The sequence below is a fragment of the Gadus morhua genome, chromosome 11 (assembly GCF_902167405.1).
Source record: "Gadus morhua chromosome 11, gadMor3.0, whole genome shotgun sequence".
In the NCBI taxonomy this organism is placed as follows: Eukaryota; Metazoa; Chordata; class Actinopteri; order Gadiformes; family Gadidae; genus Gadus; species Gadus morhua.
This window is the reverse complement of record NC_044058.1, coordinates 21,532,970-21,677,148: the sequence shown is the minus strand read 5'-3', so window position 1 is coordinate 21,677,148 and position 144,179 is coordinate 21,532,970. Positions and strand designations below refer to the sequence as shown.

Sequence of the window (144,179 nt, the reverse complement as noted above, 5' to 3'; positions counted from 1 at the left end):
AACCGTTTGTAAACCGGTTGAAAATGTAGCAAGTTATGGTTATTTAAAAAGTAGATGTACCAATACCAACACAATGTTATGGGTGAGCAGCTGACTGGCAAGATGGCAGCAAGTGCGGACGTTCTAGACGCCGCCGTAAGACATCTAGTATTCTATATCTCCAGTCTACACACGTAGGTGAAGGCTTTTATTTTGAAAACGTTGCGAGATACCACCCAAAGGCTGTTTAGAGTCAAGGCGCACGAAGATTTTGTGTGACGGCTGGCTTAACCGCGGATGAACGAATAGCGGCTCACTTGACCGCAGTCGTATAGGGATCTTTATCTCTTGCTTTACTCACCGTGGGACTCCACCAGGTCCATGGCCACATATGTCAACATGTCCATATTGGTCCCGACATCCTCCTGGCATGACCTAAGCCCTGATAGAGCCGCTTGGACCGCGCTGAACGACATAAGGTTTTGAGAGACTCCAGCAGTTTGGGGGTTTTACTGACTTCGAACGACCAGGATGCGTCTTACGATGATATGATCGATATTAGCATAAGCTTTCACGTTAACTACGGAATCTGATTTGGCTGTGTGTTATTAATGTGAATATCTGTGTCATAATCAAAAAATTAAAATATATCGAGAATCGAAAGACTTGAGATGATTTGACCAACTTTTGATTGAACTCCGGAAGCAGTCGTGAATGTAGAACACCCAGGGAAATAGAACGGCATGCACTTCCGGGTTGTACGTTTCACAGTAGAGCTGTGTTCGAAATCGTTCCCTATACACTCGTTCCCTATTCCCTATATAGTGTACATGATATAGTGCACTATATAGGGAATAGGGAACGAGAATTCGGACACTACGCTGAACATTTCTAAACGTCATTTGCGTCAGTAAATCCGCCGGGTATTTGTGTGATGCAGACAGATGCGCCCACATCATGTAAACAAACCGGGCCCTCACGAGGAAAGCTGGAGGTTGTATTGATGTTGAATGTTACATTTCCTTGTTCAAGTTTTTTTTAAACTAATTTTGAATGTTAAATTTTCTATGTTAAATCCCAAATAAATTGTTGACATTTCTATACGAAAGCCGGAGACTCATTAAATGTATTCGTTTTCGCCATAGGTTTTCGCGTTTATTCAGCTTCTTCTTCTCCTCCGGAAAACCACGACCGCATTGCATTGTGGTATACGGGAGTAACGTGTAGGGTACATCGTGTGTTTTTATAAGTCCACAGTGCCCTATATAGTGGACCACTGAGAATTCGAACACCCTACAAAATGGCGTGCACCCTATTTAGTGCACTACATCCATGATAGGGAACGATTTCGAACACAGCTTAGGAGTTATTTGTTGTCCAGATGTTAAATTAGTTAGTACTGACATAACATTGGACATAACATTAACGGTACACGACTTATCATTTGTTCAATGGCGGAGGACAATATATATTTTTAATTTTTTGTAACAATATATTGGTTCTGCTAAATGAGCATGTTTAACCCAGACAATCCCATCATATAAACATGGACCTAAAGATCTAAAGACGTTTGTCAATACGTTTTTAAAATGTATAGCCTACATTAATGAATAACCAATAATCATGTAAATAATATTTTATTAAAATACAATGAATTTCATTAGGCAATGGCACAAAGTGAATTGACAAACGGTTGGCAACAAGACATGATAAGACAGGTTATTCAAAGTAGTACATCAATATACCGTATGGTATTAGTGCATTAATTGTATAAAGATGGAATAAAAAATAAATAAAACTAAATCAATAGAAAGAACATAAATCGTTTGCAATCAGATGTCGTTGAAAAGACGAATCTTGAGGACTTCACAGCACAGTCCTGAACTCATCGAAGATGAAACTGGGGACATGAGCTTCAGCCACCTTATGGGACGGAAAGGAACAAAGAAAATCACTCATTCACACCCCAATAGTCATCAATGTGGGGTTGTAGTAGTAGTAGTATTATATTGGTCCATCAAGAAGGGTGATTTGGGCAAAGCTTAGGACCGTAATCTATAAAGATACTCAACTATACTTTACTCTGCCCTTATATAGTGTCAATTAAATTGGTTGAATTAAATCAATCAACCATCACCATCATTATCATCAATTCCAACCTTTAGATTCAAACTATCTTGATTGTGCAGTGATTGCTAATGTGTGGCTGGCATGATGGCGGCCCTACGTTAGCACAAGCTAATGTGTAGCTACCATGATGGCGGCCCTACGTTAGCACAAGCTAATGTGTGGCTAGCATGATGGCGGCCCTACGTTAGCACAAGCTAATGTGTAGCTACCATGATGGCGGCCCTACGTTAGCACAAGCTAATGTGTGGCTAGCATGATGGCGGCCCTACGTTAGCACAAGCTAATGTGTGGCTAGCATGATGGCGGCCCTACCTTAGCACAAGCTAACGTGTGGCTAGCATGATGGCGGCCCTACGTTAGCACAAGCTAAAGTGTGGCTAGCATGATGGCGGCCCTACGTTAGCACAAGCTAATGTTCGGCTAGCATGATGGCGGGCCCTACGTTAGCACAAGCTAACGTGTGGCTCACATGATGGCGGCCCTACGTTAGCGCGAGCTAATGTGTGGCTAGCATGATGGCGGACCTACGTTAGCGCGAGCTAATGTGTGGCTAGCATGATGGCGGACCTACGTTAGCGCGAGCTAATGTGTGGCTAGCATGATGGCGGACCTACGTTAGCGCAAGCTAATGTGAGGCTAGCATGATGGCGCAAGATAATGTGTGGCTAGCATGATGGCAGCCCTACCTTGCGTGGCAGTTTGGTGTACTTCACGTAGTCTTCCAGGAGCATCAGGGCCCCCACCACGTCTGACGGCATGTCAGGGATCTTCTGACTGCAGGGGCAACAAGAGGTGAGACAATGTTATAGAAGTGCCTTCCAACATTATACATTTGGATTATTTGTTGACTTATAAGATCGTTAACGACCTAGTTAACTAGCGTCATCTGGAGCGCCAAAATATTAAAAATAAACAACCGATTTTGCTTTGTTACCTCGTGCATTGTTCCATGATTGACCGGATGAATTGACCAATGAGAGCCAAGAACTGTTCGGTGTATCTGGAGTGGAACTGCTTCAGCAGCGTGAGCAGGCCGAGAACCAGGGGGGGCCAGTCCACCGGGTCGGCGGGCTTCCTGCAGGTCATGCCTTGAGGGAAGGGAACCAACAACCCACAGGGTCATGCCAATGCTTACCTGACACGTGACACTAAATGCAAACAATGACTTGTTGAGCCTTTTTTATTACGAAGGAATCTGTGATTTACTTTGAATTATTTGTCTGCTGTTGGGTTATGATGGTGTGCAGACAGCATCAGCAAAATGATGTTCCCTGAAATCCTTTGCCATCTCATGTAATTTCAGCACATTGATTTCCTTCAAATTTTGTTCACGCTGACTTATCGAGTCCATTTTTCCTCCGGGGGTAAGTGGCCAACCGGGTGACTGATTAGCGCACGCACACTATTAACTATTAATGGTGTTTCAGACTTATATGAGCTACAAACTACACAAAACCACGAGCGGGGCTGGGATTCAAACCAAGACTGAGTGTATAAGCTGACTTTGAGATGTATATATTATTTCAATTTTTGACATTTTCCTCAAAAGATATACGGTAAATGTGTAGTGGAAACATCCCTCTGTTATGGGTAATGTTTTTTTTAAGTTTTGAGAACAATGTTTTCCATACTTTAAAAATGTCAAATGTGAAAAAAAACGTCTTCCATCGGAAATTTGAAGCAAGAAATTAAAAATAACGTAGAAATATGCACATAAAAAACTGATGTTGACACTTGCCAATGTTTTTGGTGTACTGTAGTTTTGGCAGCTGGGCGATGACGAACAGGAAGTTGACGATGGGGAAGTAAGGAAGGCGCTTGGTGGTGATATAGATCTGTCACACAGACAACCAGAAAACACTTGTTACACCACTTACTACTGATATACAAAAAACACAGGCCTCATTACATCATTGGCTGTAGAAAGTTGTTGGCACACACACACACACACACACACACACACACACACACACACACACACACACACACACACACACACACACACACACACACACACACACACACACACACACACACACACACACACACACACTTTGCATTGCACATGGAAATCAGCGAAATCTGCGCCTGTACAGTCGCCCTGTTGCCTGAGCAACCACTGAGACCAGGTTCTCCGTGCGGACCTTGTTGAGTGGGTTGTGAACGCCGGCCGCCTCCAGGTAGGCGGTGATCTCGTACAGCAGGGTGTCCTCCTTGGGGTAGGGCAGCGACGGGTCCTGGTAGTGGGCCTCGATGTCCGCCAGCAAGGACCTGAGAACAGCCGTCACAGCAGGTATTAAGAGAGCGGCCGTTGGTCAGGGTCGGAGAGCGACTCGCAGCGAGTCCTTCACCACCGAGTTTGAATGCCTAATTTGATGTTTTAAGATGAATGGGTCATCTCATCGCTTTCAATTGTATTATCAGCAGCTGCCCCTGGCAGGTTTTGTTCATCCTTTGTGATTAACAAATGGAAATTAATGCAATATAGGCAGTTCAGTTAGCAGCAAACAAATGACACTGTCTTTCTGGCCATCTATGTTTGTTTGGAATAGAAGAAGACAACCTGGCCGCTGGATGCATGCGTTATGTACTATGATATCTGGTGTCATGGGAATTTTTTGGGGCGGCAGTAGCTCAGGAGGTAGAGCGGGTTGGCTGGTCACCGCAAGGTTGCTAGTTCAATCCCCGGCTCCTCCTAGCCGAGCGTCGAGGTGTCCTTGAGCAAGGCGCCTAAACCTGACTGCTCCCGACGAGCTGGCTGTCGCCTTGCATGGTTGACTCCGCCATCGGTGTGTGAATATGTGCATGAATGGGTGATTGTGAGGCAATATTGTTAAAGTGCTTTGGGTGGCCACTGGTTACAGGAAAAGCACTATATAAATGCAGTCCATTTACCATTCTACCATTCTTTACAGGTCAGTCACAAAGCCAACAGTAAAAAAAACACCTGACAAACGTGGACAAATCCCAAGGCTTACTTGTTGATGTTGTCCAGGGCAGCGGCCAGGTGCTTGGAATCAAATTTGCAGGAGTAGTTGAGCTCATGGGCGATCTGTTGTCTGAGGATCTGCATCTGACCGACCTGGGAAAAACACGAACATGAACGGGACATGTTTCTCCTATATCCGATGAAGTATCTCAAGAAATCATCCAAAAACCACGGAATACTCGACATTATAGATCAGGACTATTAGTGGAATGAACTTATCAAGATCTGATTGCGTTAAAAAAAAAATGTGTTGCTTCAATAGTGATTCGATACTTTCGATGGCTCTGCTTCACTAATGAGGTTGAACCATCAAAAGTATTGAATCACCATTTTCTTGTGGCTATTAAAGGAACAGTAAATGATTGTGAATGAGCTCTAGGATGGGAACTGGTGGAGAACCTTCATGATGGCCTCCAAATACCCTCCCCAGATCTTCTGGGTCTTCGCGGTGGCGTTGGCGTACACTTTGCTGGCGTTCGCTGAAGGCGAGGAAACAAAAGGTAAAAGGGAAACATTGCATTATTCATCACGTCATCGACAAGACAACACTGGCGGGCGGTGCTTTTAAAGAGGGCCGTCACATACCCACGATGCCTTGCACCGGGTTGGCAGCTGTCATCATGCCCTTGAAGACTTCCACCACGGCCTTGTCCCGCAGAATACTCCTCTGCAACACGGTCAGGAAGTTCTGAGGGGCGGCACGGCGAGATACAGGATGACAGGGTGGATAGACACACTCACACATCTTATGGTCCGTCTGACTGCATGTTAATACATACTCGTCAAGAACAAAGACACCTGCCTGGCAACCCACCCACCCACACACACGTCATGTTAGTCTCTCCCACACAAGCGTCACCGAGCACCAGTCAAGGCCGGCGCTATCGTCACTGACACCTGATTGGTCGAGGGGAAAAGGTCCCGGTCAGCCGGCCAATCACCTGCAGCTCCTTGACAATCATGAAGCAGAGCAGGCGGTCCAGCCCGTTGAGGCCGAAGGTGCCCAGCGTGTCCTGGATCTCCGAGAACAGCCGGTTGCTGGTCACCTCCTGGTGGCTCTTCAGGTCGTACCAGGTGTTGAGCTGGTCCATGAAGCACGTCGCCCTGGCAACATGAACAGGTGATCGGTGTGCGACGCCCCACTCCGATTGACACCTGAAGCTACTATTTACTATTTATACTAGGGGGCGGCAGTAGGTGAGGAGGTAGAGCGGGATGACTTGTAACCGGAAGGTTTCTAGGTTGGTCCTGAGCAAGACACTCTACCCCTAACTGCTTCTGACGAGCTGGCTGTCGCCCTGCATGGCTGACACCGCTGTGTGAATGCTAGGCAATTATTATGAAGTGCTTTTAGGGGCCACTGGTTAGAAAATCGATAAATGCAGACCATTTATGTGTTAGGTACCTCTGTAGTGGGTAATATATTCTGACATTATATACGACTACAACCGACGAATGAATCCCAGGGGGGGCATACAACGTTGACGTTGCATTGCTAACAACAACCGCCTATCTAGCTATTCAATGACATCCCGTTTCCCCCCCGCCCCCAGTGAGGAAGGACCTACTTTGGGTCGGTGATGCGCAGGACCTCTCTGCAGAGCCGGCCGATGAAGGTGGCCGACTCGTCCACCGAGGGGAACTTGGGGATGGGGATGTGGGTGGACTGGTACACGCTCTGCCAGTCCTGGATCTGCAGGCAGAGACACGGGGGTGCGGGAGGCCTTGAGTGTACGCATCTCTCAACGTAAAGCGGGCTTATCATGTTTTAACTCATTTGTTTTGGTTAATACTTGTATCCATATAAGCACTGTATAAATCAAAAAACAAACTCGTTCAATCACTCTCTTGCTCGTTCACTCTCTCTCTCTGGTTCACTCTCACATTGTAACACACACACACACACACACACACACACACACACACACACACACCTTGGTCCTGAGGAAGCTGTTGCACTCCTGCTCCACGTTGTAGTTGATGATGCGCGACACCTCCTCCTGCCAGATCTTGAGGCCATAGATGCTGACGTAGTCCTGGATATACTCAAAGGAGCGGTAGAAGCCGTCCATGGTGGCGGCCATCTCCTTCAGCTTGGGCATCAGCTCGCTGGCCTGGGGCGGAGAGAAGGGCGTCCATGCAGTTATTTCACCTCATTAGAGACCATCTATACCGGGCCACATGCCATGATATGTTGATTGTGGGTCGGACAAAACAAAAGGCTTCGAATTTATACCTTTGAATATTCATAACTGCATGGCCGTCACCTTGACAGCTATCATTAGCCTCGTGCGGTGAAATAGTGTGACGGGGAAAACGACTACGACTAATTTCCTGACCACCACAACATTTTGTTCCAACCGTTTATAAGGATTATGTCTATTTTTGCATCAACATTTATACTCATATTTTTTGAATTTCTTTATTTTGTTTGTAAATATTCTACTACTCTCCTACTGTACGCGTGCGTGCGTGTCTGTCCCTAACCTTGGCCTTGGGGTTGAAGATGAGCCCCTTGTGGAGGGCGTACGCCACTCTCCTCACCAGCTCCTTCCTGATACCGTCCTCCAACAGCTGCTTGGGGTCCACCTGGAGAGACAACATGGCGTCACTCCGTTAATCGGCTGTTATTACCTTTGAAACGCTTCGAATATTTCATAAATCGTCAGGAGCCAGTGGTACCTTGATGATCCCCACCAGGGTGGTCTTCATCATCAGAATCCCCTCGGTGAAGATGGAGATGGCATGGGTGAGTTTGGCCACCTGTAGACAACACGAAGCACAACAACATATATTAATCTCTTACGCACTTATTGTATGTTGTACGTCCTTCCCCTTGGAAATAGTACCTAATTGTTTCTTTCCCTTTTCAGACAATTCTACTTATTGTACGTTGCTTTGGACAAAAGCGTCCCCTTAACATGAAGGGAAATCTTATAATCACTCCCAAAACACTATTTTTAAATCGATTCACTCCGTGTCGGATTTATTGATGGGAGCAACAAGTAAGTGTCACAATAAATCAACATGTTATATTCCTGAGCAGCGGACGACCCATGTCCTGCGGACCTCGTATCGCGGCACCAGCTGGGAATAGTCCTTCAGCTTGTCCTTGTCCAGGCGCGTGGGCACCTCTGTGATGTCGTGGATCTGCAGCTTGATGATCTTGGCCAGCGACGTGAACATGCTGTCTGGGATGATCTGAAGCACCTGGACGGGAAACGTTAAGAGATGTGTTGGAAAACCTGAGACAGGATGTATACATACTTCCCCACACATGGCTGGAGGAGTTTCATCCTGATGAGAAACATTTGGCAGGTTCTGTGTGAGGAATCTTTAAAAGGAGAGCACAGAGTAAACGATATTTCCCCCCCTGGGGGATATGGGGTTCACTGTTACTCAACATAATTGATATAGTGCTGGTATGAAAAACATAGCTTGCATGGTAGCTTTACAGGCTGTGGGCTTTGAAGCACCTTCACAGCCATATTGGATCTATAACATCCTAGCTATGATTTTACTAAACTTCCCAACCAAACGGTCAAACGGGGGGGGGGGGGCATTACCTAAAAATATACTCCAGGAGACGTCCCACAGTCCACAATGCTCACTTTCCAGCTGGTTTCGACCAATCACCACCAACACATTGCAATAAACCACGTCAGAGTTCACCAGAAACACAGCGTATCCGTTTTGAAGTACCTTTCTAACGTAAGCCACGAGCTCCCCGGAGTAGAACTGAGACACGCTGAGGAGGTCCGGGCTGTTGGCCTGGTTGATCCGGAGCAGCGGCAGGTCCAGGGCGGAGGCCAGCTGCACGCACAGACGTCCACAACATGTTACCGCTCGACCCCTTGGTGTAACTACGCAACGGTACCATTGACCGATCAAGACCTCGCTTTCGGTTTCTTTGTTAAACTTGTGTGTGGCTGTACCTTTAAGAAGGTGGCTCTCAGCTTGGTCACCATGGACGGGTTGACCCTGATACTCTCCTGCATGATGCTGGTGAAGCTGCAGGAGACACACGGGGTTAACAGTGCACACAACAACAACAACAGCAGCAGCATCCTGTCAACTTAGAAATAAGAGCTCCTTTCAGGGAAACACAGCAGTTTCCTCGTGTCGCCTGAGGGACATTTGAGGAGACGCCGGTTGAAGCGGATTCAAGAATGTTTGTTTATTTCTATTAAGTATAAAAACTGGCACTGGCTCATCGGAGTGCTGAAAAGGACACGCGGGCCCATTGGTATTCTTGTTTGTTAACAAGATGAATAAAGTGACAGGGCCGGCCAGGCAGACGGTCTGGCTCCTGTCGCTTGGCCGACCATGCGATTGAGCCGTCTGGCGCCATCTGCATGACAACGAGCGATCGTGCGGTCCGTGTTTAATACTAATTCCGGCCAATGGCTTGGCTTCAGAATGTAAAAACTAGAGAAAGTGATGCTGCTGAAGTTGAATTACAGAGAGTTGGATCCGAGTTGGCTGATTGGGACTTCTCAAACCTTTTGAAGTTCGTCCTCCAAATAAATATGATGTATTGACGGCGATGAGTGGATTATTTTGTTTTGTGTCCTTGGGGTAGCCTGATATGCATATGGGTTCACGGGTGATTGCTGGCTTATAAAATAAAGATATGCGATACAGTTTTGATTGAAAACAAATACGACAAATGATAAATGGACTTCATTCAAGCAGCACTTTTCTAACCAGCATCCACTCAAAGCGCTTAACAATACGGCCTCACATTCACCCATTCATGCACACATTCACACGCCGAGCGGTGGCAGGCCTGCAAGGCGACAGCCAGCTCGTCCCGGGTTAGGATTCTTGCCCTCTCCGCTAGGAGGAGCCGGGAATCGAACTAGCAACCTTCCGGTTACCAGTCCACCCGCTCTACCTCCTGAGCAATACAATTATATGGTCAAAAAGGTTGCATTAAAAGGACCCATATTATCCAGAAACAGACAGAATTGTTACACGGCTACTACTTCCTAACCACTTAGGGTTGGGCCAGTGGCTAAACAAGTCTGGGAACTACTGACTCAATGTATTTCTCGTTATCTGACTTAGCTGATGGTCTAAAAGAGAAGGCAGTCCCTTAATGAACAGAGTGATGGCTTGCTCCAGCCTTCTACCACCGGGACAGGCGGAGGACTCTGTGGTCACCTGTCGATGATCTGCCAGGCGTAGGACAGGTCTCCTACGATCTGCATGGTGATCAGCACCTCCTCCTTGATGTTGATGGTGCGGATCATCTGGTGGAGGAACTTCCTGGTGTCGGCCAGGAACTGGCACACCTGCAGGTTGGACTCCAGCTGGTGGAACTCCTGGACCTGAGACGGGTCAGGGTCAAAGCCGAGAGCGGGAGAGAGTTGTCAGACAGTGATGGATCCAGACAACGTCAGCATTCTAAGCTCCACAATGTGGACCTTTGCAAAATACTGTCTTTAGCCTTTTATCGATTTGATACTTTTATCAAGCAAAGGTCTTTGTGGAACGGGTTTCATTCCAACAGCTTTGAACTGTACAGACTTAACGCTCCTTAAAGTAATGAATTGTAAGAAATCGAATAGTATTTCCAGAGGCGTCTCCGGCAATTCTGCACAGGGTCCAGCCCCGCCTTGTAATTCAATATTCAGACCCTCTGAGACACTGTTTCATTCCAAAGATCCCATCTAAAGACATCTTAAAAGCTTTGAGTCAGCGATTAGCTATTATTTACCACTGATTAGCCTGCACTTAATTTTAATTAGCATGCAAAACGCATTAGCTTTCAGATGATTCTCTCAGGATAACCCACAGAGATTAGGCTGCTCCTAATATCATTACAGGGAAGCGCATCCCTCAGTTATCAATGCCATCCCCACTGCATAGGTGAACATCATCCCTACCTTAAACACCAACCCCTGATGGTGTCTCCACGTAAGGGGGGGACAAAATATCGACGCCCTTCGTGCAATACGAGAATCGATTCACTGGAGCCAAATATCGATATAATATTTTACTATTTAAAAAAGAAATATATATGCATATATATAATTTGTTTTAAGATTTTATGTGTCATTTTTGGGCTTTATTCCTGGATAGTTAGACAGGAAATATAGACCCAAATATCTATATAACTTAAATAATAAAATAAGGCACACTGAAACAGATTTCCCTGCTCCCCGATGTGGTGCTCAATACATGAATGAAGGAAACTTGACCAAAGACGAGTAAATGAGATCTCAGTTTGGACGATGCATAACCTTTTCACAGTCCTTTTGTATTCATCATTAGACATATATCGTGATGCATCGTTATAGGATTGTCTCTAACAATATATTGATTATTGAAGAATCTGTGTATTGCAGTGTTATCGCTTCCGCGGGCCATGCATCGCGTTTGGTATCGTATCATGAGGTACCCTGTGATTCCCACCCCTAGGGGATGAAGGCGGGGTCTCACCTCCACCAGAGCCTGGATGAGCTGGACCGTCTTCCTGCCGGCCGCGGTGGAGTCCTCGTAGTTCAGGGACTCTATCTGCTTGGAGATCTCCCTGAACCAGGCCTGGAGGTTCTCTGTGAGGGGCGAGGAAGCAGCATTAAGGCCTGGATCAAAGGGAGCGTTTCAGCACCCTGGGGCTGGCTTTCTGCAATCGTTTTCAGATCAATGACAGCAAAGCGTTTTCCCTCGCTTCTTTTTTCCCCCCCGCGTCTACCCACTCTATCCACACTGAACGCCTTGAGTTGAAAAAACATCAACTCACACATAATTTGCGTTTTTTTTCCATTATCCAATCAGAATTGAGAGGCGGGACTTCTGAGGGGGTAACGAAAACAAATGTAAACAACATTTGGGGAGAAACTAGTGCAAGTCCCCTCAGCCAATTAAAAAGGGTTTAGGATACCAATACAGGGTATCAGGTGTATACGCAATGATCGTTGTAATCAATGAATATTCTAATGATCATTATTAGGACAAATATAACATAATAATCATGCATGATCCAGACGTTAAGGCTAGCCAACGTCCATTTAGGTAACAACACATCTTTATAACGATGACTATTATCAAAACATACTATAAAAAGCCAAAAGAGAAACATGGTACTGTGTCCCACCGTTCTTCTCCACCCGCGTGAGGGGCTTGACCCCAGAGAACACCTCCGCCAGCTCCGTCATCCTCTCAGACCCCTCCTTCTTGTAGCTCTCCCATTTGATCTGCTTCTCCAGCAGCATCTGCTTGAACATCTGGAGGAGATAGGGGAAAGGGGGGGGGGGGGGTGCAGATGTTGGGCGCAGGCCCGACAAGCGACGACCATTAGTCAAATGAGAAGCGTAATCAGAATATTGAATTTGGGTTCCCTTTCGTCGCTAATCACGGCTGAGTCGGCGGCGGCGGGCGGGCATATGCTGGTCTGTCAACAGACAGCGGCTCGGGGCCCGTCTCCCAACAGATGGATCCACCGCTGTTCACTGGTTGGGACATCAATCTACCGCGCTGTTTACACACACACTCGTTACAACGTGTGGAGGGACCGGTTGGTACGGGTTGTAAAAATTGTTGTGCTTCGGTTTAACGCGCACCTTTATGCGTTGGGAGTTTTTGCTAATGGCTAATGAATGTTCAATGTGGTTTATTTTATTTGCTACTAATCAATTAAATTGATTCTAGTCGTGACATGGTATAAATAAATTCTATACTCTTTCTGTTTATAATTTTGCATTAAATCTTTTTTTATTTTTTTATTACAATAACGTTGTTGAGCTGTTCCATATAATACTTGTGAAAACTCAATAAAATCCAAGTAAAAAATAAACTAATAGTTTTACTCCTTTATACATTCTGTGTGCAGTTATCTGCTATCAAAAACAAGATGAGTAAAGATGAAGTCGAGATTTCAGTAAGAATGAATGACAACACCTGGTTATCAGAACAGCAGTGTGTGGGAAGCTCCAGGGGGGCGAACAGGACAGGGTTTTACCTCTTTGAGGGTGAACTCAAACTGGGCCGTGTCCAGCAGCAGCTGGAAGAGCATGCGGGGCTTGTACTTGGAGTCCGTCATCACCTGGTCCTTGATCTGACGCAGACGCTTGTTGTTGACGTCGTAGGCTAAGGAACAGAACATGTTACAAATAACATGTTGTGTAATTTGTGGTTTCATTTAGAAAACAAATATGACTATCAAAATGCTAGCCCGGATTTTAGATCTTGAATCATTTAACATAACATAAAATATGAAATAAACAAAAAAGATGTACATTGCAAGCTGGCTTATGTGCTAAAAATGCTAACTGAGCGAATACAAATGTACTTATGTCGAGTAATATTTTTAATACAAAATACAAATATATTTTGATGCATCTAACGTCAATATTTTTGCACAATTATTTTCCTTTTTCAATAAATCCCATTGGGAAGTGTATTTTTTTGTGTAATCTCACCAGACTCTGCAGTGTGTAGCATCAGCCAGCGGATGGCGACGTTGCAGTCCCTCAGACAGTTGAGCAGCTTGGGGATGTTATCCAGGATGATCTCCTCGCGCAGGAAGCCCTCCTTCAGCAGCTGCTGCACCTTGGGCTTCAGGATCTCCATCCCCTCGGCGTAGCGACACGCCTGAGACGGATCAGATCAGATGTTGGAGTGATTTTTAAGTTGCGTGACATATTTACAAATCACACAGATGTTGCAGTGATTATTTTTTTGGTTGCCTCGGTTACATGAAAGGTTAACAGATCAAAATGTTTATTTATTTGGAGACAAAAATTGGAGAATAATAAGATTTGATGTTTTGCATTGTCATTTGACGTTGAGGTTTTTAATACAAAAAGGACACACTAAAACTGTTTGTTATCCGTTAAAAATACTATCACTAAGAACAATGTGATTTTGTCAAAGTCAGGTGCTCAGAAAGTATTTCCTGCTTTTCAAAAAGATAACTGCTCTCTCTACAGCTAGCCATAGAAAACCTTCACAGTACCTGCTCCTTGATGTTAGCCGTGTCCAGGGTGTAGTTCAGGGCTGTTTTGGCAGCCTTGTATGGCTCCCAGGCCTCGACCAGATTCACTGTGATCCCCATGTAGATACTGATCACCTGGATATGGTGCATGACACAACACAGACACAAGTTTAAAGATCCTGTTTCCCCCCCCAAAAACAGGACAATATGGCGGAGGACCAAGATAAGCCTTTTCCAGGTTCACTCACCCAGTTGTCGGGGAAGTACTTGTCCACAATCTCCCTCATCTTGGCCTGCTGGGTTTGCAGGATGCTGGGGGTGAAGTAGAGGCACACGTACAGCATGGAGGCCTGGTTGGCCAACGCTGTGCTGCGGTGCTCTGGCAAGGGGTAGGCTGACACCTGACCACACACGTACACACACACGTTAAATGATATTGTCTTGTTTTTAATCAGTTTAAGATTATTTGGATCACAAATGTTTGAGAGACCAAATCAATTGAGTTTCAACAGATTTTGCGCTATATCATAATTTTTGTATCATGAGGTAGATTGAAGATATCTTTTTAATAAGAGATTACAATTAGGAAATTGCATGATCGGACATAAAGCACTCAAAACAAGAAAGTACTTTGACACATAAAAAGCTGTCTGGTGAGTCATCGCGGTACATTCCGGCCCCGTTCCGCCCGGTGTGTTGGCCGATTCTGACCTGGTTGTAGATGTCGTCGGAGCGCAGTCGGCCGATGACCATGCTGACGAAGGTCTGGCTGACGGGCACCCTCTGGAAGTAGCTCTCGGGGTAGCCGGGGGGCCGCTTGGCCCCCGGCTGGCTGGAGTAGCCCGTGCTCCGCAGCAGCTTGCAGATGTCGTCCAGGTTAGAGTCCGCCGACGAGCGCGCCGCACTGACGCAGGAGAGAGGAGAGAGTGAGGGAAAACGGAATATAATATAACCCGTTTACATCATTGAAAAAAAATCCCGCTTGATAAGAAATATTAAATGTAAATTTTAAGGGTTTTTTATGTATTCATTTATATATAAATACACAAAAAATTAGAGATATTCTGAATAGCAATAAGATGATTATTGACCCCTCCGATATATGTTTCCTCTTGCATACCGAAGCTGAGCTGTGACCACCTCCCTTCACACACACACACACACACACACACACACACACACACACACACACACACACACACACACACACACACACACACACACACACACACACACACACACACACACACCTGTATCTGTAGTAGGACACCAGCATCCTCTCCCTGACCTCGCCTTCGATCTTCTGATCGATTACCGTTAGCATCACTCCGTACAGGTACAAGGCCTCGCACTGAGGGAAGCGAAGGTCACGTTATGTCATGACAGTTATTGAACAATATGCATACCTCAATATTACCAATATTCATACTCACTTTAAACTAAAAGCTACAATTCTTAATTATTTAACACACAAAAAAATTACAGAATGTATGCAAGATTATTATAAAGATAGTCCACCAAACATACAGTACATTTTTAATAAGGTAACGGTATGTGGCCATGCTACTTACTAGTAATTGTTTCCCATCCTCATTGATGATGACCGTCTCCAGGGTCTGCTGAATGTAAACCCCCTCGTGCAGATCATCCAGGTATCTAGACACAAAAAACAATAACAGTTTCTTTACTCATCACAAAACTGGAGATGATTGTTTCAGTGTCGTTTGACAATAAACTGGTTGTATTCAGAACTGGTAGCACATCAATTGCTATATCCTGGTTTACCTCTTAAGGTCCATTATATATTTATGGACACTTTCAAACGCCAGATAGAAACGTGTCAGGATCTCAATGTTGTTCTCTCTGAATTCTTCATCAAGGTCTTGAAGTTCTGGTTTGGCTTCAAGTTTCCCCTCATAGTACTCCGGACCCTAGACACAAATGAAACATTATTCAAAAGTCTGAATACAGAGCAATCATCTGTCAAGTCCATGGGCTATGTTAGACGTGACATAGTCACACAGTGTGTCATGTGTTGGATGCATGGTACCTTGAAGTAGCTGAAGTCACAGATGATGTCTCCATATTTCTGCTGGTCGTTCTTGTCTCTGAGCCTGAAGACTGTGGGGATGAATTCTGAGAGGCGCAGGAGCTCTGCGATGATCGCGTTCCCCCGGGACACTATCCTCAGGACCGCCTGACCACACAGGTTGTTCTCGGCGAGGAAATCTACCATCGCGACGATGTTTGTCACACAGTCCTAAAGAAGAGGAAACACACAAACATGGTTAACACGTGAGTGTGCGCTGTCAATGTGAGCTAAACCCGATTGTCAAGTTAGCAGATTAGCTCTGATGCTACATATTCAACATGCACGACTTTGAACACCCCTGCTATACTTTAACAACTTCAACCCCTTCGAAATGCAGAACAGAAAACACGTTAAATAACCTATAAAGGTTTTACTGCATATCACCGAGTGTCTTCTTAAATTCCTGTTTACTTCCGCATGACCAATCACATGACCTCCGCGGGGGGCGGGTCATGTGGTTGGTGGGGTTTCGCTCGTTGGCTGAGGGTTGCGTTTGAAACGCCACCAGCAACATGTGACAGGTGAACACATGTAAAGCAATGCAACTCATTAGTGAACCAATTTTAATTGTTTTTTAAAGAAGCTTCTCCATAAAATGTTGCCTGGTTTTATAAGAATCATAAAAAATAATGTTTTGCACATCTGATGTCAGACTTGAGAGTCCAACGCTAGATGGCGACAGAGTACCACTGGTATAAGCATTGTGGCTCCCTGCCGGACTGCCAAGGAAGGAGCAAGTGAGTGCCAGAGTGAATTGCACATGGATTGTATGTCGTTTGCAGAGACGTAAATATTTAATAATTAATAAAACGTTTTCAGAGACATAAATAATAATATTTGTAAATATGTAAATTGCTTGATAAATGGGTATGGTTGTTCGACCTACAGTATGTATGTGTTTGGACACCAAATTGCCTGCCTTATACCTTTTTGCGAACGCTATTAAAGCAAAATTTGGTAGCATTAGTATTGGTAGTATTGGTAGAGTTGGACAAAATTATGTCCTTACATGTACGTATTCTCTGAAAGGGGAGATTGCGAAATGGCAGTTTGAAGCAATTGCGTTTCCGTCCTGTCACATCATACTGCCCCCCAGTCCCCTAAAACCAGTCCCCCAAAACAACCCAAACATCATCACATCATGGTCTCACCAACAGTTTCCTGGAGGGAATAACGGAGGGGTCTTTCCAAACATTCTTCATTCAGGTACTACTAGAATTAATAATGTCATTTTTTCCCCCTGTGTGTTTGGTGTTGCCAGTATTTTCTTTACCCTATTATTAGGTTGCTGTGTTATTGTACCATAAATTCATTTTCAGTTTATTGTCCCCATTGTAGACATCATCTCTACAGCCTGGGCACTATCAAACATCCTAGGTCCATAGGCCTTCAAACACAATGACAATGACTGAACAACACAATGACCTCCACACATTATTGACTTTATTTTCTTTGTGGTCAAACAGAGGCTTCTCTCTCTGTTTTCTACTCCAACATCTAATATTGTAATCCATACATTGGTGCCACTGTTGCCTGTGATATAAATGCTCATGGTCGGAGTCATTAGGTTCAGTTGACCCTCAAGCACTGACTAAGAGCCTGTATGGATATCACGTCCAGTTCACTGAGTACTGCAACAGTCAATCATTGGCATTCTACCTCATTATCATTTGTCAGTGGCACACATGCATTAATGATGCATGAATATCCTCCCTTTGGCCCGACGGAAAAAATGAAGCAAATAAAAGGATTTGGGTATAGTTTTCATTTGATATCCTGAGCCAAATGATTTGCTTCAGTATAGATTTCATTTGATACACTGAGCCATAAGATTAGCTTTGGGTAGTTTTCATTTTACAAAAGCTATTTTCATTATACCGGACTCTGAGCTTCTCTCACCAATGGGGCTCTTATCAGTATTTGAATGTTATAATGTAAGAGTGTGTGTGTGTGTGTGTGTGTGTGTGTGTGTGTGTGTGTGTGTGTGTGTGTGTGTGTGTGTGTGTGTGTGTGTCTGTGTCTGTGTGTGTGTGTGTGTGTGTGTGTGTGTGTGTGTGTGTGTGTGTGTGTATGTGTGAGTCTGTGCACATTGTCCCTGGGGCCCGGTGTGGCCTTTATGAGGCACCAGTTGACTCCATTCAGCTGAGCCGCTGATTAAGCCTGTCCATGGTAGCACTGGTGTGAGTTGTGTTCGGTGATTAAAAACGGTTCATTTTTAAACTGTGTCCCTGGCCCCAAAATACTCTTATTTGGCACCAATGCCTCAAATGAGCTGAGGCTTTTGATGGTGGAATAAGTGGTAACTCACTGTTTTTTTGCCTTGCAAACTTTTGTTTGCAAGGAAACAGAAAATGAATGAATTTAAATGAATTTAGTTTGGATCAAATTGCTTCGAATTTAATTTAATTGAATCGAATTAAATAACATTCAGTTTATATTGGTGTTCTAGACAGAGGTTGCATGGAGCTCTATTCGATATATCTGTCGTCTGACTCCAGATCTGGTGGTAAGAAGGTCGGGCAGAGTTCCTACAAGTTCCACACGAACATTTCCATAGCCGAAAGTGCCTCAGGGGTAACAAGTGGTGGGTTTGGGGTTCAGAAAGCAAAAGCTGATTGCAACCGTGCCCTGTGTGTCAGATATGATCAAGCAGCAGATGTCTTTTTTCCATCGCTAGTCATTATCACTGTCAGACCTATTAGCATATAAATGGTTTCTGGGCCCAAAGAGACCATGAGGTTATTGCAAGTGTAATTGAACTTGATCCCTTCACTGTGATTGAGACTTGGCCCACATGAGAAATTGGGCACATCTGCACATTGATACACACCCAAATCACGTCCAATAACACACACACGCACAGACACACACACACACACACACACACACACATACTCATTTATTATGATGACCAAAAACGAAACGATTCAAACTGATATGCATAAAAAAATTCACCTGTGATTCTGAGTAAAGCCTATTTATATGCATGTTTCAAGATTACTGGAGTGGAAGCTGATGCTGATAAGATTACATTTCTCAAGCTCATGGCACACTTATGAGGACTCACACAGGAGGGCTGCACTTTACTATCTAATTACGTCATGCATTCATTCTACATGCAAGGGGATGCATACGCTGCGCACATGTAGTATCCTTGTTCTTCTCCTTTGATAACATACACACAGAAGTCTGTGTATATGTGTGTGCATGCACATGTCAGCATTCATTTGCTTATGTGTTTGTGCGTTTGGGAGCGTGTCTGTGTGTGCGTTTGTGTGCGTGTGTGTGTGCGTGTGCGTGTGCGTGTGCGTGTGTTCCTACACAGTAAATGCACCCGGGAGTAATTTGTTTTGTTTTACGGTGAGAACTCTGCTTTTTTAAATGATAAATTAGACTTCATTACTCCTTATTATCCGCACCCGCATTAACGCCGGAAAAGCCGCTCTGAAGTCCATGATTAATCTCCATTTTGCCGTTCATTGGGCGACTAGCCGGCTGGAGAAATATGTGCCGACCTGGGCACATTGAGAGGGACGAGAGGCGGGGATGAGCTGAGGTGCACAGCAGGTAGTCTTGTTCTTCAGCCAGGCTCCTTCTCCGGATCTGGCAGGCGTTCAGTGCAACAACAACACACAGTGGAACCACAGAGAGGGCAGCGTCTCCACAACGCTCATTAGGCTAAATATAATGACCAGGCACAATCAAAGCTGCTGACATCCTATCCAGACACACCACACACATGCACACCACACACACATACACGTGGTCGCATATGCAAACACCCACTCGCACACATATGCACACGCTAACACACATTCACACACACATATGCACACGATAACACACATACATGTGCAAACACACGTAAACAGAGACAAAACCACACACACAAACAAAGACAAACATATGCAAGCATACGAACACACATATGTGCGTGCGCACACACAAACGAGAGACATTGCGTTCAAGTTTTTTTATGCGTTTTCCTTTAACCAGATACTCTCCATGCTCAACAAGACGGAGAAGCAAGGTGCCTGTTCACACACACACACACGCACGCACGCACGCACGCACGCACACACACACACACACACACACACACACACACACACACACACACACACACACACACACACACACACACACACACACACACACAGCCATCACAGAAACGTGTTTTGTACCTATTTGCATCTAGCCACCGTCTCTCAATCATTGCTCTGTGGCCATCAACAACAGCTACATGGAAGCCAGGGGCTTGTTCGAGTTAGCAGACCAAGTGTTTCACCACAAGGTCCCACTTGTCAGCGTTTGACACACAAGTAAATCAGGTGGGAGATTATACATGAAAGGATTTGTGGCACGTTTAAAACAGATGCATGGCCCTGAAACACGGGGACAAGATACACACAAAACATCCATATGTTCGCCGGTCCAATGAGGGATTATAAGGTAGCAAATCCTCTGGAGGGAGGGATGAAAGACACACAGAGAAACGAAGAAACACACACACGGACCACAATACCAAGACCAAGAGCAGGTCACGGGGTGCAATGTGGGTGTCTGTGTTCACATGTGTATGTGCCTGTGGGTGTTTATGTGCATGTATTTATGTGTGTGTTGCGTGTGTGTGTGTGTGTGTGTGTGTGTGTGTGTGTGTGTGTGTGTGTGTGTGTGTGTGTGTGTGTGTGTGTGTGTGTGTGTGTGTGTGTGTGTGTGTGTGTGTGTGTGTGGATGTGTATATAGGTGCATGCATTTGCATGCGTGTGTCTCTTTGTCTCTTTTTACTGTGTGCGGGTCTGTGTGAATCTGCGTGCGTGTTTGTGCGCAATCGCATGTGTCTGTATATGCATGTGTGTGTATCTGCAACTATGTATGTAAGTGCGCGTGTATCTTTGTGTGTGTGTGTGTGTGTGTGTGTGTGTGTGTGTGTGTGTGTGTGTGTGTGTGTGTGTGTGTGTGTGTGTGTGTGTGTGAGCCATCGTATCCCTTTTCATGTCTTTGATCAGCGGTCCGTGAGGAGACAGGGAAGCGTGGATAGATGGTCCAGGGATCCTGAGGAACGCAGCATCAAATTCCTCCCCTCTCTCCTTCCCTCTGCCCCTTCCCTCCCTCGTCCCCCCTCTCCCCCCACCTCCCCCCTTGCTTCTGCAGAATCACCTCTAGCCCTCTCCGACCACGGCAGCTGTGAAAACACTTTTTGGCCCTGCCAGCTACATGCCAGGAGGGACATAGTCAGACACTGTGGTGCCATTGTACCGGTGAGCCTTCCTTTGCCTGGTGAGGTTTATTCTGCTACTGTTCAACATGTACTCTATCCTATCCCACGGCTGCAGACTCACTGTCCTTTCAGCCTTATTTTCCCAACTGCAATAGAAACATGTTTCAATCATCTATGAAAGCAAGATATTGGATACTTTGAGCTTCACCACCAACAAATCAAAGGTCAGAATTTAGAAGTCGTGGAGCAATAGCGTGGTTGAATCACTCATGAAGTGTTTGATAGTTTAATACGGGATGGATCTTCGTCGTCGGCTAAAGAAACGGTCTTGAACGAGATTGAACGTGTGGTACTCAAATCGTCCAGGAGAGCTCTGCCGGTTTTAAATACGTGGTTGTGATTTCCTTCACCTCTCTCTGGTTGTGAATGGGTGCCGCGCGAGGCCCCGCCCACCCCAGACCCTCAACACCAATGGGAGGGCGCGGTGCGGTGGACGAGTCTGACGTCACCCCAGCAGCGGTCGTGGTGGTGGTGGGACTGCTGCCGCTGTACATGCGCACTGCAATATCTGGAGAATGCCTACCGACCAGGAGAACTACAAGTGAACTGAAAACACTCACGGATGATTGGTAGTCGTCGCCGCTTCAACGAAAAGGCGAGAAGCGTCCACGGAGTCTCGAAGGTAGCGTGATTGGCTTTTTTTAGTGTGTGAAGGAGATGCGACAAAAGGCACTTTTGACGAGAGCGCATAGCTAACAAGCTAGCGGGGAATGTGTCTCTCGGAGGAGCCTGCTAGCTTTTCTTCTTCTCTCGCTCCACCGGCGGCAGAGAACCTGAAGCCCGACTAACCCGTGGTTTACCCAACTAGTTTGTTCGAGGGTCGTCTGCAGCTTGAATGGGACATCGGTCCTGGGTGCTGTTGATGGTGTAGATGTACGTGGTGTTGTGAGGTGATGGTTCATGTCCTGCTTTTCACTGAAGCCAGCCCGGTTCTGGACCGTCCTCCACTGCTGAACTCTGCTCTGCCCGGGACCCCTCTGGACGATCCTCTCCACGGACACCGACGAGGGGTATCGGTGTAGGTGTGTTTCACGTTTTAGCACATTTCATAGCAGACAAATACCAAAAACCGCGGATAAAAACGTAGTGCATAAAAAGGTAAACAAAGAAAGTATGGTGCTTTTTTGAGACGCGAGACCCTCTCTTCACAGACCAGTATGGCGATGGTTTAATACACACTAAGGGTTGATGAGAAGATACGGTGGATGACCAATATACATCGCCCACATGCCCTGGACCGATCGCTGGATTTGTGCAAGGCATCCGAAGAAGCGGGCGGTGGGGGACGTGAATGCAACGACTGTGCAGCCTGGGGGAAGATGGCGGAGCGATCCCGTCGGAGGTGGTGAACGTGAAACTTTTGGTCTCCTTGGAATTACTGCTCGACATCTCGGCCCACACCGTTGGACACATGCAGGCCAAAAAACGGTATTTAATTCTGTTCTCTACCGGTGCGTGTGTCATTCTGCTGTTCTGCTTTGGGGGCATCCAAGTGCCTCTGCCTAGGAGGGGTCCCAGCAGGCGCGATGGCCGGAGCTTTGGCGATGATCGCGGCGTCGCTTCGCAGTGGCGTCGCTCCTCCGGGACGCTGCCGCCCCTGGATCCGTGGGATCAGGTGGAGACGGAAGATTACAACGGGCACATATCGCCGCAGCAGAAGCGGGACTCTATCTCCGGTGTGTACACGGGGAGACAGTGCAGGATGGACTCCTGCTTTGATTTCCTGAAGTGTAAGAGCAACGGGTTCAAAGTGTACGTCTACCCCCTTCAGAAGGGGGAAAAGATGTCAGAGAGTTATCAAAATATATTGTCCTCCATTGAGGGCTCCAGGTTCTACACCTCTGACCCGGCGCAGGCGTGTCTGTTTGTCCTGAGTTTGGATACTTTGGACCGGGACCAGCTATCGCCCCAGTATATACACAACCTCAAAGCAAAAGTGCAGAGCCTTCCCCTTTGGAATGGGGGCAAGAACCACATCATCTTTAACTTGTACTCTGGAACGTGGCCCGACTACACGGAAGACTTGGGCTTTGACATCGGCCACGCCATGTTGGCCAAGGCGAGCATCAGCACAGAGAACTTCCGGCCCAACTTTGACGTCTCCATCCCCCTCTTCTCCAAGGAGCATCCTCGGACCGGAGGGGAGAGGGGCTACATGAAACAAAACTCCATCCCCCCATACAGGAAGTACATGCTTGTTTTCAAGGGCAAGAGGTACCTGACCGGTATAGGGTCAGACACAAGGAACGCCTTGTATCACGTCCATAACTCTGAAGACGTAGTCCTTCTCACCACCTGTAAACACGGCAAAGACTGGCAGAAGCACAAGGACGCCCGCTGTGACCGGGACAACGCAGAGTACGACAAGTGAGTGGCAGGCCTTGGTCTTATTAACCTTTTATTCAGCACTGATGCATTTTTCTATGCAACTTGTTTTCCATTCAGGTGTGACCGGCGTGATGGATAGTATTATATCACTCTATCACATCAACATCAATACTTTCCATGATGCATTTTTTTATTTTTATTCATGGTTTGAATTGTGTTAACCTAGAAATTTGTTATGCTGCTGTTATTTTTGTTCTGATTACATTAGTTGTGATGGGTAAAGTCTGACTGTAGGCCCCATTTAATTAATTTAAAATGAGAATCAAAGGGCACGTTGTTGGCCTGATTTAATTTGCAACTAGCATGCCATTTAGTGGCGGATAGATTTGAGTTGATACCCAAATCAAAAGACCCCACCCTATCTCTTGTGCATGTACAGTTTGGCTTATGATTGAATCTGAACTTTTCAATAAATAGCAAACAAATTTCTATTGGCCACCATTCTGATAATCACGGCATATAAATGGATCCAGCCATTTTCTAGCACACACACACCAACAGTTTTCCTCTCAGTACAGTATCCATAAACGCTGAGCGAAACACTAGGTTTGTTGATGTGTTTTCAGTATCCAGGCCGCCCTCAAGGCAAATCGGCGTGATATCTCAATCGCCCTTTAAAAAAAACGCACACGGGAAAAAAACACATCATCACACAATCATACTCCTAAGAGGTAAACTGTTTTTCTGCTGCCTTATCTGTTGAGCAAATTGGCGTCTGTCTCACCCTGCTTCAGCCAGCTGGAATCACTCCCCGCTCCCCCAGACCGGGCCGTGTTGTTACTGGGTACTGGGTGAGCGACAGTGGCTCGGTGGTGCGGATTAGCCCGGGACAATGCCCTGGTGCCAGTTAGGGGAAGCGGCTCGGACCGCTGTTTGTTCAGTCGTTTCCCAGACGGGGCCCTGCTCCACCATGCAAGGAATGCCCCCCCAGCAGCAGCCTCGGTCCCTTGTACCCCCCCCCGCCCTGTCGGTGTGGAGGTGCGCTGTGCAGGGGGACCCTCGCGGGCTCTCCCCCCCCCCCCCCGCTGTGATCACGCGGCTGGAGTCAATGTCGCCACTAGTTCATCAGTTTGGGAGATTTGCTCTTCACGCTGGCTGAGCGGTTATAGGCTGATTTAATATCAGGCTGTCATGGCGCCGGTCATGGAATCTGGATGCGATTTGAATTAGTTTGGAGTGCGCCTGGGAGTTGTTAGGGTTTAGAGGCCAGAAAGAAAACGAGGGCAGAATGGTGTTTATTTTATTTTATGCTCAACTTTTAAAGGGACTATCCACTTAAGCCTGGCCTTAGTGTGCTTACGGCTTAGTAGGTTCACTCCTTGGCTTGAAAGTTTAATTCCCTCTCTCGCGTTCCGAATGTGGGCCATCTGATTTCCTTTTAAACCCTGATGGCTCTCACTCTCGCGCTGTTGCTCTGTTGCTTTCGCCAGCTCATTGCGTGCTTGCTGCCAAACATTGGCTGAGTGATTGCACACAGTAAGATGAGTGTCATCAGGACGTTTGCCCGACAGAGGGGCAAAAAAATCCCCATTCCATTAAGCAGTATGGAGAGCTTGGCTTGTCTCTGCGGCCATCTGACTAGCCCTAGCCCAAGGACCAGTTCCCGAAAGCTGAAGTTAGCCATGTATATGTGACGTCTGACTTCATGAAGGTCCAGACTTTCCGTTTCCAGAGACGAAACAGGGTTCTCCACAGCTGTCCATAAGCAAGGCGCCTCGCAATCAAGTTCACGTCTCGGGCAGCATCTGCAGTCAAGCTCACATAAACATAGCTCACTCTTAGCCATGTGTACTATTATATATGCTAAAATAATAAATCTAGGAAGGCAAACGGGGAGCCTTTCTCTGTGGAAATTTAGAGCTCCAGTGTCTCTTAGCTCACAACTGATCAGGACTAAACCCCCATCGATGGAGAGAACTTGGAACCGTTTGACTGATCTTGAAATGTTAAATTCATGAGGTAGATGCGTTTCAGTATATAGAACAAATGTGCTATTCAATAGAGCAGCAGAACAGGGAAAATGCACTAGGCGTAAATGCGGAGAGAATCCCTTTCACACGCCAGAGTCGGGGTGTGCATAATCCCTGCCTGATGTGATTTGTGTACGTTGATGTTCTTTAAGTACACAGTCCACCATAAGTGCTCCTTAACAAAGTGATCTAAAGCGGGAATCGAATGACACTCAGCGGTCCCAGACACAGCGGGTCTGGTTGTGTTAACAGCCGGATGCTGACCGGGGAGTGCCTCTTATTGTCCCTCTTTGATGCCATTATTTGGCGTTTCAGTTCTCAGCAAATTGTCCTATTCATTCTCTTTTTACTCTGTATCCCTGTCATTATAGAGCAAACATGTGCAGGTCATTTTTAGACAGTTCTTGGCTGTGCATCTTTCATTAGATCCAAGATAATACGTTTTATATCTTCTACCATTGGTGAATGGCCTATTAGAGCCCAATTCAGGAATCCTCACCCAAAGTCTATAGTCTACCTTTATGATCTAAGAGCCATCATTTTAGTAGTTCTTATTGCATATTCTTTAGTTATTAGTTATTCTAAGTAATATCTGTTCCTCGTGGACTGTGCTTATGTGGGAACATTTAACTCTCCGACGGCGCCTCCTGCCCAATATCTGACCGCTCAGGGCACCTCTTCTTTGATTGGCTTTCAGGGCCTGTCAATCACAAATAGCTCAGCCTCACCATAGCACTTGAATGAAACACTTCTCAAAGGCAAAGAAACTTGAGGAGGGAAAGGTTTTGTTTTGGGGGTGTTTATTTGCATCTGCTCTCTTTCCAACTCTTAAATCTTGCATAGTGGCCTCTTTGATTAGGTTATTATGCGATTGTTCTCCACAATCACATAATAACCACCAATAACAGCAATCCACAGGAAACTGGTGGATTGCTTACTCCGGGTAGGAAATGAGTCCTTAGCCCAAGTGAAGGAGTTCAAGTACCTCGGGGTCTTGTTCGCGAGTGAGGGTACTATGGAGCGTGAGATTGGCCGGAGAATCGGAGCAGCGGGGGCGGTATTGCGTTCGCTTTACCGCACCGTTGTAACGAAAAGAGAGCTGAGCCGCAAGGCAAAGCTCTCGATCTACCGGTCGATCTTCGTTCCTATCCTCACCTATGGTCATGAGGGCTGGGTGATGACCGAAAGGACGAGATCGCGGGTACAAGCGGCCGAGATGAGTTTTCTCAGAAGGGTGGCTGGCGTCTCCCTTAGGGATAGGGTGAGAAGCTCAGCCATCCGTGAGGAACTCGGATTAGAGCCGCTGCTCCTTTACTTAGAAAGGAGTCAGTTGAGGTGGTTCGGGCATCTGGTAAGGATGCCCACTGGGCGCCTTCCTTGGGAGGTGTTTCAGGCACCTCCAGTGGGGAGGAGACCTCGGGGAAGACCCAGGACTAGGTGGAGAGATTATATCTCAACACTGGCCTGGGAACGCCTCGGGATCCCCCCCGTCAGAGCTGGTCAATGTGGCCCGGGAAAGGGAAGTCTGGGGCCCCCTGCTTGAGCTGCTCCCCCCGCGACACGACCCCGGATAAGCGGATGAGGATGAGGATGAGGGTGATTGTTCTAATTTTTTAATCCATTTTTTTCTTCTTCTGAGAGACATTTGATTCTACTCAGAACTAGCGGTGTAACGGTACACAAAAGTCACGGGTTCGGTACGTACCTCGGTTTTTAAGTTGCGGTACAGTACGGCACGGTTAATGGTTAAGGGGAAAATTTAAAAAAACTGCTTGGTTCATAACCCGTAGATAAAGCAGCAATGAAAACACTAATAAACTTGGTTATTAAACTTAAACATGGCATTTGTATTTCTGAATTCCCAGACAGGGGTTTGTTGAAATAGTGTTGTGAGCTGGGTTTGCACAGCTCATTTATTTTTCACGGCAACGGTGATAGTTACACCTGGATGGTGCCTTTTCAAATGTGCGTGCATGTTAAAGTGCTGTTCGCAGACACGAAGAGCCCTCTCCATAGCCGGAGAGCCTGTCGGAGACCCTCTCCGTAGCTTACGTGCGCATCCAATATTTTTTAACTATCCGTCGACGCCATGGACCCATTGGTCGATGCAACGGCGATGGCAAGGGCTGTGATTGGTCCTCTAATCATTTCCTGAATCACTTCTCAGGTTTGACTTTGCACCTTTAATTAGTACATTGTTTACTTTGCACCTTTAAGGACCAATAAAGCACCAAATAAGATTTGAAAAGCTTTGGAAGTTTATTTACAACACTGCTTACATGGTTTGTAGTCAACATATAAGATAGATCGGGCGGCGAATAGCATTGCGTATCCAACATCCCGACGGAGAGCTGCTGAGCGGATTACGGAGTCGGAGTAGTTTTGCTAAACTTTGGCTAAACCGTCCGGGTGGAACTCCAACTTCAAGTTTTAAATTCTGCTTCGCAAAACAAGCCTTTACATTCGCCATATTAACGCTATGTACGCCACATTTACAGCCCTTCAGTATTCCTTCTTTCTCTGAAGTATTTACCCGTCCACTAAACTTTCTGTGGGAAACACTTTGTAAGCATTATAGGTGCCCTTCTAACTCGACTGAGCTATAAACCTGAGCTAACCCGCCATATCCTACAAGGACCTGGCCCAGCCCTTTCCAATTCCAATAATGTAAAAATGTCTTTCTGAGCATTTCATGATAATTTTTTGTGGCCAACATGTCAAAGAGGTAAAATTGTATCTCCATGTGAACGACACTGTTTTGCACTACACAATACCGTCATTATGCTTCATCGAGATTTTGCGATAACATTGATTCAGCGTCTTTTCGCATAGTAGGACTATTAATACAGTCAGAAGACAACCATATCGATAGCCTATGTTGCAAACCGTAGAATACAATACACACAATACTTTCTCAGTAGCACATTGACTCAATGCAACATGTAGGCTCCTCAACACAGCTTGATAGTCCTCCTGTGTTTTTGTTTGTCAATGGCTTAGGCCTGCATCATATTGTCTACCTACGCTACGACTTGTTGGGCACTGTTGATTTATATAAGCCACGCGATAGGTTACATGGCATGCCGCTCGGACAGGAATCCACAAGCAAGCCCAATAATTAGCCCTAATAAAAAGTACCAGATATTTGTAATTCATTCTTCACCGTGTGGAAGGATTTGCAGCCAATCTTTCCGTTCATGTCACCCAAGGCCTTCCCTTTTCGCCGTAACCTTCTCAAACAGCTGGATTTAAATCAGTATGTGTATGATTAATTTGCTTTCAGTTTCCCCTGGCCAGGCTGCCCTTGTAAAACTAAATTAATGAGCCCAACACTGTCCAATCATTTATACTGGCCTGATAGGAGTGGGAAGAGAAATGGGCTTGGCTCTCAATTTAGCGATCATCCATTGGTACACTCTTTCCATTCATTTGGAAACCCTAAACCCTGTTCTAAATTATTTTTCACCTTGAATGGGCTCGCTAACACCCTGCTTTCAATCTGCTCTCATCTCTTATGCCTCGTTCTATGAAGTTGTACTTCTGCTTTTGTGGATTCAAACGACACACATTTAGTTTGTTTTTCTGCACTGCTGCATGATGCCCCTGATAATGAATAATGAATCTTGGATCTCCCCGTCTGTTTTACATCCAATTATTTGTAGATTGTTTAAACGGATGTGCTCTGGCTGTCCTTTATGTTACTGTTGGCCGCCTAGCCAGTGAGATTCTTACTTCTCAAGTATACTATATCTGAAGTATCTCTAATCTAGTTAGACCCACATGACAAATGGCAAGATGTATCTGTCCATCATGAGGAAGCTGCACACAGACCGGTGCAGTTTATGGCCAATAGCGAGCAGTACAATTGTGTAATAAATGCCTATTCCATTGCGATTAACCGCTTTAAGTGTGTATCTGGATCTTAACAGGCCGTGCCCATCTTCCAGGCCATTCAGTTTAATTGTTCCCCAGTCCTCGATAAAGCCGCCCCTTTCGTACTTGTGTTGGCCGATCCCTCCTCCTAACAAAGGACTTGGATGCACAGATGCAATGTGTTGGACAACCCCTCAGATGATTCACCTCTCAGAATGTATTTCTGTGTAGTCAAGGACATGCGGAATGTGGTCCTTTTTTTTTTTTTAAAGATGCCTTTTCCAATCCCATATCGAGTGATGAAGAAGGCTCAGGTGCTGCTGTCTGAATTGAGGTTCATTACACAGCCTGGCACGGTGTATTCCCTGAGGGGTTAGTTCCCATCCCTGGTCGTATGGACCGCCCTCCGTCCCACTGAAGTGCCTTTTTAATTTCATAAGCATGTGTGTAGGCAGGGCTGGGCAACATGGCCGGACTATCTGAATTTATATTTTGGAAATGTTTTGCATGAAGTTTTTCCCACTTTTTCTATGGCTTGTTTTTTTTGGAATGCTGTTGAGTTATTAGGGTTGGCCTGATTTTTACATCATTTCAAGTGTTGAATATTAATAATATTCATAGGAAAGTGCTTCAGCGCAGCCAAAAAGTTTCTAAGACACACAGCTTCCATAGTATTAGAGAAGGCCTACTTCCAGTTATCACAAAGCAAATGTGTGGTTGGAACATTACACAAAGGTTTGTGGAAATTGGACCAGCGCTATAAACCAGAAGAGAAATCCGTTGCTCTGTTGTGGGTGAAGGATTGCTATAAGAGAAAGAAACACTGCTACCCTTCTATTCATGCTTTATTAAATACCAACCTGTTATTATAAGTCTGTTGGGACTCTGGTATCTTTTGGCCTCGTTCAAATATTGAAATAGCAGCTAAAATACGTTCATTATTAAAACCCTTATAAAATAGTTAAATCCCCCCGCTTGCTGAAACATCTTATTTCTACTGAGTATCCGATAGCGCCACCATGGAAAAGAATTCCTGGGGAGAAACGTGGAATGTTTAATGACTATTACTAATTATTATGATAATAAGTTGGTTCTATTCTCCATGATTGTCACACTAAGCTACAGGTGTCAAAGTGGAAATAATGTTCTAATAATAACAATAGCATTTTCTTTCATAAGAAAACAAAACCGTCCATCAGGCTCATCCCTATGCTTTATGCATTGTATTTTTTTTTTTAAAACAATGAATTAACAGTACACAATGTCTTCGTTTGTCAAAACAGATATCATGAAGACATCAATGAGGAAAAGGCATGATATTGAATACTTGGATATATATACTTTTGTAATTTCACTGAATTAGGTTGGAGGAATGAGGGAGGTCTTTCTGGGTGAACAAATATAATTAGTCTTTAGCATTGGCTTACTGGTATGCCATTCAATGCCAACTTTTCACAAGTAGCTTTTCCGTTTAGTCTACGGCCATATTGGTTCTATTTCATCTAATTGCTTCCCCCCTTTGTAGTCTCACAGCTCCCCGGTGGAGCGTGGAAATCCTTCCCTGACATTGAGCATTTTTATACGTTGCCGGTTGGGAGGGCAAGATGCAAGCATTTTTGTTTAACATTTGGGGGAAATCCTAAGGGTTTCATTATGTCTGCCAAGATCGATCAATCAAAACCACCAGCGAGATGTTGAATCCTTTTCAAATGGTAATGGCACGCAGGCTGGCTCCATGGCCAGGAACCGGTACCCAAACCTACCAGGACTTGGCAAGGGAAAGGAGTCTCACTGGGCCCAGAGGTGTGGGCGGAACAAGGAAGCACTCTTGAGAACTAGTTGCCAGGGAGATAAATATTTGTTGGTGGGTCATGATTTAACTTTTTCCAAAACGACAAAGAAACCCCCTCCAGCCACGTACTGCAAACAACCGCACGCCAGCCAGAGCAAGAGGCATGTCTGTCTCCGCAATTAGACAGACTGACTGACTACGCTGGCCTGTTTCTCACGCAGGCCGCTTGCAGTGCGGGTCTGTGACTTGGCTGCAACGCAACCCCATTGGCCAGACGGAGCGGTCGGTGGTCTAACTGGGTGGAAATAATAGTTTCTGTGGGCCATTGTACAACAAATCCCACTTATCCTCTCCCACTGACAACAGGGAAGTTGTGACAGGCTGAATGTGCGCCATAATCGGTATGTAATGGCCATGTAATTTCTGTATAATAGTTGAGATTTTATTCTCCAGATGTGTGCAGAGGACTTTACAGCAAGCTTCTAATGCATTACAGAGGGGGAGGGAAGAAATTCCTAAGTGACTATAATTTGAACCGGTTCACGCTGCCTTTTAATAAAATATCTAATCACAGCATCTTTTGAACCTTCGTAGGGATGACCTAGTTAAGATTGCGATGCTGTATTCGATCTAAAATAAACGATGTTGCGTCTGTTGCAACCACCCCTCGTTAGACACCTCTCATTAGTTTCCTCTTAGCCGTGATGGCTGTGGACACCGGCCTGCCTCTAGGCCCGGTTTACCCTGGCTCCCTGCCTTCCTCCTGGCCTGTGATGAGCGGCCCTCATCTCGATGAGATACTGTTACATTACCAGCAACGGGGTGCCGCTGGACATGTTGGGAATGAGGGGGTTGTTGGAAAAATAATAGAGTTCAGGTCAGGAGAAAGGATTGCATTCTTCTGCGCCCAACCAGGAAAGAAAAACCCTGCAATGATGAACGACGACGATGGACTCATGTGACGTGTTTCTTAAAGATTTATTTTAGGTTTTGCAGACTTTATGATTTTTGATAAATGAGATGGACGGAAAGGTATTAGAGATGGAGGGGAAAGAACATGTAGCAAAGGACCACGGGCAGGAATTGAACCAGGGTTGCGTATACCTTGTGCATACCTAAAGTCGTGTATACGTTGTGTATACCTAAAGCGCGTTCCCTCGGGACCCGTTGACTGTTCAGCGAAAATAATTACCTCATGTCGTTCGCCCTTTCATTTCCCCCCGGTAAGAAAAAACAAAACGTGTCGTCTTTGTTTCATCGACCCCTGCACGGTCGGGGCCGGACACGCGGCACCTCCGCGCCCAGCACACTGTGAATACAAGGAGCGTAGCGTGGCCGAGAGAGAGCGGAGAGAAGACCCAGCAGGGGGGCGGCCAGATGCACTTTTAAACCTCCCGACTGAAAGGCCCTTCACAGCTTGTTTCCAATTAAGAAGCCCTGCCAAGTGAGAGAGGGAGAGAAACAAGGGATGGGAGTTATGCGAGAGACGGACAGACTCCCTGCCCCCTGATGACGAATGCCGAGAGACTTGAGGAGCGTAACGAGATGGAGGAGTGGACGAGGGCTGGGAGGAACAGGGAGGATTAAGGCCCCGCTGCATCCAGCAGTGAGATGCCGGTGTACTCGCAGTCTGTCCACAAGGTGTATTTATAGAGCAACATGGTTTTAATCCTCCGTTTTGGCCCGAGCCACAAACCGTGGACAGCCCTGCCAATCCGTATCATGGTTGTTTTGTTTCCCTGAAAAGTGATTTCTGTGTCCCAGTTAGTCACACTTCTATATTCCTGTGAGGAGTGCTGCTAGCCAACCAGATCTGAGCTGCAAAGGCTGGACACGACGGGGAGGAAATGTGGTTGCCTAACCCCCTAGGGAAAGGTTGGAAGATCACTCGGTGCCCGCACTGTTTTCCCATTTCCTCCAATGTTTACTCAAATTGTTAAGGGTTCTCCTTTTTGATTCTCCACATGGCTGAGCCTCTGTTGAATACAATGTAACCCAGGTGTCGACTGTTGCCAAAATGGTATTGTCTTTGCTACTGACACATTTGTATTGAGCTAAACCTCAGCTTTTCTGGTTGGACAGAGATTTGGCAAACAAAAGGATATTAAGGGAGACCGTTGGATGTGCAATACGTGGCTTGAATGTAATGTTGTTTTAAGCCTGTGCTGTCGTTTTCATCGGACGACGGAATTGGTTGCAGCTTCTGGTTTCTCTGAGAAGTTCTTTGTTTTGCTTGTTTTGTCGAGTGCCTTGCCTTTTGAGGGTCATTTAGCGTGTCCTCATTACCAACATAGTTTCACGATTCAATATTGTGTGTGCTGAAGCGTTCTCTCAATCTCAACACATTTATGGGCCAAAAATATCATATTCCATTTAATCTAGAAGGGGATTAAGGTTTCTGTCCTGTCAGTGCAACGAATCACCACCCCCCCCCCCCATCCTCTGCCCCTTTTGGAGAGAGCTGACTAACACACAGACGACATGGGAGAAGGGAGGCTCGCAAACCGCAAAGCTGTCTTGCATTAACCACTCATACATAATTGATGCATATACCATCACGTATACCACAGTGGATTACTGTTTAAAGATGGAATATGGATAGTGTGTGTGTGTGTGTGTGTGTGTACACACGTACATTTTCTTTTTACAGATTTTTTTTTTACTGTGTTGGATGAGAGTAATTTCTATCTCCTGGCCGGGGCTAAATAAGCGCACATCCCTGTGGCGAATTCCTGAAACATAAACTACAGGAGAGGGACTTTGTGCAAACCGGTTTATTTTGACGTGCCTCGGAGACAAAGCACGCTGTCGAATGAGACGATTAGAAAAGCCCACTGAGTGCTTATAGGCTGTTTTGAGATGATATCGGCCTGCCACATTAAGGATACACTCCAATGTTGACTATGAGACGCATGATATCCAGGCAGACTCCCAGCCTGGATCAAAGTCCAGCTTGGATTGGGTGGTTTGCTTTCTTTTCTCTCAGGGCTGAGAGAATGAGAAAATAAATAAACTGAGTTCATTTCCCTGTGAGACCAAGTTGTTTTAAAATCTGAACTACAAGATTGCCATTGATGAAAAAAGTATTTATTCAAGCAAATTATTTAATTAAATGGAACTTGATCATGGTAAGCCACAGTTTAAGCATTCACCAAGCCTCTTCAATGAGACAATGAGTGTAATGATTCTTAAAGGGAAAGTTTCACATCGTGGCCAGTAACAAGGAAAAAAGGGTGAGGGGAGTGACCATCATGGAGATTTGAGAGTCTGCCAAGCCTGAAGCCAGCCATGCTTCAGTCAAGTTAACTTGCAATGCGCTATGGGGGGGAAGTGGACCCGTCTGCAAGGATGCAAGGCCAATAAAAATACTCAACCAATGATGACGTCAACAGATTGGCTTGGCCTTAATATCAGCCTCGTGGCTACAGTGGCTACAGTGGCAATGCTAATGCTAACTAGCTTTAACACCTTTTCAATTGGAGAGAGACAGAGCTTCCTCTTGGTGTAAGAAGAATTGATGCATATGCATTTTAAATTAACAATGTAAACAAGGTTATATCAATTCATATATGAAGTAGTCGTAGTCTTGGCAGTAGTAGTTAATTGAAATGTATGTAAACTTCATATTGTAGCCCGTTCTGCTACATTTCTGAACCAGGCGGAGCATGCCACTTGGGGGTTTGCCCATGGTCTTATTAATCCAGCCCAGGGAAAATGGAGGAGTGAGTTTACATTCATGTATTTTCCACTGACTCAAGCTAGCTCTCCCTGTGTGGCTGAGTGCCCTGTGACGCCACTGCTCTAATACGATCCAGGGAGTCATTCCAAACGCCGGATTTACAAGTTGGCCATATAAATAATTTGGAAATTCGCGGAGAAACACAGAATTGTTCTTGTTAGGCAGATTCGGGCGAACTTAGTTCAAATACCGTGACATTGCCGACGTCAGGCGCAACCGTACCTGCAGTGACTATCACACGTTTAAATGGTTTAATAACGCCCATAAACGTGGTTCATATTGCTGCATTCATTTAGTTTTCGTTACAAAATAAATCCTTTACCAATGATCCTTTGAACATAACCAAATTTGTAATTATATTAGAAGATAAATTAATAATTGATAAAATATTAATCACAACTAATTAAATACTAGCAAACGAATGCCTAGGGTAACAGTCATTGTCCTTATCTCTTCAATAGTTTGACACTGCAGTACAATGGCAGGCAATTGATCAGGGGTTAGTCCCTGTATTTAGTTTATATAAGCATGCACAGAATTTGACAGCTGTTTCTCAAGCTGTAAAGCACATGACTAACTTCTATTTACCCCTGTGTGTATGCACATTGGAGTAAAGCTTGCATCAGCCCCTAGAGAATGTAGTGAGGATCTGAAAAAAGTGCCATGTTATGATAATGTGCCAGGATTATGGTAAGGGCTGTGTAAACTGAAAAAAAAGCCTTATAAATGATACTAACATGAATTCCAACATAAAGGCACTGAATGTTGAAAACCTTAGTGGTTAAGAGTAACTGCTTAGTGTAATAAATAAAAGCATTTAATAAATAACATTTGTCGCAAAAAACAGCAATTAGCTAGGTTCTGGATAAAAGCAAAGCAACAAATTGTACCCAGAGCAAAATCAAGTTCTTGAAATGAAATCCTGGGCTTTAGCCAGCTAAGCTAGCATCATGACTCTTTTTAATGAAAGAAAACGACGTATGTAGGATAGTTGCTCTTAGCAAACATGCAGTATGTTGGCCTATGCCACACCCTACAAAACACACTACCAGTTGGTTGATGTGTTAAAATATTTGCAGCAGGTCGGTCAACATTTGAGATTACTTGTATTCAATGCAATTTACTTTTGTTTGGATTATTGAGGTAAGTCTAATGCATGCTTGTATTTTGATGATTTTTGAGGAAACAAGTTTCCAACTTTGGGTTTAAAAGTGAGGTCTGGTTATGCAAACATAGCCTTGCTGTTTCTCTTGGTGTTTATTGATGTCTAAGCCCACTTTGGAACTGGTGCAAAGTATTGGAATATGACAAGTGAATAGTGTTGGGCTGTCGGGGCCAGCCTAAACAGCTCTAAACACTATCGGAATCTCTGACTTATGTTTTTAATATACTTTTTCCATGAATATGTATCAAACTTATTTCCAAGGTCTATTCTCTTCATTTAATAGCTTTTCTCTGTTTGCACTGCTTTCCACTAGTGTATGTTTATGTTAGAGCTTTTATCCAGTCATATTTCAGCAATCATGTGTTGCCAGGGTCAAAGAAATCTGCCTTGACGCCTTCAGAATCGATAGTGCTGTAGCTTAAAGTAAGTGGCAATGACTCTGTTGCTTTAACCAATCAGATTTCAAGTTGGCAACACCGAGGCCATCTAGCAGGCGTCCAGTGCGTCTGCATTTTCACGTCCTTTGATTGGATGGTCAGAGAGGTACTAGTCAGAGCCAGCAAAGCATTGATAGCTACCGGCACAAAGTAAAATAAAACAAATAATAAATAAATAAAGCGATTGCCTGTAGCGAATTAAAACTTACTCCAGAAAACACGACTGGACAGACTCGACTTTCAGCATTAGCCTCCATGGCGATAGAAAGGGACTTATTGTTGGAACTGAAACGCACAGATAAACTGTACAACAGTTTAATCAAACTCTTCTTGAGGCAAGAAAGAAGGATGAACTTTGCGTACAAATAATCAGTAGTTTTGGTGAGTAATGCATTTTATTGAAAACGTTTTTAATATTTTTGTCAGTTAATTAGGTTAATATTGACGTTTTCTGCTTGAGATGATGTATGTATGGCAGCTGTGGCTATACAGCTGAAAATAGACTTGTTGGAAATTGTCCTTAATGGTTTCTTGCTTAAGTAATGGCATTCTTTCTTGCTGCATGAGATACCTGTCTGTGATGCAAGCCCTGCTGTTATACTGTATTTCTGTGTAAGATTGATATTCTATATCCGTGGCGTGGAGTCATAATGATAGGATTAGAGGTGGATTAGTTCATGTAGGACAACACTGAAGGTCTAGGTGTGAAATGCACATCCTGCCACTGCATGTGAAGGTTGTTTATAAACTTTCAAAGTAATTCTGTTTTTAAATTAGTTTTCAGTAATGCAACATTGAATATAACTGTTGCCTTGAGTGTTCCTCAATCACAAGCCTTTGTTGAAATGGGGTTGCAGGTATTTTGCTGTAATGATTTATGTGGCAAGTACTGGAAGGTTTTTTATTTAAAAAAAACATTGGATTTTGTTATGGAAATCCGAACACCTTTTGATTGCTTTCCTCATATTCTAGTTGTCAAAATATGTATCAGAAAATTCATGAACAGATTCTGACTGTAGTACCACGGTATTCCCATGAAGGGCCTAAGCGATTAAGGACCGAATGTAATGGAACCGACTGCTCGCCTCTCATGGTCTGTTTGTCATGTGTGGTCAAACACAACTGTTTGAGAAATTAAACCAATTAAAAGATTTGCCAACAGGGACAATTAGTTGTCTTGTTTGTGTACGTATTTTCAAAACTCAATAAGCACAGGTCTTCATTGCTTAGGGCCTGTCCTTGTAATAACCCGGCTATTTTAGTTAGAATTTTATGGCTTGATTTTCCCAGAGGTTAATTAACGATAAAAATAACCAGATGACTGTTTTAAAGTATATTATTCACACTTTATGAATTAAAAGGTGTTTACATTTCCATACACAAACTTCCGTGGCTTTCAAAACTCAAACCAACCATGGCACCATTTGCTTGCTCCCATAGAAATTGTCATTTTTTGGTGTGTCAATGCCCTTATCTTATCAGGGACTTTCTCCTCTTATCCCGAGTGCTGTGGGGTGGGTGACGGAGCCCCCCCCCACCCCCCCCCCCCCTCCAAATCAGAGGGAAGCTATGAGCAGTTAGAAAAGCATGGGTCCGGGCACGTCATCCCATAACCATCTGGATAGGAAAAAGCGAGCGAGTTAAGGAATGTTTGGGAAAAAGAAGAGGTTGAGAAGGATGAGTCACCCCATATAGTTGACGTGGTTATTTTTTTCTAGTTCTTCCATGAATCCTGTTTTTCATGAAACGGCGTCAATGAGTTTATTTCCTTTTCTTAAGGGAAATAAGAAGTGGAAATAAACCGGTTTCCAAAATGGCTTACTCTTCATAAAACCAGATTCCAATTTAGATGATGGCAAGTTAGGAGGCTAAACAAATACGATTTAAATACAAACTGTAAACACTGGAATCAAAGCGTAGGGGCCAGGCCAGCAGAGTGAAGAGAGCATTGGCATAAGGCGTCATCCATAGATGTTCAGCCGTACAGCTAATGGAGGAACCACCTTTGACTCAAGACCTTGGAAGGGCCCGTGTGCCTCAGCCCATGAGATTTGTCAACATCCTTTATCATTTTTCGTTGTTGTCAAAAAAAAAAGACATAACAAAGACAAAAGAAAGACATAACAAAGTCATATCGTGTTGGTGTCTCCCATTGGAGCTGCTCTTACTGTAATCTCTCAAGCAGAGTTGAGTCAACACAATTAGATTTGGCAATGCAACAACCACTATTTTCTACCTTGCACACGATGTGCATTTTAAATAATTTCGGGGTAAATTGTGTCATTATTTGTCAGTTATTTGCCTGCCAGCTGCACTGTTTAAGTGCCGTTTCTGAAACGGTTGTTAACTAAACACACAATAAGCGAAGCACAAGAATGAGTTTTAGCTTTTAGAGATGATGAGCAAGAGAATGTGTTTAACATTTCTCTGTCTCTCCCTCTGTCTCTCTCACTCCACCAATCTGTGTATTTGGCAGCGATGGCAGAACAAGTAAGATTATGATTTATTATTCGCTGGACTGCTCACCCCAATCCATGCTTCTACTCGAATCTCTCAATATGTCATCTGTCATTCTGTAAATGGCTCAATACGAGGTTCTTACGATGTTCGGTTTCCCCATTTTAATTAGCAATGGCTTGTTATTTTTTTCCCTTCTAAGCATTTCCTTTTCCCAAGGTATCTTGAGAGAAATGCAACACTACCAATGTGCTTCTGCAAATGAACATCTGGAAAACCCAATGGTCTATTGTGTTTGTCCTTTTTGCAAAAAGCTCATGAATTTGTGGGTGATTATGCTTCAACGGAAACATACAGCATCAACAGTTCTTTTAATAGGCTTAGACGAGGCATCCGAATGTGCACCAAAGGTTGTGCATTGTGTGAAGTAGCCTCTGTTGTAAAAACCTAGCGTCGGATACATCCTATTAATCCTGAATCCTTATCATTTGTCTTAAGTCTCCCCTTGCGGTATAAACAGTTTGTCCGACACAATGCTTGTTGACCGCACGGATCGAAACAAACGGTACTCGCATAAGAGGCAGTATTCAATTCCATTATTCTCTGTAGCCCTGGTCTGGTTAACAGGCCTGTTAGGCCGGCGATAATGTAAATGGATGATGTGCCAGCGAGAACTACACCCTGGGATAAACGACAGCTTGTGTGGAGGGCTGTGGATGGCCACAGAAAGTATGGGGCAGAAATTAGCACCGAGGCTATCAATCGGCTTACACGTTCATTGTAGATAAACTTCTTATTTCCACTGCCCCAAGCCCTCAGGCTCTCGCCAGCATGTGGTTTAAATTAATAAGCTAATGCTACCTGCGGGCATGTTGTTTTTCTTCAGAGAGCGACCTAGGCCTGTCAACTCACGCAGGTTGCGTTCAGGCACGTAGCACAGTCACCCCTCCCTCACCCCTTTCTCCCCTCCTGTCTCTACACTAGGGAGTTTCGTAAATGAAAGTGTGTGTGTGTGTGTGTGTGTGTGTGTGTGTGTGTGTGTGTGTGTGTGTGTGTGTGTGTGTGTGTGTGTGTGTGTGTGTGTGTGTGTGTGTGTGTGTGTGTGTGTGTGTGTGTGTGTGTGGTACAAAAGGCCTTGACCTCACCAGGATGGACCATTGTCAAATATCCCCATCATGACAAAGGCCAGGCTATTTGCTGTTGTTTAGAAATAGCTGCAACCATACCCATCTGCTGTAACAGAGATCGATCCTTGTCGTTCTCGGAATTCACAGGCTCCTCATAGAATGCACAGCAGATACCGGATAGAAGCGGTTCAGAAAGTGACCGATGGCTCCCATGTAGTCGATTTGTATCCATCTATGCTTATGGAAGCACTGCATTCTTGTCCATAGGAATGCGTTCTCAGGTCGGTACGTCTTCCACTGCGTACGCTTTAATGGTTTGTGTGCGCGTGTGTGTGTTCGTGCACGCTCCCCTCATACCGGAGGCTCCTGAAAGTGAACCATCATTTCCCAGAAGGTCTCTGGTCTCTTTCCCCCCACCTCTCAATTGATTGCCTTCTCATTTTTCACTGTCAGGGTTTATAGAGAGGGAGGGAGGCTGGGCCGGGCTGAGTTTTGGAGGGGGAGCGGTCGCGGAGAGCATCACCATCAATCCTCTAATCCCATCCCTCATCGGTTCCCAGCAGCAGCAGCAGCAGCAGTCCAGTGGCTAGCTCCATGCTAGCCTGCTTAGCGCAAGGGATTCCCCCCCCCCCCCCCCCCTCTTGTTGGACTCTGCTGGTGACCTGATGCTCTCGGGAACGAACGCTCGTAAAACTCCCGATTAGAAACGAGATGACGGCGGTCTGTTCCTCGGCTTAGTTCAAACCCTTTTTTACTTTGTTTTGTCGCCTGTTTGTGAACAGTTGAGTGACTTCCTGTTTTTGTGTGTTCTAGGTCAAATGGCTGCCCTCGAGTAACCGTTTTTTAATTTGTATGAATTTGACCATTCAATCATTTGAATAACATTCCCTCAGATGAATACAGCATTTGGTGGTTTCAGGTCGGCTGCTGGTTTTCTTTCCATTTTTATTGACACCACACAAGAATACGAAAACGCCTCACGGGAGCAGAATGAGTTGCCTGAGCAGTCCTCAGTTGTGGGTCCTATTACAGGAAAGAAATCATAATCTGTTTTTGGCACCGACATCTGCCGAGGACTGCGGCCATAGCCAGTAAAAGTGTGTGTGTTGTGTGCGCCTGTCCAATAATCTGCCAGAGCATGTAAAGGACGCAGTCCACCAATGCCGCTTGTGTTTTGCCTGACTTTCCTCTGTCGTCCTGTGATCCTGTTCTGACAGGATGATGTATGGGTAGTACCTTGGCGACCGCGCACAGGTGATGTATTCTGCTTGGAATGCTTAGAGTGCGGGACAAGAGATGGGGGGGGGGAAGCAGCACCGGCGTGCCGAGATGGTGTGTGGACCACAGGACCCATTGACTCCTGACAGATCAGAGACAGAAGACACCAAATCATGGTGCTAAATACCGAGTGAACTGTACTCGAACGAAGGACCACCACAGCGAGTTGGGTGAAAAAATGTGTCTTTTTTTTTTTCGTACATAACGATGGAACAAATGGTTTGTCCCCCTATTCCTTCACACACTGGTGGATATGCATGTTATTTCACTGCAGAGCAAATCACATCTTATGATGAAACAAATACAGACCATTTTCCCAGTACCTCAAGCATTTTTCAGTCCTAGATTTAGTGAGATGGTAATTCTCTCCTACGTTGAAGGTTAGGAACCAAATCCCTCCATTCAGACTCTGTGGGAGGTATATGGCCTGCAACCATTTTAGTGTTAAAGCTTCAGAAGGATACCCTTTTTGTTGCAATTGTGATCAAAATAAAAAGGGCATCTGCAGCCGTGGCTTTTTTACAATGCCTCATTAAAATAAAAAAAATAAACCTATTTATGTGACCAGGCAAACGAGGACCATACCCCAGCCGGTCTATTATAGCGCAGGTTAAATGGTGCCTTGACATGACTTGGGGGCGGGGAGGGGGGGGGGGGGGGGTTGCAGATGGCAGAAGTTCACGTGCAGAACTAAGCCAACTGTACACGGCCATGCTGAGCAAATCCTGTGACTTCCTAATCCCCGGGGCCTCTTCGGTTGCAAGGGGACTGGCTGGTCTCAACATTAGTCCTGTTGACGCGTAGAGCTGCAGCCAGGATATTCGGGAGCCTGGAGTTTATGTCCTAAAAACATGAGTCTGCCCCCTCCCCTCCACTTTGTGATTGTATTTTTTTTGGGAGGGGGAGGGATTTTTGAGTACGATATTAATCAGCCTTAGTACATCGGCTAATCCGTGACTTTTAGGGGGACAGAGTTTATTTGGACCCGGTCGGGACTTGGAAGGCTGATTTGTACCGTGCCACTGAATCCTTTTGCTGGACGGCTCGAGACAAAAGCGGCAGTGTAGTGCACAACCCAAGCCGGGCTGTAACATTACCTGCTGCCACAGTGTTGCTTGGCTGGGTAGTGACTTGTGATCATCTGATAACACGGCTGCACTAGCATGCACACACCTAGTGCCCTTAGCACGCACACCAGCACTTACGCACACACACACCTAGCGCACTAGCACGCACCAGCACTAGCGCGCACGCACGCGCACACACACACACACACACACACAACACACACACACACACACCACACACACACACACACACACACACACACACACACACACACACACCTGCTATCCTCTCGCTGTCCCCCATTGTGCCAGCTGATGAACAAAGCTGGGTCCCTGGCCCGCCTTCATTATCTGTCGATGAATCATGGAAAGCTGTAGACCTGGGTGTGTTCTGATGTGTGTGTGTGTGTGTGGGTGGGTTGTTTGCACCGACTTGAGTGACAGATCTGACAAAGAAAGGGGCAGTGGACTCTTTTTAAGCCGTATTCAGAGTATTTGAACGGAGGATAAACAAAGCACTTTGTTTGTATAGTAAATTCTTCGCAAGGTTAGCTTCATTTTAGTTCAATGCTTTCGGGTACCCCTGCATTATGCTGCAAAAATGAAAGTGTTCACCCCTCTGCTCTCGAACATGTGACTTCCACATGTGAGGGCACAACCAGAGGGCGAGGCAGGAAGTGTTTTTTGATAGGTCCACTGTTCAGGACTAATTACCTGCGCCTGGGTCGGCCGCGTCACGCGCTGTGAAAACATAGCAGCCCTTGGTCTTTGGGGGTTCTGTGGGGGGTCTCGTCCAATAGGCTGCACAGGCACGATGGTATCGGCGACAAATATAGTCACGGTATGCTCGAGTTTTAGATCAGGTTATGCCCCCTGTTTCTGCAGTCAAGGAGTAGTTCCAGTGAGTTAACAAGTCGTGGTGATATCACGACATGGTAAGTAGGTACCATGTAGTGCCTAGTACTACTAGTGGTTCACAACAGTCCGCCAGCTTGGGGAGAAACTGAGTAATCTGCACCATTTTCCTCTTTGTTTTTAAGTGGGTAAATCGTGTGGTACTGCGTTATTGAATGAGTGTATTTCATTCCGAGATTGTGATAGGATTATTTATCAAATGCATTGTAGACGACAATAACCAGGAGCAGACATTCTTTACACTTGCCCCTCCTATGGTGGGACTGCTGTTGAAAGCAAAGGTTTTCTTTGTGTACTAGAGCCGGTAGCAGAACAGAATGAGGTGAATCTGAAACGCTTTATAAGACGCCCTAATAAGTAACGCCTGCGGAAGTGATGCCTTTCACACCATGGAGAGGTGAGGTGCGAGGGTAGGAAACACACAGACCAACTGGAAGGTTTTTCATTGGATGAACTGGGGGGAGTTGTGGAGCTGAAGGTTTCGCTGTCTTTTGACGTATTTAAAGAGGGGAGGCAGAGGAAGGTGATGCAGACGCAACCGAATGGAAACGATGACAAACATAGCAGCCACCCCCCTTCACCCAGCGTTTTAACCATCTGTTACTTCCCCATCGACTGCCAAAGATATGCAGGACTCTCAATACAACCTATTTGCTGGTGGATTGGCATACAATTAATACGTTCGCTGCCTCTTAAATGCATTTATATTTTCCTTACTGCCTACTACTACCCGTGTTGTGTATTTGCTACCCACATGTTTGGATTTGAATAGAGGTTTCAGATGATCTGTCTTTTCTGGAAGCACATTTGGTACTGTTTTTTTAAAATACAGCGTACAATGCATTTAGAAGTCATTGATACTTGTGTGTTGCAAAGCATAGCTCCTATGTTGCTATTCTAAGGTACCCCAACCAGCACATTCTCGCCTGAGATTTGGAAGAGATGTTCTTTCATAATAGGTCACCCCCAATTCACCTCTACTTTCCTCTATCACTACCCATCACTTTAGTGATTGATCTCAGACAAGTAAATACCCAGAGTGTGGGTGAATCTTCAAACAGAACTATTAAAGACCAAACTATCGAACCTTAAGGTAACGGTAGGGGTTAAAAGATGCATATTGATGTTGTGGGGTTGGTCTGGACGGGGCAGAAGTGAGACATTTAATGAAAAGCCGGCGTGTTTGAGAGGTAGTGGATGTTGTTTTAAAAATGGTTTTATGCTGGTCATGTGTTGCGCCCTCCTGAAGCATTGTGCGTCTTAGGTTGGAAAGAATATATGTTTCTGCCATGTCTCTCCAGGGGGAAATCCAATAACGTAAGCATCATAGACTGAAAGCTCAACCCACTGCACCACACTTTGGTGCTTCTACAGTAATGGAAAGCTACTAGCCCGTGTGTTGATATCACCTACTTTGCCAATCTGTCAGACTGGCTACTTTGGCACCAGATGCAGATGCATTGAAATTTGAGGGTGTTTACTCTGTTGATGTGTTGCTGTCGCAAACCTAGCGCTACCTGCTTTCTAGTCAAGTCTGTATCAATGGGTTTTTTAGACCCACTTTACCCTTCTATTTCCTCGGCATTGTGTGTTGTCATCTTTTGTCAGTTTGTCTCTCTGCTCTCAAGTTCATTCAAGAATCTTTGCTTCCGAGGTCATCGGGTTCATCGTCTTTTGCCACTTCAAAGACTCAAAAGAAAAACAGACGTACTAGTGAAACTCAAATATAACTCTTTCCTCAATACGTCTTATTCACACTTTTTTTTAATCAAACCTTCACTTTCTCAGCTGGTGTTACGCAGCTTTTGGATGGGATACATCATTATTATTATTATTATTATTATTATTATTATATTCTCAAAATCACCTTGTTAATTAAGCTATGTTGGCAGGATTTTAAATCGACAAAAGAAACAAGTAAAAGGCATTCTTTCCCGACAAAGTATTCACACAAGGAGACCTGCTTCTCTTTGGCACATTTGGTAATGTGTTATTGCCAGACTGTCGGTAATGTCATAACCCCCCTAAATGCCACAAACAGATGCACGACCCCACCCCCCACCACTGAAATACTCATTCTGACCTCCTTGGGCTGCATTCTCCCCGAAGTCTCCTCTGTTACGACTGTCGCATGCGCACACACGCGCGCACACAGATGTACATTCATGCACACAATTAAAGTGTAATAGTTGAGCAGCCACCAAAATATGACTGTCACTCTGCTTGTAAGCCAGCTCTACCTCTTATTTCACCAATTACTTCACGCTCAGTAATGAGCCACATGCAACACATAGTATGTGTATACACATAGAGACCTTTTCTAACATATTGCCGACTTCAGTATAATTGTCCCCGCTTTTTTTCTCTAAGAGAGGTCAAATGAAGAGGGTGTATTTGTCGACGGTCAACGAGATTTAGTTAGCTGCTTCAAGGCCTGTGTTTAAAGCGTTTTGCGGTCGTTGTTGTTATTCTGTCAACAAACCTTTTGTGGCACTGTTCAAAGGAGGTATTCAGGAGCACATGCTAAAAGCTTAGAAGCGCAGTGACTCAGGCTACTTCCATTACTCATTTGTGGACTGAAGGACTGCCTAGGTCAAGGAAAGCCGACCCAGGTAATGGGACGTTCCTCCACCTGTCACAGCTTCCCCACAAAACGGGTTCCATTACCGTCATACGATCACGTTCATAAAAAGTGGCGTCTTCCCACATTGGTTCCGGATTAACCGAAGGTGTATCGTTCGTCTTTGCTGTGACTGTACTGTACATATCTATCTTCTCATGGTTGTGTTTTTACTATCCATCGCTCGCCCCTCCGACCGACCGCACACAGTCAAGCGAGCAAACTCCCAAGCTGAGCCTGCAGCCCGGTCACATCCTGTCCCCCCAGCGGCCTCCATCTAAATCCCCTCCCCTGTCAGGGGGGAGATTGGATGCGATCAGACGCAGCCTGCTTGGCCCATCTGATGTCCCTGCCGGAGCAAGCCCTGATTCTCAACAGAAAGAGAGACGTGCTCTACAGCACAGGCAGACTGTTTTTAATCGTTAGCTCCTCCTTGGAGCGTGCTGTTTGCAAAGAGCAGTCATCCTTCACCTCCCTACACACACGTACATCCGATTTACACCCTGCGTTAACAAACAACCCATTCATTTCACCTTCATGCAACTTCAGCCTTGCTGGCATTAAAGTGCTTCTTGATGGCTGGCAGACAGCGACACTACAGCTCCCATGATGCATTTAGATGTCCATTACCTCCGTTTTGCGACAGGGACACCATATGTCTGACCACATTTGCTGTGTCGATGTCCGTAATGCATTACTCGACTGATTTGTTAACCCGCAACTGATGTCATGGAAACCATAACTCGCAACTGGCCATGATTTCTTGCTCCATTTCTTCAGCACACCACACTCGTCCTGCCTTTACTACTCTCTCCTTCCCTTCTTCTGTCCCTCCTGTTGACATCCACCCTCTCACCTTGGCCCGTCAGTGTCCAGCACCTCCTTGCTACCCTCCCCTCCTACTCTCCCCTCCCTTCCTACCCTTCTGCCTTCCTACCCTCCTGCTTTCCTACTCTCCCTTCCTATTCTCTCTTCTTACCCTCTCTTCCTACTCTCCCTTCCTATTCTCCCTTCCTACCCTCCCTTCCTACCCTTCTGCCTTCCTACTCTCCTGCTTTCCTACTCTTCCTTCCGATTCTCTCTTCCTACCCTCCTTTCCTACTCTCCCTTCCTACTCTTCCTTCCTACCCTCCCTTCCTACCCTCCACTCCTACTCTCCCTTTTTCCTCTCCCTTCCTACCCTCCCTTCCCACTCTCCTTTCCTACTCTCCAGTCAAATCCCTCCTTGTTGATTTCTCTCAGCCCCTTTGTCTGGCCTGGGAACAGAGGCATTCCAGTGCCAGACTTATCTCCGGACCAGCCGCAGCATTGGCCGGGCAGCGGCTGGTCTTGAACCACTAGCAGGAAGCGATGCTACCGGTGGTTACACAACAGTCCCGTCCAGCTTTGGTACAGACTTAGATTAATCTGCACAATATTCCTTTTTTTTATATGGTACATTGTGTTGTTATGTGTTATTGACGAGAGTAATTTTATTCTGAGATTGTGATATGGTCATTTATTGAATGCAGTGTAGACGTTGATAACCAGGAGCAGACATTCATTACCTTGCACCTCCTAAGCGGGGACTATTAGCTCTTGAAAGCGATGATCACGCTTGTAAAGCACAGAATATACACAGAATACACAGAAGCTGGACTGTGCGCACCTGCCTTAGCCATTCATTATCATAAAGCCCTTTTCTGTTTTTGGCAGTGTGTACTGCTAATGAGAATCAAGCAGGACCAGGGTCCGAGGCAAAACGCGCAACCCTCCAGCCAGCCAATCGATAGCCGTTATCAGCTGCAAGGACGCGCAGAGTCCCCAGAGTCATCCAGTTGACCTGTCTCTGCGGTGATCAGACATCTTTATTGATCGGGCATCTTACAGGCCAACCCCGGCATTCCAGCGCTAATGGCTGTTCCATTAACGGCAGTCATTTCACTTATCTCCACCGCTGCCTTGTTTGTGGTTTACGGAGCATGGGGAACACTTCAAAGCATCCCGCGTGGCAACCTCACCGATTATTACTGGTGGATGATTTACTAGGAAGTAAAAGACTGTTTTGCTCGTCGATTTACGGTCCTTATTAGGCCTTTTTATGTTGACAACTTGGCAGATGTGTTTGGAATATGTTTTTAAGTGATGTTCATATATTGTTTGAGGATGGGAGTACCGGGGTTGTGTGTGTGTGTGTGTGTGTGTTCATATCCGATTTAAATCCAAGGCAGCCTTTTTAACAGAACGAGAAGGAAAAGTGATTGAGACCCGTGGAAAAGCCCTCGAAGCACTCTGTAATTACTGTAGGTGAATTAACCCGGGGTCGTGCGGTGAGGTCGACCCCCACTACTCGTGTCTGTCAATGTTTTATGAGGCCCCCCTTGTGAACTGGTTCGGCAAGATGTGCGAAGGAATGGCCGCCTCGGTCTGCGGGGAAAGGTCAGTGGAAACCGAAGGTTTCGCCACTTAGATCATCCTCGCTGAGTCCACAAAAGACTCATTGAAGTGAGATCCGCGGAAGGGGAGTTTGACTGAAAGTTTAGTTTAGTCTGACTAAATATGTCTTTTAGTCAAACTATTATTATATGATGTCTATAATGTTTGTTTGATAATAACTTGAACAACATCAAACATAATAACTTGCCTAAAAGTTTATTTTTGTCAACATTCAACGGAAACATTGAAGGGAAATTATGCAGTAGTCACGTCAGTGTTGAATACAAAGGAGAAAAGTTTGGCATGCAATTTGGAAAATGTCCATGTAAACATTAAAAAGTCCTGAAATTGTCATCGTCATGAGTCATCCTGACGCTGAATGAAGGGGAAATGTCTTGTTTTTTCCCCGGGGAACATTGACATTTGGCCCCTGTTTATCGAGATGAGCTCTGAAGTCATTCGCTGCTGATTTTTTTGTTTGACTTTTCCTCCATGGGACAACGTTTCAAGTGGGTGACCCACCCTGGGCCATTCCATTATGGAAGACTTTGGACACAGTGCTAAAGGACAAGCTGGAACAATCGCTGAAATAAGATTTCTCCCGCCCGCCGGCAATCAAATCGGCGGCCAAAACATTCTGAGCTGCTGGTTCATTCCCTGAAATGAACAGCCCCACAACCACACCCATAGTCGAGTCTGCTCTGTCTTTCTGAAACATTGGTATCTAATGAGAATCAGGCCCTCAGATGTGAAATTTCAGACCTTGCAATCAACCGGCCGCCTGAGTAAGCTTGGCCTACCATTTCTTTTCCGCACAGTGTTTTATCAAGCCACCGCCAAAACGACACAATCGAGACATGGAAAGTCGCCATCAACTGATGCATCTGTCGAGTTATTTAAGTTGGACTAGCAACCTCAAAACGGCAGAGTACTAGTTGACATGTAAAAGGGTCCCTCAAAAACAATGTTTGCTTGTATTTTCATGCCGTGTTTCAGAAACCATTTTAATGAGATTCAAAACAAAAACTCAATCAGACCCCAATGTGTCAGAGGTCTCACAGGTCCATGCGTACACTTTTGGCTAGCTCCCCCTCCTAGTGCATGTGGATTCGGGTTAGCACAGGGCTTGATTGGCCGACATGTAGCGGAGGCTAATCGTTTGTATAAAGATCTGCATTCGTATGCATGTGCCAAAAACATGGCTCGCCTATCGACGATTTTTCTTTACGCTTCAGGACTTTATTTCTCTTGAGATATCTGCGTCTTTGTGGGACATGGAGGGGTGAGAGAGATAATGGGTCAATCATGTTGTGCCTTCCCCTCCTGCAGCCTGTGTGTTTATGGTAATGCCTTGCTCCCTCGGGGTGTTGGTGAGCCCCTCTGAGGAGGGTGCATTAGGAGGGTGGGGGGTGGGCAGTTTGAAAGAGGGGGCTGGAGGTGTGGTGCACCAGAGAAAGAGAACCCCCACCCCCCCCCCCCCCCCCCCCCCCCCCCCCCCCTCCAAATCATGCTGTGCAGGGCACTTGTCTTTTAATATGTGCCTGTCAGCGAGAGGGTCTGGGGGGGGGGGGGTCCGAGACCTGTAGACATCTTGTAGAATTGCGTGTGGCCCCAGACGCATAGTGCAAAGTTTGTCAACTGCCACCACCCCCCGTGCCACCCCCATACTCCCCCATACTCCCTACCACCCCCTCCCCCCTCACCCCACATGCTCTCTCATCGGGTGTCACTCACTGTCGCCTTGGCTCCTTTGAGGTTGGAATTCCTTGGCTCAAACTGGCCGTCCTGAAAAAGAGCCGCTGCCAATCAGTGCGGCTCCGACAGAGGAAGAGAGGAAGCGGTAAATGAGATATGAAGTCGTACGGGATTAAAGGGGGGAGAGGGACGATGCCAAAGCTGCCTTGCCTTGGTATCCTTTTTTTTCTCTTTTTCTCTTTCAAACCCCCCCCCCTCCCTCTGAAGTGATGCCTATTTTTGTGGAGTCCTCTAATGTTGTTCACGACACTACCTGTGTGTGTCAGAAATATCACAGATGCATTCCTGGAATAAGTTCAAACTTTTGCTGACCTGAAAAAATTCTGCCTATTGGCAACCGCCAGAAAAAAAATGCATCTGCGTTGAGTTGTTGAGGGTTTTGTTTTTTTTGGAGTTGTTTTATATATTGTTTCATTTCTTTCTTTTTCAAGAGACAATCCCTCTTGAGTGTGTTTATGTCGTGGTATGATCTATCACCGTTGGATCCTCACTGTTGAATTGTAGATCAGGCGAGGGGAGAAGCTGTCCCAAGTCCATCTTTGATTCATAGAGGTCGCTTGGCTCAAAATAAAGTATGGCCTTTGGTTCCACATTGTTGAGGTGTGCTCCACAACGATATGATCACCTTTGTTTGCCTTCTCCCTTCTTATTTAGACTTTGGATCAAGAGCAAATCACTCGGTTTGTACTAATGAAAAAATTATGCAACTTGTGTATTATGTGTGTGGAGCTTCAAATTGCCTTATGAATTCTGCGGCTATAAAATTGGTTTCACCCTTCTGAACACTCGTCTCAATAATGCTTAGGCTACAACTATTGACACTTAGAATGCCTTCTTTACCCTGTCCCCTATGGAATGGATGTGTTTTAATGTGTCAAAGAGGCACGACACAAAATTGTGAATGAATACATCCTGACAATCCTGATAATATCTCAGACCTGACCCACCACAATAGATTTCAATTTGAGTACACTACATATCAAATTTTTCTTTCTTGCGGCAACAGTGTCAAAACATCGATCAAAATATTGTATAACTTTAGAACTGTAGATATAAAACATTTTCTTGATTATTTATTTTTCCATCGGACACAAGCCGAGTAGTCTCGTGATCGCTGGTTTCTCCTAACCCACAGTGACTGTTTGGTGGGCAAGTGTCAACACTGTGGTCCTGCTGATTGAAGCCTTGGCCCCAGTCTAAACCCCATTGAATGGGTTGTGCTTTCACCGCAGGCGTTCAGAGTAGCAGGAAGGAGCACTTGGACCTGCACTGTTTTTCACAATTTGTGTTCAGGGAAATACACTTTTTGGCTGAATTTAACAAGACTTCTCTCCTTGATCTAACTTCCTTTGAACTTGCCCCCTTGCTACCTTAGTACTAAAATACTTAACACTATATAGGCTTAAGCTATGTATACAAGCTATACCGCTTTCTATGGTTCATGCTTATTTTAAGTGCTTGTGTATTCTGAATATTACTTGACTGCCCAAAGTCCTAGTCCTGCTATTACTAAACGTCCAAGCTTGATTGTACTCTTTACCTTCTCCTTCAACCTCCTACTTCACCAGAGCACACTGCCTAGTGTTCAACACGACATAAAGCTAATCTCCTCCTAATCTTATCTAGCAGTTGACTCACTGCCCTTTCACTGTCATGTTAAAGCATTTCCTCTTCCAGGACTCGAAACACACCGTGGTTTGATTGACTCGCCGACCACTAGCTTTTTGCTCCCTCTCCCTCTCTCTCCCCGTCTCTCTTTCCCTCGCTCTGTCTCTCTCTCCCTCCCTCTCTCTTACTATCTCCTACCGTCTGTCTCTCCTCTCTCTCCGTCTCTCTCCCCCCTCCCTCAGACGGGGGTAGACTTGTATGACACATTAAACATTTAAGGTTGTCTCAGAGTATACTAAGTGCTCGTCGGCTAATGCGTCGGCACCCGATGACTCGCCCGGGCGACCTCGTGGCCGCGTGCGCCCATAAAAGTGAGCGATGGCGGCCAGACGTAGGTTTTTTTTTGCCATCGAAGCTTTCGGGAGGATTCGCCTCCTTAGCCGTGAGCTTGTGCTCCGCAGCCAACTGCCAGCCCGCAGTCTTTCCCACGGCGGCCATCTGGCCCAGCGCTGAGGTATGTGTGGAGGCGAACATCTGGTCCGCTCGGCCTCCAACTGGCAGGGCTCCGTCGTGCGATGGAGGGCCACTGTCTCCCGTACGGACCTATACTTTGAGATCGTAATGGCACCCGGGTACAACGGCCACTTTTATAATGTGCTCAGCTCACACAAACACAAAAACGAATACACAAACACGAATTCACATGAACATGAATACATACGTACACACAAACACATACACACAAACAAGCAAACACGTAAACACACGAACTAACACAAATGAACGCGCGGCACACACTGACACACACACACGCACCTATACTTTGTCATCGTAATGGCACCTGGATACAAAGGCCACTTTTATAATGTATAATGTGCTCTGCTCACACAAACACAAATACACTAAAAAATGAATACGCATGAACATAAATACACACGTACCCACAAACATGTACACACAAATACGAACACACACGAACGTACCCACACACACACACACACACACACACGACACACTGGATTATTCACCCGGTTCTGCATGACGATAGGCTGTCACGGCCACTTGAGTCAGATGGCGATGATGTAATGGACGCGCTGATGGCTGCGGAGACGGCCTTTTAGTGGGAGCGTGTGCTTAAAGCGCTGTGATAACAGCCACCTCGTCCTAAGCCCGCCCCTCTGTACAGCATTTGATGAGTGGGCCTTTTGTGTAGATGTGTGTCAGGGATTATTATAAGAGGTTGTTTAACGTTACACGACAGCTTTGAGGCCATGTGTCGCCCTGAGTCGTCTCTGACATTACCTGAGTGGTTGTGTTCCCTGAATGGGTGGGTTGTTAGTGGGGTTGTTATTTGTTTCTGGCTGTTCTTCAGGAATCACTTAAGATAAACAAAGGTTTCAAAGCTTAACATTCTAGCTTTTTATGTGCGTTCCATGCAATGTGTCAGCCATTATTTTCGTTTCAGAGAAGAGCAAATTATATCCGTCCACAGCGAAGCCTTATTTTGTGTTGTTTTTGTCTCACACTTCCTTGGTGTAAAATAATAAAGGCACCCGCCAAACGACGGGCTCGCGTTTGAACGGGTCAGACAGTGACAGCGGATTGAAGTGACAACGGTGAATCACAGCAGAGGAGGTTTTGAAATAGACGTTTTTGTCCACCCTTTCAGTATTCTAGTGATAACAAGACAATCAGAGATCTAGCCACCTAGCAAATGTCTGGGGATCTCTAAATGCAAGTTTTGTTTGTTTGAACAGTAGCTAGCAGATCTACGCCGCCTCTTACATTTTACCGAAATTGACTCCTTACTGAAAATCTCCTCCCTAGTAAAACAAACTGGAGATACGGCAAATACCTGTCACATAGATGGGGCTTTAGAAAACATCCAAAACGGCTTTCAAGAGCAACGTGAAATGATTTGATTGTTTCTCTGGAGGTATTTTCGAATTTGGGCTCAGTCGACAAGATTGGTGACATAAAGATTAACATAGACTTTTCTTTCAGTATTTTCAACAGAGGAAGAGTTGTTGGTACGACTCCTGCCTCTCACTGTCCCAGTGTGAAGGGCCGTCCTAAAGACTTGTGAGGGTGGGAGGGTTTTCTGTCCTCGAATTGTTTCCACTGAGATTAAACAAGGAGATCTTTGAGATTGTCCTCAGTCTGACTTGAGAGTGGCCCTTCAGTGTCTGCAGTCTGCTGGGCGGGTTCTTGTGGTTTTCCAATGCTGATTTGATTCGGAGGATGCAGGTCATTACATGGTGACTTGTTTAGTACAATCATGACTGACCATAAGTATAAAGTTGTATATTAGACTCATGTTGAAAATTCTTCTGCTATTAAGCCAAGGAAGGCGGTTTAAGAAAGAACCAATTAGTCTAGTTTTTCTAGAGTGTTGACCTTTCATTTGTTAAATCTCTGGTGTGCGTTACATTAACCAACATACATGTATCTCCTGATTCTCCGAAGCATACTAAACAGAAACGCAAAACAAAAATACACTAAGGATTGATCCCTAGCCTGTACAAGTCCCCTGATGCGTTTCAACCAGTCTACCCAGCCTGTTTCCTCTATACCTGTGCTTCCACTCCTCAAGAGACCACAGCAGCCTTCCTCAGTATTAACCTGACCCCCACCCCCACCACTCAATGTTACTCACAAGCGCCTCAGTTGGTAGGCTACTCTCAGCAACCAAAGTGGGCTGAGCTGGGGATACTCATGGCCACTTAGTATGGACCACATCAGGTGATTCTCGGGGCCAGAGATGAGGTTATTACCTTCAGGTCACTTAACTGCGAAGAATTATGCTATGGCATTGTGTGTGTGTGTGTGTGTGTTCATCTCAGTGTGCGCGTTTGATCATAGTGAGTGTGTATTTGTGTGTGCTCGCTCAGCATGCATTTGTAATTACATACGCTGCATTTTTGTGTATTTGAGAGGTGGAGGGCCCTTTCTCCCCGGTCGCGGTGATTGAGTTATCGTAAACTGAGGTGCGGGGAAGGGAACTGGGTTTGAGAAGCGCTGAGTTATGAATAGACTCCAGCCGGCTGTAGGTCTGCCTCACACACACAGGGTCGCTCGTAGGAATCTTGCGGTGTCGCTTCTGGTCAAAACAAGAGGCGGTGAAGCAGTGAGGTACTTATATCAGTGCATGACTCCTTTGTTTACTTTGGTTGCCTAGCAGCAGCTATATGCATATTCTGCCGATGTATTAATTGGCAGAATATGATTGAAATATGTTGAGCATGATAAAAAAGAAATGCCTATGAATATATTGGCCCTGTTCAGTCAAGTCTATATGCATGGAGGGTGATATATCCACAAGCAAATTCCTCAATGTCGGAAGGCAGCAAGCAAGATGCCTCGGGACCTTCAGATTGCTAGCACAGAACTCGCTACTCGCTCACACACACACATTTACATCAGAATTTGACTATCATCCGGACGTGCCCACAACTCCGTATCTGCATTCTTTGCACTTTGCAGCCATAAGTCAAACATTGATGCATAAAATATACACGCATGCCGCATTCCTAGCCACCAAATCTATTTTTTTGCACACACACATTCGCGTGTACACACACTCAAACACAAACGCGCACCCTCCCCCCCCCCCCCCCTCACCCACCCCCCCCCCCCCCCCCCCCCTCCCCCGGTGGTATGCCTCAGTCTGGGCTCCGTACACGGGGAGACGCATACACAGACTACTGTAGTGGTAACACGGGAGGAATTCCAAGCAGCTCCTTAATCCCGCCGAGTGCTGACTGAGGCTTAGATTGGAAGGCCGGAGAGGCGAGGAGAGATGGGGAGATGCTCAGGTTAGAGAGTGCAAGGGGTTTAAGGCTGGCCAGCTGAGGAGGAGGAGGCAGCAAATAGTGGTGAATTAAGCCTATGGAGTTTCTGTTGGTGGTAACCCCTTTTTTCAGGAGAAGCCATTTCTTCTTTCAGAGACTGTTGGTTGTGGTGGAAGAGAAACAAATCAGCGTCTTCACAATGGGTTGACTGTTTTGTTGTGTGAGCGTACGTTGCTAATGGATTGTTTGAGGGATGGATACATTTTAACGCGGTTCTGTAATGTAGGCGGTTATGTTGATGTATTTATGTGTCTGACAAAACAGACTTGAATAAATCAAAAGTCTGGGGAAGGTCACTGGTGTGTGCGTGTGTGTGTGTGTGTGTGTCCCATCCATTCAAATTAGATACGCTATTTTGCAGACATAACGTGTCGGGCCGTCTATGGACGGTGAGAACAATACTGTCTCTTAGATTGGATGCGGGTCCTTTTGGGTTTTCCTTGAAAGAAGAAAGATTTTTTGCTCTGACAAGGGTTGAAAAAAAAGAAAAACGGGTAATCGACATAAAAGCTGATGCCACAAACACTTACCGAAGCCGTTTTGCTCTGATTGTAAATTCCCTCCTCCTTTGGCTGCCAAAAGCATGGCATCTTAACCCAAAATCTGGTCTCTGCTGCACATTTGCCTCTGTCTCCCTGTACATTTGGAGATTTCAAAGCTGCCATCTATTTCACCATTCCAATAAGCATGTGCTCTATCTCTGTATATATCATGTTTTTATAACATGGCGGTGGCTTCTGTTTGGACTTCTTTATTGACCAGGGTAATGTACTTCCATGTTGCGGTCTATAGGCATATTCAACTCTTTGTTTGTCTGCGTTGTCGACGTCTTCAGCCTCTTCTTTCACCGTGAACATAACATCTGCATTTTCAATATCACAACGGCTAGGACAACACGGGCAGAGTTCATAAACAGCAATAACAACATCAAGGAAACGATGCACAGTGCACACGCCAATGACTTTCCATACTTTCAAACCATACACCACACGTCTGTGACTAGGTCAGCCTGTTTTCTCAAATGCTTATCTCTGCTTCCTCTTTCATGTTCCAGGATGCAAAAGCCCCCATCGGCTTTATTGAAAACTATATTTCAATTTATTGTACAGCGCTTTGAGTAGCCACTAATTAGAAAAGCGCCATATAAATGCAGTCCATTTACTATTTACCATTTACTGTGCATGTTAATTCGTGCCATGGATGAACTCATGTGGTTGGCTCCTAACCAGCGCTTGTCTCCTCCTCCCCCCTGTAGATATGACTACCGAGAGATGCTGTACAACTCGACCTTCTGCCTGGTGCCACGGGGGCGACGGCTGGGCTCCTTCCGCTTCCTGGAGGCACTGCAGGTGGGAATTGTAGTTTTTTGGGGGGACTTTGTAGTTCTTTCGTATGTCTTGCCCTAGCCCTGGAACGAGGCTTCCCTGCCCTGTCATCTGAGCCCCTGCTCAGGTGTCACTTCATGTCTCTGAAGAGCCCCTTTTACCAGTGGTAGACTTTAACTTCAAAATTGAACTGTCGTTTTTGGTTTGCAAGACTCAATGGTTTGACTCTGTCTTCTATTGATAATGCTAATGTTATGCATAAATCTATTTTCACTTTTTGGTAATAAATCATTTCGGTTGGTACAGTACATTGATGTTCCAAAACAAACAAGGCTTGTTAAGTATATGCTCCAAGAGACGAAGGACCTCCTAGCTGGACATCCATCTCTAACCGTGTTACTAAAGGCCCAAAGCTTTCAAACATGCTTCCCAGATCTTCTTCTCCCTCCATGTTAACGACTTAATAGGGTTTTGGCTGACACAGGGTTCTCCTATAGCTCAGAGCGGAGAAGGAGTTCAATAAAGAATGTATACATGGGAAAATCCATTGACAGTGGGCTGCGATGACCGGACAATAAGAACATTAATCTGTTTTGTATGATGGAAGAAGTGATTCCGTAATATCACTTCTTCCATCGTAATACAGCTGCTGCTGACTCAGGGTCTTACCCCAGCTGGCTTCTTCTGACTCACACATACACGCACACACAGACAGTCACACGCATAAAGACAGACAGTCACATACACACACATGCACACACACAGTCACATACACACCCAGTCAGACACGCGCAAACACACACACACACACACACACATTCAGGCATGCACAGACAGGCAGACAGACAGATAGACAGACAGACAGACAGACAGACACCTCCTCATCCCTCGGTTTGCTCATGGCTCCGTTTTCTCCCAGTCTCATCTTCGTCCTTTCGTCCCTGCTCCTCATCTCTCTCCTTCCCTCCCTCCCTTCCCCCCTCCCTCCCTCAAATGAGTACAAATCCCGACTCCTGCTCTGTATCTGCCGTCCTGATTTTCCCCCCTGTCCATCAGCTGTTGGCCCCTCCACACCCCCGCTTTCATTCTCTGCTCCACTCTGCGTCTCCCAGTTTTTCCCCACACTTCAACGGAGAAGAATAGGAATCGCTCAGACAGCCTCAGATCCAACAATGTCCCGTTTTAGAGGGAATAGTTTCACAGCGTTTGGAAGTTGGGCTGCAGGTGTGTGTGTGTGTGTGTGTGTGTGTGTGTGTGTGTGTGTGTGTGTGTGTGTGTGTGTGTGTGTGTGTGTGTGTGTGTGTGTGTGTGTGTGTGTGTGTGTGTGTGTGTGTGGCGCGTATTGTAGTTGTTCTACCTGATTCACCAATATATGTTTGGTCGATGGATGATAGAGGGTTCATGACCAGGGCAACTTGTTTGCCATTTAGGAAGTCTGAAAACAGTAAATGTAGATGGTGTTTCCCTTTTTGAGGTCATCAGCAAACTGCTACTCAACAGCCGTGCATGCTTGTTTTCACTTTCACCCAGCAGATTGTGTCACCTTTTTAAAGAGCAATTAACATTTAGTAGCACCCATTGCCACAGGGTGCACGTTTGCAAAGTGACATGGTGCAAAATCACTCACGTACACTTACACTTACACTTACACACACACACACACACATACAATGCGTGGGCTGTAAGTATTTTGTTCACTGGAAACTGGAAACGGCGTCTTTAAATACTTGTTTGAATTCCTGCCCCCGGCCTGAGTAGGTGACAGGTGACTGCAGCGTACAACAGGGCTCTGTGCTGTTGTGCAAGCCACTTGTATCGCTTTCAGTTCACATTTACTGTATCCTTTCAATGGGTTGGGGTTCTGTTAAAGTGCCAGTGGACCAAAACGTTGATTTTTGGTTTCTTTAATATAATATAATAATTGTGTATGCATATTTTTTGAATAACCCTGAACATGGTAATCTATGCCATTATGTCACTGTCCCTGAAATAAGACCATGTTTTAAATAAAACTGCATTAAACTCCTTTGTTTTTGTGTTTTCAAACCACTATGCTAATTTTCCTCTTAAAATCAACTGTAGGTAACAGTCTTTTTGTGATGCTGTGGTCATCGGCGTCATGATGAAGGGACGAGGGTGTTTGTAGTTGTAGTTTGTACTTGTTTAACGCACAGGTGTGGGTGAATGCGGATGTGAGCTCCTTCTGCCGTTGATTTTTATGAACACATCCGAGATAGGATTTGGCTTACCGGACAAATATCGTAAAACGCTTGTCACGACGGTGTGCGTGGATGCGTGGCGCTCCGTCTGAGCACCAGCTTAGTTTGATCGGCTGAGTGAGGGTTGGCTTCGCAGTACAACGCCATGGTCTGTGGGGCATTTCATATACGACATGTCGCTCATTCACAACGACGGTACCAAAGAAAAAATCACAAAGTCGCCGTAGGCTCGTAACGTGACCCCCCTCCTTCCTAGAACTATCCGACCCAAACACGGCATTTCTTTTCATCTCAGTGTTCAAATTCCAGCGGAAACCGTTGGGGTTCACCGGCATGCTATGTGTGTCAAGTACCGCATGGTTAACGTATTAGGTAGCCTTTATCAAGCCAATATCTTAAGCCCATATTGGTGTTATTTCCATTCCATTACTGTTGGCCATTAACAGGCCTATAAAACTCGGAATTGCACCTACTGAGTAACGGGTGCAATTCGTTTTTCCCGAAAGCTCCATAAAAACGATTGGAATCTCTGGCTGGGTGATGGGATAAGGTCGCACTACCTGCGTGGATCAGTGTGATAAGGCCTGGAGCTTATTAGCGTTTTGCATTCGTGCCAAATTTGGTTATTGTGTTGTGTTGCAATTTGTGTGCTGCACTGCATTAATCCAGAGCGCGTGACTCAATCTAACTGCAGCGACGTGCGTCAGCTAAACTCCGATCCAGAAAAGGGAAAAACTGGGAAAGTTGAGTTTACCAGTGCTGGACGAGTTTGCTTTCGCCGTTGGGCAGAGAGGGTGAGCGAAAGTGGGAAGTTGACGTCGTTATTTCAGTTTATCGTCTTCTTCTGAATCCGAGTCGAACAGTCAGCAGTACGTTTGCTGGTTTCTGCTGGTCAAGTTGTTTCCAGACGCATGAAGATGCTTCATCAATTTGAAGCAAAATAAAACGAGGCCTCGTTCATCCTGATTTAAGCTCGTCTGCCGTCGGCCTGACTTGGGAGACTACATACCGGCTGGTACCCTGACATACACAGTCTCCTGCTCAACAATAAGGACATTTCGTGTCTCCTCTCCTTTGTGTGCGTTTGAGAACACGCGCCGGGTATAGAAATGATGGCTGTCTGGGAGCCGGCGTCCACGGCACGAGGGATCAGGCTATGAGCAGAATGTGCCTTAGCTAGCGATACGGAGTGGATTAGACCATGACAGAACCACCATGGGGACTGTGTTTGGGTGGGCGGGCCCAGGCCAATCAGTTAATGGTACCCGGCTTAACAGATTACACTGGACTTGCTGAATGGGGGGAAACTGCGACATGGGAACTGAATACTTGCATGCATGCAGCCACCACATTGTTACACACGCTCGTGCACACGCACAACCGCGCCTAAACACCTGACGTGTTTTCGCCGGAGGAGGGATCACGCTCTGGTTCGGTTTACTATGGCCTAATGAGTTCCGAAACTCATTTCGCCTGGCTGTTACTCAGACTTTTATGAATCCTTGTTGACCGGGCAGAGTCATTGTGACGGCTGATCAACCCAACATGGTGCTTTGGAGGCGGCTGTGGCAGTGGATGGAAACGCATTAAAAAGATCTGAACCTGTTGTTGGGGTCTTCCGATGGGAAATGGCCTTTCATACCTTCCGGCAATGCTGCTTGTATTTACTGCATTATTGAGGGCGACAGAGAGGGATAGAGAGGGAGAGAGGAGAGAGTTTGGGGGTGGGGGAGGGAAGAGAGATAAAAATCACCTCCAGGAAGTGTGACGGTCACTCCTTCACAATAAAATGCAGGAGTTGGTGTTTACAATGGGAACAGATGGCGTCCTCATTAAACGGCGGCACGCCTCCGTGGTCGTATCACCGGCTGCAGGTGTCCTGGAACGGCACATTATGGGATGTTATTGATGATTTCGCACTTTATTGCTTGATAACCCCCGCTGTTGGGCCGGGCGCGCACAAACTTGTCGGCGGATTTGCGTCGAGCCGTAAGGATACGCTCCCATTCTGGTCAATGAGCGCTGCTACACTGCAAATAGACCCGTGCACTCCAAAAAGTACATTAGTTTGTGAGGCAATAAATTGAATCAAGTGTAGATGAGTAGTTGTAGTCGGTAAACACTATGTTTATACAAGGACAATTAAAAAGACAACATTTGGAGGATGATTGGTTCTGTCATCGAAGCTTCAGGGGAGTTCTCTTGGAAGTGGGCCAAAGGAAACACTGGCGGCTAAATGACTAAACATGTACTGTATCCACACTCCACTTGTGATTGTTTCAACACTGCGATGCACTCAAAAGTTCTCTATTCATCATCTCCCATGTGCTCCACCAGAAAACGTGAGGCAGGGCGACGCAACGCCTTCTCGCTCAGCGCGGCTCCCAGCTAATGTGTGTGTGTGTGTGTGTGTGTGTGTGTGTGTGTGTGTGTGCGCGCTCTCCCTCTCCCCGTGCAGGCGGCGTGCGTCCCTGTGATGCTGAGTAACGGCTGGGAGCTGCCTTTCTCAGAGATCATCGACTGGAATACGGCGGCCGTGATCGGAGACGAGAGGCTGCTGCTTCAGGTACACGGAGGAAGACGCCTGATGACGCCCCATTGCCTGTGTTATTGGAATGATGTCATTATTATATGAAATTGTATTTCATACTATAGATACAGTTTTAGTATTTTTGAAAAAGTGAATTGTGCTAGTTTCCCAGCATGTTATCTCACTCTCTCACATATTTATAGATGGCTAGATAGTGAGATGTATCTCTCGATGGTTTGGGCAAAGAGAGTCATGAAAGCAGCACAATCACAATCCACACATGACAGACAAATAAACATTGGTCGACTATATTCATAAACCTTTTTTTCATACACAAGAAAACTCGTAACTCCCAAGTCTGACCTCCTTAAGTATTCTCCATATCACACGTTAATCCTGAAGGATTAAATACACACTGCTCTCTGTTCCCACCCCCGTTTGTCTGCCAAGTTTACCATGACATTGATATATCGGAGAAAGCCTTCAACGTAAACGCATCCTATGGCGAGTGCGTGAGCGCACCAGGTCTGAACACACACGGCCCTGCTGGAATGTTGGAAAGGGTCCAGGCAGACTGCCATGGGTCATGTCTCGTCGCGTGCTCTTCCCAATGTGTTTTTCTCCCTTCTATTCCTCCTGGGTCCTACTAACCGATGATCCCCCCCCCCCCCCACCAGATCCCGTCCACGGTGCGCTCCATCCACCAGGATAAGATCCTCTCGCTCAGGCAGCAGACACAGCTCTTCTGGGATGCCTACTTCAACTCTGTTGAGAGGATAGTGCTCACCACGCTGGAGGTATGCACACGCAGGCACGCTCGCACACACACACACACACACACACACACACAGACAGGTGCACGCATGCTCACGCACACGCAGACACACACACGCGCGTGCAGGACACATACGCACACACTCGTGCAGACACGCCCACACGAACGCACACAACGTGTGCAGACACGCACAAACACACACACACACAGTGTGCAGACACACACGCACAAACACGCATGCGCAGACACATACACACACATGGGCAGGCGCGCACACACGCAAGTAAGCACGCACGCACGCACGCACCAACCTCGTACAAAGGTCTCGGATGCATGAAGCGAAGACGAGGACGGTATGATGTGCGCACACGTATAGAATCCATCCTGGCTTTAGTACCAAAGCCCCTTTATGTGTCTTGGATCACCATTATTAGCTGCTTGTCAATGGACGTGCGCTACAAGGGCGGCTCGTGTACGTGGCGCTGTTCCTCTAACCGCCAAGAGGCCGCCACCGCGCCAGGTGAAAGCTGAGAAGGAGGGTGTTAAGTGGTGTACTCTACTGTAATAGCTTCCAGCCTGTCATATTTGTATTCTTCTTTCTCCGACTGTGGTTAGGCTATCAATCCCGCCGGCGGTTTGTTGCTGTCACACACAGTTCCACAGGAAGGGGAGTGGAGGGAGGCGACTGGGTTTGGAAGATGGGAACGGTTGACGTTTCTGACCATGAATTTCCACTTTATATAGGTTCATAAAATGTTCAATGTTGCATCGGAGAATGGGAAGACTTCATTTTTAGGGGGCGCGCTTTACTATGGGCTGCTTCAGTGCCTGGTGAAGTTCTTTTTTTAAGTGTGTTGACATTACGAAACAGAAAGCAGCACTTTACTGGTGACTGCGTGTATACATCCACGTGGCAATGTTTGGACGTCAATTAAGTTCCACTTGCACACAGCAGGGTCACCAAAGAGCTGTTGATACCAAAGAAAGGTGGATTGATACTGGATTCGCAGTGATGGCAGAGTATCTTACTTAACAGCCGCAACCGAATTCACACCCTGGTTTTTCATACCTTTCTTTCTTGACACATTTATCACGGGCGAGCAGAGGTTTACTCAGAGGTCACTATTCCTGGAGAGCTTTCCGGAGCGTATTCTCCCTGCAGAGAAGTCAGGGCAGCAGGATGCCATAGAGGCTGTCTGAGCATGAGGGGAGGAGGTGAGAACGTTTTACCCGAGGAGCTGCTCTTCGATCTGTTTACTCTATCAGTATTTGTGACCTTGTACCATGAGATAGGAGAGGGAGCCAGAGTAGCGATGGCAGTGTTATCCCTGTTCAAACTTTTGCCCCATTTAGCAGGGCTCTCTCTCTCTCTGTCTCTCTGTCTCTGTCTCTGTCTCTGTCTCTGTCTCTCTCTCTCTCTCGTCTCTTGTCTCTCTCTTGTCTCTTGTCTCTCTCTTGTCTCTGTCTCTCTCTCTCTGTCTCTTGTCTCTGTCTCTCTCTCTCTCTCTCTCTGTCTCTTGTCTCTGTCTGTCTCTGTCTGTCTCTGTCCCTGTCTCTCTCTCTGTCTCTCTCTGTCTCTTGTCTCTGTCTCTCTCTGTCTCTTGTCTCTGTCTCTCTCTCTGTTTCTGTCTGTCTCTCTCTCTCTCTCTCTCTCTCTCTCTCTCTCTCTCTCTCTCTCTCTCTCTCTCTCTCTCTCTCTCTCTCTCTCTCTCTCTCTCTCTCTCTCTCTCTCTCTCTCTCTCTCTCTCTCTCTCTCTCTCTCTCTCTCTCTCTCTCTCTCTCTCTCTCTCTCTCTCTCTCTCTCTCTCTCTCTCTCTCTCTCTCTCTCTCTCTCTCTCTCTCTCTCTCTCTCTCTCTCTCTCTCTCTGTGTGTGTGTGTGTGTGTGTGTGTGTGTGTGTGTGTGTGTGTGTGTGTGTGTGTGTGTGCAATTTTTCAGTCTTCCAAGTAAAGCAACACCTCAAGGCTCGCGGGATCGGATTACGTCCCCTCATTATCCCCGGAATCAGTGCTCAGGGCTTGCATTACAATGGAAGCTTATCCCCTCCTCATAACTAGTTGGCCCCTGTGAGCATGCTCCATATTTTAGATTTCCTTTTATGACGTCCAGAGGAATAGAGGTGTTATATACAGTGTCCCCCTCCCTCTATGTATGCTATTGATTGTTGAGCAGGTCTGGGACTATGCTGGCTAGTGGCTAGCCCAGTGGGCTAGTGGCTGTGGCGGTTGTAAACCTTCAATCTCATCAGGATTAGTTTCAACATATGCTTCATCAAGGCTTTCATTGTCCGTTACACTAATGCAGAAATGTGTGTTGGTCATTTTGTTGAGGAGCAATCTCTCTGTTTTCAAGGGATCGTTTTTGTGCTTTATTTTTAGTCCCAGTTTGTATGGGCTGCAATTTTGTACCGTGTTTTTCTTACCCTACATTATACATAAATACAGCCGACAAACGTGGCGATACAGGTTCCTTGAAAATTAATGAATGGTGCATAGTGTCAGAGCTCGTTACCATGGTGTCGTTACCTGTATACGGCCAGTGTGCCTCTGGTCTGAGAAAAGTGCACGGATAAACTACTTTGGAGGGAGGGGTTAGTGCAATAGGGTGTGTGTGTTATTCTAGTTTTATGTACTTCTTGACCTGGATGACGTAGAAATAGGCCTGACAGGGGTCTTTTGCAGTAGCAGGAAACAACGTCTTTATTGTATTTGTGTGCCAGTGATTGGAACAAAAATTTGCCATACATCAGACATGCATTTTGTCGCTTTGATTTGGTGCCAGATCTACTGGTGCATACAAAAACTCCCTTATGCATATTAATATTTTTAGCTTTTCAATTGGTGCTGTACATTTGGAGTATGAGAACAGGCACAAATCGACTCGTTTGTCATTGTCGACATCCCAAAGGAAACCTTCAAATTAATTCTTTGTCCTCACAAAATAGTTGTCCGCCGTATCATCGTCAAATGGGGTCTTTACCTTCTTCAGTTGCTTCCATTGTCGTCCAGTAGCACATATGAAGAAGTCGCGGATCATGTCCCGTTGCCTCGGTCAGCAGAAATGCTGTGTTCCCTTAGTTTGTACATCCGCGTTAAACTGCAGCTAGAAAATGCTGGAGGCGCTGTATGTACTATCAGGGGTGTTCTGGGTGTTCGTTTTCTCTCTGTGGCTTCTTAACAATGAAGCTTTAGCAAAAAGTGCAACGGCATGCTCACCGCTTGTGCCTCATTCCCAACGCCCCTATTTGCAAAAGTTAAAGACGAATACAGATCCAACCACCATAATTGTCTATCCTCGCTTCACTGCAACAACCATTACCGATACGATGTGTCCAAATGGAGATTCTGCCGCCGTAGTGTATTTAGCGTGAATTGCGCCTGCCACAAATTGTAATCAAGGGACTGATTTCCAGAACACAAAAAAGTTTGTTGCATTGTTTCCGATCGTGACAGGCGGGTTAATGAAAAATCTCTTTGGCAGAAAGGATTTGGACTAAATCATATGCATGATTTAGTGCAGACAGGAGAGACGGTTATTATGTTGTCCTTCAACATTGGAACCGGAGGTATTGGGACCAACCGAGCCATACCAAACGTTCTTCTGTTATTCGGATGACTCTGAGGTCCTCTGAGGAGCGCCTGAATGCCTCTCTCCTCCTCCTGCCCTTCTCCCAGATCATCCAGGACCGGGTGATGCGGCAGAGCTCCAGGAGTAACCTCATGTGGAACAGCCTTCCCGGGGGTCTCTTCGCCCTGCCTCAGTACTCCACCTACCTGGGGGACTTCCCTTTCTACTACGCCAAGCTCGGTCAGTGCTCTACAGACACAGACACACACACGCACATGTAAACACACAGACAGTGACACACACAGACACACAGCTAAACATGATTAGAAGGGATATGTATTCCAATCTTTTTCTGAAACCAGTGATGGCGGCAAATTCCCTGACTTGTGAAGGAGATCATTTAAGTGTGTGTATCTTGTAACATTTGCATAAAGTCTTCAATAACTAGGAATATCTTGTCACAGAGAGCCGCACAGAAAATCTGAGCGTGTTTTTGCACAAATTAGTGCGCTCGGGTTAATTGGGATACCTTGCATGTTGTTGACATCAGGGCTGTTGACAAACACCGTTGTAGCCTCATTAATACGCCAACAGATGTACTCGATGCACGCAAGCCGCTTGTGTCAACAACCAGACAGGTTGCTAGGGTTAAGGTATGATGTGTTTGAACCGATCCTCCGCATCGCTTAATGGCTTGAACTGAATCACCAAATAAACTGACACGCCTTGTGTGTTCATCACGGGGTCTTACAAAAAGATAATCGACGTTTGTAGATAAAACTGCGGTGATGTAACCTCACAAACATGGGACGATAACAGTCCCATCTATTTAGTCTTGTTGCTGGCTTGCTGAAAAATTGGTTATTTGCCTATTACTTTTTCCCTTCAATAATTTATTAGTAGAAGCAATCAACAAAGTGAAATGGATTCAATCCTCATTATTATAAATGTTTTTTACCGAGGCAATTCCTTTCCTGTGTGTGTGTTTGTAGGTATCAAACCGTACCCCAAGTTCACAGCCATTATCCACGCCGTGACGCCACTCGTCTCCCAGTCCCAGCCAATCATCAAGCTCCTTGTGGCGGTGGCCAAATCCCAGTACTGTGCACAGGTAATCCCATAGCGCTCCGGTAGAAGGAGGGTGTGTGTGTCTTTTTTAATATCCAAGGGGAAGTGATACGTGCTGGTTGAAGGCTTATTTTCTGACTGTGATCTCTCTGTTGTCGAGTTTCTTTTTGTGCCAAGACGCTTTCGCACACAGCCGTTTGAGAAGTTTGGGGAAACTGCATGAGGAATCTAAATTGAGATCTCCTCGATTCAGGACTTTCATGATACATTGTCGCTGTCAGACACACATACGCACACACACACACACACACACACACACATACATACTCACAGTTACACACCCATCCCACAGCCCTGCCTATTGCTGTCCCCGCTGCGTCTAGCTGTCGTTTATCTCTGGATTGTGAGTCAGGTTTGAAAATAGACCTGCTGCTGTCACAGGAGCATGCTGTTTGCATCCTCTTCACAGGAGAGGGAGGTTTGGATCGTTTTATCATCGATTTTAGATCTCCCAACTCTCGGCAACGTGCGCTATACTTGGAACCATTTAACCAGTCAAAAGTTTGGCTTCTTATCAGGGGAAACGTGTATATGGAGGGAGGGCATCAAGCCTAATACATCTGCTTTTCTATTTAGCTTTGGATGAAATGTGTTTCACCTTCGTAGGGTTCCTTAGTCATTGCCCGCTCTGTTCCGCAGGTGATAGTTCTTTGGAACTGCGACAAGCCGCTTCCTGCAAAGCACTGCTGGCCTACCACTGCTGTCCCTCTCCTCGTGATAGAGGGGGAAAACAAGGTGAAAGAAGTCAACAATATAGATACCATGTCGCTCCTCTCAAGTGTTGGCATGTGCCAGTGGCCCACTAGGCCAGTGTTTTGTTCCTCATTGGGGGGGGGGGTGATGATATTCGGATGGATGGCGTGTTGAGCACCTGTGTCTGTGCGCGGTCTTGACGTTACAGGTGATGAGCAGCAGGTTCCTTCCCTATGACACCATACCCACCGACGCAGTCCTCAGTTTGGACGAAGACACGGTGCTCTCCACCACAGAGGTGAGGCTAGTTGAGACGACTCGTCACCCCACACACCCCCACTGCCGCCAGATCCCCATTGTAAATCACGGGGTACGCCTCTGATAAATGGCACTCAAGAGAGGGTATTCATTCATAGTCACATTTTATATTGGATTGGAGGAAAACGCTGGTGCTCCGTTCCACCGCCCCCACCCCGCCCCCCATTCATCTCAATTATCCTAAAAGTTTTTCTTTAAAAGTTTTCTGCTCGGTTCCCTTGGTCTGACATCATTACCAGCTTTTCTGTTTTAGTTACACTTTTTGCCGTTTGCCATGGTGATTCCTTTTCTAATCGCTATTCATTCAGAATCCGATTATTGCCTCATTATTATATTCTCAATGCGCCTGTCCTTTCGGTCTGTCCAGGTGGATTTTGCGTTCACCGTGTGGCAAAGCTTTCCCGACCGACTCGTGGGCTACCCGGCCCGCAGCCACTTCTGGGACGGCAACAAAGAGCGCTGGGGCTACACGTCCAAGTGGACCAACGACTACTCCATGGTGCTCACTGGGGCCGCCATTTACCACAGGTACCGCCCCAATCCTTGCACACAAGCCAATCAATTCGTTTTTATTGTGAAATGTGGTGCCTTTCTGCCCTGGGGTGTTTTGCTTTCAATTTTAATGTGTTCATTTCTTTGGCACATTTTTCCTACTTTTCTTAATTATTTTTTTCCATCCCATTGGATTCTGCCCAATTGTATTCCTCCAAACAACAAGTGTCTTCTGCGCTTGTTGCCATGTTTTGTACAGTGGATCTCTTAACACATTCTTGACGTTCTCCACTCTCTCCCTATCCCCGATCCGGCGCTCCAGATACTACCACTACTTGTACACGACGTACCTTCCCGACAGCCTCAAGAGCATGGTGGATCAGATGTCCAACTGTGAGGACATCCTGATGAACTTCCTGGTGTCGGCCGTCACCAAGCTGCCTCCCATCAAGGTCACCCAGAAGAAACAGTACAAGGAGACCATGATGGGACAGGTGAGGCAGAAGTGCTAAACACCCTTGACGGGAAACCGTCACGTTCTGCTGCAACAACCAAATTTGCGGCCTGCAACATCAACTGTTTCAGCAGAAACGTTAATAGACGTAATTCTTCCGAATCAGTACAATAGCGATAATCCTCAACTAGGGATGAATCGGTGTCGACCGATTTGTTCACAACGAACGAATCCCGAAAGTGAACGACAAGAACTGGTTCCCCAAAACAAGAAGAACTGGTTCTTTGTTTCTTTTTTTTTAACATAAAACAAAAATATGGTCACGTAAATAAAATATACAAACGAACAGAGCTTAGTCTCCCTGCGACTTATATTGATTGAGTCTACAACGTTCTCAAAGATTCAGCCAATGAGAGGTAGCAATGGTGTTGCCATGGCACCTGGGTAAAAAATGACAAGGCGGTACCGTCGAATTTGCGCGCTTTCTCTGTCTGAAGTATCTTGGGTCATACCTTTCGACGTGGGGCCACTCATATATCCCCCTACATTTCCGAAAATAGACTTGACCTCCATCTGTTTATTGGATAAACGCATTTCCCAATCCCAGGAGTCTTTGCTCCATTCTACTTCAATTCAAGAACAAACAAAGAAATTAAACTGCAATTCGTATTTTTTATTTATGACCATGAAAGTTCTGATGCCTGAATAATGAAGAATTAAATATAAAAACTATAATTATAAATATAAAACCATGAATGACATATAGAGAGTAAGCAAGTGGTATAAATATTGGTGGGACGTTTGGTTATACTGTCTAGTATATCTTGTCGATTTTCACGGGGGGTAGAGCCTAGAAATCGCTTAAATTATGCTTGGGGGGGGCCGTCTCGCAGGGGGGGGGGGGGGGGGGCAGACACCAGTGAGATTCCCTGTCAAATGACGTAATCTGACGTAACGAACGAATCAATCAAATGAATCGTTATAGTGAACTGAACTGAAATAACTAGTTCCCGGGAAATAATCATTTTGCCCATCCCTATCCTCAACCAATTCGACAATGGTCCAAAATCTGTGAGACGAAGTTGATGTTGCAGGCCGCAATTTGTTTTTCATTCTTGTGAAACGTTACTCCCCAGTTGAAAAATACTACAGCCTATCAGACTTCCCTTTGCACTCTTTTAATTATAGCGTCTGCTAAATGACTTGACCGTTATAGTAATTACTGACTTCAGCCGTATTCGTAGAGAGTATCTGCATGACTACTGATGCCTTCTCCTGACGTCTTTCAGACAAATTATGCACCCACCAAAGCATTTGGTAGCGGAAAAGTATAGAAAACACCAGTTTTGTTAGACAAAATGGAAATGTCTTCCTTGCTGCTTGGGCCTTAATAAATAACTCATGAATAATCACAATGGACTCTAAAAGGTCAGAATAACCACCGATGCGTTATTCATTTCCTTTGTCCCATTCTTCTTCACACGTCCTTTCTACTTCCCTCTCCCATACTCCATCCAATCTCTCTCTCTGACTTCAACACCAATTTCCTTCCCGACTCCTGTGGTCACCCCTCCACACCTCCATTTGCCAACTCTCTTCTCTTCTCCTCTCCCATCTGTCTCCCTCATCTCCTCTGTATGCATTTTTTCTCCCCTTCCCTTTTGCTTTATCGTTCTTCAATTCTCTCACTGTTCCTCTTTCTGTTCTCTCTCTATGTCCCTCCCGCCAACTCAGACGTCGCGGGCCTCTCGCTGGGCCGACCCGGACCACTTCGCCCAGCGTCAGACCTGCATGAACAAGTTTGCCAGCTGGTTTGGCAGCATGCCCCTGGTGCACTCTCAGATGCGGCTGGACCCAGTCCTCTTCAAGGACCAGGTGTCCATACTGCGCAAGAAGTACAAGGACATCGAGCGACTATAACCCTACCCAAGCCCACTCCACCCCTGGGTAGAGGCGTGGGGGAAAACGCATGGAGATCCAGTGTTTTGGAGGAAATGAGTGCGGAGGACGGTTGGATGGAATCTGTCGAGGCCCCCCATCTGGTTAATGCTACCCGCCTGCTCTCTCTCCTGTCGTGTCCTGCAGGGGCGTAAGTTGGCATTGTGAACACTTTGAGGTCAGGGATGATGCTGGTTCAGACCAAAATGTGGTCCAGAAGGAGCATCTGAGCTAACCCTGCACGCCACTCCAGGCTCACATGTTGATAGTCACAGACTACGAGACGATGGGCAGTTGGTCGTTTTACAGATGGTCCAGGTCACAAGGTCTTCAAGGAAAGGTTGAGTGGTTGGATTTTATGGATCTTCAAGAACAAGTTCTCAACACCTGCTAAGTAAATGCACAGACTCAAAGCAAAGACTTTTGGAGGCAGGATATCATTCATAGTAACGACCACAACGAAGAGGATAGGCTTATTTTGGAAGAGTGTAGTTATTTTTTTAATATGGTGAAAGAACGGCCGGTGTTATTCATTCTCTCTCTTGATCTTTCTCACTTTCTCTCAAACCCAATCCAGCATGGCGGGTGAAGGACAGACCCCTTCCCTGACTCCCTTAGCAACAGAAATTAATCATGATTAACAAAGAATTTTCACAGTGCCTCAATATAAATCGAATTTCATTGGGATTTGGGAGTCCTGAATAGTGGACTTGTGTAAATTAGCACCTTGATCTTGCTGCTTTTCAATGCTTTTTTTGTTCTTGTTTTTTGCTTTTGTCCCCATTGTTGTTTTTTGCCCACTTTTCTTTCCCTAAGAGCAAATTGTTCAAACTCTATATAGGTATTCAAAATAACACTAACTTTTCCGCTTTCTAATCAAAATGTCATTCATTCTCAACAGAATTCTCTTTTTAAACAAACACTAAATTAGTACATAATAAGCAGCAATCATATTCATCTCTTTGATTAGCTCAAAGTAAGTACTTGATTATGTGAAGACGTTTGAGAGTTTCCACAGAAACATGCTATGAATTTGGTGGAAAATCTGTGAACAATGCCAGTTATTGCCCTACTTCTCACACAGACCCATGTTTAATAATTTAACCAAACTGCATCATGTCTTTCATCGTTTTAGTTCTTCATTATTTTTTAAAGAAATGGCAGTTTTGAGGTTTAATGTTATACGGCTTCATGAACAGCCTGAAGTGTTACTTGAATGTGTTTTTAACCTGAAGATAAACGGAGGATTGCTTAAAATGCCTTGTTGAGTGAACGTGAGTTGTTGAGGAGCAAACCAGTAATCGGTTTTCTAAACTCTCCTACTCTCAGACAGTGGTAAGACTCACACCGGCTTTATGGATGTTAGTCAAGCGGTGACACCTTCTCAACTAACTGATTGAACAAGCAGAAATGTTAATATGCAATGCTAAAAGTTTTCCTAATTATGCAAAAAGGCCTAGTCTGATCATAAATTATCTTTCAAATTACAATTTTATTTGATTTTAATGTTTTGTTAATTTACTCACTATTGATTTTTTTTAACATACTAAACTGTTGCTCTCAGAAAGAGTTTGGTTCAAACTATTTCACCAAAGTAACATATATCCTGCAAATTCAATAAATTATTTGGGTACAATAATGTCCGGTACTGTTAATATGACACAAAGAATGTCAAATGGCTTGATAACATCTGAATATCATCATGGACTGCATCGCATCATTAATGTATGCCTGGTAATTTATTTTACGCAGAATCTTAGATTGAGCTCAGAGTAAAGGATTTTTCGTTTGTTTGTGTAGTCAACGTAGCTCAAATCTATTCCTCCTGTGGTCTTGACATGTCATATCAAGTTGTTTATTTTTGTATTTTATTTTGACTTAACTGGAATGTGCTTCTATTTCTTTCCAACTTTTATTCTTTATCGAAGGGGTTGTTGTTCAATGAACTGCCAATGGATATTTTCGTAGGAAGCCTCCAATGAATTTGTGGCCAAACATCATCACAGTTCGTCTAATTTGTCTTTTACTTTATTCTTCTGGCCACATAACCTACCATCCACCCCTTAACTTGTGCCAATTGATCATTTCTAGGGAGTTATTTATGAAATCGAAAAATATTGTGTGAGTGAACAGGAAATTATTAATTGAAAGAAAGTGTGTAGAGTGTATTGAGAGTTTGTATGGATGTGTGTGAAATTCCAGAAAACTTCATGGTCACGTGAAACCAAATTGTTCTGTAGAAGTTATCCTGGTGCAATATGAGAAGGATACAAATTTAATTTGATCTCCACCCTATCTATAATTTCTATCTCATTTAGGATAGTGGTTGGTATTATCAATGTGCCTTTAAAGGAAAGACACTTTTGAGTTCTCGGCTTTGTGTAAGAACAAGTCTGTTCTTTATTTTCTTCATTTTATTTTTTCTTTCGTATCACTTTGAGTTGATGTCCAGTTACACATAACTGCACCCCTAGAAGTCATGTAACACTGGAATGCTATTAAGCTTTATCATTTACCACACATAAATGGGACTGACATTCCTGCATTCTCTGTTGTAGGAAACTTTTATAGGCATTGTAAGGCTCAAAAGCCCCCTCTGGTCTCCACAAGTATAGTAATATGAACGGTACCATTACACCCTTGTACGCTGTATCAGACATCATTTTATGGGGATTTTAACTTTGCCTGCTTCCTTCACTCTAACTACAGACCTAATTTTATAGATGGAAAGATAGAGGAAAAATCACTTTTTTAAACGGTTTTGATAAATAAAAACCAGATGAAATAAAACATTTGAAATAATCCACCTGTCTTTGTTTTTTCTGTTTTTACCGTATAGTCAGCCAACAACATTTTTAACATGTTCAATGATATTCATTTATAAGCAACTAATCACTGTTTTCATAAATCTGTTGGAGTCGTTATTAGATAAACTAAGACCAACAAAGTGACTGCAGTCGTAATATCCATCCTTGGTTAGGATGGCCAACATGACAATGCCAAGAGGGGAACATTTTAATTCAGTCAAATTAGTCTTGTTTGATAGTCCTGTTCACACTATATCTCTTCGGTGTTGTATGCCTTTCTCAGGAAGCCTTTGCTTCTAAACTGCTTGCCATTTTTAGACTGACATATTCAACCACCTTCTTATTATGGAAATTAATTCAGCAATCGTCTCTATTATGCACGTGTTTCCACCCACCTCCCAAACGCAAGGCTTGTTATTGACCCTTAAATTATCAACCACTGTGAACTTGAAGGAATGAGTCGGTTATCTGGCGATGGCATCTCTAGACGTCTCTCTGTCTACGCGCCTACAGCAGCTACACTGATGTCCAAACCCCTGACCCTGACTAGGAAACGCTGGTAAGAAGATCAAGAATCAATCACTGAATAGATGTAGTCCTAAAGGCATCAGGCGTACTTGGTGTCTATAAATAAATCATATTTTTAAGACAAAGTATCACAAGTTGGCTGAATATGTAAATTCACATGATTGTAATCGCTTACAGCAGCGCGAGGTTGGTCTGGGTTTTTCCCAAACCTCATTTAGTTCCCTGACTCATTGCACTTTTAACCAAAAACATGTTTGTAGCATGAGAAGAATCCAATTAATCGGACACTACAAACCTTTATTGTCATTCTGTAGGCCTGGATGTGCCTACAGCTGCTGCATGGTGCAGCAATTACATTTTCCACATCTGTTTGTAAATATGGATATAATGTTGCTCTTGGATAGCGTATGACCAGATGGTTATTATTTGTAACTTATGATACTGGGCAAAGGCAAGATATCCAATCCCATGCGAAACCATGGCAGGCGCTCTTAGCACTCAGTTATGAATTAGTTTGGGAGGATTCTCTGCGGCTGTCTATATCTACCCATGATGGCATCATGCGGCGATCTGCAATCTGGATCATCACATATAACAGACATTAATTCTTAACATTAATTATTTATCCTAGGCTATTTCATAGGCTACACTACTCTGAAATCAAGACCCCTGTCTGTGTAGTGAACTTTGATAGAGGCATGCATTGAGATGTTCAGTGTCTTTTTGGGATGGTTATTAGTAGCGTCACTACTTTTACTTTTATACGTCTACTTGTCTTGTACATATATACATGCGAGGCAAATTCAGTCAAAATTAGTTTCGAGACCATTCAATCAGCATGCTTTCTCCATTTCCGTTTTAAAACAACTGCTGCACGATGGTTTACATGCAGGAAGCCTTTTAATTAAGGAGCCCATATTTCCATTGGTAAGTTTTATGATAAAAACTCGCATATACTATATTTCTATTTTTCTTACTCTTCATATCGGTGTTGGCCACGCGTCTGCAAACACCGTAACGTCAATCATAAAAGCAACGAGTGTGTAATCGTTTATTCTTCATCAAATCAAAACACATGTACATAATGTTCCCCAAAATCCCCCCCCCCGAATTGGTGCTTCCTATTAACCATCCAAAGTGTGCTCTATCGCCCCCTATGCAGACTACACAGCGTTGTAGAGCTTATGTGGGACTCCTCCTCCGCCATGTTTGAGTGTAAACATCCTGCTGATTTAAAAGGACGCCACTGAGCGGGAGGAAGGCAACTGGCGCCATCTTGGCTCTTTTAATGAGTACAACAGGGGAGAATTCGCTGGGAGAAATTACATAATATATTTTTTATTTCGCCGTCAAGGGGGTAGCACAGGTAAGAATTTTCACCGTGGAAACACGTACTTATTAGAAGCGATGTAGCAAAACAAGCGAACGAGCATGCACACTGTCGGTTTGTCCATCGCGGCCTTTCAGCTACTTGAAGCCGTTAGCCAACAGCTAACGCAGCTAGAGGAAAAAGTAGTCAGAAGCGCGCCTTGTTCCCCGCTCATGTGGGCTCGTTTTGCGTTATACTAACCGTGGTCGTCCTTTCTAGCATTTCAGAAACTACCCCCGCTCAGGTAAACCTCGGGGATGTTAATAACTAGCTAAACTCTTCAGTTTTTTGCGACGCAATGAATCACTTGTGGCCATCGTTTCGGTCGTACATGGCGCCGACTATTTTCTGGGTCGGGATTCAGTCAATGGCGCGTTTTTTTGTATCTCTTAAATATAAGCACGCGCGTCCGAGGCGGTGTGGATCTCGCAAACAACCGAAACTACCAACGTATAATAATGTAATAATGTGTGCGGCGGGTCGGAGACTTTTGTTATTGATCTATTATTGTTCGTGGCGTAGAAAAGGCGGAACTCTTGTGTTGCAGTTGTGTTTTCTTTAGCATCGGGGTGTCCCTGATGTTACTTGTTACCTTGTAGATTCACTACTTATTGGAACGTGCTGGGAAACTATATTAATGGCCGGTTTGAATCCCAGCGACCGCGTTTGCAGACCATCTGAGTGTAGTCTCTGTGTTGCTCGTATCAACTCATCAAGGCTTCCAATGAAAACTACTGTAACGTTATACAGACTTTGTACAATCTCATCCCCTTCCGTGTTTTAGATGATCTTTTGGAGAGCACTTTTTGTTTTCCTGCATGTGTTTTTCAAGTTGTACACTAGTTTGTTGACTATTATCTGTAGCCGGCTGATGTGGTATCAAATTGAATGACGTGCATGGGGCCCTGACCAGTCGATCAGTTATTATGATCAAAACCATCACCCTCCAACTTGTTGACTAGTCTTCATCGCTCTTTGAATCTACTTTCATCTTTAATCATCATATCATCGGATTTGAATCATTTTCCTATAAACATGTATTTGTTTGTCTGTACAAAGTGCTTTGAGTTTGAAAAACTACTCCCACACATGGTCATTACAACTACCACATCAGTAGTACAGTACTTACAGTTCAATAATGTATCATCACATTAAATGCTATGATGATCATTCACCAAACCAAACGAAATGGAAAGCCTCTGCAAAATTGTAGCTCAAAGTAATTTGGAGGAAGACATCATGGAACTTGCTCAGGATTGATTTGGTGTATTGTGTTGTTGATGTTATGATTGCCAGTTCCACAACCATAGACTGATTTCCACATTGTTGCGACTGTTCCACCCCTTACAGACCTCCCCCAGTGCGAGTGAGCGTGTGAGACGTGAACCGGGGCAATGTTCTACGCCCACTTTGTCCTGAGTAAACGTGGGCCGCTAGCCAAGATCTGGCTGGCGGCCCACTGGGACAAGAAGCTGACCAAGGCCCACGTGTTTGAATGCAACCTGGAGAGTAGCGTGGAGAGCATCATCTGTCCCAAGGTAAACACTCGCCTGCCGGTGCTGCACGACTCACAAACATAATGGTAATAGCTCTTAATCATTCCAACTCATCAACTCATAGGGTTGTTGAATAGACTCATCATGGTTTGGAAAGAAAAACAAGTGGTTTGTGATGCTACTGTTATTATGTTTATATTGCCTTATTCAATTCAATTTTGCTTCTTTATGAACTATTTATGCTTATTTTCCTTGCCATTTTCTTTTCTTGATGCTATTGCTTGTCCTACCAAATATAAATCTGTGCCTCCAAGTGCTATCAACGAAGGCGTTCATTTTTGGTTGCGGTTAGTGCTGCTCATTGTTGGTTGTTTTGCTGGAAGTTAGTTTATTCTGTGCTGACGAGTGGTTGAGGCAGTTGGAGTTAAAACTCGGTTGAAAGTGGACCTCTATTGTGAAGGAACCATCGAACTAAAGAAATCCCCCCCCCTATTTGCAGGTGAAGATGGCTCTGCGGACATCGGGTCACCTTCTTCTGGGCGTGGTGAGGATCTACCACAGGAAGGCCAAGTACCTGCTGGCTGACTGTAACGAGGCTTTCATCAAGATCAAAATGGCTTTCAGACCAGGTGAGGCATGGGCTGAAGTCGATATCCGAAGTCGGTATATTGTCTAGACGTGCAAAAAAGCAAAGAGGATTGGATTATTTCCAACTTTGACTTCAGGTCAAAAACATGATGACAACAACAACAAGCCACAATGATACTTTTACTGAACAATATTTACGATATAGTTTATATTATAAGAAGCTTTTCTATTGTAAATTGGTCTAACAAGAATAAAATCCATCATGTCACCTGCAGTAAAATCCTTGCCTAGCCCACCCAGTATGCTGACGGGTTCTTCTTGTTCTTGTGTTCTTTCAGGTGTGGTGGATCTGCCCGAGGAGAACAGAGAGGCTGCCTACAACGCCATCACCCTCCCCGAGGAGTTCCATGACTTCGACCAACCCCTGCCTGACCTAGAGTGAGTCTGCTTATCATCGTGTGTGTGTGTCCAATTTCAGCACCAAGTGTGGTCATTCCTGTCAGAAGTGTACATATGCTATATGAACAAGTCTATGCTCTTGTGTTCCAGTGACATCGACGTGGCCCAGCAGTTTACCCTGAACCAGAGCAGAGTTGAGGAGATTACAATGAGGGAAGATGTAGGCAACCTCAGCCTAATGCAGGACAATGACTTTGGTAAGACCAGGACAGCACTGCAAACACCCATATGTGTTCCCCACCTACATGAGACCTGAATAGGACCTAAAATGCCCAGCCAGAGAATATATATGTATAGATGGTTGCATGGGATGTGTTATTACACTGCTCAGACTTTCCATTTTCTTTAGGCAATCTGATGTTTTGAGTTTGCTGCTGCATCACTTGTCTCTCCGCACACCTTCTTATCTTAACCCATTTCCAGCGGACTTTGGTATGGACGACCGCGAGATGATGCGCGACGCCAGTGCGTTCGAGGAGGACATCATGCACGGCCCCACAGAGTCCAACCTGCTCCTGGAGTCGGAGCCCGGTCCCGCCGTCCTCCCCGAGAAGTCGAACCCTATGGAGTACGACGACTTTGGCGACAACCCGATGGGCAACAGTGACGGCGGCATGTTGGGTGAGGGTACTGGTGTTGTCGTGCCAAGTCGAACATTGTGTTGAGTATGCAGAGATTATTACATTTTTATACCACATCATAAATAGAAAGTAAGTAACCACTTAATTCTCTGAAAACGTATCTGTTTCCCCACAAAGAATGTAATGGTGGAGCTGTCCCCACATAAATTGAAAAAACACAAATGCAACCTTTCAAAAAAATAAAATAAAAAAGGATGGGGCTTTGGGTTTTCACGGGTACTGAATTAAAGAGGGAAAATGTCCAATACTTCCACATCGAGATCTTCTAGTATTTAAAAGGCATCTTTACGAAATCAGCTCTGACAAGCTTTTTAATTTTATTTATTTTTTTACTACCCCAGTGGACAAACTGCTGAGTAACGAGGATGGTGGCGGTATCTTCGACGACCCTCCGGCCATCACTGAGAGCGTCCTGATGCCCCCGGACCACGGAGACGACGAGGACGACTTTGACAACCTCCAGTCACGTCAGTAGAGCTCCCTCACGTCATTGTTGTGGGACACGTTTTGTCCTTTATATTTGAATGGGAAGTGACAGTTTGGTGCATTGGTATTCAATTACTTTTAAATCTAATGAACCACAGTTTGAATTGAAATGGTTTTGAGAATGATAACAAAGTGTGTTCCGCATGTCTAATCAAATGTTTTTTGTTCTTTGAATTTGATTGTGTGTGTAGCGGGGCCAGACAGCCCTGACTCAGGACCCGTAGAGCCCCTGCCAGCCATGGCCGATCAGACAGAGCAGACCACCCTGGTACCCAACGAGGAGGAGGCCTTCGCTCTGGAGCCCATCGACATTACTGGTGAGAACCTCTCGCGACCTGACTGCACACAGAAGGGGTCTCCAAGTTATCACCTGGTACCCAGCTGAAGCGGGGAAAAACAAAAAACATGTGTTCGTGCAACACTGCAAATGTCTTTCACTGTGTGTGTCATATAAGTACGTTTTGAATTATTTCATTTTTTTCTCAACCCATAGTGAAAGAGACCAAGGCGAAGCGCAAGAGGAAGCTGATTGTGGACAGCGTCAAGGAGCTGGACAGCAAGACCATCCGCGCCCAGCTGTCTGACTACTCTGACATCGTCACCACCCTGGACCTGGCCCCGCCCACCAAGAAGCTGATGATGTGGAAGGAGACCGGTGGTGTGGAGAAGCTCTTCTCCCTCCCGGCACAGCCCCTCTGGAACCCAAGGCTGCTTAAGGTGAGAGCCGGGTGATCTGCCGCTCGGGTCAAGATAAGAAGAGGATTGTTATAAATAAACCTCTGTATTGCTGGAGAGGTTGTGGGTGGGAGAAGCCATCCCTGGAAGAAAGAGCATCCTAGTCTTGTCTAGATTAAGGTTCTGGTGGTGTGTGTGAATGAGAGCTATGTCGCCCCGACACACAAAGATTCGGGCACTGCCTGGGTTTCAGACTTTAGTTTTGTTGTCTTCATAACTATGGGAGGTAAAGCCATTTAGGTAAATGCAGAACCAGGTGACTTGGTGTAGCGAGGGAAGAGGCTGGGACCAAGAACAGAACCCAGAGGGACCCCAGCAGTGAGACCACCAGACTTTTTCCAGGTCGCCCTTCAAGAGCGATCTGGGAGGTAGGGTTGAGCAAGGCGAGTGCAGAGCCTGAGATTCCAAGTTCTTGGAGGATCTGATAGTTCTGTGTCTAACGCTACTGAAAGGTCCTTCGAAGAGAGTGGGGGGAGGGACGCTGTTCGGAAGCTGTGTGAAGTTGATCTTCAATGGCAAGGAGGGCCTTCTCAGTGGAGTGGCCCTCCTTGAATTCAGATTGGTGAGGGGCCATAAGGTTATTCTGGTGGCCATATGCATGTGTTGGGGAAAAGACTGTTCTGAAGTGTTGTGGATATAACATTGATATGCTACTGATGTAAATGTTACAGAGGCTAGTAGGACATTCTTTACATGAAACGGGTGCAGTGTTGTTGTTTTTTAAGTTATCATATTTGCACATGCACAACTCTTGAGGACTGCAGGAGGCACAGTCTTCACGGATGATTAATTCAGCACAGCACGTTTCCCTCAGCGTATGGTAGGGCACGTGTGCCCTTGAAACGTTTCCTTTAGTACCGCGCACACTCTGCATTCAGACCAACGTCGTAGTGGCACTTAAACAATTGAATCCCTTCTGTCTGCCTCTCCTCCCAGATGTTCACGCGCTGCTTGACACCCCTGGTGCCAGACGAGCTGAGGAAGAGGAGGAAGGGCGGCGAGGCCGACAGTCTCGATGAGTTCCTTAAGGAGCTGGAGAACCCTGAGGTGCCACGTGAGGACATCATGAGTCAGCACAGAGATGTCATCGGTAAGCCCTCTCGCTAAACTTGACGTGTTTGTGTGATCATGTCCCTAACGAGGCATCTGTCCTGAAATGTGTTTGATTTCCGACATGGGCGCTGTGGGAACGGATGGGTACTCTGCGATGATTATCTGATCTGTGCAGAGCTGCTCGTTCCCATTCTAGACTTGAAACCATGGTTTCCAAATGACATTCACAGTAGATCCTTGTATGTAATTTAACTGTCCTTGTCGGAGTGTGTTGCTCAGTGATCTTGCATTAACATGCTGCTGGCCTTCAAGTGATTTTTTTACGCAAGTTCACACTCGGCCTTAAACAGATACTCAAACAAGTGGATAACATGAACGCCCTTGCATGTTTGCAACCAATGAAGTAATCAATCAAGGATTGGTTGTAATATGGAAACAAGGAAAGAGTGGGCATCGTCCCAGTTGGCTCCTGCTGTGATTCATCACCACGTCTACTTGGAAGGCGTTAGGTCTGTGTTGTACTAGTTAGAGGTCTGCCTCTCCTGGAAGAAGGATGGAAGGCAAAGCTCAGAAGAAAACGTAATCCTTTCAATGACTGTCTTGGCTCCGTTCAGACCAGACTATCACGGAGGAGCCCAGTATTCTCGGAGCCTCGGCGATCGAGGGCAGCCGGACCACCCTGGACGAGACCGTCATGCCCCCTCCCGCCACCCCCCGGGGGGTCAAGCGCAAGGCAGCCGACAAGGAGGCCGCCCTCCCTGTGAGTACCGATTACCGAGGCCACTACCTGTTTACTCCGGTTTAAAAAATAATAACAAAGTGTAGATTTTGGGTAAATGCTGAAATCATCAATTTTCAAAAAATTGATTGGAGGGAGCGCTCTTGCGGATTCCTCCATCTTTCTACTTCGGATACAATGGCTCGATGTCGACGGACTCGTTGCTAACGATTGTACGGGTCCTCCACCAGATCGCTCCCTTGGAGCCCGTTGCAGTAGCAGCAGCAGCAGCCGACCGCCTGGCACTGACCCAGAGGTTGGACATGTCCGTGGTGGACCTTCCCCCTGAGGAGCCCAGCCTCAACCTCACCCAGCTGGTCCCAGAGCTGGACCTGATCAGCGAGAAGGACAAGGACAAGAAGGACAGTGACGAGGAGGAGGAGGTCAGGAAGAACAACTAGCCAGCTCCAGTATCCAACCAACCTAAGGCTGCTTGGTTAGGTCATGGGTCTCGGCATTGTGTGCGCTAACTTTGAGTTTGTATTGTCCGTTTGTAGGATGAGGAAGGCCAGGGTACAGATCAGGATCAGGAGGAGAAGAGATGGAACAAGAGGACCCAACAGATGCTCCATGGTATTCAGGTAGGCGGCACAACTTTTTGCAGATGCAAAGACTTTCACTGGTTTATAAAACGGCAGACTTTAATGCTGAAAATGTTGTTTGAGGACCACTATTTTTATTAGGGGTGTAACGATCCATCAATGTAGATCGACACATCGATTGATGGGCGAACGATCCACTGCATCGATTTATCACCCAAACATCAATGCATATCGCTGTATAATGCGCTCTTATTTTGACAATCTCCTTGGGCGGATGTTTGAAACTATTTCTGTCAAGTGTGCATGATGCTCGTATCCGTTCACCAGTTAAACAAGGCAAGCAGCATGTGTGAGAGCGAGGATGTCTAGTTTTGTGTTGCCAGATTGTGCAGATTTCCCGTTTTACCAGCCTAACGTGACTAAAAAGAGTCAAATTGGGCAGGAAAATGTGTCTGATCTGGCAACACGCACGGTTTATCTTAACAGCCAAAATGATTCCGAGGGATGTTTCGGTTTAGAAGAACTATCAACACCAGTGTTCACGTTAGCCGGCTATAGCCGGACATTGGCCGATTGCACGCACGCATGGCCGGTATAATAAAATGTAAATGGCCCACATGTCTGAGAAAAAAAAGAAAGAAGTTTGCATTTATGTATGGATTAATCAGTAGCATATGAAAACCAGTAGCGGTTCCTGGCCGAGCTCAGCAGGGAGGCAAACACGAACATGCATTCATGAACGCGTGCAGTGCACCCGCACATGCATACATATGTCACTCAGTGGCCATGCTATTGATCGCTGATTGGCTGTCATCACGTGAAATTCTCGTCAAAGTTCAAATATTTCAACTCGAGCGAATTTGTCACGGCACAATTCCTCGTGAACGCGCTCGCCTGTGCACGGCGAAAGTGTGGCGCGACAAATCAAAACTTGTCGCCGGTTTTCTCTCGTGGAAAATTCACCCTATACGCGTCTATACGTTCACTTTGTATGGGATCCTGTCGCGTTTGGTGTGAACGCACAGTCGCACAAATCTTTCCCGACTGGGCAAAGCTGGCCAAAATTGCCAGTACAATCCCAGTGTTCCTGCGGAACGAGGCTTTTCTCTCCAAAACAGGATTAAAACATCTATCAGAAACCGCCTAGCTGAGGAAAAGGTGACGAGGCTGATGCGCATATCGAGCCTTGGGCCGGGGTTGAAAGACTTCAACTTTTTTTCAATAACGTCCGGAAGATATTCCAAATGTCCGATATTCTGGAATAGTGTCGGACATTTGTCCGCCCAAGAAAAAGTCTAGCGTGAACCCTGATCCACACAGGTTGGGAATGGCCTTTGTTCAAAATGAAAGATCATAACAGGCTCTTTAATATAAGCCATAAAAATCCTTTTGCGCTTAAATGCAATGTAGCACTTCATAGTTTGTATTAAAAATGTATTGTTTTTGTTTAAATATCCGGAAGAGCAAAGAAATAAAATGATGAAATTATAATTAAGTTGATGTGAATGTAAGAGGCTGTGGTAAATGGACATATGATATCGTCTCATGCCCCTGAATCTAATCTAAATTGTATCTCGGCAGACTTTTGACATCGGCAAATATAGTATCGTTGACCAATGAATCGATTTAATATCTTATCGTGATGAAGCCAGAGATTTACACCCCTAATTATTGTGTCCCTTCTTGGGAATAAGACATGGTTTCATTTATTCTTTATTTAAATGTTAAATCTGTTTTGCTACATAACGTGGATAACCTATTCATGCCATGTATATCAACCTTTTCCTAAAGTTTAAATTGAAGGTGTTTGAGCTGCCTGTATGCAACGGCGCTTGTTCTTTGCCGCCATCAATAAAAAGGGAGGAGACGGTTTCGAGTTGAGTGATCTATCGAGGCGCTCTATTGACACTGATCGGTCTCTCCGTCCTCGTTCTTTCAGCGCGTCATGGCAAAGACCGGCGCCGACTCGGTCAGCCTGCTGGAGCTGTGCCGGAGCAACAACAGGAAGCAGGCCGCAGCCAAGTTCTACAGCTTCCTGGTGCTGAAGAAGCAGCAGGCCATCGAGATCACCCAGACGGAGCCCTACAGCGACATCGTCGCCTGCGCCGGAGCAAGATTCCACCTCATTTAAACATTGAAAGAACCGAATGGACGTTTTGCCTGCAACATTACATTTTGTTTTGATATTTTTAAATCACTGAACTGTTGTCTTATATTTTTTATTTTGTTCTTTTTTTTTTTGAAAGGGAGGGGTTAGGGTCAGGGACAGTTTTAAAAAGGATTAAACAGTACTACTACAAAATGAATCATGCAGTATTCGTTTGGTTTCTTAAACGGGAGTGTAAGAGAGTAAGTGTCTATCACTATATTTATGACATGCCCCTTTTCATTCAGTCGACCCCTGTGTACTTTTCGCATCGAAACATAGTTCCCACATAATCTGTTTCCACAAATTTGTCCCACTTGTGCATAAACATGAAGCCTTCCTGAAATGTGTCAGATCCTAGAGGCTGTGCCCCTTGTTTGAAAGGAATTTAAATGAACACTGTAAATGTGGTGGAAAGGTACTGTCGTTTTCTCTTTTTTCATAAAATCGACTATCACTCTAAACTCCCTCATTGCACTTGTCCTCAAAACTTCATTATAATCATAAGCTTGAAATATGGGTAGGCGAATTATAATGGGCATCGAAATTCAGTTGTATAATTCTGGCAGGATTTTTGTTTTTCATGTTTCTTTTTGTACTTCTGCATTTATGCTTATTCAACTTTTGCATTATGTTACTAGCTATGTACTTGTTAAGTTCAGTATCCCACATTTTTAGTCTCTGGGTAACTTCTAGTTGTGATACATCTGTAAAGATTTAAAATAAACGTGTTTTAAATAATTTGTTTTTAATGCCTTGTACTTAAGTATGAACCTGGTTTTCAGGGGTGAAAAAGATGTGTGAAAAGATTTGTTTAGGCTGTAAGTCCACAGAGGACTGGTTTAAAGTCTCCCAGATTTGATTAATAAAGAGGGCCAGGATGTATCTGAATAGACCAGAGTGTTTAAACTCATTGCTGGCAGTTTGTACGTTTGAAACCCTAGTGTCTTCCATGGAGATACTATTTCTGAGTTTTGATGAAGGTATCACGCTGTCATTGAAACCTTGTAACCTTGCCAAAATGAATAGGGGTGATCTAGCCAACAGCAAGCTTCTCATTCAAAATTTTAAAGGGAGTAATATACACATTAATAACATGAATGCAGCACCATTTCAAATACGTCAGTATTACCGTGTGAAGGGACATGAGGGCCCACCCGATCCAGTTATAAGGATCACATCCTTTTGGAATAAGGAATCTGAGAAGTGGGAACTATAACGGCGAATCCTGTAAATAATTTGAGTTATCTTATTGAACCAACTATTCAGGTTTATCTTTTATTTTTACTTTTTTATAAAAAATATCCATCTCCCAACATTCACTAAATGTATAATCTGGAACGAATAAATTAAAACAAATATCCCTACACGGACGACCAAGCTAACGGACTGATAGCGGAAGTTTCCGTCCTTCACACAGCTCCGCCTTTTCTCGTGGTTCAGCTCCCCGATCATGGCTTCACGTAAAGACTCCACCTCGGCGGCGACCGCCGTTGTGTCTTCTACCGGCACCCTGGATTCGCCCGTCAAGCAAATCCAGATCGAAGGACTTGTAAGTATACATAATATGAGGTTTTGATGTATTTGTGTATGTTGTGGTGTGTGTAGGTGAGGATGGAAGCTACCAGATGCTATCGGGTTAGCCTCATCATGGCGGATACTAAACAACGGAGCGACACTGTGGGTCCATAAGCTTTTTAAATGTGTGTGGGACAGGACTATCATTATGGCAGAGGCTATAAGTTAACGTCACCACTTTCACCATTAAAACCCGTCAATTATGTAGACGTCGACCAAGCCAATTAGATACACATAGCCACAATTTCTAGTTCTAGTTGGTGTTAATCTGCCGGTGTTAGGGCGAATTTGGAATTTCAAATCTGGGTGTACAAATAAAATGAAACCAAATGGATATTTTCCCTAGATCCTTAATGATAATATACTTTCGGTTGAATATCTAATGACTCACTGTTTTCAGTGGGATGACTTCAGTAACTTATGATATTCACCGTTGGGTAATTTTTATACTGTCTGTTGTTTGGTCACAAAAGGGGGCGATCTAGAAGTGCAACAGTGAATTATTTTAGTGCTCACTAAATTCATCAATATAATTAAAACTCACTACCATTATTATTTGTTCATTGCTGTGTAGTGGCCTGGTCAAAATGATCTGGTAAAACTTTTCGCTTAAAGTGATGCTATTATATATATATATATATATATATATATATATATATATATATATATATATATATATATATATATATATATATATCTATCATCAGTTGAAACCATTGAACGGCCACACTCGCTGAAACCGTTTCCTGTGGTTCACGGAGATTTTCTTGTGACTTTAATAGGGTCCGTTGTGTATGAAAAACATCTGCATTGACAGATGATTTCCGACCGTTGTTTGTGAAGTATCAGCAGTCCCATTTTAAGGTTACAAATAAGTATGCTGTCTTGTCTGTTTCAATAGGTTTAAAGAGTTTTTTTTAGAAAAATTGGAAACATACAATTCGAAAGGATAGAGGGTTTAACCCTGACTTTACCCGATGTCAAAAGTTTAGCTAGTGGCCACTTTCTTTAATCCTGGCATTGCAAATTAACGTGAACAAATAGGCCCATGCCTCTTGTATTAAATTTCAGATGACTCAAGGCCAATGTCCACCAGATGCAGTACGACTCCAGTATGGAGTTGTACTGTGACGAAGCTCTTCGGAACCTGAACGGCAATTGCTGACGTTGCATTATTTTCCGCAACTGGGTTATTTCTGCTGGATCCACCTGCGTCTGACAAGCATGGGAATGCACTTTGTTTACTTGTGATTCATAACTCAACTGGGTTATATCAAACGATGGATAACTATCCTAAGTTAATGTCCATCAGGCCAAATGTATATAATTTTGCTAGACCAATGCTGAAAGATGACAACCAGCCTATTTGAATTGAATTTGACTAAAGCCAACAGAAGTTTAAAAGTCCGGTTTATTCAGCCAAGGAGGATATAGAACAGAACATAAAGACGAGGACCTGTGTGAATTCAGTTAAGCTAATTTACATAAACGGTAAATATAATAACATTTACCCTGAGGGATTAAAATGTAAACCCCCTTGGCGGAACAGAAGGGCCCCAGGGCACACGGGGTACATTGAATCCGGTTCCGAAGCCGCGCTGATCGCTTGCCCAGCCGTACCGCCTCCGTGTCTGCCGCCTGGCCTTGGATGACACTTTGCCTTTTAAACCTGATGCGTAGCACTGCAGCAATGCTGTGGCACACGTGCCCCATTAATCGATGTCTCCATTACTGTTGTATCCAGCGGTGGGTTTCCATGACACTGGATACCTGCGAGCGAGCATGTGTGTAATGAATTGATCAGCGGAGACGGACGCCACAGGAGCATGTGGCCCTCCTGGGGTGTAAACGATGATGAACCTGTCATGTGTAACCCCCCCCTGCACCTCTGAAGGTGTTATCTGTGATTAGATTAAAGCTTGAACCCTTGTGCTTTCAGCTTTTCTTTTGATTTTATACGCAAGAGCTTCTATTGCTTAGTCACTCCACATGTTTCTGCTTCGTGATAAATTGTCATATAACGTCTAACATTAAAATGCAAGTTATTTCCGAGTACATTTTACGATAATTGTACTAATAAGGACTTTGTCACGCGCCCTTGGGATGGAAAATAATATAAATGAATAGAATAAAAAGATGGCCTCTATTAAGTATGTTGTTACCCTTGATTGATCGAATTCTGTAAGTGATTACTTTTCCCAGTTATTTTTTAACATATGCATAACTAAGTAAAAAAAAAAAAGGTAATTTCATAAGTGCGAATAGATTTAGTCAGATCTAACTGTAGTGTTGACCAAATCAAAGGTGTCTCATGTTGATAGTTGATGGACACAAAGTTCTTTATCGTTCATTTGGTAATCTGATTGACCCAACGCAGTAGTTCTCTATATGGCCACCAGAGGGCAACATTGCTTCACTGTTGGATAAGTAACGCACTCCCCACCCTCCTCCACCCAGACTCCATAGGACACACCGAATAATTCTCTGTATTAGCTCGAACAGACTGGCAAGGCTACTGCTCTAGAAATTCGGCTACCTTTTTATTTTATAATTTCATCATTGGGCTTTAAAAGCCGGTCCACGGTCGTCTGCCCCTCTCATTCCCAATCAAGGCCAGCTATTGCAACTGATGATGTTAACAAAACGGAACCCTCAGCCCGCTCCAAAACAAACATTTAGTCCCCGGTGAAATGTTCCGCTGATTTTAGAGGCAGGCCGGGGCAGTTCCAGGTTGACTTAATGAGTCGCGGCTCCGCGTGAATGGCCTGTAGTTGCTGGCCGTTGCATCATGACCCTGTCTAAATCGTGGCTCACGACCTGCCAATAAGCCCCACAAACCGCCCTGCCACCTCGACTCTCTAATGGCAATAATGGGCGTTCTCAAGCAGGGCAGGTTCCCTATTTTGGCCCAGGATTGAAACTACCTCAATAAGAGGTTGTTTCAATAGCGTAGCTCTGACGTATACAAACAGAGCGCTACAGCTAGAGACCTGGGTTTTGGTTGTTCGCTCCGCTGGGCTGCTACTGTGGTCGATCACGTCGATGGACCTCCGAAGCCTTGATCTGGCCGGTGATTGGAGGAGCCGGAGCCGCATGGGTGACCAATGGCACAATTAAACAGTGTACATCGTCAACCCGGTACCTTGACCGGGTATTGATTTTCAGAATGGTTATATAACCTAAAAACAAATGGAGAAATGGTGATTAGTGACATTAATATGATCCAGCAGGTAATCCTGCTCAGGAGCGTACCAACAAATAATCTTTTCTGCTTTTGATTATATATATATATATATATAAATTAATTAGGCAATTCCTTGCCACAGCCTGGCACATATTCAGTCCTCCTCTCCCTGGTGGAGGGGGGGGGGTGCTTTCCAGTTCATCCGGCTGTCTCCTAGTGAGACCGACCCTATCCACCCAGACTCCCTCAGTGGTGGTGATGAAGTGCTTTAAAGCAGAGGCCCCCAGTGGGCTTTTGAGACCAGAAATGTCCAAGAACATTCTTTGAGAAATAAGAGGAAGACTTCCAGATTTTATTTTTCAACCTTGACCCTAGTGTCGGATGACTTGGGATCTAAGGGTCTTGCATAAATACAATAAATGTTTAAATTGTCGCCGTTTCGAGGGAGAAAGCTGCAGCTTTAATCCGTGAAAGCAGGCTGCAATGTAATCCTCCGGGGAGGGGGGGGGGGAAGTACCTTCTCTAAAGCACTTGTTTTTGCCACAGACACTAACCCTTTTGCTTGATCCCGGTCTGTTTGTGATTGTTCAACCAAGTCTCGCTCCGAAATGTTGTGGTTGCATGGAATTTCCCTATTGTCGTTACAATCTCGACTCTCCTTCACCCAAATCTTTTGGATAGCAAAGCAACACCTTCTGTACAAACTAACTCTCCCCCTGCGGCTCCTACTCTCGTTTCCACTGTTCTCTTCCTGCAACAAATCAACTCTCATTATCCTTCTCCTTGGGTGAGCCTTGGTTGGACACGGTAACAAACAACCAAGTGAAGAGAAAAGTTTGGTCATATTGTTGACAAAATACACTTTCAAGGAAAAACATTTAAAGCTAATGTCAGACCCTGGTCGATTCTCAACACCTGACATTTAGAGTCAACAAAAATTCTTCCTACAAAGTCGCGTCCCATTCCACATAGTTCCCTAGCTAAATACTGGGTTCACCTTTCAGCCACCATTAGTGTTGTTCACCATTCACACGTACAGCAATGTTGTGGAAGATTTCCGTCGTGCACCCTTTCATACATGGCACAGAAGCGCCACAATAGATGGGTCAAGGGACAGTCCTGCAACACTTGTGGATTTTTATTTATATTTAAAATAAATTGGCTGTAGTGAAAAAAAAAAAGCTCTTGTGTGTTTAAAATAGTCGGTTTCAACTATGTCCTCCACAGAGTCTGCACACTCAATGTGAAAGTGTCCTACGTCAGACGGACCCTGTACGTGCCCCTCCTGGCGATGTGACTGCTGCTCACATTCACAACACAGCCATACAAGCTTTGATCCAGAAATGTGACTAGGTACTGGACTGGCAAATTGCCTTTACAGATTTCCCGGAATATTGATTCGTGTTCCCATTACACATCACCACATACAGGAAATCTTCCGGAAAGGATAATATAAAAAAAATGTGGTCCACATTAGTCCTGTAGACCCAACAGAATTGGAAAACGGGTTTGAGCAAACCCAACGTTTTCCTTTAAGTCACTTGCTCCCACTGATCGTTTATCACTCTCCCTCTGTCCTCAAATTATTCGTCGGTCATGTTAATCTCGGGTTGCCATTCGCTCCGTCTTTTGCGCAGGCCTGTGTCGGAGAGAGATAGATTTACGACTTGGAAATTAAAAAATGACCAGCAGGGGATTTGGCTGGCAATTGATTTTGCACACTTCAATTTTGAGCCTGTTGATTTACAATTTTCTGTCCACCTATCAATCTCAGGGGCTCTCCACGCGAAGCGAGCTTACTGGGCCAACTGCTGTTGAGTGGGATCGATAATGTGCGAGTGTAGGAGAAAATTTCAGTATAAGTGTGTGTGTGTGCTTTTGCTCCTCATAACAGGTGCTTTGTAGCCACTATAGGGGTCCTGGTTGAGTATAGTTAACTAACCTTGTCACACCAGATCAGCTATTATTTTCCAACACCAAGCCATAAAAATTACATTTCGAAACGATGGCTACCCAGACTCGGCAGTTGACAATAGAGAAAATAACGTAAATCCTGAACGTTATTGTCGACAGCACGCACTTTTAAGGAAAGACATTTAAAGCTAATGTCAGACCCTGGTTGATTCTGAACACCTGGCATTTAGAGTAAATTAAAAATATGTAGTGGGTTGACATTTATAATGGGGGGATGCAGATAAGGCAAACATGGAACATCACCACGTTCTGTAGTGTACCGAATGATTTGTATTGCAGCTACTCGTAACTGCAATTTAATCAAAAGAGTAAACAAATGTATAAGGGACACGCGTGTCTGCTCGTACCGCACCGCTTTACTGTAAAGGCGGTGTGCTCGTCTGTATATATCATCCATCTACAGTAATCTCTAAATCGGACTCGCGCGTCTCCAGAAGCCAATGGGCTCCACTCCCGATGGGAATTACTAAAGTGTTTGTGTGCCCCCTCGCCGGTTGTTTAAGGCCAGATGGCTGGCAGGGCTCCCTCCTCCAGCCCCTCTTGGTCCCGCTCCTCTGCTATGGCTGGTTCGGTATTTAAGTGTGTGATGAACAGATTGCCAGCACCTAGATTGCTCGGGGCATCATGCCTGAGTTTCCTGACCCTTGCTGATTGAGGGAGAATGGAGTGGTCGGCGATGGAAGGCAGGTGTGTGTGTCTTGACTGACTGTCTGTCTCTGCGTCTGTGTGTGTGTGCGCTATGCTCGAGTGCCTACAGACAGTCTAACCCTCCGGTACATCAACCTTTCTCCCCTCTCTCCAATCGCTTTTCATTGTGTTCAACCCCCCCCCTCCCCTCCCCTACTGCCCTTCTATGCTCACCCCGTCCCCACATGTTGGAAATTATTACTCCCACTTCTCCCTCTCTCATCTCCCAACCCGTTCCCATATTATTCTGCATTCCCTGAGAATGCAGAGTTATCTATCTGTCGGCCCCGGCATGGCGCTGGGGGTAGAGGGCAGCACACCTACAATTCCGAAATAAATAAATTCAATGGGCTCAAAAATATCGAACACATTGTATCAAAGTTAGTTTATAATATTTGAGTTTAATTCATTGCAATGGCCTACATATAAAGAAAATGCTGCCTAAATTAGTTATTTGTGTAAAATTTGTTTAGATGATTCAGCCATAAGGTTTATAAGCCTCGCTCTTGCTCTCTCTTGTAATTTTGAAGATTGTTTTTGCAGTTTGTGCTTTGTTTGAATTGAGTCTTATTTCCACTCAATTGTGATTAATCACTAACATGAAAATATAAAATGTTTTGATGGAAACCACCTGGGAAGTTAACCAAGAATGGTATATAGTCTGCAGGGATTGTAGTGAAAACAAAGGGTAAAAGTGCGATTTCACAGGGTCCTTTAAAGGAGATTTCAAAATATCGAGATATATATCGTGAAATGGAGAAAATTTATCGGGATATTCATTTTTTCCCATCTCGCACAGCCCTCGCATTCCCCCCCCTCTCCTCGACTCTGAACATGTTCCGCCCCCACGCCGCGGCCCTCTCTCCGTCGCACCTGGGCGACCCCCCCCCCCCCCCTTCCGACCCAGACTCGCCATCCATCTGCACCCCTCTGACGCACTCAGACGGGGCGCGAGCCTCTGGGTCAGGGCGAGGACAGCGCCCGTATGCCATTCATTTATTTTATTTTCATTTTTCTGACTTCCCACAACACCCGGTTCCCCCACGGCTCCCTCCAGTTGCGTGACGGGATTCGCCCGCCGCTGTTATAAATCATTGTGTGTGTGTGTGCGTGTTTGTTTGTGTGTGTTTTTTGTTAGTGTGTGTTAGTTTGTTCTTGTTTTGCGTGTATGTGTTCAGTCAGGCTTGTGTGTGTGTGTGTGTGCATGGTACATGTTGTTTCGTGGTTCCATGGTCTGTGTGATGAAGGGTGAGATGTTTGACAGCGCTCAGTTGGCCGCAGGTACGGCAGGGTGCTGTGTTTTTGTAGGACGCTGCCGCTGTATGTGTGTGGGTGCGTGTGTCTGTGCTCTATGTGTGTGTGTTATTAATGCCCATGGCAGTGACCTGCCGACACCCAAATCAGTTTGATTTATGCTCTCTATGCCTTCCCCTCCACTCCCTTCCGTTTCCCTCTTCCTGTTCATTCAGACTGCAGCCTTGTCTCCTTCAGGGGTTCTATTCAACAGCGTGTTTTATATATTCATACATATAGTCTATAAGATGTGCTGATCTTCGCTCATGTATTTCAATGCGTCCGTCCATTTTTTGCAGACTCTTGATAACGTTTAGAAGTGTGTGTGAATATCATGCATTTATACCTATTGTATCGCGTGTGTGCGTGCCTCTGTCTGCACGGGCACACGCACTGTGTTCGGTGCCGTCGCGGACAGTGTTGTCAGGCAGGCCTGGTGCTGGGATGAGCCAGAGCACACCCTCTGTGCTCATTGATTTCTGCGAGCACAATCTCATTGGGCTGTGTTCTAGTGGTGCTCGGCAGTAAAGACGATCCTAATGGGTCTCTGAATGCTCTACCTCGTTAAATAACGAGGTCCTCGTCCTCGATCCCCCCCCACCACCACCTCAACGAACGCTTGGTTCTTAACCACCTCCCTGGTTGTATTGGGTCCGAGTGGTCTATAGATATACCGTACCAGCAACTTTTGTCTGGAAAACCAATTTTGACCACAACCTTAAATATAGCTAGCAATCATTCAAAAGCCGTGTGTGTGTGTGTGTGTGTGTGTGTGTGTGGACATTCAGTAAGTCTATAAAATCTCAATAAATCTGCAGTAATATAAACCGTAGCAAGGGTAATAATAAGTAGTGTCTCTGGCTGGTTTAGTGCTGCTTTTGCTTCAATATAACAGTCAAAGGTCTATCCTTTAACTCACGTGCCGGCGAAAGGAACATATTTATCATGAGGGATCTACAAATTATAATAAGTGCATTCTACATCCATCCATTTTTGTGTATGGTCAATTCTTCTTAAAAAACGTAAACGTTGTTGCTTTTCATGAGTGATAGTATTTTCTTCATTTCACTGTCCATTGATTTATCTGTGCTCTTAAATCACGGTCCTTCAGCGATTGGACCCTCACGCTTTATGAGGTCTAAAGGTCTGGCGGGTCAGGGTCCGCCCATCATGTATTTAATCCCCATAACATTCGTTCATTTAATGTTGCGGATGGGGTGCTTTATCGGATGCATAACCAGTCGATCGATTCCATTGATGTAGTATGTCCAGGATGCACTTAAGATAATCGGCAGATGACCGAAGTGCGTTCTTGTTTTTCAGCCAAGTACCATCAATGTTTTGTTTTGTACTGGACTTTGACTTGCACAAGACAAAATGTAATCGTTGTTGTGAGAGTACAATTCTTTAGATGGGTTAGCACATTGTGTTCATGAGAATGGATAGGTCATTGATTGTTCCCCCATTGTGTAGCGGTTAGTTCATTTGCTTTTACTTGGGTTCAATTCAATGGGGAAAATTGTCTTAACAAGGATACAAAAACGAATTTGCAAGATGGACTAAAGGTTCCTGAGAAACGGCTAATAAGTACAGGGCAAAGTGAGCAGCTAATGCGCCGGCCTTTCAGAGAGCGGGGAGAAAGGGCGAAAATGTATCACAGAAACTAAGTTGGCAGCCAATAACCTGAAAAGGAAGTTATTGATGGTGATGAGAATCTACCACATGTCACCGCAACCTCTTTTCTCCTCCGCACCTCATTACTGTCTGGGTCCAACATCCAAACCACCGGATGCAGCTCTTAAATAAAGAATGGGTTTCGCTCAAACCTATTAAACCCCAGAGTCCAACCGTAATAAGCCCGCTCCTCGGTTACCGACTGACGGTGCTCCTGCCTCTGCCCCCCCCCCCCCAGGTGGTCCTGAAGATCATCAAGCACTACCAGGAGGAGGGCCAGGGCAGCGAGGTGGTCCAGGGGGTCCTACTGGGCCTGGTGGTGGAGGACCGCCTGGAGATCACCAACTGCTTCCCCTTCCCCCAGCACACCGAGGACGACGCAGACTTTGACGAAGGTACTTTCCCTCGCACTTGAATATAGTACTAAGGCCCAATCCCATTGCTACCCCTTACCCCTTTAAAACAAGGGGGAGGGGGTAGAAATGGGATTGGGCCTAAGCACCGTGTAGCATTTAATCCTAGCTGCTCTTGTTGTAGAGGGGGAATGGGGTTGACCTGACGATTGTCAGTGCTTGGAACCTGGTTCTATTAACGTCCTTGCTGTACCGACAGCGATATATTCTTTCTCTTCTCACTTATGTCCTCATTGTAAGTGTCGCTTTGGATAAAAGCTTCTGCTCAATGTGAATGTGCTTTTGCAAGGTTTTTATTGTTTTATGTGGCTACCAGAGAGTGCAACAGCACCTGGCAACCTAGCAACTAGCAACAGGGTGACCTCCGTTGTCAGTGGGGGGTTGTAACTGCCATCACTCCTCAAACTTGCCGGGGGTTAAGGTGTGACTCTTGCTACCGTGGACGGATATACATCACGCCGTGTATTTATAAACCTTGACGGCAGATCTTCAAAGACTCACTCTGAGCCCTTGGACCGCCTCACCCACCCACCACCACTGGACCAACCTGGTCCGCCCACCTCATTCAACGTACACCATAGTATTTTCTCTTTTTTCCTCTTCTTTTACACTACACCTTGTTATTGCAGCTGCAGCGACTCAGTACAGGGCCAGTGAGGCGAGAACAATGGTATGGTGGGGGAGGTGAGAAGAGGCGAATCCGGCTCTAACAGGCATCGCGCTAACAAGCCTTGCTGTCTGAAAATATCCCCGACACACAGGCTCCAGCGGTGGATAAATGTTTGTTTTGTCAGTGTAAAGAAATAAATAAATTGGAGCCACCACCGTGTCTTCACACCTTTGTCCGTTAATTAGGGCTTTAGAGCGGGTAAACTCCTCTAATGCCTTGGCCCCCTTGAAACCTTTAAATCATTTTTACTTTGAACCAACTAACAACCGTGACGGGTGTTTGTGTGAAGGAGCCTTCTGATGGCCTCAAGGTGGTTGGCGATAGTTGGATGTGACTCGCTGCCGGTCTGAGTCAACAGGGAGAAATGTGATTTGAAAAACCAACTCCCTTTTCTTTGTTTGGTTAGGGTCTTAGTGGCTTGTTTAACTTCAACTGCTTGCAAAAGGTAATATTAATAACTTGAGTTTATATAGCGGCTTTCCTAGTACCCAAGGACGCGTAAGCCCCTTTTCCTCCGACAGTAACGGCTCACTCACCTTTACTCGGCCCTCCTTTTTTTTTGTGTTTCTATCGCCAAAATGAGGCACCTGGTACTTTTTCAGTCTGGCCTCCGTCGTTGTTCCGTCTGATACTTTTGTGTGACCTAAACACACTGCTGGCCACTGATTGGCCACGGTGAATAATGATGAGCGCGACTTCCGAGCCTGAAACCCGACGCCCGGCATCCGACACCCGGTATCTTTAGATACTAGCATCAGCGTTCAGTCAACAATAGTGAGTGATTATTGAACATGGCAGGATCAACTCAGCGACATGAAGCCAGATGTGGATTCTGCAGCGGTAGAGACTGGGTTCTTACGCTTTAGTTATTCCAGGAGTGGAATGCTGGCTCATCCAAAAACAAGACCCAAACTCTGGGACTTTACTTCGACCGGAGAGGGACAAAATAAAAGATCATGCTTTACTTTTGGCAACTGGTGAGGAACAAAATATCAATTTTGGGAGGTTTCCACCTGTTACATTGGTAATGAGTCCCCCTTTCCAAATAAGTTACTGTAAGGTCAACACAAGGTTTCAGATTTTAAGCAGTAGTGTCAGGGTCTGATGTTACGTTTTTTTACCTGCTTATACGCCTGAACATTGACGGAAGCTTGCAATGCATTTACCTGTTCCCCTATCTGACTCTGTTGGACACGTAACTGGAGGGCATTTCACAGTGGTTTAAGCGACACCTTGGAAAGGGTTTGTCCTCAACATTACAATACCGTAGCAAATCTTTGGCTTTCATTCCAAAAGAAGTTTGTGCACAGAATCGCAATAAGAATTCAAGCCCAGTAAGAAAATTGGGGTCCAGTTGGGATTTCCGGCTGGTAAAAAATGTGCGCGATAATGATGATGGGCACTGGTACAGAGAGTTGTGCTTTATTTTGGTTCATTTTGGCAGCGGCCAAATAACTTTATTTTTTTTACTGCTTTTTTATTTTTATAGTCAAATAAACAATTATTTATCGCTCCATTTTGACCCTGCGACTATTATAATTGGTTGTTCCAATATGTTTGTGCAGACGTTATTAGTGTTTTGAGTATAAATTAGTCTGCGTACTACAATGCACTTACTAAATGGTCTTCGGCAGATTCGGTTGAAGGAAGTCCTTTTGACAAATCATATTGGTATCGGATGCTATAGTAAATGAAGAGGAGAAAATGGCTTGACCGCCCTTTTTAGCAAGACCAACTGTCCTCAATGAGCTGGTTCTCATCGGACACGGTCGACCGGTCAGTGTGTGAGCAAAAGTGAGGCAAAAAATACAAATGCACTTTGACTAGTGGCTAGATAAACGCTTTTTAAACGCAGTCAATGTACTGTATACCAACTGCTTGGCCACGGTTTCAAACGACACTGTGTCCATCTATGGAGTCCTCTATGGCACTAGAGTGGAAGGTTTCTGATTGGATGACGGAAATGGAAAGGGCAATGGCTATGTGTAATCACCTCAACGCAGTAAGTTGCAGATGGCGCAATTCTGTTCCCTGTGTACCCTTTAGCCCGCCAAAATAACACCACACATTTTAAAGATGAACTGAACTGAAATTTGAAGTTTAGTTTATATAACATGTATTGTCTGCCTTCTCATTGGTACAAAAACTAAAATTGTCTGAACTTGCTAAAAGGGATAAAATTGTACGGTGATATTGTTGTTTATGTTACGGGTGCCGCCATGTTGGTGTTCAACAATCAGCTACGCAACTGGCATGGTAACCTACTTCTACTCTGTGGCTCTAGCAGCCATAGCAGGGAATGAGTCGGACTCTGAGGCTTGCTGAAATGGCTGAGGTTCGCCAACTAGCTGATTGCTGATGTAGAGGGAGTTACACTCGAAGAAATAGTTTCATAGTAAGATGTATCTATGCAATATCCATCTGTGTAATATCCATCAACATCCACCAGAAAGTAAACCTCCAACATCCACCTAAAGTAAACGTGACACTCGTGAATCCGCCTTGCATCTATGCACATCCGCAGGTGTATCTCCCAGCGTTTTTTGTAATTGGGAAAAGTTGAGCTGACCGTTTATTCAACCCAAAAAAAAGCTGGCAGCATTTTTTGTCCTAAAAGCACCGAAAGCTGGCAGCGTTTTTTTGTCTGCCATTGTTTCTTGTTTTGACAGTTGAGTTTCCTTCGTGACGAAGTGTCAATGTTCCGCTTGAGATTGGTCAGTTGCCAAAAAGACGCCTGACGTCGACCGCTTTCTTCCTGAAAGTTGAACTTTTTTCAACGCTCCGTATGGCAGAAAAAAACGCTGGGAGAGGCGTTTAAAAAAAAACTGCCCCGACTTTTTCCAGAAACAGTCTGCTCCATAGGAATATAATGTAAAACCAGCGCTGGCAGATTTAAAAAAACACTAGATGTGAACACGGCCCAACATGTCTTTCAGGCCCCGTCCACACAGAGCACATTTCTTTTGGTGAAACTGTCTTTAATAACTATGTTATTAGGCAGATAATAAACCATGTTCTTGTTGTTCCTGACCATCCCTGGAAGAAGGGATCCCCTACACTGCGTTTCTTCTCAAGATTTCTTCCTTGCTGATTCAAGGGAGTTTTTTCTTGCCCGTGTGGGGGCATGGGTAAAGGGGGGTGTCACAAATATTTGGCCTGTTAAAGCCCTTTGAGACTGTAATGGTGATTAAGGGCTATATAAATAAAATTGAATTGAATTGTTCTCTAATAGGTCCATGGTTCCAGGGTGGTTTCAAATAGGGCTGGGATAAATGATTATTATTTTTTTAAACGATTAATCTAGCGATTCGATTTAGATTATCGATTATCTCCCCATTAATTGACTAATAGCAATTTATACATGTTGATTTACATATCTGAAAGAAAAAAAACATGAATTCCTTAACATTCTAATGCATGTTTTTTGCCTTAAAATTCCAAAATAAAAGTGCAAAGTAATGCATTCTTAGAAGTCAGAGGTAGCATTCAATAAAACCTTAAAGCCTTGAGGCCTTGAAACCACAAAGGCCTTCCGTCCTTCCTGAACCAACAGAATTGAAGATTTATGAAAACACAGGCCTATTTTCCTTGAGAAAAAGTGCATTTTTTAATTCCTTATTCACATAAACATAACAAAGTATAGTAATGCACTCAGCCACTCACCTTTGTCTTAAACTCAGAATTCAAAAATAAAATTCTAGTCGGTGTACAAGAGCCAAATATGCATTCTGATGTCTAGCATTCAATATAAAAATAAAAAGGTCACCCAGCCACCCTTTCTTAGAGCTATTGAAAGAATACAGTAACTTTTGTAAACTTGGGGGGTTTAAGCTAATATATAAATGTGCTTTTCCTACAAAAAATTTATAATAAATATTCAGAATTCAACATTTATGTTTTTTATGAACTTCAATGTTTTGCAAAGACGACGTATCACGGAATCGTATCGTTTTACATTAAAGAATTCCCATACTTTAGAGGAACTAGTGTGTGGAGCCTTGCACTTATGAAAGTCTGAGGAGCCACTCGCGTTGTTACTACGCTACGGCGCCGCCATCTTTGTTTTTGGTTTTTCGAATCGACGCGCATTTTTCGCGTCAATGTAATTTATGCGTTGACGCGTTGTCCCAGCCTTAGTTTCAAATAAAACCGGACCTATGCGGATTCGTGTGGAAGCCTGAAGCGACGTTAGAGTTGCGTTGAAAGTTAGTTTTTTTTTTTGCATTATTTTTGTAGCTTTAAATACAGCCCCTGGTCAATTTAAATACAAACTGTACATTAAAAAGTATTTCTACTCAATCGAAAAGGTTTAACAACTGCAATCTCCTCCTTGACTTGATTGTTTGTATACAGCGCGCAGGCTGGATGCGCGCAGGCTGGATGCGCTCCACTTTTTTGTGTGGAGACCAAGCGCCTTGAATATGTAGGTACTACAGAGTTTGAACAGCTCAATGCGCTTTCGCAATGAGTCCGTCTTTACGGAGATATTCCTGAAACGCATCTACGGAAAACGGAGGGAGAAAGATCATTTTCGCCTTGTTACTTGTGGTTGCTATTTATGGGGCGCTCCAGCGCCTCGCTCGGACGTCCCTTAGAGAGAGCATGGCCACTTCCAAAACCTCTCTCTCGCCGCACAGCATCCGAAATGCCGTATGCATGGTTATGCAACCTAATCCCACCATTAGATGGTCAAGGTTGACCGGGACCTCTCGGCAGCAGACCGATTCCATGGCAGTGTCATGCTCCGGCAGCACCCACACGCACACCAGTCACACCAACATGATCCGAAGGTGGATCTGGAGCCTGAAATTGATCCCTCTCCACCGGGTGGTAGTCGGACACAACGCGTAACCAGCCATATTAAAATGTGGTTAGAAGACGTTTGCTAGTCTGCAGCAACGACCTAGTCCTACCATGCCAGTGACGTCATTGAAAATGTCGGCGCTCTAATACTAACAGACGTATTTACGCAATTATTTTTTTGTCTTTTTTATAATGGTCATAACTAACACGTTATCGTTGTTGATTATTTCAGTTCAGTGCATCTTTAAAAATTCGCCCATTTGAAGGCACTCGCCAGAGATGAGGATAATTGCTGTGATTTAAGCCCAGAACTCTCGGGTGTTTGGCCGTGTGTTGTGGTTTTTCGTCAGCATACGTTCTCTTGCTATTCCCTCGCTCTCCCTGGCCTTGTTGGATGCGGTTCCTGTTCTGCGTTAGTCGCTGGCCGGAGCCCAATTCCCCGGTCGACCTCAAGGACGAGGTGCTGCTCCACACTAGCTGAGCCTCCCTTTTGATTCGTTTTTATTTATTTGCCTCCCCTAGCTAAGTCATTCATTCAACTTCAATTAACATTATGGTGTGATGCTGTAGCCTTTTCTGCCTCCCCCCCCTCCCCAACACCAACAAAAGCAGCCAGTTGAGCTGAAGGTGTACTATGGAAAGGGCAGGCATGTTTCCCTTTGTCCTCTTTGCGGTCCAAGCCACTGTCACATATACCGCAGTGCTAAAGTATGCAGGCTAACACCCCCACCCCCCCCCTCCCCCCTACTCTTGGCTGAGTGTGTATTCAGTGACGCTGCATAATCTGCAGATTGATATTCCTCAAAAGCTCCCCAGTGCTGGGCAGTGACCACAGTCGCCTCCGACTCTGATGCGCTAGAAGGACCCAGTGGGCGTGCTGCTGGGTCCACCTGCCACTGTTGTCTTTGTGGACTGTCCTGTTCGGGTTTGGTTGAAACTGGCTCATGTGTTCTTATGGATATCTGTATTTCTTTTTTGTGTGTGCTTGTTGCACACCGCTTTATTCACCTTTTTTTTTTTACCGGCTAGAGACAGATTCCCTCTCACTTTCCAGATGTGTTTTGAGGTTGTGGCCATGGTGCAAGTGTCTGTATGACATGAACACGTTTTTAATGATTTTCCCTCAAGTGTGTCCATGTTATATGGACGTCCGTGCGGCGTCCATTGCTATGCTGCCTTTCCGTCAACAGGTGCCAGTGTGGAGCCGCTATTGCAGCTCTGGCCATTCCTAGAAAAATAGAAAGGAGGGGAAAGAGAGCGAGAGAGGGGGTGAGAATATAGAAAAGGGAGAACGGGGGAAGCAGCCCCTTGATGATGAACCTTGGCCAAAACCCCAAGCCGCCTCCACCACCTCCGTCCTTGCATACATTGTGTCCTTCTTGTGTGGCCAGGAAGTGAATAGTGAAATATGCGCTGCTGTCGAAAGGCCTTCATTCTCCAAACACGCGGAACAATCGGAAACCCTCCAGCAGAGTGTGTTGATGACGTTTAGCTGTGCACCCCCTGTGGTTTCAGCACATGTAAAAAGATGGCCAGGGAAGCTGGTTTTAAAGGGTTACCACATCACACTCCGCCTATGATTGGCAACGTGCACTTTGACGTGCCAGTTGATTTTTAGAAAGTAGGATTAGGGTAATTGAGCATTTAGGGAAAGTGCTCTGTAAAACAATGGCTGTGCATCATCAACTTAGGAAAAATGACTTTGCTCTTCATGAGGGAAAATGACTTTGCTCTTCATCATCCCCAACGAAAAAACCGTTGGATGATTAAGTAGTCCCCATGGTTTATTCCAGTATGCTGAACACTTCACCAGGTGAATCTCTGCTTGCTATGCAATCACTGGGCCCTTTTATTCTTCATAATGTCACAGAGGACCGAGATCAAATCGGTTGTACTACAGAGTTGGGACACACGAAAGCGGAAGGATATGGTCTGCTTATATTCTCTCCTGTCGATTTGCTCCTTGTTACTTCGAACAGGGATTAGAATTGGCCGTTGATGAATATGTGCATTCATTAAGCAGAATATCGAACGGAGAAAGGGAAATATTTCAGAGCTTATTACCGTTTTGCTTATTACCGTCATCCCTGGTGGTAGATAACTAGCCAGTTCTCTGAAAGTACTACTTGTGAAAACTGAAGGAGCAATTAGCATTTAAAAAGTCCAAAATAAAGGCTTTTGGTTTGGTACCTTTTTTTTTTTTTTACTTTACTTTGGTTGTACCTTTTAGAATTTAGTCTTGTGTTTAGTTACAGGCTGTGTACACCTTACAAATTTATTCTTATTTCTAAAAACTTTCAAATTTTATCTCCCCAATTGAATGTGTGTACCGTCTTTTTTTTTTGCCACTTAAGCCCTGTAATAGCAATATTTATAAAGGTGCAATGATTCAGTTTGCCTCGAAAAGTGAATTGGGGGGGTTCCACAGCATCCCCCCACAATGTCCATTGCAGGTTGTGCCCAGATTACTCATTGTCACTGTGAGACTTGCCACCTGGCTTTGAAATATCTCTCCGGGAACAAGCATGGTTCTCAAAACCTACATTAACCAATGGAGCCTCTTTATCCCAATTTAAGTTCCGGGGTGTGACATTTACTAAATGAGTGCCCTTATTGGCTGAAAGACATGACACTAGGGCATGTGATGGGATACTCTGACAGAAGGGGCTTAGTGTGGCGGATCGCTAAGCATTTCAAGTGTTTTTAAAATGGAAGAAAGCCCTAAAACATGTCCTTTGATGCAGCTAACACTCCTAATGAGAGGCATTGATTTCGCCGAATGACACCCTCTCTTTTTTAGGTTGACATCTTGTGTTTTGTTTCACTCCCGCCGAGTCGACTAGACACACAACCGCTTACCGTTTGAATTGGAATTACTTACCGACCAATTAGTCACAGCACTTGGGGGTAAATATGATGGAGTAAACTTTGGATCAAGCGCAGGCTGTTTTGTGTGCCATCAGCTGATTGGCCAGGGCTTCCCCGGCCTGCTATTTTAAGTTGGTCCGACATGTTGGCCTCAGGAACATTGTTTTGCTGCTGCGGGTGGGCTGTGTTCATGGACGTGTTGCCACTCGCCCCTGACGTCTCTTGGTGATCCCATTTTTAAATGGGATCATATGGAGTGGGCTCTCCGTGTCTACGTACAGCACTTTAACATGCACACGCATTTGAAAAGGCACCATCCAGGTGTTACTATCACCGTTGCTGTGAAAAAAAGAAAACGAGCTGTGCAAACCCAGCTCACACTATTTCAAAAACCCCTGGCTGGGAATTCAGAAATGCAAATGCCATAACCAAGTTTATTGGTGTTTTCATTGCTGCTTATCTACGGGTTGAGAAACAAGCAGTTTTTTTTAAAATGTCCCCTTAACTATTAACCGTACTGTGGCTTAAAAACCGAGGTACGTACCGAACCGTGACTTTTGTGAACCGTTACACCCTTAGCTCTGGTGCACCTTGAACAAAATGAACCAAGCCGAATGAAGGGCAAAAAACGTGGGTGCTTACAAACCTCTGCATTTCGCCAGCTTGTCTTGGACGACATGGACACACTGCTTTGTTCATGGCCGCACCACAAATCGAACCAATCTTCCAGGCTGCTTGTGCTTCCACTGCCTTGTGGAGGCATGACTCACAAACCTCTGCCTTCATTAAACACAGTGTCGCATTGGACAAAATATGTGACTAGTCCTGGTGTGACGACAGCCACTCCCACCCTGGTCTCCACAGGTGGCACACAGGGTACTTGAATAGGCCCCAACTCCAGCGTGATGTAATTAGACGGGCCCCGTGCTGACAAGTCATCTTCGCTAAACCCAAGCGATGACCCCCACTTGGGTTCTCTCCTCCCGGAGTCCCTTGGCCCGTTCTTCTCTTGTTGCTCTGTCTCTCTCCGTTTCTGTCACTGTCTCGCCGTGACCCTGGGGTCTGGTGGATGACTTGTTGTGGCGGCGGTGACATTTTGAAGAAACTGTTAAGTCTCTGGAATATATGTCCCGCGTCCTCATTGTGGACTGTGTGTGGGCGCGCTGGGTCACGGAGCAATATATGGCCGGGGTTTCAGCTATATCCTTTGGCCCTTCTCCATCACTTAAATGGCCCTGATTTATTAATGGCCCTTGACACATCCACGGAATATTGTCCTCCCGAAGAGTTTAGTGGATTGCATTCTCTGCGCCTTCCTCATTTCACCCTTTCTCTCCCCCTCTCCCCCTCCCCCCCTTTCCCCCCTCCTCCCTCCCTGCACCCCAACCCCCCCCACTCTGCACTGGAAGGCCTCATCATTTATGAGCCAGCAGGCGTGCTTTGTGATGTAAAACAGACCAGGTAGAGAAATGGACTCCAAGCCGGTGTCTATCCGATACAGTCAAACCCGTTTCTATAGGTTGTATTATATGCAATTAAACTGATTCTGACAGTGGATTAAAGCGTGGGGGTGGGGGAAACCTGTGTGAAACCATCGTCTACTGGCCAGTGTGGGCTACCCAGTGAAAGGTTCTGCAGATTCTACCACCCTGCGCGAGCCGTCTATCCTTCGGTGGAATGAGAGGTTCGGTGTTGCGAGCCGCTGGCTTTTTTAATTGTCGACCCTAGCAGACATATTCACGTTGGGATAATTGAAGTCAGGAGGATACAAAAATACGACTGGCGTGCTTTTAAATTCACATTCAAGCTGCAAGCGGTGCATGGTCCATGTATGATCTGGTTGCCTCACTACCTCCGTGATGAGGTCTTCCCCAGAGGTGACCCTCAATGGATTACTCTGCCGTGGCCCAAATGTACAATTGATCGTTTCCTTTTTTTTTTTCTTTTTTTTTTTTACAACAACCACTGTTTTTCTGGCTGCTGCTAATTAGAAAATCCCTTGACAGCCCTACCCAGATGGATTTCATACTTCATTTTCTTGTTTCCCGTGTGTGTGTGTGTGCGCAGTTTATTATTTTTTTTAAAACTAAACTTTTTTTTATTTTAATTAGTGCTGTCAAGCGATTAAAATATTTAATCGCATTAATGTCATAGTTAACTCACGATTAATCGCAAATCTTTTTTCTATGCTAAATATCCCTTGATTTCTTTGTCCCATTTATTGTTTTCATTTTAATGCTCCTATCAACATGGAGAAGTGCATCGGCTTGCCTTGTGCAAACTGTTTTTTTATTGATTGAACATTGGCATATACTGATCAAAACAGGACGGTGTGTGTGTGTGTGTGCATGCTGTCAGATAAACGCGTTATTAACGCAAACCAAATTTAACGGCGTTACATTTTTTATCGCGCGATTAACGCAATTATTTTATAAAAAAAAAAAAATATATATTTTTTTTTCTTTGGCTCAAAACAAAGAAGCAGTAGCCTGACTGCTATGTTCAAATGACATTTGTTCAAAGCAGTCGTTTAATTGCACTATAGGCTCTTTTTTTGTATCGTCCTGTTTTGATCAGTGTATATTTATATGTTATAAAATAAAAAATCATTTGCACAAGGCAAGCCGATGCACTTCACCATGTTGATAAGAGAATTAAAATGAGAAGAATTATGGGACAAGAAAATCAAGGGATATTTAGCATATAAAAATAATTCGCGATTAATTAGAGTTAACTATGACATTAATGCGATTAATCACGATTAAATATTTTAATCGCTTGACAGCTCTAATGTATGTATGTATGTATGTATGTATGTATGTATGTATGTATGTATAGCCATATGTATGCATTGCCATGCGTGGGGTGCTTTACTGTGCCGGTGTGATTATATCCCCCCTCATCCCTTTAAAAAGTTGTTTGATAGCAGGCATGCCCAGCATGCTGAAACAACGTGGCTGGTTACCATCGCTACTTTTCAGTCCAGCGTTCTTCCATTCATCCTTATTGTCCTGTTGACAATTCCTCCAGCAGGGGGGATGTGGGGCACACAGTGTAGGTGGGTGTTTGTGTGCGACTGGATCTGTTTACACACGTGCATGCTGGGCAGGCGGTAAGCCTCCTGCAGGGCTTGCTTAACTAAGAGTAATTGCTCCTAATCCACGTGCCAGGTGGAACACGGAGTGACACGGGGTGTGTGCACACACAACACGTGTGGGGGTGCAAATAGCTTCGCACAAACACTCGCCCCTCACCATCACAGTGGTGAGAATTAGCCCTGGGCCTGACTGCAAACTCGATAAGGCCATTTACTCCCCGACAACACACACATTTATCACTGCTGACACGCACACTGAGACACTCACGCGCACAGTAAGACACACACTCTCACTCTCACACACACTAAGACACTCTCGCACACGGAGATGCACTAACACACACACACAGCATTTGACCTTGACCACTAGCCGGGAGAATTGCTGTGTCCCCAATTCCTTTTGGAAAAGGAAAATAAAAAAAAAGTGCATTTATGCCGGTGGCCTTCAGGATGTCAAGGGAGATTGGTGTGTGTGTGTGTGTGTGGGTGTGCGCGCTTGTGAAGAGACGGTGCAATTGTGTGTGTGGAGGACATGCTTAATTACTCATCAGCTTCTCATCTCCACTGACATTCACCCGCCACACTCGCATCTGCCCTGGAGGCCGCTCTTCTGACAGTGATCCTGGCTCGCTCACTGTCGACCGCACACACGACTGAATCAAATGCCCTGCTACAAGACGGTCAGATACGTGTCCACCGTTAGCTCGTTTTCTTGCCCCAGTCATTGCCTTTCCTTTTTTTCTCCCTCCATTTCTCCTCTCCTTCTCTCTGAAGTTGTCTTTTCCATTTGCGTGGCATGTATATGGCGTGCATGCTACTCCTATGCCAATGGTGCAAACTCACTCCACACTCAACTTTGCCAATAAGTGTGTGTGTGGTTAATATCTCTAGTTTACAAGTAAACACCTATTCCAAACAACTTGAATAAACGTCTTAACCGACACAGCCTGTGGTGCGGTGGAGCACCATCACACGATCTTCTCCAGCGGTCTTGGACACACACAGAGCGGCGCCTGGGAGCCGTCCAGCTCTCCTCGCCAGAGTACATTTGCTGACTCGTCCCTTTCCCATGGTGGATGTGCATTATATTGCGATTTTTCTTTATACCGGTATTTTCGCAGAGGCAGAAAAGTGAGTAAAAACAAGTATTGAGCGCCTGGCATAGGTGGCCAGATGAGCTGCCCCGTCTTAGCTCCGGCTCTAATTGGGTTATTGTGTAGTGCCAGTGGGACAAAAGGAGCCACGCTCCCGGCTGTGACGCTCCCCAGGGGGCTGGCACCGTGTTGATGGTGTCTCGTCTAGCCCTGGATGTGCAGCTGGATGCTGTACGGCAGGAGGGGAAAGGCGGCATGTTCTCGGGCTCTTTCCCTTTCTCTCGCTCGCTAGCTCACTCACTCTTAGACACTACGTCATGCCATCTCCGGAATGACGAAAGTGACAAACGTCTGTTTCACAAAAGGACTGGGCGAACCAGGTGCTTGTTGGATCTTGGCACCATCTGCTTTGGAGACATGGTGGCATATGAAGGTGTTCCTAAACGGATGCCTACACTGTCTTTTCTCACCTGCGGTTGAGGAAACCCATTTGCCTTGGTCCACATTTTGAAAATTTTGATGGTTTTCGACAAAGCATGGTAACCTTCAAGTGGAAACGAGAAGGTTCAATGTTGCTTCCATTTTTCGACTTTATTTTTGTAGATGAAGTACACAATTGGGTGTGATGGGGACACAAAATGACAGACATAAATTGGTTGCCAGGAGATGAAGGTTTTTGGAGTATTTCACTTTGTTCATGCTTAGATGGACTACACCGATACATATCTGAAGTTCTATACGTATTTGAGTTAATACTAACATCGGGATGATTCACCTGCCATGTCTTTAAGGTGTAACGTCCAAGATATTGGCTGAAAACAAATAATGAAAACAAAAAGTAAAAATGCATAATTATCAACCGAATGTGAAGAAATAAGTTTTGTCGTCATGCCAAAGACGCTCGTTTAGCTTTCATATTTTTTTAAATGAGGCCTCAACTTTGTACGTGAAGAGGCAATTTCCGTCACGGCTGCGTCCAGCCTGCCCTGGATCCAACATGAGAGGACGTAAAGGCAGTGCTGCCTCGGGCGTAGTCTAACCTCTTGTCAGTCAAGTTGAACACGATGCAACTTCAACACAAACACACTAATTGAAAAACCCCTGTAGAAACCTCAGTCATGGAAAACACTTTCATATCCAATTGTCTGCTCCATGGGACGGTTTCAGATTTATGTGAGTCCAGCAATGGTTGTACTACTTTTGAATGCAGAACACTCGTCCCTTTGCTCTGAGTGGAAGCGATAACGTAAAACACAAAGCATCAAACCCTTTCAAGTTTCGAAAAAATACAAAAAAATAATTGTATGCAGTAGGTAAGTAGACAAAAATCATTACCATGTTAATCAGGCTTATCAAGGGCATTATGGCCTTGTTCAATTAATATAAATCATGATATTAATTCGCATACGCTCTTCTGTGTTATTGCAGTGCAGTAAGGGGTTAAGAAAATGTCATCTTAACACTCTGGAGACCAGTTTCCTTGACAACAGATGAAATATTTTTCATTGTATTATTGGCATGCCCTTAAAAAAATTCAGAATTTCCCACTTTGCTATGGTTGGCGGCCATAAACCTGATTGAACAATTCAGAAAAAAATCTGCATCTTTTTCTGACTTTGCTCGTCAGATGTATGAAACGCCCTATGGATGTACTGAAATTCATGCAGTGATGATCCGGACACACCCTCATGAACACAGCTAAGACGCATGTGTAGGGATCCTTCAGATTCTCCACGGGTCCGGTCCGAGCAAGAGGACTTTGAATGCAGCCGTCGGAGGCAATCCCCTCGATTCGTCCCATCGTTGATCTCTCCTTGGCCATCGCCTCTTCGGTGTCCTTAAAAAATGGCGAGATAACCCACACTGCTGTCAACGCTGAGCACCAGTGGCGTGCAATGTGTCGGCATTAGTAATATGAGACCGGCCGGCTGGTCCCCATCGCTCACAGGTAATGGCTTCGTGGTGGAGCTTTTCCCAGGGAGACAAATAAGCCGGTGTTGACCTTGGAGAAGACCCTATTGGACGAGGCGGTAAACATCCACTGTGGCGTCCGGTTTGGACTCCCCGCGGTCGCTCTTTGAGATGTCATGGTCTGAATCCGGGTAAGCCGGAGTAGGTGACACACGGGATGAAGAGAAAAATGTAAATAGGATGGAGAAGGAGAGGAAAGTATTGCAGGACCAAGCCCCTGCTGTAATGCTTAGTTTGTTTCACGGGTTTCAGCACCCACCTACGTCCCTAACCCCACTCACCCGACTATATTTACTATATTGTCAGTTGGAGTACGGCTCCCGAATGAGGGAGGCACTTAACATTTTGTTCGAGTAACCTTTTCTGCAACAATAACATAACAATGTGTTTGGCTCTTTTTATTTTATTTTGAGCTAACCAAGTTGAACTGTTGTTGAGCTTCTAGTCGAGTTGGCAAACATCTCTGGCTGATATACACTCTTCACCGTTTTATTAAATTATGCAGCCGCTAAACTCTGCACTTGACATGGGGAAATGAGCGCGCAATTTGTGTACTTGGGCATCACTGTGGAAGAGGCTGTGAACATCAGAAAGAAAATCTTTGGTTGACTTAAATTCGAAACTTATTCATCGACCAATAAATTGTTCGCTGCCGGTAAAGAGAATTTGATTAGGCCTAAGTGCACTCTACCTGGTGGCCTAAATATAAGGGATGTGTGGAGGAAGTTAACAGGTTTGTGATCCGTTGCTGGTCAGTGCGACTCTGTTACGGCAGAGTTTCGCTGTAAAGCGGGTAGCAGACCCAACGGCTCGGCATAGCAGAAGGGACAGCTCGCGTCGGGAGACTCGACTGTAGTTCTTGTTTTGGTGTTGACTATAACACGCTGCAATGGATGCTGCTGTGATGCATGCCATGGTGCCAGTTCAAATCCAGCTCGACTCGAGGGCTATCAAACACACAACACACAAGATGACGGAACATCCTAAAGCAGACATGAGCGATTACTTAATGATTACAGTTTAAAGATGATTAGCCAATTGTATGGTTGATTGTATAAGATGTGATAAGAAAATTATCTGGGAAAAGTTGACATTGTTTTTCATCCCTTTAACAAACTTTTGATTTTTTACATACTATCAAAGGAGAGGAGATGTTCAGTAAGTAAACCAAGCGGTATCAATAAGGTTGAAAGTGGTGAACAACATAGATTTTCTCCCATCACTACACCCGGACTGGTTCTGGGAGTCCAACAGGGTAGACTCATTAGATGTCCGGCCATGGGGTTCAAGTTGTTTCATAGGCCAGGCGTCGGGGTCCGCATTAACCTGGGGGTGTAAATGGAAAATTAGGGGCATCTGGTCCAACCTCCAATGATGGTTCAATAAGACCCTTTCTGGTGTGTGTGTGTGTGTGTGTGTGATCTTCTTGCGTGTGTGTGTTGGGTAATCTTCTTGCGTGTGTGTGTTGGGTAATCTTCTTGCAAAGTGCCCTAGAGAAACGCAGGTCATGTCACCACTTAAGAGCCTCCTGCATACAAGGAATGAGGCCTGCGTCTTCTGACCCGACTACGTCTCTACGCCTGAGAAAGACAACCGTTATCCAAGGCCTTAGTTCGGACAATGGAGGCGGGATTTCATCCTCTTGCCTTTAGCTGAAACCTGGCTCTCAGGTCTTGGCATATAAACACCGTCCCTTCAACGACCCACCCCATACAGACTTCCATATTCCTGCACATTCTTAAAACAATACCAAGGAGAGTAGTTCAACATCTCTAATACTTACCCTTACCATTTGCAATATGAGCCATACGCAAATAGTGCGAACCATCACTCCGCAACCCCCTTTATCCCGGTAGGGTACCTGGGCTTCACGCTGCTTTCGGCTGCCTAGTGCATTAAAAGTAGCACACACTCACACACGTTACAACAAACTGTCAGCTACTAGCCGCCCCGCGGGACCATGTTTCTAAGTGCCGTGGCAGGGGGGTCAGCGAAAGGGGAGGGGGGGCAAGACCATTCCAATCGGTTAAATGGAGTCCCTTTTTTGCTCGTTTTTTAATCTCCCTGATGGGTTCGCAACAAGACACCTTGCTGAAAACGAAATGCATATTGGAGCTTTTGCAAGCTTCTTGGTCCTTTCCTCCGTTTTGTAGTTAGTCATGTATTAGGACTGTGAAACAATTCAAAGTAAGAGTAAGCTATTTAATCACACGTCAGCCTTGTGATTAATTGTGAGTAAAAAACATTATTTTTGTGTGACTGTGTGGGGGGTTAAATCAAAATGTATTTGAGGTGGTAGGAAAACGAAAGAACAGTGACTTATTATTTAACCGATGAATGCATAAATGAGCACCGTAGTGTGAAAGGCAGGCCCATTTCAAAGAATTGTTTTACAATAAATCTATCACCTACTCTGTAACACGGGCTACAAGTCTTTTTTGTAGCCTAGATGGGTATTCAGTCAGCTGCTGACAGAACTCCAACCAGTTCATTGACTCTACTCTTTCCCTTCTGGTGGAATAAAAATGAGGAAATGCAATTTCAAAACAAGGTCAACAGAATGCAACCACAGTCCGGTGGGACCTATGCTTTAGGTGTACTGTGATTGAATTGTGTAACTGTTGACGCCCCTCAAGTTTGTCTGTGTGCGTCAAGTAGAGTGCCATGTTGTAAAACTGACCGGAAATCAAATCAAGGAAAGAAAAATAGCAACCTCACTCCTTGACTCGGCTTCTCTCTTAAGACGTATTCCAGCAGCGTTGGAACAAACCCTTGTAATCACCATAGCCTTTGTGAAACACTTATCAGTGTGTCTTTTTATTAGACGTAGGCATGACGCTGGCTCACTGTCGTTGTCTGTGGTCTCCAGGATCCTCTCCTCTCCCTTTTGTCTCTCTTCCGCCTCCTCCCTCTGTCTTCCTGTCTATTCTTTGACTTTCAGGCACTTGACTTTTGAAAATTGCATTTTCACCGTTTATATCTTGTGTGTTTTGAAACCCTTCCCGTCAGCTCGCCTCTCCTCCACGGCCACAGTGTAAGCGATGGACATCTGGGCGGGGCGCCAGTGGCTTGTGTCGCGGGATGAAAGGGGTGGCTGGGTGCAGGGGCCAGTGAGTCAGGAGAGCGAGGGGATGTGAGCGACCGAGGGAGGGAGTGAATGACTGCCTGACCCTTTTTCGTTTTGGAGAAGATGAGCTTGAAAGTTTGACGCTTGGCCGTGTCAGAGGGTGCAGTGGCTTGGCTCTATGTGCCGGCTCCAACAACCTCCCCCTCCCCTCCCTGTTCTGAAGAGGACCCTGCTGGCTTTGTCATTCTCCACCGGCACTCTGGGTGTCTGGGAGTGTGCTCGCGGTGGGCCCCTGGGAAGAACCTCGCTCGCACTCTCTCTGAACCCCTCCTCCTATAGTCTCGCTTACACCTCGATGCTTCTGCGTTTCCGCTATAGCACCATTTCCATCCCTGAGATTTTTGTCCTGCCGTTAAGTACAACGCCACAGCCGCACACAATACCTTCATAAAACACCTCCAGTGCTACACATCAATTCCGAGAGAAGTCCCACTTCTACGACTACTATGAATCTAACACGATGACCTCGTAAATCTCCCCAACTACACTTAATAGTTACTGCACACTTGACACTACATGAAAAAGCAGCTGCTACTACTACTACACACGAGTCCCGACTACCAATACGACTACTACTTCAAAACCTACCTGTCTCCCCCGTCCACAAGCACCCGCACTTTGGCTACAACTTTGTTTTCACTTTAGTTTGCGCCGACCACATTCATCACACACAGAGAGGGCCAGATTCTGGTCTGGTAATAGCCAGGCTAGTACACCAGGGAAGATGTGCAGGATTCCATCGCTGGAGGTCTTGGTTCTCTGTGGATGCAGTCTCTCCTCCTCCTCCCCGCTCTGCCATCTCCAACCCTCCAGCCTATCAAAGCAGACCGGCGCCCTGCTCCCAGCAGGGGGACTGTTGTGATGGTTCTCCCCCACCGAGGTGTGCACACGGCTTGGGTTTCGGCCCAGGGCAAGGGCTGGAGGCTTCAGAGGGCAGGTGGGGAAGGGTTTGTGTCCATCGCACTGAACAAAAACACCGGGCTCTCAGGTTGGTTCCCGTAAAACCCTTTGGAAGGGATCAGAAGTAGATTTTAAGATATTTGAAGATATCTCTTGCCTCCCTCCGACACGTAACCTGTCACCCACGCAGGGGAAGGCAGGAAACGCCGCCTCCTGTGAATAAATATCGCCACTTTTGCCCGTATTACCCATATCACCTTCCCACATCTATTCGTGATATATTTATATCTGCCTGTACTTTATCTCTCGGCGCTACTTTTTTCAGGTAGCCCCCCCCCCCCCCCCCCCATCTATTTCTCCTCCTCCCTGTGCGTTTCATTTTCCCACTTTTTTTAAATTCTTCTCTCTACTGCAAGATGGGGTTGCTGCCGGAGACCTCTCTGGGCTCGCTCTGCTGTCCTGTAACTTCTTACCCTCCCTCCCCCCCTCCCTGACAGAAGGCAGGGCCATTCGGCACAGAGCAGAGGTCTTGGGGTTGTAGTGGGGTGGGTAGGGAAGGCACAGCTGGCCAATCCCACCCTGATTTATAAAAGTCCCCTTGCCAGGCTGTTCTCAGACGCCATCCCTCTCCCCTCCCCATTCTGCCCGCCCGCCCGCTCTTGGCTGTTACTTACCGCCAGCTGAGACAGGGCTGTTTGTATTTCTCCTGGCGGTGCGTAATGAAACAGCTCTGCTCCGTAATGTATCTCAGACGCTCCCCCAATAGCCGATGTCTGTCTTTGTATCCACCCCGGCGCCCACTCTCGCACTCTGTGTGTTAACTGTCGAAAGGGAGCTGAAGCAATGCCGGTTTGGAGGATGTATATTTATAAAAGCCCCGCTGCTGTTGCTGCTGCCGACCCCTCCTAATGTTACAAGATGCAGCCTGTGTGTTTTTGTTGTTTATTTTTGTTCCCGGCCCGCTTTAGAGTTTCTTTAAGCATACTCCTTTTGCTGAAAGTATATCCCCCCCCCGGATTGCTGATGTTTTGCACCTTTTTGCCTTTTCTCCCGGCCTCTGCCAACAATATCGCACCGTAAAAATATGAAACCCGATTTTTAGCATTGGTGGTTCTGACGGCTGAATTTACCGGGCAGGTTGTGGCTCAGGAGGTAGCGGATTTGCTGGTAACCGGAAGGTTACCCTCAGCAAGACCCCTAACCCTAAATCATCTGACGAGCTGGCTGTCGTCTTGCATGGCTGACACCACCGTCGATGTGTGAATGTTTGCATGAATGGGTGAATATTAGGCAGAATTGTTACGCGCTTCAAGTGGCCAGTGGTTAGAAAAGCGCTGTATAATGTAATCCATTTCCCATATTGCATCGTAACATTTTTACTGGTTGTTCTTAACTGTATTCCTCACTCTTCGTCTCTGTTTTTAACCCGTGCAGTCCAGTATCAGATGGAGATGATGCGATCCCTGCGCCACGTCAACATCGACCATCTGCACGTGGGCTGGTACCAGTCCACCTTCTACGGCTCCTTCGTCAGCCGCGCGCTGCTCGACTCCCAGTTCAGCTACCAGCACGCCATCGAGGAGTCTGTGGTGCTCATCTACGGTAAGAGACAAAAAAAACAACACTAGCTGCACTTTAAAACTAGTTAAAAAACTGTTTTTATTCCAGGATAGGATAATCAGCTGCATGTACTTCAACGCACATTTCCTAAACAAACACAAGAAAAACCTTTGGATGTTAAACGCATATTTTCTACACAAACACAAGAAACTTACTTGGATGCTCAACACACATTTTCTGCACATTTGAAACACACTTTTTCTACAACACGAGAAAAGCATTTTGATGATGAACGTACAACTTCTGCACAAACGCAAGGAACGCATTTTGATGGTCAACGTGCATTTTCTTTACAAACATAAACATATTTTGATCCTAAACGCATCGTCCACAAACACAAAGAGCTCTGAGTTGGCAGCGCTCATTTGGCAGCACGTAGCCCACCAACTTAGCATCGGGAGACCGCATCGCCGTCAGGTTAGTGACGCACGCGGCAGCTGGCCTCGCACGCCACCCAAGTTCCCAACTTTGAGGCACTTGGGAGATTCAAAGTGAGGCTCGCCACCCCCCCCCCGCCATTATCACCTTTACTACCTCCACGGATAATGACACTTTACACAGCTACACTCATGACTCGGCATTAAAAAAAAAAATCCTTTCTTGGCGTTTCGACAGAAGAGAAATGTATCTGACCTTAGCTTACGCCGGAGGCACGGATGTGGATCAATGGGTCCCCGGAAAGGATGTTTCTCTGAGCAAATAGTCGATTTGCCGTCGCTTGTGTAAATCTTCCCCCTCACCCCCCTGCATAATTTCCAGGAGCACTGCGAACGCTGTGGGCCGCCCCCCACACATTATGTACACCTATCAGGACGCGCCATCGAGCCGTTTACTAATGACGGCTCCCAACGCAGAGAAGGTCCAAGTTGGAGCTCATTTCCAGAGCCGTGTCAAGATGGAGAATGATCCGCTCAGTCGTTACAATCACACTAGAGGAACATGGATTCGAGTTAAGGCCCCAAACAGAAGTGACCGTCGAGAAACGTTGCTCCAAACTCCCAAATGTTGCAGCTTATGGCTCGGCTTCTGTCAAAATGACTATTAAATTCATTGACACTGCTGTGCTAAAAAAATAAGGATGTGGTGTCTAATACCCAATCACGCCGATAATAAAGTCATACGCACTCAACATAATCAGAGTATCTTTGAGTAGGACGGTCATCAATGAGTCACGCCATGCCTCAGTTTGTTCCCTTGGGGATTTATGGTTCAATGTTATGAAAATGTAGGAGGACTTGTGTGTAACTGTGTATAACAAAACAATGGAAAGATGCTGAGACAAACCACGAGGCTCGTTTAAAGAAGTGTGTGCAGGTTTTACTTCAGGTCTTGTCCTGTGCTTTGACAAGATGGATGGGGCTGCCATGTGCGCCAAGGTTTAGCGCAGTTCAACAACAAAAGACAACATACAGCCGTGACAGCACAGAACGTATGATGTCCCTGGTGGGAGTGCTCTAATTGAATCCAAGAGACACACTTGGGCTCTAGTTAAGAACAGATTTGAACGTATGGGGGTGCTTCAAATTATCATTCAACTAAAAAGCTGCATTGTGCAAACTTTCAATGAAATTGTACCGCAGCACTAGCGCTATTCAAGAGCATTAAAAGGGGGGTGACAGTGCGCAGCGTTAAGACTGAGTTGACGTGCAATCTGTTTAATAAAGGAATGCAAGCTCTATCGTGATTAGCATCTTGCTATCTCAGCAACATGTATGCAGTACTAGACACAAAGTACAGAATCTGATGGATCGCTTATCTGAAAATGTAAATGACTAAATGATTACTTGAAATTCAAAACACATGTAACGTGTTATTCGATTTTACAAAGTTGGCCGAATCATCCCAACCTCTGGTTAAATCATGCCTGATGAAAGACCTGGACTTTAAACGTTAATTATTTTGTGAAGTCCAATTTCAGGTCAGTGCTCAGAGACTCACTGACTTGAAAGGGGAGTCTGTCATTAAAGTGAACCCATATGTTTATCTGCTCTCCCCACACCCAGGGAGCCGGCATCCACAAGTATCAAAGAGCTGCGAGAATTGCTTTTAAACTGCACGTCGTTGAACTCCCTGCCAAGTGTCCTGACCCCCCCCCCCCCCCCCCAAACTCCCCAACGGCTAACCCTCCACTGTAGGACCGCTTGGCCTTATCGTTTCATGTTGCTCCGACCGTTCCCTTCCATGAGAGGGCCGGGGCACTTCTCCATCGGCTTAAGAGTTATGGACCCCTGTGATCGGGTCTCTCGGAGCCGTAGGACGGCCCTCCAGTCCGTCACTCTGACCGCTCAGCGGACCGGTCCGGCGTTCATCTTTAAAAGAGCGCCTGTTAACGCTGATCAATAAGGCAGCCCCTTAATGGATCTCAGGGACACGCAGGAATTGACGTTATCTCAGTTGGAAGACTGAGCGAGAAGGAATTGACATTATCTCCGACTGAAGACTGAGTGGAAAAGGAATAGATTTTTTTTATTTTCTCGCGCTCACTTCGTCATGGGCTCGCCGGTCATTTTACTGATATGAATCGATCAATCAGGAGGCCCGCCGGCGAGCCAATGGTCTCCTCCTGTTTACATCTAAGGATCAGGAGAGTGGATTGTTAATCCGATGGGTCGGTCAGGGTTGCCATGACAACGGTTATGTTATGAGTGGTTCAACAGTTGAAATGACTCCATTGGAAGCAGTGAGTGCTCACTTGTGGTGACATTAAGAAACCCATTCCCCGCATACAACACGGATAACTAGGGTGCTGCGCAATGCTAAGTACTATTTTTAGAATGTTCAACACACAATAAGTGCGTACCTTACGTGCCAGGACGTACAACATACAATGTGCGTGCATTAAGTGCCAGGACGTACAACATACATTCAGTATGTCAATTGTATGTTGGGGGGTTTTGGGGGTAAGGGGGGAGGCTATTCAGAGTCTAGGTGAGGTCTGAATAAGAGTTAAATGACCACAATATTGTGGACCTCTGGCAGAAGCCACTGCAGACATGCATATTCCTGTAGTGATCTGCAAAGTGGCCAGGGTCCTTTCATACATGTGAAGCCTACACGCGGCTGCCTGATCCCAGTCCCACTCAATTTGCTGCGTCGGCATGGTAAAACATGATTTGCAAGCATATATAAAGGGCTTACGGAATATTGCAGTGACTGCGACAGATGGGTGCTCATATGCAGAACAGTACCTCAAAGTAAAACGGGAGGCACCGCAGAAGATTTGGAGATTGGTAGGAGGAAGGGAAGTCTCCTCACCCACATCACTGCAAACACTTCTAACAAGTGATAAGTTAGTAGTAGTAAGTTAAGGTTCAACATTGCGCAATAATTAGAGAAGAGATATTGTACTTTATTAATCCCAGATGTCAAACATAAGGAATAGGCGGCACTGGCAAAGGAAGCAGAGCGGGTTGACTGCCAATCGGAAGGTTGCTAGTTCGATCCCCGGCTCCTCCATGAGTGTTGAGGTGTCCCGGAGCAAGACGCCTCACCCTAACTGCTCCCGACGAGCTGGCTGTCGCCTTGCATGGCTGACACTGCAGAGCCAGACTGTTCTTATTATGAAGCTCTGGGAGCAGAAGGTCCTGAGACTGGGTGGCAGTAGACTGGTTTTACTTTTGTGCCCAACCATGGCGAAATATTTCATTGCAGCCTCCAAGTACATCCCAGCCCGCTCACTATTCAAATGACTTCTATTCAAACCGCGGATGGGAAAGGGGTCTGCGGGACAGACATCAGCTCAAAGACCCTTATTTTGCTGAAGTCTTTGTTTGTTTCTTTTTTTATATTCCAAACAAATGCAACAATGCTTTTCTTCAGCTTTCAATTTTGTCTTTTAATAAAGAAATGCACTTCTTTAACGCAGAGCCCAGTACGGGTTGACTACATACAGGTTCTGTTGGGCATACTAAACCAAAATTGGTTCTAACATAATGTTCATTTTACGGAGACGAAATAGCTGCTTACGAAAGTTAAATAGTCCTATATTTGGTTCTTGCTCACACAGAAGACGTAAGCAGTATGTAAACAGTAGGCGTCAAACATAACAATATTAGGCAAGATTCATAGCCCCGTGAACCCCGAGTCGCACTGTAACCTTTCGAAGAACCCTCGTACTCTGGGGGCTTTCGAAAAACGTCTATCCATAGTCACGGTGGGTAGTCCTTATGTTGACAAGATTTGATCGAAAAAATATGAACCAAGGCATAGCCAGTTCAATCAAATATAACATGGTTGCCTGTTCATGTTTTTGTTAAATTACAAAAGAAAAGAATGAAATGTCTCTAACTGGGTGTGATTAGACTTTGTTAGAACATCGAGTCAGAATTAACCCGATACGTGACCAATCAACGGCGGATGATAAAAAAGCGAATCCTGTTGCGTAATCATTTAGATAATGTCAACAACACTTTCAATAGTCATAAGAGCGTCTCGACAGCACCCAAAGGAGTGACGAGATTGACCCAAACCATGCTACACACTCAATGCACACAAACTTTGTCCAACACCAGAGGGAATTTCCAAAATGTCAACCACAAGGGATGATTCCTCTCGTTGTAATGAGATGTCCTTGTGGAGATAGTGCCAATACTTGGTAAAACACATCTCCTGGAAGCATTCTCCGAGAGCCAATTTTTCCAGTAGCCTACCATGTAAGCCAGGGGTCAGCAAACTTTTCCAGTTTGACATTTTCTCGCTAATGAGTGCGTCTTAAGCAACAATATATTAAATATGAAGCTGAATTATGACACAGCGACCAAAACAATTCCAGAAAACCTGGAATTTGGTTGTTATACTTGCAACATGGGCTTACAAATTATAATGACATATGTCCCATCTTAAAATATATAAAAATATTTTCTTCTCTATTACTCACAACATAGGTTTAAAACTATTAATTGATCCCATCTCAGAACACTGGTTTCTGGAACTAATCTAAGCATATTTGCACTGGGAGGAAATGCCCAAAACAGAATAAAGGGCAAAAAAAAATTGGTAGTAATGATTATGCTGCTGCATTTTGCTGTGATTTTTTTTAATAATACAATTAAAAAATACGTTTATTTTTTTCATTTATTTTTCAAGTGTGGCAATGATTACGCTGCCCCGTGCCAGTGGTGGCACACGTGCCTAGGGATGCCGAGCCCTAATGTAGGCTTTATGCTAACAATCCCCCCCCCACTGTGCAAACAATTTAAGTTCCATCGACTCGCCACACACCCTCTGAGCCAGCCAGGCTTGGTGTAATTAGTTTAGCCTTACTTGAAAAGCAGTCCTCAGTGGCAGCCTTTCTAAACTAGCTTCCGTCTAATAAACCTAAGCAAGTATTGGCGTATTAATGGGAAAGAAGGATTTTCCCTCGATCTCGTAAGATTTACAGTGATCCATGCACAGGGTTTCAAACTACCCCTAATGGTTGATATACCGCCTTGCTCACTGTTTCTTTGAAGGCTTGATGAGGCTTATCATGTCACCCAGGCACATCCATTTTATATGCAGGTGTTCCATCAAGGAAAAAGTCATTTACTAAATTTTCCCTTTGTGTCCTGCCATCGTCCTGGCTAAGGAGGTTTGATACCTCTGTCGTCAACACTCCCAGGAAGACAATTGGGACTCTGCGGCGGGAAGTTTTGATTGGCGGAGCGGTGCCAGTGCGTATCTAATGCGTGGGCGGGCCAACGTATTGGAGGGATGGGGGGGCAGTGATTCAATGCTAGTGGGGCTGCACTCGGACTGTTCTGAGACCTGTGCCTAATGAGAACGTCAGTGTTCTGGAGCCGGCCGTGTTAATTAAAACAACTGAATTTATTTCAGTTAATTTTAGATGGGCTAGACTAGTATTAGGCTGGTATTTTTAGTGTACCTGAATTCTTTTTTTGATCCATTGTCATTGTAGATATGTTCACCTCCATCGCTCAGACACGGGGACAGAGACAGACCATACATCCAATTGCAGAGAACAATTTTTTTTTATCTATCTACATAATAGAGAACTTTTTGATGGAGCTTTGGTAATTAATTTCAGTTGGCGCACGAGGGAGAATTGGACTGGTGGCAGTTGTTCCATTATGATAGCTGTCGTTGTTATTGACCGTCTCCTATCCTTTTTCTCCCGGGTTCCAAGGAGGAATCATAATTCATTCCAAGAAGTTCATCCATCCAGTCTGGATGTAGGCCCTCGGTTTCTTCATTGTTCTGATTGCGGTCTGCGAGCTCTGAGACCAGCCATACAATCCGAGTCCAAAACATGATGAATTGGAACCGAATGCTGTTAAACCAACGCTGTTAGAACAGAAAAATAATCGATGCTACTTCTTTTTGGGTTTCGGAACTTAAAGTGCAAGTGAACCCTGTTTCGGCTCAGAGTCAAACATCGATTTGTGCCGACGGTTCTTAGGGGGAACATGTTGTCCCATTTGTAAGACCGACGGTGACTTTGGGATACTTGATTGTTTTAAGGCGGGGCCTTCATTGTGTATTAGCGTTATCAATTATGGCGAGTGAAGTTGTACGTAGCAAACAAGTGTTAACGTCCACCACACTCCACTGTGGCGTTGGCGTACATCGTGAGGTGGACGCGAAACTATTTATATAGTGCCTTTAGTGCAAAAGCAATACATGCAATACATGGTTCTTAACATAGAATAAAAATGATTTTGGGTACCCCATCCTTTAAATCCATCTTAAAGAGATGGTTGATTTGAAATGCATGATTTATGCAAGGGACTGGTTCATAGTTCTTAAACAATACACTATAAAGTGTTGTATACAATAAAGCAGATCAGCGTGAAACCACAAGCCATCTCCTATATTATATCCAGATGCATCACGCCGGTCTACCGTTATTCACAACGACAAGAAAATAAAAGCCTGGCTGGCCACCAACATACCAAACGCATGTCTCCCATCGCTAGATAAGGCCACATTGCTGGATAAGCGCAGAGGTTTCCACAGAAACATAGACCTAGTGCACATGATCTAGTGAGTGTGTGTGACTCGTGTATCCTGGAGCAAGGTTACGGTTTGAATGTAAATGTAGTCTCACACATCCCCAGCTACCGTCATCATCGAATCATATCGAATGCATGTTGGTAGCTAAGCCGAGTTTGTGTGTCTGTGTGTGTCTAGTGACATTCCTTAACCTTTGATTTAAATGCCTCTTCCTCCCTCTCTCTCTCCGTTTCCTAGACCCTATTAAAACGGCGCAGGGCTCACTCTCCCTCAAGGCCTACAGGTTGACTCCAGAACTCATGGAAATCTGCAAGGAGAAAGACTTCACACCCGAAGCGTAAGAGACACACACACTCGCGCACGCACACAGGATATCCATGAACACACAACCCCACAGCCTGTGCACGTTCAAATGGCTCCTGCTTATTCAAAAGGATGCAAATGTATTTTGTATCTGCAGGGGTGGCAGTTGCAGATAGACGCAGAGGATGATTTATCAGCATGTCCTTGCCTCTCGCACAAATGTACCATGTTTACGTTCTACATGACCCCAGGTTTATTGTAATTGCTTTTAAATTACAGCTGAAAATGAACGTAATGAGGGAGGAAGGGGGGGAGGTTGTAGGTTGCTCCGAGTAATCCAAGAGCACAAATTAGCACAAACAACTGGGCCATTAACACACGCTTGCACACTCACTCGCACAATCACTCTTTTCTTTACTCACTCCTTTCTTCACTCAGTCACTCCTTCCTTCACTTACTCCGTCCTTCCTTCACTCCTTCACTCCTACTGTTGCGAGCCTCTGGCCCCTACTGTATCAAATTGCCATAAATTGAGAACTCCAGACGTGTAATTTGGAACCGCTTACAAGTTTCCATTCTATCCTTTTCAATTTCCTCCCCCCCCCCCCCCCCCCCCCCCCCCCCTCTCTCTGCTCACACGCAGACACACACACACATATTTTGGCCGGCCGGTCATTTATTTGAGCCAGTATGTTTTGGCCAGGAGGCAGGATGCTACTCGTTTCAGTTGCTTTCCATCAGTCCCCATGACGTGTACCGCTGGAGTCTGCGGCCGTCCGCGTGACAATCACATGATGGAGAACGGGCGGCCACCGCTGCTGGCCGCAGAACGCCAGCCAGCCAATCCTTAACCACCCTTCGTCCCCCCTTCTTTGACCGCCAGACAAGCAAATCTGAATATTGATGTTGATCTGTTTGTGGCGGTCAGGGATTTAATAAACTGAGATCTGTAAAAGCCCAGGCGGGTGAGATTGGTGAAGTACTCAGGTAACAATGAAAGGGGCCCGAGGGCGGCTTTCATGCGGCTTCTCGTGAATGCACCTCCGCTTTCCTTTTTCCTCCCTTCCTCTTTCATAAGAAAAAGAGCGAAATAATGAGCGTTGAATGGACGCATTTCTTTGAAGCGCGCTCTCGCCCACCGCCGCCGCGCCGCGCTCCTGCCGTTGGCAGCCAACGACGTCCGTCGCGTTACACGATCTGAGGCATCAAATTAGGACGGGCCTGTGGAGTCGACCATGGCGCTGCCCCTGCGGGGGACCCGACCCGGAACAGAGCGCCACGCTAAGTGTGCCGCCGCCGCCGCCGCCTATTATGCGTATGAGTGATGCGCTCCGCCCCCCGTTCTGGGCAGGCCTCCTTGTTTAGCCCGGCTAAACCCTTTGTGTGACGCTCAAGAGCCGCTATATCCGCAGCGTGTCGTGGGCGGGAGTTTTGTCGGCATGCATGACCGGCATTGTGGTTTTCTTTTTATTGTATGGATTTCTCCGTACAGTACTTGACGTTAGACTCTGACTCACTGCTGCTGGTCATGGGCTGAAGACTCCCCCTCCCCTCCCCCCCCGCCCCCTGCTCACTGTGACTACAATCCCGCCACCCCCGTTTCCGTTCCTGTAAATGTGGCCATCAGCTTAATGGACTGTCGGTTTGCGAGTACGGATCGGCGTGCGCCATGACGACACTAGAAGTGGTACCAATCTGTTTCTGCAAAGCGCCTCCTTAAACCCATCATATAAACTTCTTCCTTTCAGACAATGTACATTAATGCAATGAGTCTATCGATCTCGTACAGAGTGATAACGGCAGCAAAGGGCTTAAACAAGCGCTGGCTGGAAGCGTGTGTACTCAGTGTGCACAGATGGCAAAACAAAATGGCAGAAAATACACACAAACGAGCCAGTCCATCAATGGTATTGAATTCATGCGCGACGTTGAACAAACTTTAAATTCCGCTATTAGTTGGTTAAGAGGCCAGTGCCAAAGCCCTGTGTCACATCTCTCCGGAGCTTTCTTCGTCAGCGCTTTACAACACGCGTCTAAATAACTGGCTCTTTGAAAAGGATTTATCCCTGTTTACCTACAAATCCACATTTAATTAATGTTGAACAAATAGAAACCCTGTTTCAATTCATTGTAATCTCAATAATTCTTACTCTGCTTGAATATTGTTGACTTACGCCACCCCTGAGACAAGACATAGATAAATCCTTTTTATTTCTCCATTTGACCAAAACTCACCATGTCCTATTGGGGAAAAAAAAAATTGGTAGAACTTTAAAAGTATCATGAAGAACGGACCCCCTCAGCTAAAACCCCTTAGGCCAGCTCCTGCTGCGACTGCATCTCAAAACCTCCTCTTCAAAACAAAAGTGAAGGGGAGTATAGAAATATATTTGCAACCAGAGACCGCAGCAGCTCCGGGAGAAGTGGATTGGGTTTCTGGGAAACACTATCATTTCTCCAGAACTCATCATAGTGATTTTAATCTGATGCCTGGGGTATGACGAAGACCAGTCTCAGCTGTCGCTCTGACCAACCTCCAGTGGATCCAAATGGAAACGTTGAATTGTCTGCATCCCTTAATCATATCCATCTCAATCCCCAGTGACTTAAACCCAACGTGGTATACCGTCTCACTCCTGTGGCGCCATCACTCCTCCCTCATCTAATCCGTCTCTCCTCCTCCTCCTCCTCCTCCTTCCTCTTCCTTCCCCCAGCCTGAAGAAGGCCAACATCGGATTCGAGCACATGTTCGAGGAGGTGCCCATCGTGATCAAGAACTCCCACCTCATCAGCGTGCTGATGTGGGAGCTGGAGGACAAGTCGACGGTGGCGGACAAACACGAGCTGCTCAACCTCTCCAGCAGGTCAGACCCCACACCATCGTGATGTCAAAAGCCTCCCACTACATAGTGTGAGCTCTTGCCTGTGTATGCATGTGCATCGTAATATGATTATACTTTCATCTCTATCTAAACGAAAAAAGTTTTTATCAAAGTCTATAAATAATAATTGGGGAATCGTGGTTTAGGTCATTCTTTCATATAATTAAACAATTAATAATGTTTTTTGTTTTACGATAAATTGCTCAAATAGTGCATTTCTACAATAGGCTTTGGTAGGCATTGCTGAATAACGGGGTCAGCTTTTCTATTCTCTTATTGGAAAATTGGCGCATAAATCCCAACAGTTATACAACAGTTACTTTTAGAAAAGGTGGAAAATCGCCTCAAACACATTAAGACCACGTTTGCAACAATGTATTGCAAATGGTTTTATTTGTCTTCTGAAAGCGGCTTGAGTGTCCACATGGGTACGGTTTACCTCACCAGGGTTCGTATAACTCAGTATTGTGATGCCAGTACAGTAAATGACACCAATCTGGCATCCTAGGAGGTTTATTTAAAACGCGTTGCCTGAAACCCTGTATCTTTCGCTCTTAAACGCAGGAATAACAACCACCAAAAATGCTCATTACCACTGGTGAATCTAGCCGGGAGAATCAATGCAATATCCAGGCGGAGTAAACACTGTCAAAAGATCATGCCTACCAAAATAACACTTGCAAAATACCAAACATTGCACTCCATCATTGTATAAAATATTCCAGAAGTTGAAGATGCAGGCATTGGGTGTTCAAAAAATACTTTAAATTGTCACACTGACTGTCAATCACAAATATGCAAACGGATAATCGAACAAAAGGGGAAGATGGATGTACATGTTATCGAAATAACATCGACAACAGCATCGTGGTTCCCCCCCTCCCCCTTTAGCCTCTTATCGTGAGTCCCTGGGGGAACACATCAGTAATAATTGAAAGCCATAAACCGTGAGATAGGGGCAACAGCTGTGAAGACGCCAGTTGCAAAGTTTCCACGGGAACAGGTGTGAAGAAATTAGCCGCCGCCACCCGAGGTGCCAAAACGCACGTTGCTAATGTGCGAAAGACGACCGCTGTGAGCGACACTCTATCGCGCGGAGCTGTAGAGCCACGTGTTGAGTGTATGCTCTCTCCGACGCCAAGTCAGCCAACCCAGCAGGCCTGCCGTTCTTCTTCCAGACGCTTTTGTCCAACGAGATCTTGCCCGGCACGTGCCAAACGAAGGAAGGACCCGGTGAATTGTCACAAACCCACCGAGCTCACAAACACAGCCAGCGTCCGCTGTGCCCCTGCGCTACGTTACCATCCGTCGTCCAGATGAATCACTCGCCGCCTTGTTCTTGATGTTTTTTGGGATGCAGCCCAAATGGAGGCCCGTGCGCTCCCTGTAGATTTCCCTGCTTGACTGCCAGATGTCTGCGCAAGATGAAATTGTTTCCCCCAAAAGTTGTCAGATTGCATAGCTGCCGCCCCGGTCTCGTATTGGACGCCCCAGTCTTCCTCTCCTCCTCCTCGTCTCTGGGAGAAGGCAGCAAATGGGTTTTATTTAATGTTTTTCCCTTTGTCTCATTTTCCAATCTTGGGCGTCATTTGTCAACGTCACTCATCTCTCAGGCGGAGGAAATGCAGTTCCACTCCACAACGCCGGCTTGTTCTGACGATAGATGATGATGTTGATCAGGGTGATGGATTGCATGAATGGAAATTCATTTATTCAAGCCTTTTCCGTGTGTGTGTTGGGTTGTGCGTTAAACGCTTAACTGCATTTTCTTTAGGTTATAGAGATAAACTACCACATATCACTACTCTTTGGTGTTTTTTGGTAAATCACAATTGTAAGAAAGTGTTTGAATTTCCAAAACGACAACACAACGTTTGCAACCCTGTCGGCAGCCTTCATATTGTAACGTTTTTCTAGATGCATGCATGTATGTATGTACCTTATATCTTGGGACCCGCTTGGATCCAGTGAAAGTGGTTAGTGGTCCACTGAAGTGCTTGTTTACAGTCTAGTACCAAGTGTGGAAGTGTGCTTTAAACGATTGGTGTTCGCACCTTTGCGTCAAAGCCTTGTTATCAGTGCACCTCCAATTGAGGCAGGTATACAGCAGATCAATCGCAGGCCCTGACCTTTCTGCTTTATCGTTACAAGTTGTGTTGGCTGTTGGTCATGGCTCTGCTCCTATCTGTAGCACAGTGCATGGACTGCCTGTTATAGCTAGATATTCGTAGGTCCTAGCATTCACTAAACTTGATTGAGAAAACGAAATTGCTTAAACTATAACCAAACACTATTAAACACTAATTAAATGTAAATGTATTGTAAAAAATGTGACTGCATTGTGACAACAATACGTTCAATATACAAACTCATAACATGGATTATCTATCAATTAATTTCTGTCCCTAGACATGTGGGACATGGTAGCTTAGTACATGTAGTTGGTGCCCCCTTAAAACTTTGACGCTGCGACATGAGTTGGCACACCCACATGAGCCACATGAGAGCCACTGGGCTATCAGGTCTGTAAGCTGGATATTCCTTCATATTTGTCCGTTTGTAACCTGGAGGGGGCATGCAATACCTTTAGCCAAACAGGAATTACAAGCACCTTGCGGGGTCGCTTCTGTTTTTTAGAAGACTAATGTCAATTTGCAAGCACTTTGAGAGAATAATCTTAAACGGTGGACCTCCGCTCCCAAAAGCTTTGGCAGGAAAGTGGAGCCCTAATCTGCTGCCATCAGGTCGTTTGTATCCCTGACCAGAGCTTTTTGTTTATTGTGCGATACAGCGAAAGAGAAAACCGTCTGCAATTGTCCCGAGGTATTAGTGATTTTTGAGGGGATTTCTCCAGTGGTGCAAGCAGCAGAGAGAGAGAATTGGGTTGAGTAGATGTTTGATGCCCGAGCCCTTAACCACAATGGATCACCACCATTTGTAAGGCGGCCTACCGTGTAAACAAGGACCCGAAGAATTGACTAGAGGTTTGTTACAGTGGGGTGTCAGCACGCGTGTTAATAAATAAAGATTGTCACTCTTCCAGTTCCTGTGAGTAAAATGGAGACCAGGTTCGATTTTACTAGGCAGAGGGTCGATAGTTTGAAGAGACGACGGGAAGGACGTATTCAGTGAAGACATGTTGCAGGCAGTGGCTCCGAAAATCAATGCATTTACGTTAAGGGCATTTAGCAGACGCTTTTATCCAAAGTGACTGAAAATAAGAACATTTTTCAGAAGAAAGAAACAAAAATATATCGCTGTCGGTACAGTAAGGAATCAAGGATGTTCATAGACACGAGTGCCGTGCCCTGACAAACGACATTCAATGATGTCAATTCAAACCTACAATCTGCCAATCTGCCGATTTCTCTTACATCTGAGAAACCGAACGGTGTCTTGTTTGCAGTTGTTTATGGTTATACCTTGAACTGCAGGTTCATGGAAATGTACCACATAACAGAAGGAAACAAGAGCAGCGAAACAATCTGTCGGTCTCTGGCCTGTATTCTATATAAACGCCTGTTTCAGAAAAATCGAAGGTGCTCTTAACCATCTCCTCTGGTAGCAGTGAAACGCACTCGGGACCATCTGCACCAAAACGACTTAAAAGCATATCAGCGGTAGTCTGCGATGCAGATCAATACCTGTTTGAGGCTTTCTACTGTTGTTGTCTGGCAGGAAACCATCAGAGAAGTGGGAGGCACTAACCACGCCACCTTTTGCACTTTGATTTAAATCCACGATGACGGGCAGTTGATTTCTGATTCTGTATTGATTTCCAGAAGCTCAGTTACCGCTTTTAAATATCATTGCGCTGCGCTGCACAGCTTTTGCTTCAGCGGAGGCCAGAGGTTGCATTATTCAACATCCACCCATCCATCTCTTTCATGTACAAAAACAAACCAGTTTGAACCTCTGGTTATCACCGAGGCAAACGGCTTGCTGAGCAGCAGTCGACCAACGGTGACGGTACACGATGCGAATCTCTGCCGAGCGCTCGCTGTTTGTGGGGGCTTTGGGTCCTATACATTATATAGTTGTTTGTCTGTTCGTTCCAACTCTTGCTCCCGTTCCGCTGCTCCCTGTCGATGTCCATCTGCTCTTGATGGTTGTAGTTGTGTCCCTGAGCGGGCACCGCCCGTTACGGTCCATCTCCCCCCCATTCCTGCTCATGGATGCTGTGTTCGTGGAAGAGCCCGTGTTACCGAGTCGTTCCCGCTCCTGCTGGAGGTGTGAACCACTCAGGCGACCGCAGTGGATCCACCTATGACCCTTAGTCGTTGCCGAAGCACATGACATGTGGAGAGGGCGTACTCCGGAGCTCTTAAGGCTTTTATACAGCGTTGTTCAAGGCATGGTAATTCATTTGCCAGCACTAATGTGCCTCACATAAGAACATCCTTTTCGTCCCACTTTAGGGCCGGGGGGTCTACATTTACCTTTGCAACACAAATGTAATAATGGCATCGCGCCCTCCTCACAAGTGGTTCGTGTGATGGATTGCATTCAACAGTCCGGCGCCTTGTCTGCTGTTTTTTTGTTAAGATACCAATGCCCATACATCACCTGGCTCTCATCTATCTATCCGTAAGGCCCTCTGTGGGAAAACAATAGGAGATGCTAAAATCGGTGCGCCGCAATTCATCAAAGCAGTGTGGAAATCACTAAGTGGCGTGGTGCCATATTCACATCCCTGGCAAGGGGCAGCGATTTTTTGCATTCTGAGAATGTCGGGAAAGTACCTTAGGGGGAAAACGTTGTGTTTTGGATAATCGCAGCATGACTTCACCTGTAAACCTGCAGTCCATTTGAAATTGCGTCCCTGCAATTTCCGTGCTTGCTGAAATAAGCCTATTTGAAATCTACACTGTGCCCTCCATCATGGAAAATGGTTCTGCAAATGCATTTTTCATGCTCAAATAATTCAACTTATTTTTGCAATCCCACGCCAAAATGCCTACTTGGCAAAGCGCGTTGGCGACAGATGTTCCGACGGATTTAGTTGAGTTATAATTTTCGTACGCAATGTTTTCATTTGCATTGGTGAAACTATGCTCCCGGCACCAGAATGCGCGCGTGCCACTGGACGGATTCATCCCTTTGATTCCTAATTGCCTCGCACCTGGGGCCAGAATACATGGTGTGACCCGTGGATGAGATCAATGGTGGTTTGTTCACTCCTGCACAACACCTTGTTGTGCATCGTCTATGGCTGGTTCGCAGCACTCGGTCCGAGATTCTGTGGTTTGCCGAAACCCCTTGAGGAAAGGCTGCAGACACTGTCGGGTGATTCAACAGTGTTAAAGGTCACGGCGATCACTGCTCTGTGCGTTTCAGTCTGACGCACTTTGGGGCTACTTTATTATACATGCGGTATGAGACTGAATGTATGAGCTCTTCTGAATGGGTTCAGAAGAGCTTGAGGTTGGGGTTGAATGTGCAAAGCGCGATATTCACGTCCATAATGGATAGTACTGCATGACGTATTAATGTTGCAAAATGATGACCCTGAAAATAACTCTGCACAATATTCCGTGTGCGGCTTTACTGGATGAATGACGATGTTGGAAATTTAATTTCATAATATTGTAGAGCATATGGAGGGTCAACAAAAAAATAAAAGTGAGAACGGATGCAACGTAAAGAACTTGCTGACATCCAGCTGAAATAATTTGTATTGAATATAGTGTGTATAATCCCATGACAATTAGAGTTGTGTTTTTCGTTACCTTGGAGTGAGCCCTTTATATCTACATGGGTCCTGTTCCATGGAGTGCGGTATGTTGTACCGTCACGTTCTTACTAGGGGTGTGCACGGGTGTGTAACCGGTTAATAAATCAATAAAAGAATTTGGCACGGCTATGGACAAAATAAACCGGAAGGAGCTAAGAAGGAACTCAAAAAATCTAAACAACCGAAGTACGCGTCGAAATAACGGTCCGATGACTGGAGGTATGAGAATGCAAAGGAGGGGGGGCATTCATGGAGATGCAATGGAGGGCATATTTGTGTTCATTGTTGGAGGGTTTCATTAGTCAACGTAGAGATGCTAACTGAAGCAGGAGTGATTTGGTGGATGTCAAACAAAGGGAGGACAGAACGTTTCACCGGGCCGCGGGTTCACACATGAACCTATAGCAGAATTTGTGGACTGCTAAAAAAAATTCAATCCGCGGCGTACATAGACATATTTATCACATTGTTGTATGTCGTCATTTATTTAATTTCTACTCCAGAAAATACCTTAAATATGGGATAGTTTCTGATACGGAATGAAAATGTTGATATTTGTATTGTTAGGATTCCCCGGAATACTGTCCCACGTAGAGGGAATGATTATTCTAGGACAAACCTTCTCTGTTCAATTCACAAATGAGTCCTGTTGAGGTGACGATACGCGCAAGGTGTACGTAACATGTTCAATTCGTTAAATGTGCATATATAATGATGCCAGCTTGTGATTCTGTGCTGTGATGTACCAGTGTGTGGCAATTGTTTTACCTCAACAAGCAAACATAAATAATAAAAACAAAACCTACAGACTGAAATGTCTGGCCACAGAAGGAATGATGGAGGTCACCGAGAGACGACCTCCTTTCAATATTTTATCGTCGGCGCCGAGTGCTTTGCCCCAACTAGGGCTTGCGACCGAGCTCAGTGGGGAGGATCGGGAATGACTCGTTAACACATGTTGACATGAAATTCTTCCCCCCCCTCCCCTAACCCCCCTTATCCCCTTAGCAACCACCTGGAGAAGAGCCTGCAGCTGCTGATGGACCGAGTGGATGACATGAGCCAAGACATCGTCAAGTACAACACGTACAGCCGCAACCTGAGCAAGCAGCAGCAGCAGAAGCACCAGGTACACAAACACGCACGCCATGCATACACCATGAGCGCCCTCAATTCACCTGGCAGTCGGCGTCCTCGCTGTCTTCCGTGACTCAAGCATGCACATGTTCACACTGTTGTAGCCAGTGTTTTCAAACGTACGAGTGGTGAGAATGGGAGTGAACACACGGTTAGTGAGTCAGTTTGTTTCCATTGCAGAACGTATGTTGTCAGGGGCCCGGGTGGTTCGACGGGTAGAGCGTGTACCATTAAGGCCCGCACCACTCCTGACCTTAGCGACCGGGGTTCGATTCCTGGCCGTGGTCCTTTGCTGCATGTGTTCCCCTCCATCTCCCATAACTTCCTGTCTTACTCGCTTCACAATAAACAGGATAACAACTTTTTTTTTAAATCCCCCAAAATAATAATACATTTGTAGGCAACTGTCAGTTCAGATCGGCTGTAGCCATGAAGAGCAATTGAACCGACCAAGGGTTTGTCTAAAACTTGATCATAATGAGAAATCGATGCTTGAAACTGTGACACATATTGTCCTGCACATCGACAAGTCTGCTGAAAAATAGGTTTTGAGTTTCTTACCCTAAAGCTGGTGGATCCTAGTTGGTCCTTCATGCTTCTCTTCTGCTGACTCGGCGGTCCTCCCACCTCCCTTCCCTGACACGGTTCCACTACTTTGTGATTTATGATGCTTAATGCCCTTTCACTGCCATTACATTATGTTTGCCCTTGATTTGCCTGGTCAAATAGTCAGAGAATTAGGCAGTAAGTGCCTGACCACTAAGCCTGAATTTTCCTGGCTTTACGCTGCCAGAAACAAGATGACTTCTGGTTTGATAAAGTCAGCGAAGGTCAGAACAATCTAAATTCATCAATGGCAGCCGCACGACGTGCGACATTCTCTGCAGAGCCGCCAGTTGAAGGGACTGTCACTTAATGTAATCCGATTTCACCGTCCTGGTCTCGAATCCAGGAGTTTGACTCTGCTTACGCTGAACTTCTGGGGGTAACCTGCACTGGGGGATGGGAGAGAGTGCAAGAGGCAGAAGAACCCTGTTTTCCGATGGATATATTCTTCTGAGGAAAAACTTATTTCGTTAGTGCAAAATAGTTTCAGAAGACCAGTTTGACAGATATTATTCTGCAGCGGCCCCTCTGCCCGTTTTAGTCACCAATCCACCTCTTGATCCGAGGTGGGAGCTCAGCCAGTCATGTGGTTTTGAGGAGAGATCCGTGCCATGCGACGCTCGTCTGCAGAGCCCCGCCCCCAGCAACGTGATTGGTTGAAACGTTTGAAGTTAAATGATAACGTGATACCCAGTTCTCCCACCTCTTGAGTGTGTCTGCCTCCGGCCCAGCCCAGACCCCCTGGGGGGGGTAGAAGCCCTGTATAGATCCAAGACGGACTGATATCATACGTCAGTGTTATTGGACCCCCCCCCCCAACCCTTGCCCCTCTGAGGGCAAGCTAGCAATTAGCAGGGACCAAATCTCCAGAGGGAACGCAGAGTGGGGGATCCCCCTCATCCCGGGATGGGATGAGAATGTCCGACGGGCGTTTCCTTTTCGTCTTGATGTTTAGTCTGTTTTTCATGGACAGTGGGGGAGAAGCTTTCCTGCCTCGAAGCAGTGGTGCATACTGATAATCAGTGACGACGGCGGTCGCTTAATACCGGCGCGGGTTTGCATCGTCACTCACTCACTCACGTCGATAGCAAGATTAATATAGGTCCAATCTGTGACGTTCATCCCTCACTGAGCGGTGGTGGTGGGGGTCTCCACAGAACGGTCGTCTTGGCCCGATAGTGGTGGAAAAATTTGTTTTTCCACCACTTGTTTTATTCCGTCATTTATTAAGCGCCACGCAGAAGCAGCAGCGCGGTAGTGGGACGGCGGAGTCACTGTTGGAGCAGTGGTTCGGCTGTTGCTGCGCCGTGCCTGGCTATCTGCTGCAGTGAGAGTGGTGCCCGCCGTGGGGCCTCATTGTGTTTCAGTATGGTGTGTTACTTATGGTCTTCTTATGCTGGCGTCGTACGGCCCGCCCCGCTCGAGGGCCAGAGCGTCGTTTATCCTGTGGCGATGCAAGCACCTGTAATGACACGCACACACACAACACGGAATGCGCACACACAACCCGGCACGCACGCACGTACGTACGCACACAGACGCGCGCACAAACAAACAGGCCCCCCACACACACAAACACGGGCCCCCAACACACATACACACACAGGCCCCAACACGCACACGCACACAGACCCCCTTACGCACACAGACACTCACCGCTCCCACACACACACACACACACACACACACACACACACACACACACACATACCGCCCCCAACACACACACACCGCCCCCAACACACACACACTGCCCCCAACACACACACCCCCACAGCTGCCAGGAGAGCTGGCTACGAGGGGTAAAGTAGATCCACCCACCCACCTGTGAGCACCAACTCGTCAGCGAGAGGCGGGCGGTCCTTCAACAATAAACCGTAACCTTGCTGCCCGGCGACCGCCGCCACCAGCAGCCGATCTCTCCTGGTTGGAGTTCCACCGGCGGAGGCATTAACATCGATCGCAGCGCACCACTCGATTGCAGCAGCGCTCGCTCACACACGCATCTCATCACACCTCGGGCATCTCCCTGTTCCAGCAGCGGGCAGCTCTCTCCTTTTGTGTTACCGCACACACGCAGGGTTCGAGAGCGGGGGTGTGTGTGTGTGGTGTTAACACAGCCAGTCGCGAGGGAACAAGCCCTTTATTATCGGCTGCTGGCTCTCGGCCTGCCTGGTGCAATCTTCTAATGACCTCACGTTTGCCGGGCGAATGGAAACTTGTTCATCATGAACATCTCTATACACTCACATACACACACGCACGCACGCGTCACTCCATACCAGTGTCACAGGGGTGGTTGGGGGCGAGGGGGGGAGAGAGAGATCCAGAAATGGCCCAGAAGAGGTAAAGAGCTGCTGCCCAGGCCTCTCTGTTGTCTAATGACTCATTTGCAGCGAGGCTTAGAAAAGTTCATAGTCTGGCCCAAGCATGCAGAGAAAAACCGGGGGAATGAGCTCAGCAAGCCTTTGTACCGGTTCATTCTGGGCTTCTGTTGGGTGATTTTGCTGTCGTTCAGCGATGTTGTGCCGCCCCACGTCTTCGGCGCTCAGCATTTCAGTTCACTTTGACTGACCGGAACTCCATTGCTCTTGGTGTGTGTGTCAGTGTCTGTGTCTTTGCCTTTGTGTGTTTGTGTCTTTGCCTGTGTGTGTCTGTGTCTTTGCCTGTGTGTGTTTGTGTTTGTGTCTTTGCCTGTGTGTTTGTGTCTGTGTCTTTGCCTGTGTGCGTCTGTCTTTGCCTGTGTGTGTGTGTGTGTGTGTGTGTGTGTGTGTGTGTGTGTCTTTGCCTGTGTGTTTGCCTTTGGGTCTTTGACTGTGTCTTTGCCTGTGTGTTTGTGTGTGCTTGCGTGTCTTTGTGTGTGTCAATGTGCATGTGTCATTGCCTGTTTGTGTCCGTTTGCCCCATCCCCCGTTGTGGTGCATTGTGGGCCGCGAGGTCTGAGCTCGGCGCTGCTCCTCCAGTTGTATTCTCAGCCTCCCCCTCACCAACTCCTCCTGCTCCCCCCCCCTCGCCACCGTGTCAGCCTGCCCTCCATCTTGGCCAAATTAACAAGGCTTTTAGGATCCCCGGGGACTGGAGCCGCGCTGATTTACCGGCTGTCAGCCTCTCCACAAATCACTCCATGCTGTCATTACATGCAACTCCTCAATCTCTCCCTCCCTCTCTCTCGCTCTGGTGCTCGCTCGCCCGCTGGAAGACCATTGTTTACCAGCTCCTTGTCTACCATGGTGCCCCTTCTGCCAAATCCATGTGCTCTCGCTCCCTCTGCATCACTTTATTTATTTTTCCCTTTTTTTTTATTTTTTAAGTTCCAGAAAAACTCTGTCTCTCTCTCTCGTTCTCTCTCTCTCTCTCTCGTGCTCTCTCACTCTCTCTCTTTCTCTTGTTCCCTTTCCTTCTCTCTGACTCTCTCTCTTTCGCTATCGCTCTCTCGTTATCCCTCTCTTGCGGCCTGTCTTTCTTTCCCTCTTGTTCTCTTCCTTCCTTCTGCTGAAACGACTCCATCCTCCTCCTCCTCCTTACCTTCATCTCTCAATCAACTCCCCCCTGTCGTTCTTTCATCACCACCTCCCATGTTATTCCCTTACATCTGCGTGTGGCTCCGTATACGTCTATGCCTCGACTATATGTCGACACGTTCCTATACATGACTTTGAAATGCAGTTCATATTTTTCTAGGCCTACGAGCTCCTCAGTGCTGCCATGCACTAAGAATTCCCCTGTTGGCATCGACCTGGTTTTCCACTGAGCATTTGATGAATAATGCCCTTGAAGAACATGTGTAGCGAGACGTATGGAGGTGTGTGTTTAGTGACCGGTTCTCCTCCTACACCCTCCCGCCCCCCTAGTACGTCCAGAGGAGGCAGCAGGAGAACGCCCAGAGGCAGACCAGAGGGGAGGCCGCGCTGGCTGAGGAGGACATCACCAAGCTGTTCAAGCCCCCCCAGCCCCCACCCCGCATGGACACGCTCCTCATCGCAGGTACGTGCACACTCGCACACAAGCGCACGTACGTGCACAAAGTCCCTCCCCCGGTCCGTCTGTCCCTCAACAAGTTATAAATGTTTGTCATGTCTTGATTTTAGTCTTGACAACATAAGGCATCCTCCTTTCACTGCTAATGTGTGTGTGTGTGTGTGTGTGTGGTGTGTGTGTGTGTGTGTGTGTGTGTGTGTGTGTGTGTGTGTGTGTGTGTGTGTTGTGTGTGTGTGTGTGTGTGTGTGTGTGTGTGTCCGTCATCCCCTCCCTCCCTCCCTCAACAGGTCAAATTAACAACTACTGCCAGAACGTGAAGGAGTTCACCTCCCAGAACCTGGGCAAGCTGTTCATGGCAGAGGCTCTGCAAGGCCACAACAGCTAGAGAGCATAAGGAGACGAACGAGAGAGAGAGGGCGAGAGAGCTTCGCCGGCCATGCAGGAGAGAGAGCGTGAGAGACCAGCGAGGGGGGAGGCATGACTTGTGCGTCATCAGACAAGAAGAATTAATAGATTTTCTCTTTTACACAATTTGTTGTTACTTTGCAGTGTATGTATTCATAACGTTCACAGGCGTTGTTGAATTATTTTCATTGGATATTGAAATAAAGAATTGTCTGGCATCTCTTAATATTGAGTGATTCTTTGCGTTGTGTTCTTGCTTATAACTTGTAGAGTGAACGGCTTTCATTTCATAATGACACAATTATATTAAGATGGGTAGTTTATCCTTTATTCATTGAAGGCATTCATTTCTTTAGAATTACAAAGATGTCAATGGCAATCGACTGTTAGCAGATTTAACTGACATTACTGTCATCGTCCTCAGTGAACTTATGCATCACTAAAGCAGGAGCTATTAATTAACACGCATTCATGTGTGTTGCCTTGTGCTTCATTACATAGGAGATATAAGTCGCGTCATCTCAATTACACTGTATGCTTTTGCCTCTGTCGTTATGAATTTACATCTTAAGATGGATACTTATTGAAGAAATTAGTTCAGGTTTTATTTGTTAAGGCTAGTTGACTTGGAAGCTGAGTTAAAGCAGCTTCCATTGGTGCTTGAAAGAAAAGTTATATACCGGTATATGTTTCTTTTTTACAAAAACAAATGACGTCACGGCTGAAATAGTGTCAAACATTTGCGGCGATCAATCGGGCGAGTGTTGGGTCTTCAAATTACATTAACCCTGTATCAACTAAGCCATGTAGTCAGTAACATCTAGGCGTTCAGCTTTAGCAACGTACAGATCCCCTTCACAGTGAACTGTTGAGAAACCGGCCAGCGAAGGCTCTGTCACTTCATCTGCAAAGATAAATTGATGGATGTTGCACGTAAATTTAAGGGTGGAAAAATAATCTCACTTTCAACATTGGTGGGAACACGTTACCCGGGTTGTGCATGTAAGGTCATGCCTTATTTATGAGGATTGAATGAAGTGCTATTGGTCTTCTCCACCTTTGTCTCACAACTGATTGGTCGAGCAGCTCAATAAAACAAAGCTGGGGAAAGTCACCGCTTAAATTTGAAAGACGGTCTGACAGAGGTTTACCAAATTCTCACTTTGACATTCAAATGAATGAAAAACGCTTTTCATCCTCTGTGAAAACGTGGAGAGCTAGTAGGACAGTGGGGGTCTCATTCTCATTCAATCTGCTTTGATCGGAAGGTTGCCTTTTCTCAGCTGCGTTTCCCTGCCTAGATACAAATATCAACTTGCATCCCCATGCCTCATCTTTTCCAATAAATGTTTGGCGAGAAACGAGTATTTCATAAATAAAATCAACAGGTTGAGCATTTCGAAAGAAAGGGAGGATAAACATCGACCCATCCCTAATGTCCTTTCTGGAGCCAAACTCAAAGATCAGGGTTCCACCAATCAATGTTTACACAAATTACACCTCATAGGCTACTATGAGGTGCATCAATACGGTGGTGCAAGGTGATTCATCATGTCACCTGCATAATCACCCTCCCTTCACACCCGTACCAGTCCCCAATATCTCCAACCCCTTGGTTGGTGGATACCCAAAGGTCATGTCACATCGCTTAACCAGATGGCTACCACACCTGTTTGTGTGTGTTTGTTTGTTTTACCCCCACAAAGGAACTGACCGTTACAACATGGCACGCAAAATGAAGCAGGCGTTTTAAGTGACACAATGAAAAGGGAGAGCATTATTCATAGTTTGACATATATCGATGTTGGGCTTGTTGGGACTACATGGAGCAACAACGTGCCAAGTCTTTCTTCGTAATTAAAAGCCTGCTGGCCTGTCAGTGTTCGCCGGCAAAACACCACAAACGTGGCGAGCACGCCTGATTAAGCTTGTATCTTTTTTATCTTTTAACTGACTTAATGCGCGACTCCTTATCGGTATTGGTATTTTTATCTCGGCCTGGATCTTCCTGTTTTTTTGGTCCTGTGTGTGTGTGTGTGTGTGTGTGTGTGAGTGTGTGGTTGTTTAGGAAGATTCAATGAAACAGAATTGGATTCGGTGTATTTGGATTCGTAGTTGTGTGTCTGTATGCGCGCGGCTGTTTCGGAAGTTTCATTAAAACAGTCGGATCTGATGACGTTGACCTGACTTTTTGATCTTCCTTTTAAACCTGTTTGCTCACGTGAGTCTCGTGACTTCATTTGGGGACTGATGGAGTAGACACCCCCCACAGAGGGGACCTGGTGATAGGGTCACACAACTGAGACTGAGGGCGCACTCACACTAGGCAAGTTTGCCTGTTCCGTGCTGCAGGAAGATTCAGCACGATTCCCCCCCTCCCCACTCCCCCCCGCTGGCCCGTGGTCACACTGCTCCCAAAGGCCATGGCCTGGGCACGGCCTTTGGTGCTCCTTCATACATACGTCTTCACGTCGTAATACGATAAATACGTCATCACCAAGCGTGGTGTCCAGCTGCGACTGAATGCTGTCGCCGGCCCAAATTTCAAGTAAACACTCGACTTCACTATCGCACCAACGTAAACCCACTCGCGAACTGCTTGCCGTCATTGTTTAAAATGATTGTTGTGGGGAAGAAGGGCATGGACCTATAAAGAAAGAAGGGTCGCGCAAGGACTACGTCATCCAGCTCACGTTGCGTATCATCTCATTAGCATCTGTACTTTGGCCACGGAACACCTCTCCAAAGTGTGCCGTGGCCAAGGGGCTGTCCCGTGCTGGAATACGGATGGCGTGGTCACACTAGCCAAACGTTCTAGACTTTAGTATGCAAATGTGCTCGGGCACGGGGCCGCGGCCCTAGTGTGAGTGGCCCCTCAGACAACATGAGTTCAGCCAGTATTCACAGTGACTCAGTGAGTCAGAGTGAGACTGTATTGGTTAGGGCTGGCAGGCCCAAGGCCAGGGGACTCAGACTGGGTCGGTCTCTAAACCACCAGCCAGAGTCTGATTATAATAACCAGACTCTTAAAGGACAATGCTAGTTATTGCCTTTGTGATATTATATTTGCGCAACGGCGCATATTGGTATGCGTGTGTGTGTGTGTGTGTTGCAGAAAAGTTAGGCATTAAATACAGTATACGTGTGTGTCTGTGTTGGTGTGTGTGTCTCGAGTTATTTCCTCTGAGTTATTTTGATTAGTGGCCCTTATTTCCATGACATTGTTCACAAAAATGAAAGTATGCTGAACCCAAAGCCAGATGTCAATTTGAAGAAGTTCAGAAAGGACTTATACCTGCCATCGTCTCATCACTAAGATGAGCACATCTATCTGCATCCTGTATGGAGAGGATGCAGATGCTGCTGCTTGCAATGATGCAACATACCTGCGTCGGGAACCAGACACTTCAACATTAACATTGAAACACCTCGGCTGAGGTTGCATTGTGAAAGCAGCACTCATGATGCTCTCTCCCACACCACCGTGAGTCACCGGTTTAACTAGAGCTGCACTTCATATCCACAGGCCTGAAACCTCCCCTCTGCGCTCGACTGAGAGTTTAAAGCCTCCAACATTACGCAACGCCAACATTACACTCCAAACCTCTGTCCCAATTTCACATTTCAGCGAACACTCCCTGATACAACCGTATCCCTTTTTTTGGTATTTTTTTTCCAACCCTTAAATTACAGAAGTTTAGGCTGTGTGTAGGCCTACATTCGGATCGTATAGGGTCAGTGTTGCCAGATTGGGCCAGATTTCCAGCGCTGCAGCCATGGTTGCAATATTGGGTGGGAAATCTGGGCAAATCTGGCAACGCTGTACAGGGGAGTAGCTCTGGATGCGTAACAGAGGGCGTGTTAAGGAGGATTATGGGATTTGTCTCCTCGTCTTCAGATGTTGAGCCGAGGGGGTGTGCCGGAAGAGGCGTAATGCATTAGGTCTCATTTAATCAGCGCCACTGCCCACTCAGCCCTGACCCCGGCTGTAATTTATTACCTCTCAAACAACAAACCAGGCTTTCCACTGCTTCCGCCACCGACCTGTCACCGGTGATGGAGGAAGGGAATCGCTGTGCTGAATAAAATGAGACGGATTGTTATTTCCACCCCCCCGTAACTCAAAACGCACGTCCACCTTATTTTTGTAATTATCTTTTTTTTATTATTATTCCGCAGATATTGTCATGCCAACCATACGTAACCTTGCGTGGGAATTCGGTTCGAAAACGCGGAGCCTCTACTTCGACGCACCCCGATAATTTTTTTCTTTTAAAAGCGAGAAAATAACTAAGCTCCCAAATCGGTGAACCGTGATCAGAAAGTGACGTTCACGGAATTGTGAGCAACTAAGGCTTTCGCCGCGGATTAAAGGCCTTCTCACATGGCTGAAATACACCAGCGGTCGGAATTGGGCCGACTGCACATCACTTCAAAGCAGGGAGAGCTCGCGGGTCGAGCACCACCTTTCTCCCCCGATAGATCCGCACCGGGATTGGCCGAGACGTGGGAGATCGAGCACCGCCGCTGTGTGTTCGAAGTGCAATTCTGGTCGGACCCGCCCGCCGCCGCCGCCGCCGCCGGCACATCCAGACCTCTGGTCACACTCGCCAGCCACACAAATCCTGTCACAAGCCATTATAGGCCCGGCTCCTAATCCCTGCTGCCGTAGCGCTGGGATAAGCTTGTTTCTAGGAGTCTGATGCCCTGCACTTCTTACACATCTTTGTGTGTGTGTGTCTGTGGGGGTGGGTGTGTGTGGGGGGGGGGGGGCTTTCAAGATATGATACCCCCTCTTCTGTCGGTGTGCACTTGTTTGTGTGTAGGGGGTGGGTGTGTGTTTGTTTGTAGGGTGTTTGTGGGTGGTTGGCAGGCCTGCATTAACCTGCCATTGGGCCCTGGGGCTGAGAGGTTTCATTGGCCCCCTGAGAGGGGATCTTACAATGATGCGTAAATTATTTTCCGACATTTTGCCATAGATGACTGTGGCTGTGGTGTCAAGTGGCCACTGGGCCCCCTTTTTTCTTGCCTAATGATAGGCTGCTGATCTTTGTAAGCCCCAAACAATCACATTGTTTTGGACCTACGCTGATCGGGGGGGCCTATCATGAGCCAGCATTAAAATTAATTAAAACATTATTCTTTTTCTTTTTCTTTTTCTTTTTATTCATGATAGGCCCCCTGATCGTCGTAGGCCCTGGGCTTCAGCCCAGGTAAGCCCGTGCATTAAGGCGGCCTTGGTGGTTGGGACTTCCAAGGTATGACACCACCTCTTCTGTCAGTGTGAGTGTGTGTATGTGTGTCTGTGTGGGTTCGTGTTCGGTGTGTGTGTGTGTGTGGGGGGGGGGGGGGGGGGGGGGGGGGGGGGGGGGGGTGGGGGGGGGGGGGGGGGGGGGGGCCAAGTTATGACAGCACCTCTTCTGTCGGTGTGTGTGTGTGTGTCTGTGTGTGTAGGGGGGTCCGAAGTGTGACAGCGGCGCTTCTGTCGGTGTTAGCTCACTCCATCACCGAGGCCCTGCTACGTCAAGCCGGCGGAGCCACGTGCCGCCGTGGGGACTAATACGCCGGGCGGGACTGTTGAGGCTGATCAATCACACGCTGCATGTCACATCCTGAATCTAAAGCTAAAAAACATCATCTCTGACCCCTCTCATCCAGCACACCACTTATTCACACTCTTACCATCAGGGAAGAGGTACAGAAGCATCACAAGTAAAACATCACGCTTTAGGGATAGTACCTACCTACAAGCTATACGCCACCTGAACATGCACTAAGCACTTTGCGGTCTTTATGGTTTACCTCACTTTGTCACGGTTAGCAGGCAGGCAGGCAGGTAGGACCCAATCGCAGACAGTTCAGGTAAAGGATCATTTATAAACGCAAAAGGCCAAGAACACTGAGAACACAGGTGACGCAGGTAACACACAGGACACAACTCAGCATAAACTACAATGATCCGACAAGGAACAAAGGAAAGACAAGGGCTTGAATACTAAACACAGGGAACGCAACGAGTAACAGCTGAAACACATTAGGGGAGGGAGCAGTAATCACACAGGAGGGAAACTTGACCAGACATGGGGAGAAACAAGACAGAGATACCAAAGTAAAAGAGGAAACGCACCAAAACAAGACAACAGACAGACCATGACACACTTTGCGCTTTTTGCACTACTGTACTGTACTTTACTGCTGCGATTCTCTGCGAACCATGCATTGTGTGTTTTTTTATGCGTGTTAAGTGTTGTACTCATTATTTTGTGCCATTTTTGGCTTTTTGTCTTGTTATGTT

The 144,179-nt window shown here is 45.7% G+C and overlaps 5 protein-coding genes across 8 annotated transcripts in view; 3 read left to right on the top strand and 2 right to left on the bottom strand.

Moving 5' to 3' along the window:
* nsmce2 (NSE2 SUMO ligase component of SMC5/6 complex) overlaps nt 1-689 on the bottom strand; it is a 7,624-nt gene extending 6,935 nt beyond the window's left edge. Inside the window, exon 1 of the mRNA XM_030370062.1 lies at nt 341-689. Within this exon, the coding sequence (XP_030225922.1) occupies nt 341-455 (115 nt within the window). The 5' untranslated portion in view covers nt 456-689. The remainder of the gene's footprint in view (nt 1-340) is intronic.
* Nucleotides 690-1,600: 911 nt separating this feature from the next.
* On the bottom strand, nt 1,601-16,588 carry washc5 (WASH complex subunit 5). 2 transcript variants are annotated; one of them, XM_030370047.1, is made up of 29 exons: nt 16,516-16,588; nt 16,090-16,299; nt 15,825-15,970; nt 15,611-15,695; nt 15,290-15,390; nt 14,751-14,943; nt 14,288-14,440; nt 14,061-14,174; nt 13,525-13,696; nt 13,065-13,192; nt 12,201-12,330; nt 11,546-11,658; nt 10,265-10,431; nt 9,034-9,109; nt 8,801-8,911; nt 8,168-8,308; nt 7,781-7,861; nt 7,586-7,687; nt 7,033-7,212; nt 6,667-6,791; nt 6,040-6,202; nt 5,684-5,786; nt 5,498-5,577; nt 5,088-5,191; nt 4,254-4,380; nt 3,848-3,944; nt 3,044-3,197; nt 2,796-2,883; nt 1,601-1,902 (listed from the first exon to the last, which is right to left on the bottom strand). In XM_030370047.1, exons 2-29 carry the CDS (start codon nt 16,273-16,275, stop codon nt 1,846-1,848), a joined length of 3,477 nt encoding a protein of 1,158 aa, XP_030225907.1. In that variant the 5' UTR covers nt 16,276-16,299; nt 16,516-16,588; the 3' UTR covers nt 1,601-1,845. The 2 variants fall into 2 exon arrangements, with proteins under 2 accessions (XP_030225907.1, XP_030225906.1); XM_030370046.1 differs by having other exon boundaries at nt 16,491-16,585.
* Nucleotides 16,589-21,885: 5,297 nt separating this feature from the next.
* On the top strand, nt 21,886-74,111 carry LOC115553622 (exostosin-1b). Of its 2 annotated transcripts, XM_030370050.1 has the most exons (12): nt 21,886-22,434; nt 22,564-23,779; nt 57,125-57,218; nt 61,872-61,979; nt 62,621-62,740; nt 66,392-66,524; nt 67,277-67,395; nt 68,052-68,147; nt 68,314-68,403; nt 68,791-68,951; nt 69,238-69,409; nt 71,104-74,111. In XM_030370050.1, the coding sequence occupies exons 2-12, from the start codon at nt 22,704-22,706 to the stop codon at nt 71,287-71,289; spliced, it is 2,355 nt and encodes a 784-aa protein (XP_030225910.1). In that variant the 5' UTR covers nt 21,886-22,434; nt 22,564-22,703; the 3' UTR covers nt 71,290-74,111. The 2 variants fall into 2 exon arrangements, with proteins under 2 accessions (XP_030225910.1, XP_030225909.1); XM_030370049.1 differs by having other exon boundaries at nt 21,886-23,779.
* Nucleotides 74,112-75,850: 1,739 nt separating this feature from the next.
* Nucleotides 75,851-85,676, top strand: LOC115553624 (double-strand-break repair protein rad21 homolog A). Of its 2 annotated transcripts, none has more exons than XM_030370055.1 (14): nt 75,851-76,008; nt 77,362-77,549; nt 78,007-78,136; nt 78,434-78,533; nt 78,645-78,751; nt 78,978-79,175; nt 79,537-79,662; nt 79,873-79,998; nt 80,175-80,398; nt 81,353-81,506; nt 82,084-82,229; nt 82,439-82,630; nt 82,745-82,828; nt 84,729-85,676. In XM_030370055.1, exons 2-14 carry the CDS (start codon nt 77,406-77,408, stop codon nt 84,918-84,920), a joined length of 1,923 nt encoding a protein of 640 aa, XP_030225915.1. In that variant the 5' UTR covers nt 75,851-76,008; nt 77,362-77,405; the 3' UTR covers nt 84,921-85,676. The 2 variants fall into 2 exon arrangements, with proteins under 2 accessions (XP_030225915.1, XP_030225916.1); XM_030370056.1 differs by lacking the exon at nt 75,851-76,008 and adding an exon at nt 76,232-76,255.
* Nucleotides 85,677-86,319: 643 nt separating this feature from the next.
* LOC115553628 (eukaryotic translation initiation factor 3 subunit H) lies at nt 86,320-138,110 on the top strand. The gene is made up of 8 exons (XM_030370059.1): nt 86,320-86,487; nt 95,564-95,720; nt 115,703-115,870; nt 123,077-123,176; nt 125,857-126,006; nt 132,767-132,887; nt 137,353-137,485; nt 137,767-138,110. The coding sequence occupies exons 1-8, from the start codon at nt 86,389-86,391 to the stop codon at nt 137,862-137,864; spliced, it is 1,026 nt and encodes a 341-aa protein (XP_030225919.1). The 5' UTR covers nt 86,320-86,388; the 3' UTR covers nt 137,865-138,110.
* Nucleotides 138,111-144,179: the final 6,069 nt, after the last annotated feature.

Coding starts and splice junctions, on each gene's coding strand:
- washc5 (XM_030370047.1), bottom strand. CDS start 16,275: ATGGTAGATTTCCTCGCCGAGAACAACCTGTGTGGTCAGGCGGTCCTG. Junction 7,862..8,167: donor AGCTGGTGCCGCGATACGAG/GTCCGCAGGACA, acceptor TGTTGTCTACAG/GTGGCCAAACTCACCCATGC. Junction 3,198..3,847: donor ACAGTACACCAAAAACATTG/GCAAGTGTCAAC, acceptor CCTTCCCTCAAG/GCATGACCTGCAGGAAGCCC.
- LOC115553622 (XM_030370050.1), top strand. CDS start 22,704: ATGCAACGACTGTGCAGCCTGGGGGAAGATGGCGGAGCGATCCCGTCG. Junction 57,219..61,871: donor GCTTCCTGGAGGCACTGCAG/GTGGGAATTGTA, acceptor CTCCCCGTGCAG/GCGGCGTGCGTCCCTGTGAT. Junction 62,741..66,391: donor TAGTGCTCACCACGCTGGAG/GTATGCACACGC, acceptor CCCTTCTCCCAG/ATCATCCAGGACCGGGTGAT.
- LOC115553624 (XM_030370055.1), top strand. CDS start 77,406: ATGTTCTACGCCCACTTTGTCCTGAGTAAACGTGGGCCGCTAGCCAAG. Junction 79,999..80,174: donor GGAGCCCATCGACATTACTG/GTGAGAACCTCT, acceptor CTCAACCCATAG/TGAAAGAGACCAAGGCGAAG. Junction 80,399..81,352: donor GGAACCCAAGGCTGCTTAAG/GTGAGAGCCGGG, acceptor CTCTCCTCCCAG/ATGTTCACGCGCTGCTTGAC.
- LOC115553628 (XM_030370059.1), top strand. CDS start 86,389: ATGGCTTCACGTAAAGACTCCACCTCGGCGGCGACCGCCGTTGTGTCT. Junction 86,488..95,563: donor AAATCCAGATCGAAGGACTT/GTAAGTATACAT, acceptor CCCCCCCCCCAG/GTGGTCCTGAAGATCATCAA. Junction 132,888..137,352: donor AGCAGCAGCAGAAGCACCAG/GTACACAAACAC, acceptor CCGCCCCCCTAG/TACGTCCAGAGGAGGCAGCA.